The sequence below is a fragment of the Pinus tabuliformis genome, chromosome 8, assembly GCF_031772625.1.
Source record: "Pinus tabuliformis cultivar Carrire ecotype Pingquan chromosome 8, CPIR1, whole genome shotgun sequence".
NCBI classification, from domain to species: domain Eukaryota; kingdom Viridiplantae; phylum Streptophyta; class Pinopsida; order Pinales; family Pinaceae; genus Pinus; species Pinus tabuliformis.
The window spans coordinates 418,668,040-418,812,218 of NC_142294.1; the positions used below are offsets into that span (position 1 = coordinate 418,668,040).

At 38.5% G+C, this 144,179-nt stretch overlaps 1 protein-coding gene, 2 long non-coding RNA genes and 2 pseudogenes across 40 annotated transcripts; 1 reads left to right on the top strand and 4 right to left on the bottom strand.

Moving 5' to 3' along the window:
• The first annotated feature begins 53,222 nt into the window (after positions 1-53,222).
• On the top strand, positions 53,223-55,251 carry LOC149235834 (abscisic acid receptor PYL8 pseudogene; annotated as a pseudogene). Its single transcript, XR_016268347.1, has 2 exons — positions 53,223-54,460; positions 54,683-55,251. The product of XR_016268347.1 is annotated as an abscisic acid receptor PYL8 pseudogene (transcript).
• Positions 55,252-59,771: 4,520 nt separating this feature from the next.
• LOC149235835 (ABC transporter B family member 11-like) lies at positions 59,772-62,442 on the bottom strand (annotated as a pseudogene). The gene is made up of 4 exons (XR_016245884.1): positions 62,366-62,442; positions 62,128-62,272; positions 61,728-62,001; positions 59,772-61,496 (listed from the first exon to the last, which is right to left on the bottom strand). The product of XR_016245884.1 is annotated as an ABC transporter B family member 11-like (transcript).
• On the bottom strand, positions 61,796-98,694 carry LOC149235836 (uncharacterized). Of its 34 annotated transcripts, none has more exons than XM_089372228.1 (17): positions 97,984-98,692; positions 97,518-97,628; positions 96,729-97,343; positions 96,528-96,619; positions 96,295-96,376; positions 96,111-96,218; positions 95,609-95,725; positions 94,052-95,342; positions 93,908-93,939; positions 93,671-93,749; positions 93,268-93,542; positions 92,487-92,888; positions 92,270-92,357; positions 65,012-65,081; positions 63,867-64,070; positions 63,471-63,710; positions 61,796-63,331 (listed from the first exon to the last, which is right to left on the bottom strand). In XM_089372228.1, the coding sequence occupies exons 16-17, from the start codon at positions 63,530-63,532 to the stop codon at positions 62,638-62,640; spliced, it is 756 nt and encodes a 251-aa protein (XP_089228354.1). In that variant the 5' UTR covers positions 63,533-63,710; positions 63,867-64,070; positions 65,012-65,081; positions 92,270-92,357; positions 92,487-92,888; positions 93,268-93,542; positions 93,671-93,749; positions 93,908-93,939; positions 94,052-95,342; positions 95,609-95,725; positions 96,111-96,218; positions 96,295-96,376; positions 96,528-96,619; positions 96,729-97,343; positions 97,518-97,628; positions 97,984-98,692; the 3' UTR covers positions 61,796-62,637. The 34 variants fall into 34 exon arrangements, 33 of the variants coding, with proteins under 33 accessions (XP_089228354.1, XP_089228364.1, XP_089228348.1 ...); XM_089372238.1 differs by having other exon boundaries at positions 94,052-94,159; positions 94,520-94,598; positions 94,911-95,342; positions 96,295-97,343; XM_089372222.1 differs by having other exon boundaries at positions 94,052-94,364; positions 94,520-94,598; positions 94,911-95,342; positions 96,295-97,343.
• Positions 98,695-98,727: 33 nt separating this feature from the next.
• Positions 98,728-114,436, bottom strand: LOC149235837 (uncharacterized). 3 transcript variants are annotated; one of them, XR_016246195.1, is made up of 12 exons: positions 113,677-114,436; positions 113,088-113,567; positions 112,604-112,714; positions 111,516-112,341; positions 111,106-111,402; positions 110,351-111,004; positions 110,161-110,223; positions 109,587-109,972; positions 109,372-109,457; positions 100,010-100,147; positions 99,732-99,821; positions 98,728-99,290 (listed from the first exon to the last, which is right to left on the bottom strand). It is a non-coding gene; the product is annotated as an uncharacterized LOC149235837 (long non-coding RNA). The 3 variants fall into 3 exon arrangements; XR_016246194.1 differs by having other exon boundaries at positions 99,722-99,821; XR_016246193.1 differs by lacking the exons at positions 98,728-99,290; positions 99,732-99,821; positions 100,010-100,147; ... (1 more) ...; positions 109,587-109,972; positions 110,161-110,223 and having other exon boundaries at positions 110,465-111,004; positions 111,106-111,214; positions 111,328-111,402.
• A 4,137-nt stretch (positions 114,437-118,573) lies between these two features.
• LOC149235838 (uncharacterized) lies at positions 118,574-119,501 on the bottom strand. The gene is made up of 3 exons (XR_016268348.1): positions 119,397-119,501; positions 119,109-119,208; positions 118,574-118,660 (listed from the first exon to the last, which is right to left on the bottom strand). It is a non-coding gene; the product is annotated as an uncharacterized LOC149235838 (long non-coding RNA).
• Between the last annotated feature and the right edge of the window lie 24,678 nt (positions 119,502-144,179).

Below are 144,179 nucleotides of genomic sequence, written 5' to 3' on the forward strand. Positions count from 1 at the left end.
TCTAACAACATTATTGAATAAAGATGCATTTTCATGGACTCCAGAAGCAATGAAGGCCTTTTAACATCTTAACGAGGAAATGTGCCAAGCACTGGCCTTAGCTACACTGGACTTCACAAAAACCTTTATTGTGGAATGTGAAGCCTCAGGAAATGGACTTGGTGTTGTTTTAATGCAATAAGAAAGACCCGTTGCTTTCGAAAGTCGTCCAATCAAAGGAAAGTATTTACACAAAGCTATTTATGAGAAGGAAATGTTGGAAATACTACATGCACTTAATAAATGGCGACTCTACCTAATGATAATACACTTCAAGGTAAAAACGGATCATGATAGTCTTAAATACTTTTTAAAACAAAAATTATCTTCATAAGAGTAGCAAATATGGGTCACAAAGATGTTGGGTTATGACTTTGAAATCATCTACAAAAAAGGGAAGCAAAAGGTTGTGGCAAATGCACTCTCAAGAAGGGATGAGAATGTGGAAGCATTTCTTTGCGCCATTTCTATTATCCAAACAGATTGGATAAATGAAGCAGGGGATGAATGGAAGAATGAAGAAGAAGTGTGGGCACTCATTCAAAAGTTACAACAAGATCCTAGTACATCTAATACATTTAGCTGGAAAAATGATTCGTTATGGTACAAAGATCCGTTATACCTAGGTAAGGATTCCTAACTCAAACAAAATATTCTTATGGAATTGCACACCTCTCCCTTAGGAGGGCACTCAAGATTTCTGAAAACTTACCACAAGGTTAAGAAGGATTTTTTTTGGGATGGCCTTAACTTAGATATTCAAAAGTTTTTGGCGAAATGTTTGGTTTGCCAACAAAATAAAGTTGAAACAATTAAGACCCTAGGTCTATTACAACCTTTATCCATTCCAAGCCAACATTGGGAGGATATTTCAATGGATTTTATCACATGTTTACCCAAGTCCGAAGGAAAGAGTGTTATCATGGTGGTAATTCACAGACTTACCAAGTATGAACACTTTTTTGCATTATCTTATCCATTTAAAGCAAGTATAGTTTCTACTGCATTTATGGAAACAATTCAAAAGCTACATGGAAACCCAAATATTATTGTAAGCGATAGAGATCCCATTTTCACTGGAAATTTTTGGACATAATTATTTTCTAGTCTTGGTACTCAGTTACCTCATAGCTCATCTTATCATCCTCAATCTGATGGGAAAATTAATATAGTAAATAAATGTTTGGAAGGATATCTTTGGTTCTTTGTATCCGATAAACAGACACAATGGGGCAAATAGTTGCCCCTGGCTGGATGGTGGTATAACACTTCCTTCCATAGTGCAGCAAAAATGATCCCATTTATGGCACTTTATGGATATCATCCACCATCCATCACATCATATTTAAGAGAAAATTCTAAGGTTCAAGCAGTGGAAGATCACATCAAGCATCAACAACAAGTTCTCCAACTCTTAAAGGATAACCTCACTTTGGCACAGAATAGAATGAAATAACAGGCAAATAAACATCGTAGTGAAAGAAATTTTAATGTAGGTGATTGGGTATTCCTACAGCTACAACCATATAAACAAATGTCCCTCAAGAAAGCTAAGAAGGATAACTAATTATCACCAAAGTATTATGGTCCGTACAAGGTGTTGCAAAAGATAGGTACTATGGCATACAAATTGGAGCTTCCTACAGCTTCCCGAGTGCACTCATTTTTCTATGTTTTATGCTTAAAGAAGGTTATAGGTGACAAGCTCCCAGTTCAAACAATATTGCCAGAACTTGATGAGGAAGGAAAAATCATATTGGAACTTGAAGCAATCACAGAAACAAGAACTCGATAAATACAAAATCAATCAATTTTAGAGTATCTCATCAAGTGGAAGAACATACCCACTGAATATTCCACATGGGAGGATGAGAATTTTGTACAGAAGCATCCAGAACTACTCAAGCGTTGAGGAAAACACTTTTTTTTAAGGAAAGGGGCATGTTAGTTTTGGGTCAAGAAAAAGGTATGTTTTCCCCTTGGTAATAGTATTTAGCACTCATCCTCACATGGTTATGTCTGTTTATGAATAAAAGTAGAGGAAATAATAGCTAAAGTTGAGTAAAAGTAATCAGTAACAAATTAGACGAATCTAAGCAGGAAAAACTGATTTTTACTATCTTTATGTGCAGAAGTCACGAATTGAGTGATAGCTGCCCAATCGACAAAACGATATCATCTCATAGGGGAAAGCAACAGCGTCAAAGGCAAGGCAGGACAGCGCAAGATCGGGCAAGACAATGATTATTTTATGATAGAATCAAATCAAGTATAGTGAAATCCTTAGGATCCTCTGATCGTGAGGATTCACTTTTATCTATTTACTTTCTAAATGTAATATATAAGGCCGAAAGGAAAAACTACAGAGAGTTCAGCATTTCACAGTTTATAATTAATCTTTTTGACATATAATACTGTTATTTTGGATGTTGTAACTTGGTTACTTGTATTAATGAATAAAGACAGTGTTTAACTCATACTTATACTCTGAGTATCTCTTAGTGGAGACTTCTGGCGACTTTGGGCCCAGTCAAGAGAAGATCTACTGCTTCACCTATGTCATAATCTTCTATATTTCATTCCTTATTGTTTGTTAATGTTAAGTTAATATTATCGTTAAGTATTGTAAGGATTTTCGATTCAATTTGCTTTTTTTTCTCATTTGAGATTTAGATTGATCTATGTGTTATGTGCAAGTAATACTTTTGATTGAATTGGTTATGCTAGTTCCAGCTCAGATCGTTGTTTCTTTCAAAGTAATGTTATCATAGATTTCAGAGATAGAATTAATCATTTTATGCTTCAACACTCATTTGCTATTCAGATAACATTTGTTATTCCAGTATCGTTTGTTGTTCAATTTAGAATTGATGTTCTACTCAGAATTGTTGTTCAATTTAGAATTGTTGTTCAATTCGGAATTGATGTTCAATTCAAATCTGTTGTTCGATTCGGAATTGCTGCTTAATTGGGATTTGATGTTTAATTAGAATTTGTTGTTCAATTACCATTGTAGTTAATTGTTACAGTTCTCTTTCATGAGTGATCGAGTTAGCTTCAATTATATTTAAGACTGCCAAGTATGATTCTTTGCATTTGTATTTAGATTCATTTGCTTTTGGAACAAGTTAAGTAGAATTGCAGAGTGTGTCAACAAGTTCTTTCAGAGTTATTTCTTTTGGAATATTTTGGATTGAGTTTGAAGAAGATAATCATTATCAATTGCAACGATTTGCTATTAGTTAACCTCTGAATTCACTACATATATAATGTTGACACTCTTGAAATAAAAAGACTTACCTTGGGTTGATAATTAATGTAGGAATTAAGATTGCATGTAAAAAGACATCTTAGTGCACCAACATTTTGGCATCGTTGCGGGGAGAGTGTTTCAAAGTGATTTCCTTTTTATCTTGTTGTGAAAGAATTAGGTTTTAAAAACGGAAGGTAAGAACCTACGTACCTAGCAAGTAAAGTGCTTGCTTACCAACCCTCTTTTCAACAAAATCTTAGAGGTTAAATAGGAGTTGGTTTTTATGAATGACTAGGAATAAAAAGATATAACAAGAGAAGAACCCCCCACTTAAATCAACAAAACCCAAAGGATCGGTGAACCTTGGGAGAACGAAATTTATAGACGAAATCGTAAGAAAAGTAGAGTCTCAAGCATCAGTAGGATTCCAGACAGTATCTAGAAAAAGTCCTATTGTAATCCCTCAAGCAGCAGGCTCACCATCTACAACTTACACTGAGATTCAAAGCCAAATTGGAGGATCTAAATAGAGTCTTCAAGCTACAGCAAGTTTACATTTTTATCCTCTACTAGAGGGAAAATCGTGTAACTTAAGAGAAGGAGAGGGAGAAACCAATGGAACTGCTAAGGCATGACCTCAGCCGTCTAAACAAGGGTCTTCTGTGATCCTAGATCTAGGCAATGCTGCAAAGCCATATTGGGTTGTTAATCCTCCGTTACTCGAAAAAGACCCCCAGAAATCCCTGAAGGTTATTGGCACATCTTTGACCAAATGGAAAATCAACCACCTCAAGGTCAAACCTCGACATTTGAATATCCCATAGTCGACCAAGTATCCAATGCCCCCATGAAGTCTATTCCTCTGCAGAGCATCCCAAACTTTCATGGGATGATCACAAAGGATCTTGATGCCTTCCTATTTGAATATGATGCCCTCTGCAGAGGGTATGACTACACCACTGACCCCTAGAAGATAAAATTGTTCCCTTCTACTCTGAAAAGAGCAGCCTTAAGATGGTTCATGGGTCTGGGTGGACGTACTATTAATTCTTGAGATGATATGAAAACCTCCTTCCTCACAAGGTACCAGGACTTTTGCAAGAATAGGGAGCTAAAAGATGAAATATTTAAGATGGCTACAAAAGATAATGAAACTATAGAAAAATATGTCGAACGGTTTCATTATAATTTGAAGAGATCTCCACATACCACCTCACCTAAAAAAGTCTTAAGAGCTATCTTAATTAAAGGAATGAAAAAAAAGTGGTTAGAAACTCTAAATTTAATGGGGAAAGGAGATATTTCTCAAGAAGATTATGATGAAATCATTCGCTTGTGTATCAGGTGTTCACGAGGAAGCACACACACAGGAGCAGGAAGCCGAGACCCCATGAGCAGGGGAAGCAAACCACACACTAGAGGTGTAACACAGATGGAAATCGGTAACCTCTTGGAAGACTTCAAAACGGACATCCTAGGCACCCTCATGACACAAGTGGACGTCCTCCAGGCTAAACAAAAACAAGCCTTAGCATAACAAAACTTGGTCATTTTTTGCCCACGCTGTCGAAAGAAGCACAGCCAACGGGAATGTCCATTAGACATGGTTCATACATGTGCTATCTGTACCAAGGATCACGCCACTGAAAAATGTCCATCATTGTTGGGCTAAAAGCATTATTCAAGGAAGCGGACAAAGGGTAATAGCTTTATTTAGCACTCATCCTCACATGATTATCTTTATCTATGAATAAAAGTAGAGGAAATAATAGCTAAAGTCAAGTAAAAGTAATTAGCAACAAATTAGACGAATCTAAGCAGGAAAAACTCATTTTTACTATCTTTATGTACACAAGTCACAAATTGAGTATTAGTTGCCCAATCAATAGAATGACAACATCTCATAGGGGAAGCGACAGTGTCAGAGGCAAGGCAGGACAACGGAAGGCTGGGCAAACCAATGACTATTTTATGACAGAATCAGATGAAGTATAGTGAAATCCTTAGGATCCCCTAATCCTGAGTATTCGCTTTTATCTATTTACTTTCTAAATGTAATATATAAGCCCAAAATGCAAAACTATAGAGAGCTCAGAATTTCACAGTTTGTAATTATTCTTTTTGACATCCAATACTATTATTTTGGATGATGTAACTTGGTTACTTATATTAATGAAGAAATATTGTGTTTAACTCATACTTATATTTTGAGTATCTCTTAGCGGAGACTTCTAGCGACTTTGGGCCCAATCAAGAGAAGATCTATTGCTTCACCTGTGTCATAATCTTTTCTATTTCATTCTTGATTATTTTTTATTGTTAAGTTAATATTATCGTTGAGTATCAAAGGGTAATAGCTTTATTTAGCACGCATCCTCACATGATTATCTCTATTTATGAATAAAAGTAGAGGAAATAATAGCTAAAGTCGAGTAAAAGTAATCAGCAACAAATTAGACGAATCTAAGCAGGAAAAACTCATTTTTACTATCTTTATGTACACAAGTCATGAATTGAGTATTAGTTGCCCAATCAACGGAATGACAACATCTCATAGGGGAAAGCGACAGTGTCAGAGGCAAGGCAGGATAGCGGAAGGTTGGGCAAACCAATGACTATTTTATGACAGAATCAGATGAGGTATAGCGAAATCCTTAGGATCCCCTAATCCTAAGGATTCGCTTTTATCTATTTACTTTCTAAATGTAATATATAAGCCCGAAATGCAAAACTGTAGAGAGTTTAGAATTTCACGGTTTGTAATTATTCTTTTTGACATATAATACTGTTATTTTGGATGCTGTAACTTGGTTACTTATATTAATGAAGAAATATTGCATTTAAGTCATACTTATATTTTGAGTATCTCTTAGCGGAGACTTCTGGCGACTTTGGGCCCAATCAATAGAAGGTCTATTGCTTCACCTGTGTCATAATCTTTTCTATTCCATTCTTGATTATTTGTTAATGTTAAGTTAATATTACCGTTGAGTATTGTAAGGATTGTCAATTCAATTTTCTTTTGTTGTTCATTTGAGATTTAGATTGATCTGTGTGTTATATGTGAGTAATACTTTTGATTGAATTGGTTATGCTAGTTCCAGCTCAGACCATTGTTCCTTTCAAAGTAATGTTATCATAGATTTCAGAGATAAAATAAATCATTCTATGCTTCGACAGTCATTTGCTATTCATATAATGTTTTTTATTCCAGTATCATTTGTTGTTCAATTCAAAATTATTGTTCAACTCGGAATTGTTGTTCAATTCAGAATTGTTGTTCAATTCGAAATTGTTGTTCAATTCAGATCTGTTGATCAATTCGGAATTGCTGCTTAATTAGGATTTGTTGTTTAATTAGAATTTGTTGTTCAATTACCATTGCAGTTAATTGTTACAGTTCTCTTTCATGAGTGAGCAAGTTAGCTTCAATTATATTTAAGTCTACCAAGTGTGATTATTTGCATTTGTATTCAGATTCATTTTCTTTCAGAACAAGTTAAGTAGAATTGCAAAGTGTGTCAACGATTTCTTTTAGAGTTATTTCTTCCAGATTTATTTATTCCATAATTGTTTGGATTGAGTTTGAAGAAGATAATCATTAGCATTTGAAATGATTTTCTATTAGTTAACCTCTAAATTCACTGCATATATAGTGCTGACGCTCTTGAAATAAAAAGACTTGACTCAAGTTGATAATTAATGTAGGAATTAAGATTGCCTGTAAAAAGACACCTTAGTGCACCAATAGTTAGGTCCCTATAATACTAGTGGTTCCCCCATTACTATTGTCATTGTAGTCCTTATTGTTATTTCTGTGCCCTTATATTATTATTGTTATGTTGGATTTGATTATATTGTGACACCTTAGATTCCTATATATAAAAAGGAGGTTTTTTCATTTATATCATCCAAGAATTATTCATTTGTGTAATGTAAATGAGGTTGCCCACTCAAAGAGGCTGGTTTCTATGTCGTTGATCTATCTTTTCTATCTTTTTGTGAGCTTGTTTCATAACATGGTAGCCTTATCCTTGGGCAGTGTTTCCCCAAACAAAGTTGTGGACCTCTCATGGATATTCTATAACCACTATCGACCAACCCACTTGTTGTGAACACCTTTCAACAACCCTTAGACTGTTTTTATGCTCCTCAGTCAGGCCTCCTACCCATGCAATCAACGACCCTCTTGCAGCCTACCTTTTTTGGTTGTGTCTAACCTTTAACAAATCCTCAAGCATATAAAACAGATCAGTGGCCTTGTTAAACATGCATTACACTTTCCTTGGTCTCCTTTACTTGCAATCAACAACCAAAAAACCAAAACCAAGACCATTATCACCATAGAAAATATTTCTAGAACCCTTGTTTCCCTAGTTGTAGGTTTGTGGGTTCCTTTTGTTGTCTTGTCTAAGTCCTTTTAGCCTCCAAATAAGAATACTAGTCCATCACCTTCTTGTCAACTTGCCTCTCTTTTTGCCTTATTTATACTTGTCCAAGGGGTGTGAAACCCTAAGCGGTGTGTCCATTGGCATTGTTGGCTAACCTGAGCCAACTTTACACTTTAGCCAACTCATAATTAATTTACAATTATAAAGGTTTTTCCTTGGTTTCCAGGCCCACTCCTTTGGGTCAAAACCCCACACTCAAAACCACAAATCCCCTAGGGAGCTTCCACTCGAAAATACCTTCCACATTACCAAATTTCAACACTCCCTCTTAGTGAGTAAGGTATTTCCTCTTGCTTTCAAATCTATTCCACAACCACATCCTTCTAGAAGACCCATATCTTTCAAGACATTTTTCTTACAGAAGCCTCCTGCTTCAGAGCATCTTGCATGGTTGTCCAAACCATGACTTTCCTTATTCCTAGAAATATCCATCTTCGTGACTTTTCCTTGCATGGACATGATTTTGTTGTGTTTTCCATGAATTTGTTGAGTGTTCCATGGCTTTTCCTTGCATTTCCATGACTTCCTCACATGTGTCATGACTTTAATTGCATGATCATGACTTCCTTTCATGTATCATGAATTTTCTTTGCATGCACCATGACTTCCTTGCATGGTATACTTATTTCCTTGCATGGTATATGACTTTCCTTGCATGCACCATGATTTTCCTTGCATGGTCTATGAATTTCCTTGCATGGCTTGGAAGACTCCACTCTCTCACTTGAACCTGACAGTTAGAATTCCATGGGGTGGCTAACTCTCCCTTTGAGCTCATTGTTTCTCTCTTGAAAAATGTAACTAGTATCGATCTTCATAATTGTATTTGAGTCATGATGTAATGTATTTGTCAAAAGAAAGAAAAATAAATTGTATAATAAAATAAAATGACTTATTAAAGCTTGGGTTTCATTCTCGGGTTAATGGTTCTTAGTTCAAAGCCTCCATTGTAGGTTTCTAAGGTTCATGTCAAGTGTCATTTTCATGGCATAATGTAAAAGACCCTTCTTGGGCTTTGTCAATCAAGAAAGAAATTTATTTTTATGTAAAATAGGTAATTTAGGCCTCCTCCACCAAGTCGGCCTCAAAGAAGGACAATTTGGCCTCATCAAGGGAATTTTTCCTCACACAACCACTATAAAAGGGAAACAACACGACTTATTTGGAGAACATCCACAACAAGTTCGATCTGCAGTTGTTGGAGGAGGAAAAGGGTGTGAAATTCAAGGAAGAGGAAGGAAACCCTAGTGAAAGAAAAGGAAGTATTTGTCAAGCATAAGAAGTCAAATGTTCTCTCTCCTTGTCTCACATGTGAAATGATTTTGGGTTCATGAAGGGGTCAAAATTGCAGTATTGTAGTTGGGCTAAAATTCGGAAGTAGTGAGGGTCGAAATTCTGGATTGTTGTTGGGCTGAAGCTACTAGAAAAGAAGATACTACTAGAATTTGTTGAATAATCTTGGAAGGCTGACTTGGTGGAGGAGGAATTTATTTTGGGTCTAAGGTATGGGTCTATCTCAATTTTATTTACTAGAGGAAGAGTTTGACTAGGTGTTCCCTTATAGAGAGGTTTTATCCCTCATTGAGTGCCTACATCTGGTGTCATTTATCTTAATGTTTTCTTTTAATGATTACTTGATGAAACAAAGATAAAAGAAGAACACAAAGAGAATATAATAAGTCCACAATAATATCACAAGTAATTATCAATATAAGAGAATCTTTCTGCCTTCCTGATTTTCTAACATGGTATCAAAGCTAAGGTGAAGAAGGAAGGAAAAAGGCAGCTTGAAGGTTAATTTAAAGAAGAATTAAGGAGGAAGAAACAAAAGAAGATCATTAAGGAAAATATCATATAATATAGAGACTATGTCAACCATAATGAATACAGAAAACAATCTAGAAGGAGCCTCCAATTACAAGGCATGGAAAAAGTGGATATATATTATCCTCGCTAAGCATAAATTTTTGTATCTTGTTCAAGGAAAAGTCAAGAAACCTACAAATGATGTAGGAAAGGATAAGATCAAAGAAAATGAAATCTTGGCCACGAATCTGATAGTAGATGGATTAAAGGACAACCTAATCCCATATATATCCAACATAGACTCCTCTCAAGAAATGCATCAAGTTCTCTCCAATTTATTCACCATTCAAGAACATTGGTTAGATAACTAGCCTCAGGAATGAACTAAGGACAATAAAGATGAAAAAACATGATACCGTGTCATCAAATTTGTAAGGATATCTAGAATGAGAGATGAAATCTAAGAAAAAATGAAGTTGTACCAGAAAAACAACTCATGATTGTTTCTCTTCTAGGTCTACCAAAATCTTGGAGCGCTTTTGCTTCAGGAATTAGTAGTTGGAAGAATACTCCAACCTTTGAACAAATGTGGAATGCATGCAGTCAAGAAGAATTACACATATCATTAGTAAAAAACAAGAAGGAGGATGAAGAAGACAACATCTCTAATGCTTATTCTTCTTTCCATAAGAAGAAGGGAACATTCAAGAATTTCAAAGGACCAAAGAACAAGGTTGATCTATCAAATATTGAACACTACAATTGTCACAAAATGGGAAGTCATTGCCCTGAGAATCCAAGGAACAAAAATAGATGGACAAAAAGAAAATGTTACCAATGAAGCCCCACCTAAGAAGAACAAGACTGAACAATCAAAATTCAAATACTTATACTATTAAGTCCTCTCTTGCATATCCTTCTTAGTATTCTATTTTAAGTTTTTAATGTTTTCCTTTATGTTTTTGTTTCTATAGTTTTTAGGTCTAATATATTTTGTTAGAAATTTTTGGATTGTTTAAAGTATAGATATTCGTTAAAGGACTAGATTAAGAGGGAGACTCCACAATTTTACCAAAATATGAGTATTGGGTTCTTTTTTTCCTCTTTTATCTTTGGTTTCCTCCTCATATTAAGGTTTGTTTGTATTGTATATATTAACATTTTCTTTATATTTTTCCTGGTTAGGAAAGCTTGTAGAATACACAAAGGTTGTGGAGGACACTTCAAACGAAAGACTTGAATCATGAAAGGAGTTATGTTGCAAAGGAAGCCCTTAGAGAAATGAAGTCCTACAAAGTTTGTTAAAGAACCACTTAAGTTATGTCTTAGACTACAAGTTTTTTTATCAATATTTGTATATACAAAAGGTATGATCATTCTTCTTTTGAAATTTTCTTAAATCGTTGACATATTTATGTCTATGGTTTTGAATCATAAATATTCTTGTTAGGGTGATTAATCATTATATTGAATATACCCTCATTATATTATCTCTTGTCATTTGATCGTTCTTTTGAAACCCTAACCTTTAGGGTTCATTGTAAAACCATATCCTATTAATGGTAAGTGTATGTCAATGTTGATTATGAAACCCTAGTTTTCTTACGGTTTGTTGCTAAAGTGTAGAATTTATGATGAAATTCTATTCTTTTGAAGTTTAGGGTTTTGATAATGTAATGATAAAACCCTAATTATTCAAGGTATGTTGTTAATGTCTATATTATATAGTGAAACTCTGGATCTTTAGGGTTTTGGTGAACCATGGTTTATAAACAAAACTCTTGTAATAGTTATAATAAGATCATAGGAATAAAACCCTAGTTGTATATTCGTTTGTTTGATCAAAACCTTAGCCTGGTAAAAATTGTTTGATGTATTGATCTTGGGCTTACCTAGTAGATATTGATGTCAAATTCTAGTGCATCTGAGATATGTATATGCGAATATGCTAACTTAATTGTTGATACTCATGTTTTAGCTTGTGAAATATAGGGGTTGTAACAAAAACCTAGTAGAGATTGATATTCTAGGACATGATGATACTATTATTGATATGAATTATCTCTGATGATAAGATCGATGGTTTGCAACAAACCTAGTAGATTTTGGCATGTAATTCTAAAAGAGTATTGTTGAAACTTTAGATGTATAATACTATGATTGGATTATTATTTGATTGAATATAAGTCTTTGTGTCTCAAAGATGGAGTCTAGGGTTTATGACAAATCCTAGCAAGAAGTTGAAGTCTAGTATGTAATATGAAGTGACCCTTGTTGATTATGAACCTAACTAAGTTTAAGTACTTGGTGTCTAAAGCTTGAATTTATTGATGATTGAATTCATGCTTTTGTATGTTTGTCAGGGAAAATTTTAAGGATGGAAATTTATCTTAAAGTTTAGAAACCTTGGCGAATCCCACTAGTCCATAATATGAAATCTATAAAATGATTGGAGATATTTTTGTAAAAATATTCAAATTTATAATATTTTTATATAGTTTATATATATATATATATATATATATATATATATATATATATATATATATATATATATATATATATATATATATATATATATATATATATATATATATATATATATATATATTGGCGATTTTTAGGGTAAAATAATTTCATTCTATAAAATTTGGGTGAATCATTTTTACAAAAAAATGGAAATTGGTGAATCTTTTTTTTGGAAAAAGTATAGAAAATTAGCCCATGGGCGAATATTAGCTCCTAAAATTTTCCCTTTGTATTTGGTTATACTTGCCATTAAAGTTTTGCAGGTAGATAATCTTCAAGATGTTGTAGATATTTGTAATTGAATATGATAATAATGATGAGCATGATGAAGGAAGCTATAAGACTGATGATGATCAAGATGTCATGAGAAAGAATGAAGCCTTGAAAGGTTCAAGTTTCTCCCATATTATAAAAGAAAGAATTTTTTGATCTCTCTAAGTTGAGAGGGAGCTCAGATAGAAGAAAGGGTATATCTCCCTAGTTAAGAGGGGGGGCATATTATGATAGTCATCGTAAATAACTTGAATAAAGAATGAATACTTATGGATTTGCAAATAAAATATTTGAGAAGTATTGAGGTTATATTTGGTGCTACTAAAGAAGTGAAATAAGAAAAGATTCCAACAAGTTGTATCTGGATAACTTGATGATGATATAAGTAACATCAAAATGATTGAGGACCCTGAAGGCTTGTGATTACTTGTATATATATTTGAAAAATTATTACTGATTGGGTTTGTGATTGTGCAAGATATCTCGGTAAATAGATTGAATGTTTGAAGCATGCTTGTAGTGGTGGATATATATTTGATTTAGTTGATAAGGAGATATCAAGCATCTTGTGGAAACAAGATGCTCAGGAGCTATGTGTTGATGTCTAGATCCTGAAGTAAGGAGGTGATGTTGGCTATGGAGATCCGGCCTTGGATACACACCTGGATCCCTGAGTTAGTGTTAGAAATTAAAATATTTATGGTACATAAAGTGGCTAAAGCTTGAGTACACCTTAGTCCCACCTGGTTAGAGTACCTTGGTCAGGTATCTAATCTGTATCACTACGTGTGTTGTGACTTATCATAGAGTATATCACTTTAAGATCTTCCATGTGCCTCTATATATATATATATATATGTAATTATGAATACCTCCCTAGTTAGGAGGAAGCATTGAAAAATGTAAATGGTGTCAATCTTCATAATTGTATTTGATTCATGATGTAATGTATTTGTCAAAAGAAAGAAAAAGAAATTTTATTATAAAAGAAATTAACTAATTAAAGCATGGGTTTCATGCTTGGGTCAATGTTTCTTAGGTAAAGGCCTACATTTTAGGCTTATGGGGTTTACGTCAAGTGTCCTTGTCCATGTCATACTGTAAAAGACCCTTCTTGGGCTTTGTCAATCAAGAATGAAATTTTTTTTAATGTGAAATAGGTCATTTAGGCCTCCTCCACCAAGTCGTACTCAAAGAAGGACAAGTAGTCCTCATCAAGGGAATTCGACCTCACACAACCACTATAAAAGGGTAGCAACTTGACTAATTTGGAGAATATCCACAACAAGTTCAATCTATAGTTGTTGGATGCGGAAAAGGGTGTGAAATTCAAGGAAGAGGAAGGAAACCCTAGAAAAATAAAAGGAAGTCTTTGTCCAACATTAGAAGTTGAATTTTCTCTCTCCTTGTCTCACACGTGTAAAGTTGTTGGGTTGCTAGAATGGTCAAAATTGTAATATTGTAGTTGGGCCGAAATTCTGAAGTAGTTGGGGGTTGAAATTATGATTGTTTTTGGGCTAAAGTTGTTGGACAAGAAGAGACTACTAGAGTGTGTTGAATCATCTTGGAATGTTGACTTGGTGGAGGAGGAAGTGTTGGCTTATAGGGGCCTGCCCAGGTTCGGAAGAGTTATTTAGCCAAACAAATCCTGCAGCTACCAGCCCTTTCAGCAACAGCCCGTGGAGCGCGGACTGAGGTCTCACCTGAGGTAGCAGGGGAGGGTGTTGGAACCAGGTTTCCGCACCCTTGGGATGTCTAGATGTGGTTTATGAGGTTCGCGCGTCATTCTGCAGCCTTGTGCGGCACAGATTCGGTTACCCTTTTTGCGATTATTACAGATTGGATCAATTATTGCTATTTGATCTAGTTAGAGATGTCTTTAAGAAAATTGTATTATTTCTGGTTAGTTTTGTGCATTAAGAATAAACCCAGTTCACAAGTATTCAACAGTAGAAATGCATAGATCATAACAATTAATTTACCATAAAAGAGTAAAGTCGCATTTAACACAGAATTCAGAGTAAAATTATCTTTATTAACACTCTTCACTAATACATCTAGATCCACCCTACACACTCAGCTGCAGGGGACCGTGCACATAGCTGTGGACTTTGCAGGCCTCTGCGCACACAGCTGCAGAGCCTCTACCTGCTACCCTTATCCCTCGACTCGGACTTATAGACGCTTTCAAACTATCTTCTTTCAAAACCCATTACATCTCATCCTCCCAAAGAACTATCTTTCCCTCATAGAGCCACACTCTATTTATACCCTTCCTTGGCCCGCGCTCCCTGCGCGAACTGACTCTATTTACATTACTTTTTATTATTTTCGAGCGGAATACCCTTTGACTCAATCTATTATACTTCGTGCTCCGCATATTTCGGAATTTTTACAATATCTAAATACTACTCCTTGGGATTTCTACCCCAAAACCCTTACGCGGGACCTCCACTACCCAACAGGAAGATATTTTGGGTCTAAGGTATTGGTATATCTCAATTTGATTTACTAATGGAGTAGCTTCACTCGGTTTTCCCCTATAGAGGGGTTTTAGCCCTGGTTGAGTGCCTACATCTGGTTTCGTTGATGTTCATGTTTTGTTTTGATGAATTCTTGATGAAACAAAGATAAAAGAAGAGCATAAAGAGAAGATAATAAGTCCACAAGAATATGACCATTAATTATCAATATAAGAGAATCTTTCTATCTTTTTTATTTTCTAACATCTCTTAAGCCAAATTCCCTCTGAGCCTACAAAATCTTCCCTTGGCTCACTCGAATTTACCTCTCGGAAAATGATGCAACTAAACTCATGTCTTTTCAAGGTCAGTCCTAAGTTGCAGTTGAACATTTGGCCTAGTCCACTTTTGTTAAAATTGGAAACTAGGGCCAAACTCCATGTGGGTTATCTTATGTATGGTAGCTGATATTTTTCTTGGATTCCTCTCATCAAGAGGTGTAGGATTGATCTAAATATCATCAGATTCCGACAAGTATTCATGGAGATATGAATTTATTTGTGTTATGGGATAATTCGTCAAGGTCGATTAGCAACCAAATAACCCCCACTTGTGCTCAACGTTTTAGTATAAAAGGAGGTGGCTTGATAGTCATTTAGACACACTTCACTCTTGATTTTTCTCCACTTGTTTTGGGTTTTACTGGTAAGAGAAATCTAAGAGGATGAATCCCTAAACGCATGTCTAGAAGGAGACCCTAAGAAGTGGCTTAATACTACCCTAGCCGAAGTACTAAAGAAGGTGGTCTAAACACAGTCCAAGCAGGGAGATCTAGCATGGTGAAGGAGACCTAACAACTGACCCTAATGCAGTCCTATCATGCCCTAGCTAAATGCAGTCATGCCCTAATCCTATGTGTTGTTTTGGAAGGGTTTGAGATAGCCCTTAGATGCAGAAAAAAGGAATGCCCTAACCGTAGTCAAGAGACGCTCCTCATCTAGCCGCAGATTGGAGGACTTTTTAGGGGAGCTTCAATACATAGCAAGGTAGCCCTAATCCACTATCATGTGGAATCCTTGAATCCACAGTTAGCTTGGAGCCCTAGCCACAGATCTAAGGAAGGGTTATAGCCCAGCTTTGGAGGAGCCATAGCTGATGTAAAAATGTTCCCTAGCCGCAGTCTATACATAGCTAAACGCAATCACAAAGATGATGGTAGAATTCCCTAGCTGTAGCAAGAAGAGACAACGTGGTAAGGTTACTTTAGGACAGCGTGGAGATCCTAGATTAGATGCCGAGTTGTTGTGTGAGTGCGGATTAGTTTGAGAGTTGTTTGAGGGTTGTTTGAGGGTGAAAACATGCCCAAGAATAGGGTTGACTCAAGGATCAAGTAGCTGTGTGTAGGGCTATTGATTCATAGTATATTCAAGAACCTAATCAATGTTTTTTGGACTACAATCAAGGGGATTTGGAGTGAGTTGTAGATGACAGCAGAACTATGATAGGCAACTCTCATTTTTCGTTAGGCAACTTGATGAATTCTTGCATTTCTGGAAATGGATGGCAGTTCTAGAGTTTGGGTAAGTGAGGAACGAAGTAGGGTAAAAAAATCAAGGCAAGGTGGTTGGTAAGGTCAAACATAAAGTCTTGATGTAGGCTGGTTGTAAGTGCCTATCCAAGCAAGCAAGTCCTTTCTTCAAAGATGAGGGGGGTAGCAGGCCTAATCACCTCAGAACAAGAGACAACATGGATAGGTTTGGGACAAATTTGTGCCCAGAACAGCAACACACTTGAAGAGAAGTCTCCCTTGCCTAGGTTGCAAATTATAATGGTTTCTTGATGAATTTGTTAGGACTATTGTAGAAATCATTCATTGTAATCAGTTTCGTTGTTCGAAGACAATGGAATTTTGTGCTAGGTCGTAGGCAATAGCACCATAGCAAGCAACTTGGTGTCTTATGATGAATGTTGTAAGTAGACAGTATTGTATATGGCAGTAGTATGATGTGTGCAGCATGATGATATGGTGAAGCAGTATGATATGTGTAGCATAATGATAAGGTGCAGCAGTATGATGTGTGCATCATGGTAATGAGGTCCAGTATGATGATTGGGTGTAGCACAGTGAGGTGCAACACAATGAGGAGCAACATGATGATGGAGTCACCTTGGATCAATGGAAGCAGTATGCCTTCTACTCAGCTCAGATCAACTACCTCATATGCTATCTTCTTATAGAAGTTATATGTGCTTATCTAAATAAGTCAAAAAGTTGACTTATGATGTATATGTACTATCTCTCTCTCTGTTGAACTATTGAAGAACATATAAGAGAATTGATCAAGGGCTTCCCCACATTGGGGTTTGTCCCTAGCTGGCGCCACATCTTATGTCCTCTTGTCTTGGCTTTTCTTATGCTATTTATGTTTATGTTCTATCTGTAATTTACTATTATGCTGATGTGACTGCTAATCTGGAAAAGATATTGAGCTAATTGGAAAAATTGAAATAAATTTCTTTAAGTATAGAAGATACCTAAAACTAACATGGTATCATAGGTGAGGTGAAGACAAAGCCCAAGCAAGAGTGAAAGAGAAATCACCAAAGAAGTTGGGAAAGGACAAAGCTCAATGAGTTCCTCATCCCCCTTCAAATTCACCAAGGGTGAACTTGAAGCAGAGAATATTATCAGAATGGCGCAGTAGAAGCTTCTGATGGCCTACCTAAAGATCACTTCAATGGGAAGTCCAAATCTAAGGGTGGAAGGAAAGGCAGATGCCTTACTTGCAATAAGTTTGGCCATTATGCGAAGGAGTGTGCGAATGGTAGAGACACATCACTTGATGATGATAACAATCATTCCAGGGACATCTTCAATGATCAGAGGAATGACAGATAATGTAGGACATCAAGGAAATGGCCGACTCTTCAAAGAAAGAAAGGAACCCCAGGTATGAAGAATCAAATGTTGTTAAAGAAGTATTATCTTATATTGGCCCTCTGTTATGAAACCATCTCAACAAAAAGATAGAAAAGATAGATCAACGCCTTAGAATTCAGCCTCTTCGAGGGGGAAACCTCCTTTACATTACATAAATGAACAATTCTTGGATGATTCAAATGACAAAACCTCCTTTCTATATATAGGAGTCTAAGGAGTCACAATATAACCCAGCCAACCTAACAATAATAATATAAAGCCACAAAAATAAAAATAGAAGGATTCTATGGAGCACAATGATAACAATATGGGGACAATAGGGGCACAACAATATTAATAAGGGATACAACTACAATAGTAATGGGGTAATCACTAGTATTATAGGGACCCAACATGCCCCTCTCCTTCAAAAAAGTGTTGTCCTCAATTCTTGAGTAGTTCTGGATGCTTCTGTATAAAATTCTCATCCTCCCATGTGCAATCTTCAACAGATAAGTTCTTCCACTTGATAAGATACTCCGAAATTGATCAATTTCGTAGTTGTCGAGTTCTTGTTTCTGTGACTGCTTCTGGTTCCAATATAATTTTTCCTTCCTCGTCAAGTTCTGGCAATATTGTTTGAACTAGGAGCTTGTCGCCTATAACCTTCTTTAAACATGAAACATGGAAAACTAGGTCCAATCGAGAAGCTGCAGGAAGCTCCAATTTGTATGCCATAGTACCAATCTTTTGCAACACCTTGTACGGACCATAATACTTTGGTGATAATTTATTATCCTTCTTAGCGTGCTTGAGGGACATTTGCTTATATGGTTGTAGCCGTAGGAATACCCAATCACCTACATCAAAACTTCTTTCACTGCGATGTTGATCTTCCTGTTGTTTCATTCTATTATGTGCTAACACGAGGTTATCCTTTAAGAGTCGGAGGACTTGTTATTGATATTCGATGTGATTTTCCACTGCTTGAACCTTAGAATTTTCTCTTAAATATGATGTGATGGATGGTGGTTGATATCCATAAAGTGCCATAAATGGGGTCATTTTTGTTATTGTATGGAAGGAAGTGTTATACCACCATTCAACCAGAGGCAACCATTTGACCCATTGTGTCTGTTTATCAGATACAAAGCAATGAAGATATCCTTCTAAACATTTGTTTACTATCTCAGTTTGCCCATCAAATTGAGGATGATAAGATGAGCTATGAGCTAACTGAGTACCAAGACAAGAAAATAATTTTGTCCAAAAATTTCCAGTGAAAATGAGATCTCTGTCACTTACAATAATCTTTGGGCTTCCATGTAGCTTTTGAATTGTTTCCATAAATGTAGTAGAAACTGTATTGGCTTTAAATGGATTTGATAATGCACAAAAGTGTGCATACTTGGTAAGTCTGTCAACTACCACCATGATGACACTCTTTCCCTCAAACTTGGGTAAACCTGTGATGAAATCCATTGAAACCTCCTCCCAACATTGGCTTGGAATGGATAAAGGTTGTAATAGACCCGGTGTCTTAATTGTTTCAAATTTATTTTGTTGGCAAACCAAACATTCCACCACAAACTTTTGAATATCTAATTTAAGACCATCCCAAAAAAATTCCTTCTTAACCCTGTGGTAAGTTTTTAAAAATCCTGAGTGCCCTCCTAAGGGATAAGTGTGCAATTCCATAAAAATCTATTGTTTTAGTTGGGAATTCTTACAGAGGTATAAGCGATCTTTGTACCATAACGAATCATTTTTCCAGCTAAATGTATCATACGTACTAGAATCTTGTTGTAACTTCTGAATAAGTGCCCACACTTCTTCGTCATTCTTCCATTCCTCCCTTGCTTCGTTTATCCAATCTGGTTGGATAATAGAAATGGTGCACAACAATGCTTCCACATCCTCCTCCTTTGTTGAGAGTGCATCTACCACTACATTTTGCTTCCCTTTTTTTTAGATGGTTTCAAAATCATAACCCAACATCTTTGTGACCCACTTTTGTTGCTCTTCAGAGGATAATATTTGTTCTAAAATGTATTTAAGGCTATCATGATCCGCTTTTACCTTGAAGTGTCTTCCCATTAGGTAGGGTCGCCATTTCTTAAGTGCATGGAGTATTGCCAACATTTCCTTCTCATAAATAGCTTTGTGTAAAAACTTTCCCTTGATTGGATGACTTTCAAAAGCAATGGGTCTTTCATCTTGCATTAAAACAGCACCAATTCCATTTCCTGAAGCATCATATTCCACAATAAAGGTTTTTGTGAAGTCCGATGTAGCTAAGACCGGTGCTTGGCCTGAAACTAATGGAACTGTTGTGGGCATTTATCACCTATAAACTCAGTCACAGCTCTAGGTACCTCAGAAATTGTTGGCCTCTTGTCCATGGGTGGCTCCTCCTCAACAAATGGCTCTATGTGTGTAGGCTCTATCTTCTCCACCGAGGTGTCAATTGGGGCTATCAAATAAGTCTCTAATAAGGGTGACTCTTGTGCCACACCGAGTATATCAATTCTCTACTTACCATCTTGTGGGCTCTCAGCATCATGCTCAACATCCTCCTTAGTCTCCTGATAACTAAAGCCAAGTCTCCACCCAAAAAATCACCCCCTGGTCTCACCCTCTAACTATCTTTGTACTGCCTGCTCCTTTTCAAAAGATTTAGTGCCCTAATGTGGTCGACTTTCCACCCCACGGCCTGCTCACCTCTAACATCTTTGTTGTAAGCGTGAGAATGGGTTTGGTCTATCACCCTCCTCAACTTGACCAACCACTCATCGTCCCAATGAATTCTACCCCAGAATTTCTACATAATGGATTTCCCTTGAGCCATAGGTTTGTCTTCAGTTTCACCCATCACTGTGCACTCATACCCAAAGCTTCCATGATCTTCTGGCTAGTTTCCCATAGCTTGGCCAAGATCATACTCTGATACCACAATAATGTTCCAAAATTAAATAAATAGTGATATGCAAAGCAAAAACGATTTACAGCACATAAATTTTAAACAACCAGCAAATGCTCATAAAACTCCAGAAGTAATAACCAGTTGAGCCATTTTATTAATAAATGGAGAAAGTACAATAGTATGGAGGAATGGGCCTAGAACTGTCTCAATGGCAAGCATGACAGAACCCAAGTGATAATACAATGATCTCAAATGTTGGAAATTACTGCTCCTTTAATGCTCTGCGCTGCCCAGAAAACTACACTGCTAGTTGGAAAAGAATTGCAAGAACCTTCACTTATGCTGCTATGAAAATGCTACAAATTCAGTCCCAAGCTCCTTGACCAAAACCCAGAAATGGTTTGGCCCAATTTTGACCTCCCAAAATCGACCCCCAAAGGCACTATGCAATCCCCAACAATTATGCACTATCTACTTCAAATTTACGAAATAAGAGATCAGGCAAGCAAGCAGGTAGGTTCACTGTGGGCTTAAGTTTATTTCTCTGTATAACGATGGGTGCCCAGTCAGGGTGTGTAACGACTGCTGAAAACCCTAATTCAGGTGCTTAGAAAGTTCTGAAACTTTATATCTGGGATCCTTGTCAAAAGCCCATAAAACTCAGAAATGGTTTGGCCACATTTTGAACTCCCCAATTTGGCCTCTTCTATGGCCCACACCCACCAAACAGTTCCAGAAATATGACCTACAAGGAATGAAAACAATGTCCTCTGAAATGGAAGCAAACACCACTCCAAATACCTCCTCTAACATCCACAAAAAATCTCATCCTCAAGGACTAATACTCTATCCACCATATGAGCTCCCACACACATTGGCTCTTCACTGGCCCAGGTAGTGCGAAATTCACACTTTCAAGCCATAAGTTCAATCAACTCCCAAACTATCCCAGATGCTGACAATCCTCCCTAGCCTCCTCTCTAGAAAATCTCACATTAAATCTCCACTGTTAGGCACCACCAATGAAATCGGCCTCCTCTCCATTGTGTCCCCTGGTAATATGCACAACCTGGAAGGGAATTCTAATACTATGAATCACAATGTGATCCTCCTCCTGGAGAAATAAAGAAAACCTTCCTAGGGTGGAACTCGAAGTCCCCGAAGAAAGGGTGAGCTCTTCGCCTGAAGAACTCATGCTAAACAACCAGTGAATTCTACTACTATGAATCACAACGCGATCCTCCTCCTGGAGAAATGAAGAAAACCTTCCTAGGGTGGCACTCGAAGTCCCTCAAAGAAAGGGTGAGCTCTTCGCCTGAAGAACTCATGCTAAACAACCAGTGACTCGGCTAAGCAACTCAAGCAACCAAAGGGTAATCGATATACTCCAATAAGATGAATGAAATGAGGAGAGCTACCTTCCTTATATAGATTTCATGGATAACTTTTCCCTCCAATTTTACCTCCATCATGGGCCCTCACTTAACCACCTACATGAAAAACTTAACCACCTTCATGCCAACCGAACTAGGGAGTGTGTATTTCCCTAGTGTGGGTGGCCCCCATGTGTCATTTAACCACAACAAAATAACTTCTCCTAAGTCTAATCTCCTAATAAAATTCGAATAGGCCCCACCATCTCCAAAATTGGCCCCAAAATGAAATAATTAGTCTTGTTCCAAATTAGTTTAGAAAGGGACATTACAATCCTCCCCTCCCAAATGTTTCTTGTCCCCAAGCAACTTCATTGTTGGATGCTCAAGTATGTGCTCACCCTCCCAATTAGCATCCTCATCCGGCAAGCTCCTCCAATGCACCAAAAATCGCTTTTCCTCAAGCAATGCCTAAATGAGCATCCTCTCTAACTACTACTCCCTGCTTCCACTACAACATGTGCCAGGGTCCTAGATGTGTCACTGAATCGTCCCTGACCTCAACATTGTCCTGATATGAAATAATCCTTCAATACCAAGATGTCAGGCCATCTTGTCCAACAAGAAGCTCCCCTCACTCCACTACCTATCATGCCCAGTGCAAGTACCAGAAGTCCCCTGCTCCATCAATGACTCGCTAAAGCCCAACGGAAGATCTGTATGATCTCCCCCTATAGTAGTCGGCACATCCCTAAAGGTTATTGTGTTGTGAAGAGTTGTGATGCCCCAGTTCCCTGCTAGTCCCAGACTGGTGCCACCATGCTAACACTGCGCTACTCTGACTATGTCATACTCCCCATTGTGCACAGAAAATATCCTCCTCTCCTGGAACTCAATGGTGGAATAATGAAAGAGGCAAGACACGTCCTTCATAGGCATCTCCATGGAACAAAGGCCTACCGATCCAAATATAACTCTGAACCTATGCAGCAACAGATAATTTCTGCCTCCCCATATGATGAAACCCTTTGTGAACCCCCATGTGTCATCTCAAGAGCGAATTATATCACTCTCTACCATGACTCCCCTCATCACGAGTGATCTATCGATCAACTAAATCCCTACATCCCATAGCCAAAACTGCTACGGCATAGCCCTGACAGTCGATGGAATCCTCTGGCCCTCATCTCTAGTCCCTGCATGTGATCACTATATAGGCTCCATATATCGTGGGCTAATCTAATGCATGCTAATATGCCCTGTGCCTGCCACTGTGTAGTACCAATGATCATTGGAAGCCATGTGTCACAAAGAGATACCCCCTTAATGCAACCAAATATGGGTATCTGATACTTGTAATCAACTCAAGGTATGTGGATCCCTCCTGTCCCTACCAACCATCTCCCCTGGGTCTGCCATCCACCCTCTCAATAATGTGCCAATATAAGGTCTGGAGCCCAGACACATACTGGGAAACTAACTCAGTCGTACCAGCTATCCTCTACTCATAATTGGTCCCGACATGCCCTAAGCAAAGAGTGACACATGTCTCCCTCAGGACTAGATCCCTAGACGTTGGCTCGATGATGAATGATATGCCACCCATGCATATGATCACCTCATTCCCCAACTTGTGGTTGTCAATTGACGCACCAATCCAATGCCACTACTGAAAATTCTCCCCCCTAGTGCGTTGGGTGTCACCCAAATATCTCGGGTGATCTCCTCGTCCCCCGCTACTCATGCCCAGATTGCAGAAAGTTGACAGTAAAATCAATTGCGCCCGGGAGGGATGTAAAAGAGGGTCAAGCATGTGAGTCCCCGCGGATACCATCAAGTATCGCTCATCTGTGTTCCCATCGATCCTAGGTGAACTACGACCAAAGGTATGCCTGGTGTTTCCATCCAAGGGTGTCCCCGGAGGCAACACTCCAAGACATCATTGTATAGTAATATAAACCCTTACATACCACCAATCATCCTAGTACTCCTGGACATGCCACTTTACACTGCGGCCTACCCCTGTACACCGCTGGATACCCTCAGTTATGACTATGCCATCCTGTACCATCCTATGTCCCGCCTGTGTGACAATACCTATCACTCCTTGCATGTACTCAATGCGATGTGAGGCACTCCCACTCCACAGTGCAATCCAACATACTATGGCACACCCCCATGCATCTCCATGCCCATCTGCAGACCACTTATCCACACTAGATGCTCCTACCCATCCCTAAATGAGATGGACTAAAGTTGTGTCCATATGCATCAGCCCGCATCCAACCCATATCATCACCTCCATTGTCGCATCACCATGCTCTCCAATGAGGGGACCTCCCCTCCAAGTCCTCCCTAAGGGATCTAAGAAGTGAACCTCTCTAGGTGTCAGTAGTGATGCTATCACTGCTCTTATCCTTTGTGTCTCATACAAATGCGAAGAATCCCCAGCTCCATACAAAGCACTGTGTAGTGGCCTACTAATGCCACTTCCTCCAACAAACTCCGGCCAAAGTATGTTGATCATCCTAAGACCCCGTGTACAATTGTCTACCAAGACAACCTAAGGAGTCTGCCCAAAAACTAGTTGGCCACTGGTGTTGACCGAAACTCTCCTAGCGGAGGTGCACGCTCGACTGTTAGGTCAAATATACCCTCTAGGTCGTAGTCCACTGGTATACCTAGGAAATTATAGGTGTTCCCTCCCAGATCCTAATGCCAGTTGGAGCTTCCAGCATCCCCAGTGCCTGGAAACTCCTATTGAGCTCCACCTAGGTCCACTACCATCTGCATAGTCCACTCCACCGGGTACCAACTCAGAATCTCTCGCCACCCAACCCCAAGAGAGGGATCGAATGCACGAAATCCCACAAATAGAACAACCCCAGCATGCAAGTGTTGTACCTTGTGCAACTTAGGCCGTCTCATCTCGCTATCCTAGTCAATACATACAATCTAGCTAGGTAGGTCTGTCTCCCTCTATCCAATGGGCCAAGGTAACCTAACAGTGTTTTCAGCCCCGTCTATGTATGCCCGAAGAGGGCTTCTCTCATGCCCCAACGTGCACTCTAGCTGCACCATTAGGGAATCCAACCGCTCCCCAACATGAGTCAATTTGGCCATGGAATCAGCACAAACTACTCACATGTCCTCCAGCTCCTCGTTCTACTGCAGAATAGCCTCACACACTAATGCAACCTTCCTTTTTAATGCTATAAGGTCTGCGTGAAACTGGTGGAACTGTCGTGGGCATCTATCGCCTGTAAACTCATTCATAGCTCTAGGTACTACAACAACTGTTGGCCTCCCATCCATGGGTGTCTCCTCCTCAATAGATGGCTCTATGTGTGTAGGGTTTATCTTCTCCACCGAGGTGTTAACTGGGGCTATCAAAGAGGTCTCTAATAAAGGTGACTCTTGTGCCACACCGGGTATATCTATGCTCTCCTCACCATCCTGCGGGCTCTCAGCATAATGTTCAACCTCTTCATGCTCTTAATATCTAAAGCCAGGTCTACACCAGCAAAAGTGCCCCATGGTCTCACCCTCTAACTGTCTTTGTCCTGCCTTCTCCTTTTCAAAAGATCCGGTGCCCTGATCTGGTCAACTTTCCCCACATGATGTAGATGGTTGCACCCCTAAGGCCTACTCACCTCTAACGTCTCTGTTGTAAGGATAAGAATGGGTTTGGTCTATCACCCTCCTCAACTGGGCCAACCTATCATCGTCCCAATGAATTATACCCCATAATTTCTGCATACTGGATTTTCCTTGAGCCATGGGTTTGTCTCTGGTTTCACCCGTCACTGTGCACTCATAACCAAAGCTTTCATGATCTTCTGTCTAGTTTCCCATGGTTGGGCCAAGATCTTGCTTTGATACCACTATAATGTTCCAAACTTAAATAAAAAGTGATATTCAAAGAAAAAATGATTTACAACACATAAATTTTAAACAATTAACAAATGCTCATAAAACTCCAGAAGTAATAACCAGCTGAGCCATTTTATTAATCAATGGAACAAGTACAATAGTATGAAGGAATGGGCCTAGGCTTGCCTCAATGGCAAGCGTGATAGCACCTAGGTGATAATACAATGATCTCAAATGCTAGAAATGATTGTGCCTCTAATGCTTTGCGCTGCCCAGAAACCTACATTGTTGGTTGGAAAGGAACTGCAAGAAACTCCACTTCTTCTACTTGGAAAATGCTATAAATTTAGCCCCAAGCTCCTTGACCAAAACCCACAAAAACCCATAAATGGTTTGGCCCGATTTTGACCTCCCAAAATCAACCCCAAAATGCACTATGCAATCCTAGCAATTCTACATTGTCTACTGCAAAGATACGGCTAAAAACCACACTTCCAATGCTCAAAAAATTTTGAAACTTTATATCTGGGATCCTTGTCAAAAACTCAGAAAAAACCCAGAAATGGTTTGGCCAGATTTTGACCTCCCAAATTCGACCTCTTCTATGGCCCATGCCCTCCAAACAGCTCTAGAAATACGACTTGCAAGGACTAACCACATAGTCCTCTGAAATGGAAGTAAAAACCACTCCAATATCTCCTCTAACCTCCATGATAAAGGTTAGCCTCAAGGACTGATACTCTACCCATAAATGAGCTCCCACACACACTACCTCTTTGTTAGCCCAGGTAATGCAAAAGTCACACTACCAAGCCAGAAGCTCAATCAGTTCCCAAACTCTCCCAGATGCTGACAATCCTCCCTAGCCTCCTCTCTGGAAAATATCACATCAAATTTCCAATTCTAAGCACCACCAATGAACTCGACCTCCTCTCCACTGTGTCCTCCAATAATATGCACAACCTAGAAGGGAATGCTACTGCTGGGAATCACAATGTGTTCCTCCTCCTGAAGAAATGAAGAAAACCTTCCTAGGGTGGCACTCGAAGTCCCCTAAAGAAATGGTGATCTCTTCGCCCGAAGAACTCATGCTAAATAGCCAATGACTCAGCTAAGCAACGCGAGCAACCAAAGAGAAATCAATATACTCCAATAAGATTAATGAAATGAGGAGAGTTACCTTTCTTATATAGATTTCGTAGAGCACTTTTCCCTCCAAGTTTACCTCCATCGTGGGCCCTCACTTAACCACCTACATGCGAAACTTAACCACCTTCATGCAAACCAAACTAGGTAGTGCATATTTCCCTAGTGTGGGTGGGCCCCATCTGTAATTTAACCACAACAAAATAACTTATCCTAAGTCTAATTCCTAATAAAAATCGAATAGGCCCCACTATCTCCAAAATTTGCCCCAAAATGCAATAATTAGTCTTGTTCCAAATTAATTTAGGAAGGGACATTACAATTTGGCCCCAAGTTCATTGGTAGTTTAATACCCCAACATAAAGGAGTTTGAGATGTTTGACATTGTATTATAGAAATCAAGAGTCACAAGGTAATTTAATTAGTGCTAAAAACTAATTAGAAGAAGCTAACTTTGGTGTTGGCTTGAACTTCTCTATATTGAAGAAGATCATTGTTAAAGGTAGCTTGTGGAAGTTATTTAGTGCAATTATGTCACATATACTTTTCTCCAAATCATTGATGGATGGACATAATATTGCATCAAAAAATAACATTCCTTTCTACAATTATTTAAATATGTAGGCCATTCAAAATGAGTTTGTTGTAGGTCTCATGTATATAAGAGTCAAAACTCGACACAATTAAATTAAGAGAAAAGGAGTATCAACTTTTCTCCAAATCATTGATGGATGGACATAATATTCCATCAAAAAGGAACATTCCTTTCTATAATTATTTAAACATGTAAGGAATTCAAAATGAGTTTCTTGTAGGTCTCATGTATATAAGAGTTAAAACTCAACACAATTAAATTATGAGAAAAGGAGTATCAATTCCTCACTATACAACTGAAGGTGGTTTTTTTTTTGTTCTTATTGGCTAAGTTTACATTAGTTTTCAACCTAATAACTCACATAGAGCGTGAAAGCCTTTTATTCTTCACCAACATTCAAATTTTGTCATTGTAATATTTAATATTTGAATGTGGTTGTTAAGGAGCATGATTTTCGCAAAGTGGTGCATTCTAAAACCTACTCCATAGTGTTGAGAAGTGTAGCAAGAAAGGCTCAATTTAACTTAGCCTTGGTCAAATTGAGAAATTTTGAAATTTCCACATCAGCAGACAACTTGGAGGCGGTTAACTGAGGTGACATGGCTCTTGTCACTCAGTTATCTCAGTAAATTTGAGTTAGAGGGCTTGGAGTTTAGTTTGCATGTGTTTATTGCTAATTTATAGCAATCTAGTTTAGTTATTTCTAGTTGTACTTAGTTAAACTAGTTCTAGCAGTTAATAGAACTAGTTGGAGGTCAATTGTGTAGTGGGACAATAGTCTAACTCAGAGATCATTCATTTAATTGATCAAACAACCAAAAATAGCTCATGCATGTAAGTAATTCCAATTGCTCAGCTATGATGGAGATCCCAAGGAAATGTAACATCAGTTATAAACTAGTGTTGAGTGTACAGGTGTTGCACGCAATCCATGATCAATCCTTGGGAATTATGCAATCAATTTGGAGGAAATTCCTAAATAATAGGGGCTAATTTCTTCATCATTTGTGCAAGGAAATAGGATCTCAAGTGGGGGGAAATTGACTTTTTATGGATCAAATCTTCTCACTCAATAGAGAGAAAAAATATTCACTTGCAAATATTGCTAAGACTGAGCATGCAATTGTAATAGTTTCTTCGTTAAATTGATTAATGCAAATAGGATTAAGGGTTTTTTTACTAGTTGGTTTCCCCTAGATACATTTGTGTACTTATGTTATTGATGCATGTTTTTGAATTTTGTTCTAAATTGATTCTGGATAACAGTAAAGTATAATTGTGTCTCTTGATTTAGATTAAATTTCTTGAGAAATTGAAATTCTATCACCAAATTTATATATGGTATTAGAGCATGACTCACATTAGAACAATAATTTTGAGTTTGGACCTCCAAAAGTTCGAATTTGCAGCTTCAATGTAGCAGGATTTCTTCAGAGTTGGGACATTGGCCTTCAATGGACTAAGATTAGAGTATGCCTTGGAAGGAAGCTCAAATTTTGATTCATGGAAGGATCGTATGGAGGCAGTGCTTGATGATAATGTCTTGTTGGATTATATCAAGACAGAAATTCCAAAACTAGGGTCAGTTGATGTTGAGAACCTAGCCCAATGGAAGAAAGACGTAGCCAAGGCGAGGAGAATAATTTTGGAGGGAGTGAGATACCATGTGGTCTTGAGTCTCCATGGGAAAGAAACTCCTTTCACGTGGTGGAAGATAATAACTGAGCTATTCGAGAATAGCAGTGACCACAGAAAATTGGACCTCAAATACAAACTTCGAAACATTAAGATGCAGAAGAATTATACTATTTCATAGTATCTCTCCATATTTACACAAGTTCAGGATGAGATTGGAGGGGTTTGGGAGAATGTTATAGAAGGTGACCTCGTGATCCTAGCTCTTCTAGGCCTTCCCAAATCCTGGCATAGCTATTAGGACTCGGTGAATGGGAGGGAGAAATTGTTGGGTTGTGTTATATTCTTTCCACAACTAGCCCACATAGTTAACCGAGGGTATGGGGGGGGAGGTCACAGGGGGTTTGAGGGGTACCTGTAACCCCACTTTATGGGGTCCGGGGTAGCGCCCTAGAAAATTTTGGTTTTATAACCTATGTCAGGTTGGGTAGACCCACCTATGGTTTTGTGCATGATTTTCGCACATGTTTTTGGATGCGATGGTTTTCGGTCCATGGTTTTGGACGCGATGGTTTTCAGTCTAGGGTATTGGATGCTTCGGCATGTATAAATATGTATTGTAACATTGAAAGGAACATAATGAAAAATCAAGCTGGTAGTCCCAGTTTTGGGATCTAGGGGAAAATCTCTGTGTATATGTGTTTTATGTGTTATGCTCTCGCATTGTTTATTTTCTGTGTTTTAGAATTCGTATGCAAGTAATTTCTATACAGGGTTAAAACCTACATTTGGTATCATAGTTGTTTTGGCTTCAAGGGGACAACTTTGTTGCTGAGGGGTTTCGCTGGGGCCTGTTGTAGACCATGTTCAGTGGGAGATCTACGAGATCGATTCTGTTGGTGAAAGAAGATGGCGAGCAGTGGAAATATAGAGGTCGAGAAATTTAATGGCCAGAGTTTTGAGTTGTGGAAACTCAAGATGGAGTATCTGTTGGTGGATAAAGATCAGTGGATTGCGGTAGATCCGGGTACTAAACCAACTGGAGTGTCCAATGAAGAATGGAAGATGTTGGATCGGAAGGAAAAGAACACAATACGATTGTGTGTCTCAGATTCAATATTGTTGAATGTACCAGGGGAAGCTACGACAAAGGCTTTGTGGGACAAGTTAGGGACTTTGTACCAATCTAAATCTCTGGTGAATAAATTGTTCCTGCGGAAAAAGTTGTTTAACCTGTGGATGAAAGATGGAGACTCGGTGACAGAGCATCTAAATGCATTTAATATTGTGGTAAGTCAATTAGCATCTATTGATATTAAAATTTCAGATGAAGATAAGTGCATCAGTTTGTTGTGTTCTCTACCAAATTCGTGGGATAGTCTAGTTATTGCAATAGGTAGCAATGCAACTGCCTTGCAGTTTTATGAAATAGTCTCAACCTTGTTGATGGAGGAGATGAGACGAAAAAATATGGAGAGTCAGAATGGTGATTCCTTTTCTGTACGAGGATGGTCCTAGAACAGAAACAAAAATAATTCATCAAGTGGGAGATCTAAATCTAGAGGGAGATCTAAATCTCCAAGAAAACCTGTAAAGGTGGTGTGCTGGAAATGCAGAAAGGAAGGGCACTTCAAAATGGACTGTAAATCTAAAGCTCCTAATAAAGGAAATGGATCTGATGATGCTCCTTCTGTAGAGGCGAAAACCACCTCAGATGAAGGTGGGGATGTGTACTTGGCTTCTTCAAGTACACATGTAGATCATGAGGCATGGTTGATTGACTCAGGTGCATCCTTTCACTTCACTCCCCATAGAGAGTGGTTCTGCGAATATGAGAAATATGATGGTGGTGATGTCTTCTTGTGGGATGATAAGAAGGCTAGAATCATTGGTCGCCGAAAAGTAAAATTGAGGTTGCAAGGTGGAGGGGTTAGAACACTTCCGGGTGTTCTGCATATTCCTGCTTTGGCCAAAAATCTGATTTATGTAAGCAAGTTGGATGATGTAGGTGTAAAGACAGTGTTCGAGAAGGATACCTGCAATATGGTTCAGGGAGCACTGGTAATGATGCGGGGAGTTCGGATTGGAACTATGTACAAGCTGCAAGGTAGCACTGTTGTTGATGGGTGCAACAGTTCTGTGGTTCTTGAAAGTGAAGCTGAAAATCTAGTGGTCTCTGGTGAGAAGACTATGTTGTGGCATCAAATGCTTGGACATATTGGAGAGAAGGGCCTTCGAATACTTCATGGTAAAGGTATGGTAGAAGGTATGAGTAATAGCTCTCTGGATTTTGATTTCTGTGAAATTGTGTATACGGGAAGCAGAATCGAGTGAGTTTCCCCTCTGGTAGTAAGAGGGCGAAACAGATATTAGATCTTGTGCACAGTGATGTGTTTGGACCTGTGAAGGTTCCATCACTGGGTAAGTCTGTGTACTATGTATCATTTATAGATGACTTCTCAAGGAATACATGGATATATTTCCTTAAGAAGAAATCTGAAGTCTTTGAAAGCTTTAAAGAATTTAAGGCTCTGGTGGAAAACCAGACAGAGAAGAAGATAAAGGTGCTGAGGACAGATAATGGTGGAGAATTTTGCAGCAAGGAATTTGAAGAATTATGTAAGAAGTGTGGTATAGCATGGCAGAAGACTACTCCATATACACCTCAGAAAAATGGAGTTGCAGAAAGAATGAATAAGACGTTGATGGAAAGGGCAAGAAGCATGCTCAGTAGTGCCGAGTTAGGACAGGAATTCTGGGCAGAGGCGGTGGATACTACATGTTACCTAGTCAGCAGGTCACCTTCATCAGCATTGGAGGATAAGACTCTACAAGAGGTATGGACTGGTAAGAAACCCTCTCTTCCACATCTGAGGGTATTTGGATGTGATGCATATGTACATGTTCCAAAGGAGAAATGAACCAAGTTGGATAGTAAATCTGAAAAGTGCATATTTATTGGGTATAAGGATGGTTTAAAGGGTTATAAGCTTTGGAACCCAGTCACACGGAAGGTTGTGTATAGCCGAGATGTGGTGTTCAGAGAGGTAAACTATGTTATTAAACATGAAGTCCAACCAAACGAACCTGAGAAGATAGAGTTTGAGCTAAAGGAGGAAGAATCAGACTCTACAACAGAGGAGGAATCAGAAGATGAAGAGCCACAAACTCCGGCTGTGAGAAGATCAGTTCGAGAAAGAAGGCAGCCAGAAAGGTATAGTCCATCTACTTTCTATTCAAATTTTTCTTTATTTATTACTGATGATGATCCCAGAACTGTGAAGGAAGTAGTAGATTCAGAGGATGGAAAACTCTGGAAAGAGGCCATGGTTGATGAAATGGCATCTTTGCACAAAAATGAGGCTTGGGATCTAGTGGAGTTGTCGGTTGGAAGGAAACCCATTGGTATCAAATGGGTGTTCAAGAAGAAGACAAATGTAGAAGGAAAGGCGGAGAAATACAAAGCTCGGTTGGTAGCAAAAGGTTATTCCCGGGTGCCAAGAATTGATTTTGGTGATAATTTTTCTCCTGTTGCCAAGGTAACTTCTATTAGCTTACTTTTATCTGTTGCTGCTGCTTTTGATTTTGAGGTAGAATAGATGGATGTGAAGACAACATTTCTTCACGAGGATTTGGAAGAGGAAATCTACATGAAGCAACCTAAAGGCTTTGCGGTGAAGGGTAAGAAAGAACTGGTATGCAAGTTAAAGAAGTCTTTGTATGGGTTAAAACAGTCATCAAGGATGTGGTATCAGAAATTTGATACATTTATACGGGGACTTGGCTTCACCAGAAGCAAAGCAGATCACTGTGTGTATTTTAAATTAATTGGTGACCTTGTTATTTATCTGGTCTTGTATGTGGATGATATGTTGCTGGTTGGAAATGACAAAGAAATTATCCAGGATTTGAAGACCCAATTGTCCTCCAAATTCGACATGAAAGATCTCGGTGCTGCAAACTATATTTTGGGCATGGAAATTAAAAGAGATCGGGCAAAGAGGAAGCTCTGGTTAAACGAGAGGAAGCATGTCGAGACAATACTGCAGAGATTTAATATGCACGATAGTAAACCGGTGAAGGTTCCTATTCCTGTAGGTGTGAGGTTATCTGTTGAACAGTTTCCAAAGACACAAGAAGAGGAAGAGGACATGTCCCGTGTTCCATATGCAAGTGTAGTCGGTAGCCTAATGTATGCAATGGTCTATACTAGACCATACATTGCACATGCAGTGGGAGTATTGAGCAGGTTTATGTCAAAACCAGGGAAAGAGCATTGGACAGCAGTGAAGCAGGTTTTCAGGTATTTGTGTGGCACTAGTGATTATGGTTTGTGCTACCAAGGAAGACCAGGATTGGACAGTGTTGGATATTCGTGGCTTTTTTGATGCAAACTGGGCTGGAGATATGGATCAAAGAAGATCTACAAGTGGGTATGTGTTTAACCTATTTGGAGGTGCAGTCAGTTGGATGAGTAAGAAACAATCTGTAGTGGCACTATCAACTACAGAGGCAGAATACATGGCAGCCACTCATGCGAGCAAGGAAGTAGTTTGGTTGCAGAGAATGTGTTCAAGTATGGGGTTAGTACAGGGAGCTATAAGGATAGACTGTGACAGCCAAAGTGCAATTTTCTTGGCAAAGAACCCCGCATATCATTCAAATACAAAGCACATTGATGTTCAGTATCACTTTGTGAGGGATATGATAGAAGACAAAAAGGTGTTGCTGGTAAAGGTGGACACTTTGAAGAATATTGTAGATGCATTAATAAAATATGTGAGCTCTGAGAAGTTCTCTTGGTGTAGAGAAACAATGGGTGTTGCAGGGCTGGATAAATGACTAAGCTCTCTTGTGGCCCCCTGTGGAAAGAAAACAACAAGTGGGAAAATGTTGGGTTGTGTTATATTCTTTCCACGACTAGCCCATGTAGTTAACCGGGGGTTAGAGGGGAGGAGGTCACAGGGGATTTGAGGGGTACCGTAACCCCACTTTATAGGGTCCGGAGCAGCGCCCCGAAAAATTTTGGTTTTAGAACTTATGTTAGGTTGGGCGGACCCACCTATGGTTTTGTGCATGATTTTCGCACATGTTTTTGGATGTGATGGTTTTCGGTCCATGGTTTTGGACACGATGGTTTTTGGTCCCTGGTATTGGATGCTTCGGCATGTATAAATATGTATTGTAACATTGAAAGGAACATAATGAAAAATCAAGCTGGTAGTCCCAGTTTTGGGATCCAGGGGAAAATCTCTGTGTATATGTGTTTTATGTGTTATGCTCTCACATTGTTTATTTTCTATGTTTTAGAATTCGTATGCAGGTAATTTCTATACGGGGTTAAAACCTACAGAAATTACTGAATTGGGAATGCTTATGGTCTGATTTGGTACAAGAAGAAATCATGTGAAATACCAGAGATCGATTTTCATCCAGGGGTGAGGATGAAGAAAAAATTTCATTGCTTGGAAAGGGAAAGAAGGGAAAAGGGAAGAAATCTCAAACCAAACCAAAATCTAACCAACAGGACAAGAAGAAAGACTTGTCCAAAATAAAATGCTTCAATTGTTATGAATACAGGGCTATGCTACAAAGTGTCCACACAAGAAGTCTGGAAGAAACCTGGGGGAGCAAGAGGTGAAGAATTAGCTTTATAGTTCAAGCTAGACTTCACCCTGATCACATGCATGGCCAACAGTTTGATGGGGAGTGTGTGGTACTTGGACTCAGGTGTCTCGTTCCATATGACAGGGTGTAGAGATTTTTTCAGTGACTTGGAGGAGAAAGATATCCATATGCATATTGAGCTTGGGGACAACGAAAGGTACAATGCTACTGAGATTGGTACAATAACCTTTAAGAGGGAATCGATATCCCCTCTTCGCTTCAAATATGTCATGTATGTACCAGGCCTAAAGAAGAACCTCATCTTTGTAGTAGTTTTGGAAGACCGTAGCTATGATGTAATCTTCAGTGAAGGGAAATCCTTTATGAGACACACATCCACTAGGCAGGTGAAGTAGACCAGGGTTCATGTGAAGAATCTATATAAATTGGATGTGGAAGAATGTGTTGCATGAAGCAGTAAGGTAGAGAAAGTGTAGAGGTGAGATGTTGATGAACTATGGCACAAAAGACTTGGTAATTTACACCATTGCGCCCTTAAAATTATGCAGAAAATAACCACTAGCCTCCCTAAAGGATCAAATGAGTAGAAGGATGTATGCAAGGGTTGCACCTTGGGTAAGTATGTAAAATACACATTCCATTATTGAGACAGAAAAGCAAATGCATTCTTAGAGAAGTATGTAAAATCCACATTCCATTATCGAGACAGAAAAGCAAATGCATTCTTAGAGAAGTATGTAAAATCCACATTCCATTATCGAGATAGCAAAGCAAATGCATTCTATAGGGTTTGGTACCCTATAGAATAGTCTTAAAATTGCACATGAATAGCTCCACGTGTGTGAAAAATGGAATTTGATGTGGCATCCACTCGATACCATGGTGGTCAACAAGATAGGTCAATTTGTGTGAGGCAATTTTCACATAAGAACTCAAATTGAGGTGATGTTCATGTCATTAAAAGGTTATTGAAATATAGAAAAGCATTAAGACATCGCAAGCTATGCTTGCAAATTTTTTATAACAAAAGCAATCATTGATACATCAAATGGTATTTGAAAGCTCATGAACCCCAATTCTCCAAAGTGGGACTTTCCCTGTAAATGGGACCTACATGCTAACAATTCTAATGTTTCTACTCATAAAGCACCAAAATAGATAATGGTATATAATGGTCCATTTCAAATCATACCTCCCTAATATACCTCCCCATTTAGGGAGGCATTTGGACTCTAAAATTTGTTAATGAAGGAGGTGATGATTTTTTTCCTCGACCTTCTTTCTAGAGTACCATTTGGCCTTACTTGCATGTTTTCCTTTTAGCCCAACCTATTATTGTTCATATTAACCCCATCTTTTTCTCCTAGGCTTGGTCTATAATGTTATATATTTTATGCCTACTTTTCTTGGGCTTTTATTTCTGAGTCATCTATGACAGGTAAGACATTCTCATCAGTTTCTTTGTCCAAAGTGGAAGGTTTATAGAGTTTTCTATTATCCACATTCACTACTAGGTAAATGTATAGATATGTCGGGTTAGACTAAGTCTATATGTGTTATCACCCACCTTCTCCAACACTTCAAAGGTACCATACTACAAATCCTTGATTTTCTTACTAAGAACATGTAAACTCTCTTTGATCAAGTACAACAAAATTTGGTCTTCCACCTTGAATGTTTTCTCAATCACGTGATGGTCATGTTGGGCCTTATAATATTCCTTTTACCTCTTGTTGTGGTCACCAACAACCCCCCTTCTTCACTTGACATTAGCAATAACGTCAAGCAAAGAGGGGACCCTGAACAAAAATCCCAAAAAATATTTCTCTAAATTTTTTGTATTTCTCTCCCTAAGGCTTAAATCGCATCGCAAAGAAAGGCTGAAGCATTGCTCGAGCGCGAAAAGCAAGATTGCGAAGGAGCGATGCGAATTTCATCGCGTCGCATACATCACACGCGCCCCTTTAAAAGAAGACCTTCGAGCAATGCCGATCGCCGATATGCGATATCACAAATCGCAAGCATCGCGCTATACGGCATAACCATTAAACAAAATTTGCGATATCTGCGATTTGCGATCTGCGATGGCAGCGATTTGCGATCTGCGATCTGAAAAGACTTATCACACGATAAACCCAGGATTAAGTGCGCGCCTTGAAGGAATTTAATGACCGCATGCTTGAGTATCTAGGAATGATTGCATTACATTTATCGAAGAGTCAAGTCATGATGAATGTTAGGGTTATGCATTCATTAGAGATTAATACTTTCACGTCAAATCTTTTCATTTCCCTTCTTCTTTGTGTAGACTGCAAGACACGCAACTAATATAAGTTTATATGCAGGAAACATTTGAGGGAAAAAGGAAAGCGCCAATCAGATAGTAAAGAGAGAATGCCTCCGCAAACGGATGCCGCATGCAGCAGAACCGCGGATTCCAGACTATCAGCCAACCAGCACTGATGAAATTAGACTATTCAGGACTCAGAGTCAAAGGCGCACAAAAGCAGCATGTTCAAAAAAGATCCTGAAGCTCAGACTTGGTAAAGCAGAGAAAGAAGCGCATGAGAAGGAAGGCGCTTCAGGAAAACCTGGAACAAAGAACGGAAACAATTCTTAAAACAGGGGGATGTCCATACAGCACGACTCCTAACCCACTCAGTCATTCGCACGACCGGAAACCGAAAACAGCAACAGCAAAATCAGTTCGAGAAGAACCTGGGTTATGCTAAGTATACACGTGGCGAATACACCCAGCTAGAGAAAGGTTTTCGAAAATATCTTCTGGTCTACCGGAAGGAAGTGCCAGCTCCTGTTATTTCCACTTTTATCTCCAGAGCGAAAGAAGAAAGCGGCCAGCCGACTCTTCCCAGGAAAACGTTGCACTGTTGACAGCACTAAAGAGAATATACAGAAACGGTCAGAAATTAGATTTTAAGTTTAGAAATAAAGTTGCTTTTAGTAAAAGGGCGGTCATTTGAAGCCGATTCCCTAATTTCATGTAATTAAGATTGATTAGTTAGTAGTATTTAACCCTTCTCATGGTTTTTGGAGAAGGGTCCGGAAATCTGTCAAAAAACTTATCCTCAGAACATGCACTTCTGCACCCTCAGAGGAGGTTTTTGATGAATAGATGGATCAAGATTTATTTATGTTTGCATTTTAATATCTGTTATTGATGTTGCACTTCTGTACTCTTAGCAGATGTTAGAACAAGTAGAAATAAATCATTATTACTTGAAGTTTATTGGTGAAGTTAGTCATAAATGGTACTTTTATCTCTTGACTAGATTCTGCTAGTATCCCTAAAGTGATATGTAGCTGAGTTCTTTATATGTTATTGTATGAATGTCTGCATTACCATTTGGCACTTGTACGGTGGGATCATTTAATCATGCTTAACATATAGAAGACTGATTATGCGATATGTTGTTCACAACTATTATGCCTAACTTCTTATGCAGAATGGTTTATCTTTATTGGTTTATATTCTGATATCAGTTGAATGATCTTTATTACCAGCTGTTGTTAGAAATCTTTCTAGATCGCATAAACAAAAGAAAAACACCCCGGGTTAGCATAGATCAGATGTATTTCTCTTCATTAAATTACATTAGCATAGAGTTAGTTTAGCAGTTAGAATCGAGACTAGTTTAGAAAAACCTCTAGATTAATATCATCAGACTCTACGCACACACACACACCCATCACATTGGGAAACTGGTCCCATTACCCCCAGTCGGACCCGCTACTCCAAACGAGCAAGGAGCCGCCAACCAGGTTTCAGACCGGGAGGGTATCCCCCTTGTTGTTGACCCGACTTCGGGCCCCTCAACACCTCTTCAATGCCCCTTGTACTTGCAAATGGGTTTGCTTGATCTTATCAATGAAATCTTCAACATTCAATTGCTTCTATTTCAATGTATTCCCCTCACTCCTTGTTGTTGTCCAAATATGCCTTTTAAGGCAAAGGTGGAAAATATCCAAAACAAATTTCTAAAAGGGATTTACTAATATAATTATGGATTTGATATGTTATATGACTATTGAACATAAACCAATTTGTGGTCCCATGTCCTTGAGAGCTTTTAATTTTAACCCTTCAAATGTGGAACCAATGTCCTATTCACTACTTTTGTCTACACATATGTTTGTAGATGGGAAGTTGGTAATCTTTCCAATTTGGCATCCATATTCTAGCAAAGTGTAGTCCATAAGGCATTTGTTAGAGTTTGTAGCTCAGGTAGATACTTCTACGCGTTCCTGTTATAGGATAAGGGCAGAAAAGGGTCAAGAAGGCATGACCGAGATGGTCAAAGGGTTGAGATAACCATTGGAGATCCAAGCGACAAAGTTGGAGTGAAGGTTAAGGAGAGACCTTGAGCGCTAAGAAGACCTACGACCTGGAGTCAGAGGGAGTCGGGCTTCAGAGGGAGTGAGCAGGCTTAGAAGGGAGTTATTATTCAAATGGAGCTAGTAGGATCAAAGGGATTCAACATCTCAAAGGAATACATCCTTCATGTTCAAGAAGTCATAGTACATGATGAGCATGCATGATGGTCATGAGCAAGAGGCTTCTAGGAGCAAGGTTTCTTTGAAAAAGGGTATTTTTCATATAGGGGGAATTTCTTTTGTGTCATATGGAGAAGTTGTGGTCGCAGATAAGGGTGGAAATGTGTTCCAAGTTTGAAGGTAGAGCCACTTTCAAGTGGTGTTGTGGGAATACATCCCTCGCGAAGAGGGAGTGTTGATGTTTTGGGTAGCATCAGGAGTATTCTCATGTGTGGGGCAAGTGGGCTAAGAGATGGGGATTTGCACCTATAAACCCATGGTATTACACCCTTGGAGTAGTATAAGTAAAAGGTTGAGTGATGAATTCTTGTTGTGTTTTGGCTCAAAAAGAGAGCTGAGAGGGTTGAGAGGAATGACAAGGCCAAGTAAGGCTAAGAGGCTTGGAAGGACTGAGCAAGCCGAGAGGGCTGAGCAAGGTTGAGAGGGTTGAGACATTCATGCAAGGCCAAAAGGGCTCGTGGTAGGCCTAAGATCCATGGAGGGTTGAGATGGCTTGTGGTAGGCCTCAGATTTGTGTAAGGGTCGAGTAAGCCTCAAATTTGTGAAAAGGTTGAGTGGGCCTTAGATCAGTGGCTTGGCCAAGAGGATTGAGTAGGGTCGAGATATCCAAACAAGATAGAGTGGGCTTGTGGTAGGGCCTTAGATATGTGGATGGCCTAGAGGTCTTGTGGTTGGCCTTAGATCTATGGAGAGACGAGAGGGCCTATGGTAGGCCTTAGATTTGTGGAAGGTTCAAGTAGGCCTGAAATATATGGAAGGGTTGAGTAGGCCTAATATTAGTGGTTTGTCTAGGAGAGTCCAAAGGGCCAAGAAGGGATAAGAGGTTTGAGCGAGACATGCAACACTGAGAGGGTTAAGTGAGCCAGTAGGGGTAGAGGATGAGGAAAAAGAGGCTCCCAAGGTTGAGTATGGACTAGTAACAATAGCAACATGTACATAACCTATAGATCTGAGGAGGACTGAGATGTTCCTTTGAGCTTTACCAGGAGGAGGTCAAGATAGGTCTGAGGAGAAGACACACCATAAAACAACACTAGCCTTAAGAGTAGGAGTATGATACTCCAATGTGCTGGGTCTGGCGAAGGTGCAAGGAGTAATTGAGGAAGATCAAAGGACAATTATAAGGTTTGATTAGGTAGATAAGTCTAGGTTTATTGTTATATGTAATTCCTCATTTGGACCATTATCCTAGTAAGGGATCCCGAGCAGGTTATGAGAATAATTCAATAAAGAATTGTTGATTGGGAAGAATGTGTGTAAAATACGTACAGGGAAAATTTTAAGGATGAAAATTTATGATAAAATTTAGAAACCTTGGAAAATATTACTAGTCCTTAATATGCAAATTGAAAAATGCTTGACAAAATTTTCCTAAAATTATTCAAATTTCTAATTATTTTATATAAAATCTATAAAACTTGGGCGATATCTAAGGTCAAATAATTTTACAGCATAAAATTTGGACAAATCATTGTTAGTACAAGTGGAGATTGGAGAACCAGTTTTTGGGAAAAAGCATGGAAAATTAGCCCACAATGAATAATATCCCCTAAGATTCTCCCAAAATATGTTTATCATGCATGCATAATTTGTTTTTGGTTATGCACGTTAGTGCATTTCGGTTAATTAGTTGGGATAAACTTGAGACCATTACCATATATGGTGTGTGTGTGTGTGTGTGCACACGCACTAAGTCTATTGCCCAAAAATCTATGGTATTAGAGCAGTTTTCTGAGAATATCTGAGATTTTCACAAGGGACAACTATGAGAGGGATATGTACGAATTATTGCAAGTAGCAACAATGTTTTGAATACCCATGCCAAGATATTTGGCTAAGTATGGAAAACTTCTTGTATGCGACATAAAGGCTAGGATCAATAAGCCTAGTTCCATAGAGTAGTGTGAACAATGTCATGTTGGGCATGATCGAGTAGTTATCTGATGTAGTGGCCAGCCGGAGTTGTTGGGCCAAGGATTTGTTGCAACAAGCACAGGCCAATATAGTTCATAGCAATTGGGAGGACCACTAGTAGAGACCATACAAAATGTACGGAGATTTTCTAGTAGGGTTAATGGAGTCTAGCCCTGAGAAGGAGAGATAGAGACCATATCAATCAATGGTTTGGAAGCAATGTTAGAGAGACTTGGCACTAAGAGCTAAAAGATGGAGAATGAGGCTTGGGATGTTGTGAATGAACGAGAGGGTAAGCATGTTCCAGGTAGTTCTTCCAAAAGTACCTTCCTCACTAAGAGGGAGTGTTAGAGTTTATAGCTTGGGTAGATACTTCTATGTATACTTTTTTAATAGGAGAAGGGTCGAGCAAGAAAAACTAAAATGGTTAGATGAATGAGATAGCCATTGGAGATCCAAGTGAGAAACTTGGAGTGAAGGTCAAGTAGAGACCTTGAGAGTCGAGAAGGCTTCCGATCTGGAGTTAGAGGGGGTTAGGATTCAGAGGGAGTGAGCAGGATCAGGAGGGAGTTAGTCTTCATAGGGAGTTGGCAGGCTTAGATGGAGTCAACAATTTAGAGGAAGACAACCTTCAGGTTTAGGAAGTCATGGTACAATATGGTCATGCACAATGCTCAAGAGCGGGAGGCTTTTAGGAGTAAGGTGTCTTGGAGAAGGGTCATTATCATATAACATAAATTGCTTATGTGCCATATGGAGTAGTTGTGGTCAAGATTGCTTGGGAGCGGAAGCACGAAGCAGGAGTAGGGAGCAACATTTTCAAAAGCTCCTGGGTCATGAGAGAATTGGGAGAAAATTTTATATATTATATATTTTTATATATTTTGATGCATATGTGTCAACAAAAGCATGTAGAATGATGAATTAGTTATAAAAAAAACATGGATTAAACCATCTAACATCAATCATCTAGTAGTTACAATCTTGATTAACCATAAGTACAAAAGTTACAAGTTTTCATTTATATAGCATATAAGGGTGCACATAACCAAAATAGCATTGAGTGAAATCCATCTCTAAACCGAAAATACATCAAAAAACAGGGTGTAGATGGTCTCTAGCATCCAAAAAAATCATGCTACAACAAATACCTACATATCATAAAAATCATTGCCTATCTTAGGATCTTTGTTATTAATATCACCCTCTAAGCGTTAACATAAAATAGAAGAAACATAGCATGTCAAGTCAATATTTTGTTTGAGTGATGGATACATTTTTAGTAGGGCCATGATAGAGGAGTTCAACAACCAATGTCACTAACATTAAGGTACGTAGAGGGATTGGTGCTCTTGATTAAATACAATTTCCATGCCTACATGACAAAATGCAATGGAAACATTGCAATCCCCCCATTCTTGAAAAACTAATAAGTATGTTGGATTTTGAGTGAGATCTAAAATTTACTTTCTTCATATAAAATCCAATGAGGTGGGAACCATTCTCAAACATCCTAAGTCATTTAATGTTAAAAATTTAAGTAAAAGGATGGAAATTAAAGATAAAGGAGAATGTCACTTTTACTAGGGCCATAGGCTTGATCATTAGGTTGCCTCACTCAAAAATTCTTGTTTCTTTGAAAAATTTTGTGAAAAAAATTGGCTATGGAGCGAATTTATTTTTAGGGAGCGTGCTCCCATCGCGCTTCAGGAGCGGATTCGAGTGGGGGGGTGCACTCCCCTGGAACCTTGGTTGTGTTGGCAGATCAAAGGTGGAAATGTGTTCTAAGTTCGAAGGTAGAGCCACTTCTAGGTGGTGTTGTGAGAAGACATCCTCTTGAGAGATCTTTCTCGACTAATCTGGATTTATCTCGTCACTCCTTGCACCTTCCTCAGGCTCGACACATTAGAGTATCACACTCCACCTCTTGAGACTAGTGTTGAATCCCTAACCCTAATCTCAAAATGTTCATTTCTTTTGAAGCACTATTGCAATTCTTCACTTTAGTTTGAATTTCATTGTTTAAAGTGACAAATTCAAGTGAATTCTTTTGATTCTTCTTTTTGTGTTACTTACATTGAGATTTATGGTGTAATAAAAGGTTTCTCGAGTAATAATTCTTAATTGGTTAAATTTATTTTCCTAATCTACTTGTAAAACATGCATTCTCTCCATTTATTTTGTCATTGAGGTTTATAATGTACCAAAAGATATGTCTACTAGTAAATTTTAATTGATTAATTTCCTTTCTTAATATGATGGTAAAACTCAATTTATACTAAGTTAAAGCACTTATAGTTAACAAAATCTTAAAATCCCAATTACTCTAACTTCATTCAATCATTAAGGTCCCAAACCTAATACATTTATTTTGCAAATTAGAACGCTACATGTTTGTAGTATATTGAGTTAATACTCAATTTTATCAAAATCTTTAAAGCCTAATATTTATTCATTAAAATATTAATTAGCCTAAAACATTCATTTGTTAAATTAAGATTGTTGTTTACCTATACATTCATAATAAACTGTATAATATTCTTTGCAAATATTAGATTATTAATTGTTTGTGTATTACTTCATAATTTTTTATTTAATTTCAAATAATTAAAAGCATCACTAGATGTTACCTTTTGCGAATTATTATTATTATTATTATAAAACCCATATTTAGATAAAGCCCATTTGATTTGAAAGTGTAGTCCATAAGGCATTTGTTAGAGTTTTTAGCTCAGGTAGATACTTCTACGCGTCCCTGTTATAGGATAAGGGCAGAAAAGGGTCAAGAAGGCATGACCGAGATGGTCAAAGGGTTGAGATAACCATTGGAGATCCAAGTGACAAAGTTGGAGTGAAGGTTAAGGAGAGACCTTGAGCGCTAAGAAGACCTACGACCTGGAGTCAGAGGGAGTCAGGCTTCAGAGGGAGTGAGCAAGCTTAGAAGGGAGTCATTATTCAAATGGAGCTAGTAGGATCAAAGGGATTCAACATCTCAAAGGAATACATCCTTCATGTTCAAGAAGTCATGGTACATGATGAGCATGCATGATGGTCATGAGAAAGAGGCTTCTAGGAGCAAGGTTTCTTTGAAAAAGGGTATTTTTCATATAGGGGGAATTTCTTTTGTGTCATATGGAGCAATTTTGGTCGCAGATAAGGGTGGAAATGTGTTCCAAGTTTGAAGGTAGAGCCACTTTCAAGTGGTGTTGTGGGAATACATCCCTCGCTAAGAGGGATTGTTGATGTTTTGGGTAGCATCAGAAGTATTCTCATGTGTGGGGCAAGTGGGATAAGAGATGGGGATTTGCACCTATAAACCCATGGTATTACACCCTTGGAGTAGTATAAGTAAAAGGGTGAGTGATGAATTCTTGTTGTGTTTTGGCTCAACAAGAGAGCTGAGAGGGTTGAGAGGAACGACAAGGCCAAGTAGGGCTAAGAGGCTTGGAAGGACTGAGCAAGTCGAGAGGGCTGAGCAAGGTTGAGAGGGTTGAGACATTCATGCAAGGCCAAAAGAGCTCGTGGTAGGCCTAAGATCCATGGAGGGTTGAGATGGCTTGTGGTAGGCCTCAGATTTGTGTAAGGGTCGAGTAAGCCTCAAATTTGTGAAAAGGTTGAGTAGGCATTAGATCAGTGGCTTGGCCAAGAGGATTGAGTAGGGTCGAGATATCCAAGCAAGATAGAGTGGGCTTGTGGTAGGGCCTTAGATATGTGGATGGCCTAGAGGTCTTGTGGTTGGCCTTAGATCTATGGAGAGACGAGAGGGCCTATGGTAGGCCTTAGATTTGTGGAAGGTTAAAGTAGGACTGAAATATATGGAAGGGTTGAGTAGGCCTCATATTAGTGGTTTGTCTAGGAGATTCCAAAGGGCCAAGAAGGGATAAGAGGTTTGAGCGAGACATGCAACACTGAGAGGGTTAAGTGAGCTAGTAGGGGTAGAGGATGAGGAAAAAGAGGCTCCCAAGGTTGAGTATGGACTAGTAACAATAGCAACATGTACATAACCTATAGATCTGAGGAGGACTGAGATGTTCCTTTGAGCTTTACCAGGAGGAGGTCAAGATAGGTCTGAGGAGAAGACACACCATAAAACAACACTAGCCTTAAGAGTAGGAGTATGATACTCCAATGTGCCAGGTCTGGCGAAGGTGCAAGGAGTAATTGAGGAAGATCAAAGGACAATTATAAGGCTTGATTAGGTAGATAAGTCTAGGTTTATTGTTATATGTAATTCCTCATTTGGACCATTATCCTAGTAAGGGATCCCGAGCAGGTTATGAGAATAATTCAATAAAGAATTGTTGATTGGGAAGAATGTGTGTAAAATACATACAGGGAAAATTTTAAGGATGAAAATTTATGATAAAATTTAGAAACCTTGGAAAATATTACTAGTCCTTAATATGCAAATTGAAAAATGCTTGACAAAATTTTCCTAAAATTATTCAAATTTCTAATGATTTTATATAACATCTATAAAACTTGGGCGATATCTAAGGTCAAATAATTTTACAGCATAAAATTTGGACAAATCATAGTTAGTACAAGTGGAGATTGGAGAACCAGTTTTTTGGAAAAAGCATGGAAAATTAGCCCACAATGAATAATATCCCCTAAAATTCTCCCTAAATATGTTTATCGTGCATGCATAATTTGTTTTTGGTTAGGCACGTTAATGCATTTCAGTTAATTAGTTGGGATAAACTTGAGACCATTACCATATATGGTGTGTGTGTGTGCGCGCGCGCGCACTAAGTCTATTGCCCAAAAATCTATGGTATTAGAGCAGTTTTCTTAGAATATCTGAGATTTTCACAGGGGACAACTATGAGAGGGATATGTACGAATTATTGCAAGTAGCAACAATGTTTTGAATACCCATGCCAAGATATTTGGCTAAGTATGGAAAACTTCTTGTATGCGACATAAAGGTTAGGATTAATAAGCCTAGTTCCATAGAGTAGTGTGAACAATGTCATGTTGGGCATGATCGAGTAGTTATCTGATGTAGTGGCCAGCAGGAGTTGGGCCAAGGATTTGTTGCAACAAGCATAGGCCAATATAGTTCATAGCAATTGGGAGGACCACTAGTAGATACCATACAAAATGTACGAAGATTTTCTAGTAGGGTTAATGGAGTCTAGCCCTCAGAAGGAGAGATAGAGACCATATCAATCAATGGTTTGGAAGCAATGTTAGAGAGACTTGGCACTAAGAGCTACAAGATGGAGAATGAGGCTTGGGATGTTGCGAATGAATGAGAGGGTAAGCATGTTCCAGGTAGTTCTTCCAAAAGTACCTTCCTCACTAAGAGGGAGTGTTAGAGTTCATAGCTTGGGTAGATACTTCTATGTATACTTTTTTAATAGGAGAAGGGTCGAGCAAGAAAAACTAAAATGGTTAGATGAATGAGATATCCATTGGAGATCCAAGTGAGAAACTTGGAGTGAAGGTCAAGTAGAGACCTTGAGAGTGGAGAAGGCTTCCGATCTGGAGTCAGAGGGAGTTAGGATTCAGAGGGAGTGAGAAGGATCAGGAGGGAGTTAGTCTTCATAGGGAGTTGGCAGGCTTAGATGGAGTCAACAATTTAGAGGAAGACAACCTTCAGGTTTAGGAAGTCATGGTACAATATGGTCATGCACAATGCTCAAGAGCGGGAGGCTTTTAGGAGTAAGGTGTCTTAGAGAAGGGTCATTATCGTATAACATAAATTGCTTATGTGCCATATGGAGCAGTTGTGGTCAAGGTTGCTTGGGAGCGGAAGCAGGAAGCAGGAGCAGGGAGCAACATTTTCAAAAGCTCCTGGGTCATGAGAGAATTGGGAGAAAATTTTATATATTATATATTTTTATATATTTTGATGCATATTTGTCAACAAAAGCATGTAGAATGATGAATTAGTTATAAAAAAACATGGATTAAACCATATAACATCAATCATTTAGTAGTTACAATCTTGATGAACCATAAGTACAAAAGTTACAAGTTTTCATTTATATAGCATATAAGGGTGCACATAACCAAAATAGCGTTGAGTGAAATCCATCTCTAAACCGAAAATACATCAAAAAACAGGGTGTAGATGGTCTCTAGCATCCAAAAAAATCATGCTACAACAAATACCTACATATCATAAAAATCATTGCCTATCTTAGGATCTCTGTTATTAATATCACCCTCTAAGCGTTAATATAAGATAGAAGAAACATAGCATGTCAAGTCAATATTTTGTTTGAGTGATGGGTACATTTTTAGTAGGGCCATGATAGAGGAGTTCAACAACCAATGTCACTAACATTAAGGTACGTAGAGGGATTGGTGCTCTTGATTAAATATGATTTCCATGCCTACATGACAAAATGCAATGGAAACATTGCAATCCCCCCATTCCTGGAAAACTAATAAGTATGTTGGATTTTGAGTGAGATCTAAAATTTACTTTCTTCATATAAAATCCAATGAGGTGGGAACCATTCTCAAACATCCTAAGTCATTTCATGGTAATGTTAAAAATTTAAGTAAAAGGATGGAAATTAAAGATAAAGGAGAATGTCATTTTTACTAGGGCCATAGGCTTGATCATTAGGTTGCCTCACTCAAAAATTCTTGTTTCTTTGAAAAAATTTGTGAAAAAAACTGGCTATGGAGCGAATTTTTTTTTAGGGAGCGTGCTCCCATCGCGCTTCAGGAGCGGATTCGAGTGGGGGGGGTGCACTCCCCTGGAACCTTGGTTGTGTTGGCGGATCAAAGGTGGAAATGTGTTCTAAGTTCGAAGGGAGAGCCACTTCTAGGTGGTGTTGTGAGAAGACATCCTCTTGAGAGATCTTTCTCGACTAATCTGGATTTATCTCGTCACTCCTTGCACCTTCCTCAGGCTCGACACATTAGAGTATCACACTCCACCTCTTGAGACTAGTGTTGAATCCCTAACCCTAATCTCAAAACGTTCATTTCTTTTGAAGCACTATTGCAATTCTTCACTTTAGTTTGAATTTCATTGTTTAAAGTGACAAATTCAAGTGAATTCTTTTGATTCTTCTTTTTGTGTTACTTACATTGAGATTTATGGTGTAATAAAAGGTTTCTTGAGTAATAATTCTTAATTGGTTAAATTTATTTTCCTAATCTACTTGTAAAACATGCATTCTCTCCATTTATTTTGTCATTGAGGTTTATAGTGTACAAAAAGATATGTCTACTAGTAAATTTTAATTGATTAATTTCCTTTCTTAATATGCTGGTAAAACTCAATTTATACTAAGTTAAAGCACTTATAGTTAACAAAATCTTAAAATCCCAATTACTCTAACTTCATTCAATCATTAAGGTCCCAATTAACCTAATACATTTATTTTGCAAATTAAAATGCTACATGTTTATAGTATATTGAGTTAATACTCCATTTTATCAAAATCTTTAAAGCCTAATATTTATTCATTAAAATCTTAATTAGCCTAAAACATTCATTTGTTAAATTAAGATTGTTGTTTACCTATACATTCATAATAAACTGTATAATACTCTTTGCAAATATTAGATTATTAATTGTTTATGTATTACTTCATAATTTTTTATTTAATTTCAAATAATTAAAAGCATCACTAGATGTTACCTTTTGCCAATTATTATTATTTTTTTTTTATACCACATGGTGAATCGGTAACTGCCTGGCCTAATCTAGGAGAGACCCAGGATCAAACCTCACTGCTGCCACTATAACACCAAGAGCATAACCAATCGCCTGCAAATCAGTTATGCTAAGTTCCTATGATTTTAGCAAGAGCAGACTCAACGGGAAAGGGGAATCCGCCCCTCTAGCTGCCACCACAGCAGGCTAATGTACTCAATGAGATTTGAACTTCGATCCGCCCGGGCTTCGCCCATGTGACTTACCGTCAAACCACACATCACTGTACTTGCCAATTATTATTATTATTATTCAGTTTTAAGGCCACTGCGAAGCCAAACACCATATGAGCCCCCTTGTTTGTGGGACAAGGGACACCATATGAGCTCCCTTGTTTGTGGGACAAGGGACCCACCTCCGACGCCAAGTAATTTGACTACTAAATTTACGAAAACATACATATTGTACCCCTTTTGGTTTTGAACCTGTAACCTTTTAAAGGAAAACACGTGCTACTCTTCTCTTTACGAATTAAGGTTTAAATTATAATTGTTTAAATTAATTACTTTATAATATATTGAAAATAATAAATTATACCCAAAAATGTACAAATCGCTTAAAAATATTTCGAGTCAATAACAATCTAAGCAGATAATGCTTTAAACCACTGACCATAGAGCCATACCAAATGGCAGAATCATTAACCTGTACAAATTTGTAAAACCCTCATTGTCACCGAGGTGGATAACACGAAAAGAAACTACATAATTTCCGAGCAAAAATAAGCTCTGGCTTTATCTGTAATGTTAATTACATCGAGCTCATGATTGCCCTCATTTGGGGAAAAACCCATTAAAAGTAAAGAAATCAGCCCTCTTCTAAAATGGTGGAATTCGGTTGTAGAACAGGCATTCTCTTAGATGCAGAGAGTAAAACTCCACGCCTTAAGAGTTTCCCACCGACTAAGGAAAGCTCTTACCCGTAATCGGAAAACTCCAAGCGGGTCGAGCCAGCTCCATAATCTTTCATCTTGTAAATGTTTTGGCCCACTGCCAGGCCATGAAATGGTACCCGTGCTGAGTTACCGAACAGATTACAATATCTATATGTTAAACCTACTATTTTTAACGACTAAATTACAATGGAAAAGTAGCTAGGATTTATACAGCTTTCATGATTTTATGAATTTAAAATCGGTACCAAGTTCCCATAATTCTGTAATAACATAAAATTCGGAATATTGAAGATACATGTATCTCCGCCATCGATATTTTAGAGCGGCTTCACTTCCTTCGTAATAGAAAGAGTGAATTCCAAAGTGAAAGAAAATCGTGAACTCGACCAACTGATGCAAAACCAGTGCGCCCTCAGGAACTCCCCGATCTTTGCTAGTGTAAAATCACCCAATATTTTTCATAAATTTGTTGAGAGTTTTATCAACTCTGTGATTCTGTAAAGCCGCTGGCGACAACAAACTCCTCCCTATCGCCATCGGAAAAATGGAGGAATTTTTTTATCGATCTCTCGACATTCTGCAACCAAATCCAAAATCGATGGCAAATTTGCAACCATCCAGCAACCAAGATTGCGAATCGAGCTATGGCGCCGCTTCCAGTGCGACTTGCCGTTGACAGAACGGGTAAATTGTAAAAAATAAATGTCCCACATGGATCCCAGACATAAAATTCAGAGATTTTATAACTCGGACGGAACATTTGAAATAAAAAATACGCAGAGAAAATGGCCCCACGCCGTCATAACATTAGAGCCCAGAAGGTCTGTTGTGTTGCTCAGATGTAAGGCTCTCGCGGTGCTTAGGTGCTATAAGATCCACGGAACAGATCTTGTTGCCACGCGTCACAAGATCCAGGGACGAGATGTGGGGCTCCTGCATCGCCAAATGTCAACAGATCCACGGCTAAGATCTGTGGCTCTCACGTCGCCAAGTGTCGCCAAATCCATGGCCCACATCTGTGGCTGTCGTGCTGCCAAGTGTTCCCTGATACACGGCTCAGATCTGCGGCTGTGGAGCTGCCAAGTGTCGCCAGATCCGAGACCTCGATGTGGGTTGTGGTACTGCCAAGTGTCGCTGATTCTAGGCCCAGATCTGTGGTTGTGGTGCTTCCAAGTGTCACCAGATCCACGGACGAGATGTGGTACGTGTTGCCAGGTGTCGACAGATCCACGATTGAGATGTGGGGCTCTCGCGTCGCCAAGTGTCGTCAGATCCATGGCCCAGATATGTGGTTGTCGTGATGCCAAGTGTCGCCTGATCCACGGAACAGATCTACCATCCTGGCGCTGCCAAGCGTCACCATATCCTCGACCGCTGTAACCACTGTACAGGAATTTAAACTTGAAACCTTTTTGGCTTATCCGCTCATGAGCTTATCAGTTTGCATATTTGCCTATAAGTTTATAAAACAATTGGCTTATCGGCTAATAACTCCATATGTTTATCGGTTTATAAGCATAAGAGCTTATAATATTATAAGTCACAGAGGTTATCTTTCTATAAGCCCAAGAGCGTATAATCTTATAAGCCCGAGTGCTTATTAGTCTATAACCCAATTGGCTTATCAAATTATAAGCCATAAGTCTTATCAGTTCATACGCAGATGACCTTATAATGTTATAACCCGATAAGCTTATAAGTTTATAAGCACAGAGGTTTATTAAATTAGAAGAACGAGAGCTTATCAATTTATAAACGCTAGAGCTTATAATATTATAAGCGACAGTGCTTATAATATTATAAACGACGGTGCTTATAATATTATAAGCAGATTGCGTTATTAGTTTATGAACTTATCATTCTATAAGCAACATGGCTTATAATATTATACGCAGAAAGGCTTATAATATTATAAGCAGATCACCTTATTAGTGTATAAGCTTATCATTTTATAAGCTGATATGCTTATAACATTATAAGCAGGTCGCTTTATTAGTTTGTAAGCTTATCATCTTATAAGCACGATAGCCTATCAATTTATAACTAGTCGAAGTTATCCATTTATAAGCCGAAGAGCTTATCAGTATATAATCAGACGAACGTATCCGTTTAGAAGCCGATAAGTTATCTATTTATAATCACAAGCACTTATCCGTTTATAAGGTGATAAGTTAGGAATTTATAACCAGACATACTTATCCGTTTATAAGCAGAAAACTTATAATTTTATAAGCAGGTAATCTTATTAGTTTATAAGCTCTTCGGTTATATGCATATAGGCTTATTAATTTATACCCAGTCATACTTATAACTTTATAGGCTATCGAATTATAAGCAGACTGTGGTGTTTCCACGTGTCGCCGGAACCACGGTGGAGATGTGGGGCTCTCGCGTTGCCAAATGTCGTCAGATCCACGGCAAAGATCTGGGGCTAAAGCGTGGCCAAGTGTCCCTAGATCCACGGCCCAGATCTGGGGCTCTAGCTTCGCCAAGTGTCCGTAGATCCACGGCCCAGATCTGCGGTTGTGCTTCTTCCACGTGTCGCAAGATCTTCGGCCGAGATCTGCGGCTGTGCATTTGCCACGTGTCGCCAGATCCAATGCCGAGATCTGTGGCTGTGGATCTGCCACGTGTCACTAGATCCTCGGCCAAGATCTACGGCTGTGCTTCTGCCACGTTTCGACAGACTTCGGCCGAGATCTGTGGCTGTGGATCTGCCACGTGTGGCCAGATCCAAGGTCAAGATCTGCGGCTCTAGATCTACCACGTTTCGACAGATCCAAGGCCGAGATCTGCGGCTGTGGATTTGCCACGTGTCATCAGATCCAAGGCCATGATCTACGGCTTGCTTTTGCCACTTGTCGCCTGATCCTAGGCTGAGATCTGCGGCTGTGCTTCTGCCACGTGTCGCCAGATCCACAGCCAAGATCTGCAGCTGCTGTGCTGCCAGGTGTCAACAGATCCACGGCCAAGATCTGCGGCTGGTCCTGCCAGGTGTCAACAGATCCACGGCCAAGATCTGCGGCTGCGGTGCTGCCAGGTGTCAACAGATCTTGTCAATAGATCTACCACCGAGATCTACGGTTGTGGTCTTGACAGGTGTCGCAAGATACACGGCCGAGATGTAGGGCTGTGGCTCTGCCAGGTGTCGTAAAATACACGGTGGAGATGTAGGGTTGTGGTGCTGCCAGGTGTCGCAAGGTCCACGGTAGAGATCTGCTGCTATGGTGCTGCCAAGTGTCAAAGATCCACGGCTCAGATGTAGGGCTCTGGTGCGAAGATCCACGGTAGAGATGTAGGGATCTGGTGCTGCCAAGCGTCGCCAGTTGAACGACCAAGATCTACGGATATGCTGCTGCCAATTGTCGAGAAACAGATGACCGAGATATGGGGCTGCGCTGCTCCGAAGTGCCGCCAGATTTGGCCCTATTATCCATGTCATCTGTCGATCAAACAAAAGAGCGGAGAAATTACAGATGTTCTGCAGAAGCAATTACAGGCCACAGATCCAACTCATGTAACAGATGTACCCAGAAAGTCCGATTGCCAGTATTTGCATTGAACTCATCTCATATGTGCGAGTGGAAAACACTAGTTTTGAGCATCGAAGCCTCGAATTCGAGCATGTCTCCTTCCCACCAGCTGTGGCCATTTTCAGATATCTCAAATATTACTGATGAAACGGGCTCGATACGGTACACACGGCCGGCCAATCCGGTGTCCGAGATGCTGCAATGCCTGGTGATGGAGAAGGAATATGAGTACCTGAGGAACGTGGTGGAACGATATCACAAACATTCCGTTAGCGACGGCCACTTCTCTTCCGTGGTCGTGCGGTGGATTCGAGCAACAGTTGAGGACGTCTGGTCCGTGGTGCGGCGCTTCGACAAACCACAGACGTACAAGCATTTCATCCGTAGCTGCTCCATGCAGGGTGATGGCACCGTGGGGAGTACAAGAGAGCTTCGCGTGGTCTCCGGACTTCCAGCGAAGAGCAGCACTGAACGGCTCGAGATTCTGGACGACGATCACCACGTTCTGAGCTTCAGAGTCGTTGGAGGAGAGCACCGCCTGCAAAACTATCAGTCCTTCACCACAGTTCATGAGGCCCGCAACGTGGACAGGAAGAACGAGACCCTGGTGATTGAGTCGTACGTGGTGGACGTGCCGGAGGGGAATAGCCCCAGTGATACGTGCCTCTTCGTGGATACCATTGTTAAATGCAATCTTCAGTCGCTGGCTCACATCTGTGAGCGTTTGCCCACACGTTGCGAACCGAAGCATAAGGGATTGATGGAAGGACAGAAGTGCACGCTGCCTCGCTGTTGAGCTCTGGAGACCAGACGGGGTTTAATTATGTGCGTTAATTACCAATGAAGATGCGGAAAATGAATGAATTATGAATCGTATAACCCAATTAGTCCATCGTTTTGAAGGTCGCAGATGCCGGTTGTGTATTAGTAATTCTGTTTGAAAAAATTCAGAGGTGAGGAGTTCGATCTTCTTATGAAATCTAGTATCTAAAGGGCAAGATTTTGATAATAAGGAAAATGTTTAGTGTTGGAATTTGCATAAGTTTGATATCCGACTATGATCTTTGCAATAGCGCTGCTTATGAAGCTTCAATTGCACAAGCCACATAGGAGCTTCTATAAAGAAATCTACTTCCTGTCTATTTCGGAACTAAATTTTAATTTCTCTGTGGCAGTTAACTAATGACCCAAGCTTCTTTCTAAAGAGAGCAGGCCTTATGGACACCTAGCATGATCAGATTGTAGAAAAGAGCTGAACAATTCAATTGTGTATTTGCTTCGGGGTGTTCTGTGGAGGCAATGAGAATTGCTTCGGGGTTTTCTGTGGAGGCAATGAGAGAAGCAAAGTTATTTACTTTTATGTAATCTGAACAGAAGTATACAACAAAGGAGGAGGGTACTCAGCATAAATTAAAATTCCATATTTTTACATCTGTTACAGATGTTCTGCAGAAGCAATTACAGATGTTACATGAGTTGGATCTGTGTCCTGTGTAAGATCGGGCCTATTTTTTGGTTGAATGGGTAAATATCAGATTTGAAATTGTGATGGTATCATTTAGTATGGCTCTGTGTTTAGCTAGATAATTGAAATATTTGTTTCAGCCAATTGTATATGTTTAATATACTTAATACATGAGTTGGATCTGTGTCCTGTGTAAGATATGGGCCTATTTTCTTTTTTTGGGAATGGATGGTAAAAAATTGCTGAAGTGTAGCATATAACCCAGTTGGGATTCATGGCAATGAAATCGTGGTTGTAATATGAATCATATTTAAACTTTTAAAATAGTTTGATTTCAAAAAGGAATTACGCTTCAAAATGTGTAGTTTTTCCTTCAAGTAGATGGGAATTCAAATTCATTGAAGATATGTTGAAACATATGTAGGAGAAGTCATGAAAAAAAGAGAGATATACTGAGTGGGTTATATTTTATTTTATATGTTTGATTTAGCTTCATAAATTTGCTTTGTATGGTATAAATGGGTGAAGCCATTCATTATGATATGTAGGAAAAGTCATGAAAAGAAGAGATATACTGAGTGGGTTATATTCTATTTTATATATTTGATTTAGCTTCATAAATTAAATGAGTGAAGCCTGAAGCCATTCATTATGATGTGAATTGTGGAATGAATTAAGCATGAGTTGGAACGATTGGCTGCGCAAGGAAAGCGTAATTGGTACCAGGCTGAAAATGGTGATCAAATACATTACCATGTAATGTGTAAATATTATATGAATGTATTGGATCAGCTCTGCAAGGAAAGCAGAGGCAATGGCAGGCAAGGAAAGCAGAGGCAATGGCAGGCAATGGCACTGACAGGACTTTTTATTTTCAGTTTGTTTCTAAATATTCAGCGCTTATAAATTTTTGGTGATTCCAAAATAATAATGGATTATGTCACATGGAAGAATCATATAAAAAACAACACCTATTTGGTTGGTTGAACAGAATCATTTCTCTCTGGAGAAGGAAAGATAACTATTCTATTCAGAATGTCAACAGAGCACAAAATTCTCAAGCTGATATATTATCAAAGAAATCACTCTTTTTCTCAAGCTGATATATTATCAAAGAAATCACTCTTTTCTCAAATGGGTTTCTGGAATATGAATATAAAAATTGAAGCTGAAACTTATTCGGAATTCTCTCTTCCCGGCACATAACCTCTTTTTCATCACAAAATTTCGGGGTTTTGGATTTTCCTAGATTCGCTATTTGCCATCTGTTTTATGTCCTTTTTCCCTTATGGTTGATTGCTTCTCGGAAGCACATGTCTTCTTTTTCTCGGGTGAATTTTGTCCACATGTCATATCAGGCCTTGTTTCTCTTCTGTACAGTATTGTACAGGTTTGGCTATATCTATTATCAGGCTATACTCAAGATGTATTTTGAATCTTTGAATCTTATATGATTATCTAGTAAATACAATCAAGCTTTTTTTTTACCCAAAAAAAGGGTAAAAAAAAAGAAACATAATTAGTACCAGGTTGAAAATGGTGATTAAATACAATTTTACCATGTAATGTGTAAATATTATTGTGTCTATATCTAACAACTATCTGATATATTATTTGGTATTTATTGATATATTTGGTAATTAGGTATTTATAAGTATGTGATATAGAGAAAATATTTTACAATTTTTTAAAAATAAATAAGTATGTTATTTGATATTTATTATACAATTGGGGATATATGACAATTATACATTGCAATGAAAGTTTTGATTGTGTTGAACAACACAAGGAAAATAAAAAGGTGTTTTTATGGTTTACTCATGTTGTCTGCAAGGTAATCATGGTTTTGATGTTAAGATGGTCATATTGATGTTAAGATGGATGATGGTCACAATGATGTTAAGGTAGAACATCATGATGTGAAGTAAGCTTTCCAAACTTATAAAGAGGCTGTTTTGTCTTGTTCTAGTCTATATTTTTGGTTTTTGGTTTTTTAATTTGTTGGTTTTGTTTTGTTCTAGTCTATATTTTGGGTTTTTGGAAGACAAATGGTCTATTGATAACCTCATTTTAGGAACTAGTAGGGGATGGTAACAATCCTAGCACTTGGTTTTTTTAATTTGTTGTTTTGTTTTGTTCTAGTCTATATTTTTGGTTTTTGGAAGAGGAATGGTCTATTGATGATTTGGTTTCTCTAGTTTTTGGTTTTTGGAAGAGGAATGGTCTATTGATGATTTGGTTTCTCTAGTTAAGAGTGTTAAGGTTCAAATTAAATTAAACTAGGTTAAAATTGAAGTGCCAATATTTGATAATTCATCTCTAAATATTTCAATTTTACTTCTATGTTATTTAGTTATAGTGATTTAGATTTATTTATATTTTTAATTGGAATGAGAATTTCAAGAGAAGTCGTAATTTTAAAATATCATTTTCCACTATTACACCAAATATGACTATTTCACAAATACCACAAACAAATTAGTTACAACATGTCTATGGAGAATTTGCTAAACCATTGGAGCTAAGATTTGACTATAGTGATTTGGATTATAGCTAAAAAAAATTTATAGATTGGCACATAGATAAATTGTTGGATTATAGCTAATAACTTTTTATAGATAAATTTAATAATTTTTTTAGAATTTTTTAATGGAATATTTAATTTTTTTATCAACATAAATTAAGATAGTGAAGAGTATGTAGCATTGAAAATTAGCTATGCTCTCAATGATTTGTGAATGCAACTTAATAAAGTTCTTGTTGAGGTATTTAGTTTATATGGAATGCCACTCATTAGAAATCTTGCCCAAATTGATCTACAACTTCTACCAAGTGAATATATTTTTGATGTTATAACTTAGGGTTGCCTCATTTTTATATAAAAAATGAAAATTGTTAAGTCATATTGCAAAATTGAGGGTTCACATTGCAAAAACCCAAAATGAAATATTCCTGATCAATGTTTTACTTCACCTTCATTACCTAAACCCAATGAGCGTCTCCATCTCTTAGTACTTTGGCTAACGTTTTGATCTTTGCAATACATATAAAAGGAGAACTTTGGCTAACATTTTGATTTTTCAAACACATATACATATAAAAGGAGAACTTTGGCTAACATTTTGATTTTTCAAACACATATAATTGATTTTTTTTAACTTAATAAAAGGAGAAATCTTGTAACACAATGAGATGTTCATACTTTGGTGAAGATCTTGATATTTGCAATAAATATAGTTGAAACAATATCTAATTGATTATAAATATAGCTGAGACAAAATCTGATGAATTTACATTATAGCTAAGACAAAATCTGATAAATTAATGTAAATGAAAGTATTTATATTTCATTCGTTAATGGGAAAGTTCATTTATATATCTTTTTATTCCATATGTTAATTAATTCATAATGGAAAGTTAGTTGATATTTCTTTTTATATTTCATAGTAATTAAAAAAACAAAAAGTTTATTTATTTATTTTTATATTCCATATGTTAATTCATAGTGATTTATAAAGGAAAAAAGCGAGAAATTTATTCAAATTAATAAAGATTTTGGAAAAAAAATAATTTATGATTTATAAAAGTAAGAGACTTCTATAATATATTCATAAGTTTATTAAAATGCATCATATTTTTAAAAACAACACAATACATTAATCTATTAAATATAGAATAACACACTACATAAATTTATTAAAATGCATCATATTTTTAAAAACGACACAATCCACTAATCAACGACACAATCCACTAATCTATTAAATATAGAATAAGACACTACATTAATTTATTTTATGTATTCAAAAAATTCTCTATCTACCATTACCATTAAGAGAGGGTAAAAAATTAAGAGAGACTAAATAATAACAAGCATGTTGCTTTCTAAAATTATCTTTAATAATAAAAAAATATAAACTTGCTTTTTTACTGACCAACCTAGATCCATCCTAACTCGAGATCTATCAAAGACCTAGATCTACTAAAAACCTGGAGAGATCAAATATCTTTCTAAAAAAAAATTTCCCAGTTTCCACTCAACACCATGGAAACTCAACACCATTCAACACATGTGGTAGATCCACTTAGATCCTAAGATGTGGTGGTAGATCCACTTAGATCCTAAGATGTGGTGGTAGTTTCCACTCAACACCATGGAAACTCAACACCATTCAACACATGGTGGTAGATCCACTTAGATCCTAAGATGTGGTGGTAGATCCACTTAGATCCTAAGATGTGGTGGTAGATCCTAGATCCTGAGATGAACTCTAAGCTGGTTTAACTTCCTTCCAAGTTATTGGTTTAACTTCCTTCCAAGTTATAGCTGCACAATGACCAAAGATGCTCAAATTTAAGAAGAATAAAATCTCATCAAAATTTGAAATAATATTAAAATAATACGTGTAAACCAATGCTATAAAGTACTTGGACATGTAATCCTCAAAGAATACACAGATGATTTACACGGATATTTGCAAACAAAAATCATTTTCAAATAAAAAACAACAATAATATATTACACATATGGCATATATATATATATATAGAATCACAGAAATAATATGTCATGGACAGAGATACACGAACCAAAAAAGTATGAGTGAGACATTTAATTTTTTTGAATGATAGATATTTAAGAATCCTCTTCAAGGGTGGGGATTGCACTGAGATCTGCAACCTTCAGTATCATAGAGCTTCCACAGAGATTGCATTGAACACTGCAGGACTACCCAACTCCATTACCAGTTCTCAGAGTTTTAAGACTAAATGTTTTATAATATTGATAGTCTGGACAATTAAAATTCCATCCAATTGTTGTATATGCATTGCTGAATTAAAATTACATCCAATCACAGACTGCAGTATATACATTAAAATATATTACAGAGTATTAAAATATATACATTCCTGAACTGAATTATATTATTTCCCATGCCTATTAATATTCAGGGGAGTTGTGTCCAACCACAGACTCCAACTCAGCGCCCCGGGCCGGCGGGAGGACGATCGGCTGGTCATCCAGGAAGACAGAGTGTTCATCGTGGGCATCGTCCCACGTGGCAACCTTGTTGGCGTCCAGGTAGAGCTTGTGGAAATCGAACTGCATGCCGATGGACTGCACCCAGGTGAAATCGCGCTTCAGACCCTCTTTCTTGCTCTTCCCAATGAAATGCCCATTGATATGTAAATTGGTCTCAGAGACAAGGCAGAAATCCCGGTCCTTCTTGCCATGAAAGAACAACATAATGCCGTCCCCGTCAAGGGGGCAGAGCATTTTTCATTGTAAAGGCTCATTGTAGAGGCAGAAAAGGAGGAAACGGTTCGAATGCTTCGAAACAGCATCATTTGCAACCTATTTGGCTTCCTCATACATCACCTGGAATATGATCCCTTTCTATAGTAATAACATCCCAAAATGTTTAAAGCTCTTTAGGAAGAGGAGAATCCTCCTTCAAAGTCCGATTTGTATTAAAACCATGAATCGCAATTGAAAAAATTGTCCAATTATACATATTCTAATATAATTTATAAACCATGTCTAGCAATATGCAGTCTGTACACTCTTTTCAGGGCCAATGACATTCCTAACCTTTGCATCAGCAGAAAAACCCTGCAGGAACTTCACTGGAACTCAACCTTAAAGACCTAGCAGATGCAGGAGAGCTAATATCAAAAGTGCCAACTTCTAGTTTGCTGAAAAAGCTATAACAATACCAGCAGTGATTGTTGAAATATTCTGAACACCATCTTCCACTATACTACGAACTGTCGAGCATCTGTTGATAATCTTGCACCTATTGCACAAATTTGGAGCTTGGATAATCACCAATATGATATATCTAATGACTGCCCAAGGCGAATACAAATTTAGTGTCTACTCTTTGGAGTGTTTTCCTCCCATTAACAGCAAAACAGATGACCTGTGTTGGTCCCATGAGGAGGCATGTTGCTTGCAAAACTATATACATAAGTGCCCATAATCTGGTATCTTTTCGAAGCATATGTGGAAATCGTAAGAACTGGCAACAACAGTTGGAAGCAAAGAGACTAAAAATAGGAAATGTAACCATATGAACAACTGCTGCAATGGATCCCAGTATGAACACTAGAGTCTCTGCCTTGTTGAGAGATGCTACGCGTGAAACAACACTTATTCCATATTTTAACTGCCCATCCTCGACATCTCCCTGATTTTTGGACGAAAACCAATTCATGAAGCCCTTCTTTGGCTTACTTTTGCCTACTTGAACATTTTCCTGGAGACCAACTCCACCAGGCAACGAAAATGGAAAAGAAACAGAGTTACAACTACCACCAATTCCCGATGATCCACTTGCTTATAGATCGTCTAAGAGATGACTTTCGACTACTATGCCTGCCAACGGTCCTGGAATCACGCAAATGCATTTACATATGCTCAGGATCATTTGCATATTGTTCTTTTGATGGATGTGTTTCCTGCAAAAGTATAAGCTGGGAGAATGGTCCAGATGGGTTCATGATGAGCTGGGAGTGTGAACCTGAAATTAACATTTCTCATATCCATTAATAGCTCTGCGTGAGTAATAAGTAACACAGAAGAGTCACCTCACTAAGCCTGTTGCAAAATATCAAATATTTTTTGTTGTTTGAACAATATTTGTTAATAATGGAAAGGAGAAAAAATGTTTATAAGCAAGTGGATGCTAGATTGTCGATATCTGTGTTGTTTGTTAATAAAGATTAAAAACTAAAGCATTGCAAAAATTTACCCTTTTCAACAATAGAGCCACGCTGGACGACAGCGATCATATCAGCATTTCTGACAGTAGCCAGACGATCTGCAACAATAACTGTTGTTCTGTTTATCATAATTTTATCAACAGCTTCTTGAACCACTCTTTCAGAGTCTGCATCCAAGGCACTGGCAGCTTCATCGACGAGGAGAATTCGGGCATCTTTTAAAATAGCCCACGCAATTGCAATCCTTTGCTTTTGAACTCCATATAATTGGGTACCATGCTCTACGAATTGGGTATCAAACCCCTGAAAAGAGCAACCATGACTGTCAGCATACACAAAATGTTGTGCAAAAGAAACGCATTTCCACAAGGAGGAACATACCAATCACCAATAATGAAGATCTATTTCTACAAGCTTGAGGCTTGTTACTAATAAATTTTTCCGTATTAGCAAGCTCTGCAGCAGCCTGTATTTCCTCTGGTGTTGCCCCATCTTTACCATATGCAATATTCTCCTTAATAGGGTACCATGCTCTACGAAACGGGTATCAAACCCCTGAAACGAGCAACCATGACTGTCAGCATACACAAAATGTTGTGCAAAAGAAACGCATTTCCACAAGGAGGAACATACCGATCACCAATAATGAAGATCTATTTCTACAAACATGAGGCATGTTACTAATAAATTTTGCCGCATTAGCAAGCTCTGCAGCAGCCTGTATTTCCTCTGGTGTTGCCCCATCTTTACCATATGCAATATTCTCCTTAATAGTGGTTTCAAAGAGAGCAGGTTCCTGGCTTACAAGTCCAATTTTTTGCCTTATCCATTAAATTGTTTGATATTGACACTATCTATAAGCACTTCACCAGCTTGTGGATCATAGAATCTATCTATAAGATAATATAACTGTGGACTTCCCACTTCCACTCTCTCCAACTATAGCTGTAGTGGTACCTCTATAGCTGCAATGGTACCTCTGGGTATTTCCAGTGAGAACCCCGAAAATATATGAACATAACGCCGCACTGGATAACCGAATTGTACATCTTTAAGCTCAATATCAACCTGAATATCCTCAAGTACCAATCCATTTGTATCATATACATCAATCTCTGGATTTCTATAAATTGTCTCAAACATTTTGTAAGCTGCAGCTTGTCCAGCTCCAAAGGCATTTAAACATGGTGACACATATACATCAATCTCTGGCTTTCTATCAATTGTCTCAAACATTTTGTAAGCTGCAGCTTGTCCAGCTCCAAAGGCATTTAAACATGGTGACGCCTGTCCTATAGCTGCAATGGTACCTCTGGGTATTTCCAGTGAGAACCCCGAAAATATATGAACATAACGCCGCACTGGATAACCGAAGTGTACATCTTTAAGCTCAATATCAACCTGAATATCCTCAAATACCAATCCATTTGTATCATATACGTCAATCTCTAGATTTCTATAAATTGTCTCAAACATTTTGTAAGCTGCAGCTTGTCCAGCTCCAAAGGCATTTAAACATGGTGACCCATATACATCAATCTCTGGCTTTCTATCAATTGTCTCAAACATTTTGTAAGCTGCAGCTTGTCCAGCTCCAAAGGCATTTAAACATGGTGACGCCTGTCCCGGAGACCTGAAATCCAGCAGAACATTTATCATTGTGTTCTCATTAATTAATATGAATTTATCTAGTTTGAATAAGTGCAAATCCCTATAGTCAAATTTCCTGATCAAGTGACAATAATGCATTTCACAATGCAGATTCAACTCACATGCCTCCAGTCAGAACTGCAATGATGACATTAATCACACTCGGCCCCAGAATATCCTTCATGAATAATTAATCGTTATCAATACCAAAGAGCCAATGCAAAGGTGGAGAACAAAATAAAATGTAAAAACCCAACGCCAAAACTAGCTGCCAACCCTTGATAAGCAGTAGCCTTGTAAGCAATTGTAAGGGAATTTTCATAGTCAGTAACAGCATTCTTCTCCCCGATAAAAGCAGCAACCTGAAATGTAACTAAAATGTGTTATTAATCTGAATAGATTATATACAATAGAATTGGTGCTCGTATGAAAACACGGTAACCCTCAATTTCAGATCTAAAGAAACCTGGTTTAATGACATGAAAAGGCGTGGTTTGTGTTGTTGATCACATACTTACATGAACCAATTTTCTGCTCCATAACATTGCCCGCTTCCACATATGCTTGCTGGCCTCAGCTTTGACATCTTTGATATTATCATAGCCATAGCACTGCCCGCCAGTGCAAGAAGGGGAATCGTACATAGCATTACTAGGGTAAGTTTAAATCCTTTGATGAAGGCGACAACAAAATCTGGACACGACCTGGATGAATTTCCCAACCTGAACAAACAACGGCAAATATAAAAATATAAGGTTATTATACATTCTTATGCGGAAAATGCAAAATAGAACTATAAACATATGATGAAGGTTATTGTACAATCTTCCATTAGAGTAATATAATTACACTATTAATTTGCACTTCAATTACAATTTTCACTAGTTACATAGTTAATGATCAGTTATACCATTGTGACTTATATCACGAATATAGAAAACATGTTGATGCTGTGGGAATTTAAGCATCGATTTGCATTTCATTTTGTTATTGGGCATTTACTTGTGGCTGCAGCCATATTCACTGTTCCGATTAACATATTGATATATTGACATCGGAGCCAGAAAGGACGTGATCTGTATCCATGTGTGTGCAGTATATGAAAGTGCAGCATAGGGGAGTTGTTTTCATAGGTCAACGCTGCTTTATGAGGGATGCCTCCGTATCCATGTGTGTGCAGTATATGAAAGTGCAGCATAGGGGAGTTGTTTTCATAGGTCAACGCTGCTTTATGAGGGATGCCTCCGGAACTTTAAACCTAAGTTCCACTTGAAGGAGGCAAACTAGGCAAGGAATATGTTGCAGTAAAGAGAGGATTCCAATAAAAAAGACCCAATGTGAGGCAAGTTGTAATATTTGCTTGAACTAGAGGCCCAATTCCAATAAAGAAGACCCAAAGCGAGGCAAGTTGTAATATTTGCGTGAACAAGAGGATCGACTGTTTGCAACAAGACATTTTATTTTGGACAGAAGCTTAGGAGAACAAAGCCACCATTACAGCCCAGTTATTGCACCACTGAAAATAGAAATTTAAAGTTGAAATGATCACCAATATGATATATCTAATGTAATGATACAGAGGAAAATGCAAATTTAGTATTTAATACAAATTTGGTAAACACTCCTATTACCAAAACAGTAAGAGGTTTGTCCATCCACTGACCTTGAATTTTCACTATTATCAAACCATCCAAATTGGTCCTGCCTCTTGTAACTGCAATTACAAATGTTCTCTGCAAAATTAAAAAAGTAATTACAAGCTTGATAATTATTAAGCTGGCATATAAAGCATGCAAAATTAAAAAACAAATTACAAGCTTGATAATTATTAAGCTGGCATATAAAGCAATTACAAGCTTGATAAATATTAAGCTGCCATATAATTTGTTAAGCTGGCATATATAATTTGTTAAGGATTCCACCAATTGATAATATGATTATACACACACACACCAGTTTTTATTAGTTGTTGGGGAAATATTTCTTAATCCCCTGTGATCCCTGTGATTGTTTTGTTGTCTTTGTGGAGCCTTTTTAATTGCAAACTTTATATTACAATCGTTGTCTGTGGAGCCTTTTTAATTGTGAACTTTATATCTCAATAAAGTAATGCACGAATATACTAACACTGCATGCAATCAAGCTAACATCTATAATTCAAATCAATAATACCTTCACTGGTGGCTTATTGGGTAACTTCCTATTACCATTGTTCTATCTAATAGATGGACTTTTGGATTGAAGAAAAACTGATGGAAACCGCCAAAATGTGCCATAACATTCAAATTTTGACCCTGGAAGGTTTTAGCTGAAGTCAAAAAACACATACAAAGATACAAAGAGTGCATGTTACATTGTTATGCATTTAATAAAAGGAAAAATTGTTGAGCAGAATGAACAAATCTTAAAAAAAACTTGCCAGGCTTAAAAATAAACTGAATTGGCTAAATCTAAACACTATCTAAACATTTAAGATGGACTTGCTTTAACTTTGCCATAACATTCTTAAAAAAAACTTGCCAGGCTTAAAAATAAACTGAATTAGCTAAATCTAAACACTATCTAAACATTTAAGATGGACTTGTTTTAACTTTGCCATAACATTCAAATTTTGACCCTGGAAGGTTTTAGCTGAAGCAAAAAAACACATACAAAGATACAAAGAGTGCATGTTACATTGTTATGCATTTAATAAAAGGAAAAATTGTTGAGCAGAGTGAACAAATCTTAAAAAAAAACTTGCCAGGCTTAAAAATAAACTGAATTAGCTAAATCTAAACACTATCTAAACATTTAAGATGGACTTGTTTTAACTTTGTTGGTACCATCTGATTATTTGTGTTCTAACTTCATTATAATTATCAAGTACATAAGTGAATGGGCCATAACATCCAAATTTTGACCCTGTAAGGTTTGAGCTAAAGTCAGAAAACACATACAAAGAGTGCTTGTTACATTGTTATGCATTCAATAAAAAGTAAAAATGTAAGGTTTTAGCTAAAGTCAGAAAACACATACAAAGAGTGCTTGTTACTTTTTTGTGCATTCAATAAAAGGTAAAAATGGTTGAGCAGAATGAGAAAATCTTAAAAAGAAAGTTGTCCGGCTTAAAAATAAACGGAATTAGCTAAACCTAAACATTTAAGATGGACTTGTTTTAACTTTGTTGGTACCATCTGATTATTTTTTCTAACTCCATTTTAATTATAATTATAAGTACATAAGTGATCTGATTATTTTTTCTAACTCCATTTTAATTATAATTATAAGTACATAAGTGATGGATTTGTTTTAACTTCGTTGTTCCAACTTCATTATAATTATGAAGTACATAAGTGACGGACTTGTTTTAACTTTGTTGTTACCATCTGATTATTTGCTCTAACTTCATTATAATTATTAAGTACATAAGTGAATCCATAAAGCTCAGTTACAAGAAACAAACAAATTTATGGACCTATTCGAAATTTTGTTGGTGCCATTTGATTATTTGTTTAAATTCATTATAATTATTATCAAGTACATAAGTAAATCAATAAAGCTCTTACTAAGAAATAAATTTTCTAGGTCATGAATTATTTTTCTTTTGCGAATGATTTTTCATTAAAGTGAAAAGACCTCGTTATCTCTTGGAACAAGGACTAGCATTATATGACTAGTAATGATTTCATTTACTGAAAAACTCCTGAATCACAAGGATAAAGCAAGCAACCTATTCAGAGGGATGCATTTGAAATTCTATTCAGATAAAACCCATTTGATTGGGAAAAAATGGATCAGCTTAAAGGAAAAATTAGTAGTGTGTTTTGTAGGGCAGGGAATTATGACAAAAAGCGAAAAGGATTCCTGCTCAAGTCAAAATGTTTTAGCTTCATGAGACCCCAAATTTCTTTGGGAATGCTACCAACCAGAAGATTGTTGGTTATATTCAAAAGCTCCAAATCCTTCGTACTCCCGAGCTCTCAAGAAATGGAGGCTTGTGGTTCCATATGTACAAGAGAGAGAAATATTACAAGGTCTCTCCTGCAACTCACATGCAGGGCAATGAGTGATTCTTCTAGTCTGCAAGTCCATAAGGGAGGAAAAGTATTTTCTTGAATACTAATAATGCATCAAAATCAGAGCTTTCAACATGGCTTACTGCCAATAATGTCACTACCATACACACCACCTTCATCAGAAATATATTCACGAAGATCAACTTGGAAAATGTTATGACTCCATAACACAAAATCCTCAATTATGCAGATAATTGAAGGCAATGTATAAGCCAAACTTCTATCACCAAATACACAAACACATGAATGTTGACACATGAAGTCTCTAGTAGAATCAGACCAAAAATGTAAAGATACATATCAGTGGCTCTGAATCCTGATACTTGTGCCATGATCAAATCTTAGATAAATAAGTACCATGACATTACTTCTACCGAATGATAGAAAATAGGCCAGCAGGATGTACTGAACTTTTGGACATTTATGGAAGTAGATAAAGTGTTAAGTTTTGGTATGTTCTATGCTAGAGCAATTTATTTAAATTTTCACAGTTAGCAATCACATCAGCATTACGATAAACTGCAGATAGAACATAAATATAATATGCAGAAGACAAGCCAAGACAAGAGGACACAAGATATGGCGCAAGCCAGGGACAAACCCCACAATGTGTGGGGAAACCCTTTGATCAATTCTTCTTTTATCTTCAAAGTTCAGCAGAGAAAGAGAGAGAGAGAGATAGTACAATTACAACAGAAGTCAACACTTTGACTTGTCTAGATCTAAGCATAGATCATCTCCTATAACGACGAGATCAGTTGAAGACATTCTGCTTCAACTGATACCTATCATCATGCTGCATCTCGTCCTCTAGTTGCACTACTGCATATTGCACCATGCTGCACTAATCATGATAATCATCATGCTGCCCATGTCCATGATCTTATCATGCTGCCCTTCATGTTCATGATCTTATCATGCTGCCCATACTAATGTGCATCATCATCATCATGATGCTGTCCATGCTCCATGTCATCATCCATCATTATACATCATTCAGGTCATTCATACATCATGCTGCCAACAGACCTAATTTGTCATGCTGTTACCTACAGCAATCCTTCCTCTGCCTGCGTATAAGGTGTTACTATTTACAGCGGAATGGGTGACTATATATATCAGCGTATATGTCTCCATTTACAGCTACATATATCTGCGTGTCTGTCTCTATTTATATTGGAATATCCTTATGATGAACAGCATATATGTGTCTTCAAGAACAGCGTGTAAGATAGCTTCATGACTGCGTATGGACCCTTTATTAACTGCGTGTTATGACTTTATGACTGCGGCTGTTCCAGGCATCATGTTGACTGTCCATGAACTGCGTGTAATGATTCCATATGACAATGGATCCAAATTAGGGCATTACGTTGAATGATCTGCGTGTTATGACTTTATGACTGCGGCTGTTCCAGGCATCATGTTGACTGTCCATGAACTGCGTGTAATGATTCCATATGACAATGGATCCAAATTAGGGCATTACGTTGAATGATCTGCGTGTTATGACTTTATGACTGCGGCTGTTCCAGGGATCACAATGACTGCATTTTACTTCTAGACAGCGTAGAGTATAAGGCTTCTTGACAGCGTGTTAGGGCCTGTTCTTCTCAGCAATAATTCTTTTCTTAGCTGCGTTATAGAGGCTTCCTAGACAGCGTAGATTAGGCCTCACTTTAACCACATAGGAGCTCCCTTGACTGCGGCTAGGGCATGACTAGGAGTCTCTGTTTGCTGCGTAGATCAACCTGCGGCTAGGGCATCACCATAAGGCCAGCGTATTCTTTTGGTTCTCTCCTTCTCCAAAAACCCAGACGTGGAGAGGAGATCACCTCAAGAATACGTGTGTGCAAATGATATCAAATCCTCATCTATTTATACCAAAATGAGGATGATGAATAGACACGTCGGTTGGGCTTCTAGAGCCTACATAAGAGCTGGTCGGCTTGACTATAATTACATAAACAAAATAAATTCATATCTCCATAAATACTTATCGGAATCGGATGATCTTTGGATCAATCCTACACCTCTCGACGAGAGGGATCCAATAAAAATATCAGCTGCCAGAAATAAGATAACCCACATGGAGTTTGGCCCTAGTTGCCAATTTAACACTCCCTCTCAACTAGGGAGAACTCCATCCGCTGATCCATATGTACGACTGTACTATCTCTGCCATCAGTGCCCTGCACTGCTCTGCCCATCTTTGCTCAGCTCTGCTGGCTCTGCTCTATTCTACCCAGCTCTGCTGGCTCTCCTAGCTCTGCTTTGCTCAGCGCTGCTGGCTCTGCTAGCTCTGCTCTGCTCAGCGCTGCTGGCTCTGCTAGTTGTGCTCTGCTCAGCTCTACTCATCATTGCTGGCTCTGCTAGCTCTGCTCTGCTCAATTCTGCTGAACTATGAAGAAGAAGAATTGATCGAGAATGAGTCATATCATTCTCCACTAACTCGAAGTTAGTCTCAGAGTGCGTACCACTGGTCCCAGACCAGTCTCAACCGACCCGAAGTCAGTGTCATAGTATGTACGACTCTCACTGGTCCCAGACCAGTATCGCAGTCTCAGAGAGTGTACCACTGGTCCCAGACCAGTCTCAACCGACCCGAAGTCAGTGTCATAGTATGTACCACTCTCACTGGTCCCAGACCAGTACTGCACTGACACGAAGTCAGTCTCGGAGTATGTACCACTGGTCCCAGACCAGTCTCAGCCGACCCGAAGTCAGCGTCATAGCATGTACAACTCCTACCACTAGTCCCAGACCAGTATCATTGATCCCAGATCAATGGAGGACATCCTAGCATAGGGAGTACGGTAGATACAACGATGCGTCCATCGGTATTACTATGGTCCCTAACTTCATTTCCCTGCTCATTGATCAGATGAGAGGTACTTCCCATGAGTCCCAGACTGCATGGGTAGGAAGCCTCGACAGGAGAACTTAATCAATCCTGTCCTCACAGGAGAACACATCAATCCTGCTACAATCGCCATGGAGAACACATCAATCCAGGCTGCCATGGAGAACACATCAATCCAGGCCTCACAGGAGAACACATCAATCCTGCTACAATCGCCATGGATAACAAATCAATCCAGGCCTCATAGGAGAACACATCAATCCTGCTACAATCGCCATGGAGAACACATCAATCCAGGCCTCACAGGAGAACTAATCAATCCTGCTACAATCGCCATGGAGAACACATCAATCCAGGCCTCCAGGCCTCACAGGAGAACTAATCATCCTGCTACACAAGAGAGCGAATCATCTTGTCCCACAAGAGAGCGAATCATCTTGTCCCACAAGAGAGCAAATCATCTTGTTTCAGTGCGCACCACCAGGGGAGGGTGAGTCACCCTGTGGTCGTATGTTGCTCCAATAGAACTGCAAGCCCCCAAAGCTCCTAGAGCTCAATGTATGCAGCATGCAGGACCCTTTTACAAAGGTCTCTCGACGACTCCAAGTCGTTCGAGAAAATCACAAATTTGATCTTTCCTCAGGGCTCTGTCCTGTACATCATCTCAGTGTGATGGAGCCTCCTTGATCATCAACTTACCATATCCCAGATAAGGCAGTAATTGATGTCTATCTGTTGGAGCAATTGTCAAATATGGGATTCCTCAATAATCGAATCCCATCTCTGGTTGTCACAGAGATTCACAGTGGTATTCATCATGTGTACAAACAGCTCACTGAAGAGCTTCAGCAACCAGACTGCCTCACAGAAGGCCATACTATCAGCAATGTATTCTGCCTTGGTGGTGCTCAGAGTCACCGACTTCTGCTTCCTGCTCATCCAGGATATCAAGGCAGATTCCAAACAGCACTGAGAAGTGCTCTAGTGATCCTCCATACTTCCTGCCCACTCATCATTCGAATAATCATGTGGTTTCATATTTTCGGCAGTGTATCTCAATTCATGAGAGATTGTGCCCTGAAGATATCTTAGAAGATTCTTGGCACCAATCAAGTGAGGCTCAACCAAATATGAGCTCACCATGCTAACTGCAACACAGATGTCCGGACGGAGGTTCTCCAAGAACATCAACGCGAATGAGTTTATGAAACTCAGAGGCATTTCCCAAATCTGGTCCGACATCATTACCATATAACTTCTGAAAGTTAAGATCCTCGAGGCAGTCACAAGCTTGCATCTTATCTTCCCACATTCAGAATCCAACTCCCTCTGTCTCCTATAAATGAGAGAGTCTGCACCTGTTAGACATAGGTGCTGGTACGAGAGGTTTATCATCCACAACCTTCGAGTAATGGTTTGGATCGGTTTCACTCCTAGTGAATCTCAGCTGCATTAGACAGCTATCAATCCTCTCATATTATGCCTGAGGTGTTTTTCATCAAGCCATAGAGGGCTTTCTTCCACCTGTATACATGAGATTCCTTGATCATGATTCTCAAACTCCTCGGGTTGTTCCAAACCAGTGAACCTGCTGCATGAGGGGAATGGTACCCTTATAATATTTTCCTTTGGTACATTTTAGACATGTCCCTTCATGCTTCCTTTTGAATTCAGGCATCCTAGTCACCATTTGACTCACAGACCTCTAGAGCTGAGTCAATGGACATGGTCCCTAGTGGACTTCCTGCAACTTGATAAAAACCCTGAACTCAAAAACATCTTTAAAAGATCTATTTTTAAACACGTACCTTTCCATCGACAAGTGCCACCCTGCAACCTTTGACTTCCATTTCCGAGATGGACATCAGGTTCGATCAGGTACATAAAAGAGATTTTGGGGTTCCTTGCTTTCGTGGAAGAGTTGACCATTTCCTTGATGACCTGCATTACCAGTCATTCTTTTGATCATTGAAGATGTCCCAGGAATGATTGTTATCTTCATCAAGAGATGTGTCTCTGCCATTCGGACACTCCTTCGCATAACGGCCGATTTTATTTCAACAAGGCATCCGCCTTTCCTTCCACCCTTAGATCCGAACTTCCCAATGAAGTGATCTTAAGATGGACCATCAGAATCTTCCGCTGCGCCATTCTGATAACATTCTCTGCTTTGACTTCACCCTAGGTGAATTATGAGGAACCCATTGATCCTTCTGTCTTGTCCCAACTGTCTTTGGTGATTGCTCTTTCACTCTTGCTTGGGCATTGTCTTCACCTCAGCTCTGATACCATGTTAAGTTTTGGTATGTTCTATGCTAGAGCAATTTATTTAAATTTTCACAGTTAGCAATCACATCAGCATTACGATAAACTGCAGATAGAACATAAATATAATATGCAGAAGACAAGCCAAGACAAGAGGACACAAGATATGGCGCAAGCCAGGGACAAACCCCACAATGTGTGGGGAAACCCTTTGATCAATTCTTCTTTTATCTTCAAAGTTCAGCAGAGAAAGAGAGAGAGAGAGATAGTACAATTACAACAGAAGTCAACACTTTGACTTGTCTAGATCTAAGCATAGATCATCTCCTATAACAACGAGATCAGTTGAAGACATTCTGCTTCAACTGATACCTATCATCATGCTGCATCTCGTCCTCTAGTTGTACTACTGCATATTGCACCATGCTGCACTAATCATGATAATCATCATGCTGCCCATGTCCATGATCTTATCATGCTGCCCATGTCCATGATCTTATCATGCTGCCCTTCATGTTCATGATCTTATCATGCTGCCCATACTAATGTGCATCATCATCATCATGATGCTGTCCATGCTCCATGTCATCATCCATCATTATACATCATTCAGGTCATTCATACATCATGCTGCCAACAGACCTAATTTGTCATGCTGTTACCTACAGCAATCCTTCCTCTGCCTGCGTATAAGGTGTTACTATTTACAGCGGAATAGGTGACTATATATATCAGCGTATATGTCTCCATTTACAGCTACATATATCTGCGTGTCTGTCTCTATTTATATTGGAATATCCTTATGATGAACAGCATATATGTGTCTTCAAGAACAGCGTGTAAGATAGCTTCATGACTGCGTATGGACCCTTTATTAACTGCGTGTTATGACTTTATGACTGCGGCTGTTCCAGGCATCATGTTGACTGTCCATGAACTGCGTGTAATGATTCCATATGACAATGGATCCAAATTAGGGCATTACGTTGAATGATCTGCGTGTTATGACTTTATGACTGCGGCTGTTCCAGGCATCATGTTGACTGTCCATGAACTGCGTGTAATGATTCCATATGACAATGGATCCAAATTAGGGCATTACGTTGAATGATCTGCGTGTTATGACTTTATGACTGCGGCTGTTCCAGGGATCACATTGACTGCATTTTACTTCTGGACAGCGTAGTGTATAAGGCTTCTTGACAGCGTGTTAGGGCCTGTTCTTCTCAGCAATAATTCTTTTCTTAGCTGCGTTATAGAGGCTTCCTAGACAGCGTAGATTAGGCCTCACTTTAACCACATAGGAGCTCCCTTGACTGCGGCTAGGGCATGACTAGGAGTCTCTGTTTGCTGCGAAGATCAACCTGCGGCTAGGGCATCACCATAAGGCCAGCGTATTCTTTTGGTTCTCTCCTTCTCCAAAAACCCAGACGTGGAGAGGAGATCACCTCAAGAATACGTGTGTGCAAATGATATCAAATCCTCATCTATTTATACCAAAATGAGGATGATGAATAGACACGTCGGTTGGGCTTCTAGAGCCTACATAAGAGCTGGTCGGCTTCTATAATTACATAAACAAAATAAATTCATATCTCCATAAATACTTATCGGAATCGGATGATCTTTGGATCAATCCTACACGTCTCGACGAAAGGGATCCAATAAAAATATCAGCTGCCAGAAATAAGATAACCCACATGGAGTTTGGCCCTAGTTGCCAATTTAACATAAAGCCAGGTAACGAATTCAAGAAACAGTGAAGGTAGAAATTTCTACTAGGACCTTGTTGCGAATAGAAACAAAGGGCAAGTCCCTAAGTGAGTTTGGATAGATAAAGCCAGGTAACGAATTCAAGAAACAGTGAAGGTAGAAATTTCTACTAGGACCTTGTTGCGAATAGAAACAAAGGGCAAGTCCCTAAGTGAGTTTGGATAATATCATCAATTGTCTCATAAAAATAAAAAAGCACATGGACAAAGACCACCTGCCTAGATATCATTTGTTGAAACTTGGAGGCGTGTATATCCTGCTCGAATGTAAGCAGTCAAAGGATGACCGTGTATTGACAGATTCGTTGAATCAGGGTTTGTCCAAGTTTATGGAATTGTGAACTAAACCTGATCTAGTTTTCTTTTGGATTTGGAACTACAACTAAACAAGTTCATTAAAATTGTGCGCTGCTCTTGAAATAATAACATTGTTTAACACAACAATTTGTGCTCTGTAAAGATCATCATCGAGAAAAGGAAATCAAGTGTGCCAACATCTGTATCACAATCTGCACATTAATTGGAGACAAAATACAATCATTGCCTCTATGACTTGACTAGCTTCCTTTCATCAGTCTATTGCACAAATAGAGTTGTTTGACTACCACAAATGTTAATTTTGAAGAACTTTGAAACTCTTTCAAAGATATATGAAAGTAGAGGAATCACAATGAAGTATGCAGATGGCTCAAATGGGGGTAATGCACCACTTCAAATTTTCATTTCTAAAACATTCTTCATAAAACTTGGAGAAAACAATGTCTATGGATGTTGATCCACCTTTAATAGGGAATAGGTGTGGCAATTATGTAGTATATTCAGTAGTTAGAGGGGTTGGAGTAGGCATTGATACATGAAAAGGATTCAAAATTAACCCCAAGGAATTGTGTTGTTGTAAGAGGGAGTGTAGATTTATCTTGTTGTTCTTGCTTTGTTGATAGTTGGGAGTTTCTTTGTGAATCCAATAGTCATTGAAGAGGGCTTTGAGCAGATGCTTGTGGAATTCCTGAACCAGAGACATCTTTGGTCTAACAATTATATATCGATCGATGGAAAAACAAAAATGCAAAACATTGATTAGAGTGAAAAGAATTACCTATTGGACCAATAGATGGCTCTTGCCCAAAGGATTCATTTTACTTGTCCAACTCCAATTGGTGCCATAGTTAATTTATCACCTTCTAAACTATGCATAATTTCAATATCAAAAACTTCCTTAGAAGCCTACAACTAATATCTTTCGCAGTAGAGATTGGTTTGCAACTTTGCATCTTGTTTTGAAGATTGTGATAGATCCTTGCAAGCATAATTGGATTCCCTAATGATGGGTCAGGTGTCCACTCTAAACATTGGAAATGTTTCTAAATTATAACGCAGTTCACAAACCCAAGAATTCTACTTGAATAATCTCACAGGATATTTTTCAATTATACGAGAGATGAAGAGATGTAATGAAAATTGTTTAACAAGAAGAAGCCAAAATCTCTAACACGGACTCACAAAAACATCAACTTACATATTTCACCATGTAGAGGTTCATAGTTTGTCAAAGTTCAAACAGAATTTTTGGCTTTTTAAAAAGTGGAATTATACCCATCATCATGGGATCCAATTGAAGCTTTGAATGTAATGAAAATTGTTTAACAAGAAGAAGCCAAAATCTCTAACACGGACTCACAAAAACATCAACTTACATATTTCACTATGTAGAGGTTCATAGTTTGTCAAAGTTCAATCAGAATTTTTGGCTTTTTAAAAAGTGGAATTATACCCATCATCATGGGATCCAATTGAAGCTTTGAAACTTTGAAGCGGACCAAAGATTCAATTGGATTCCCTAATGATGGGTAGGGTGTCCTGTGTCCATTCAAAACATTGAGAATGTTTCAAAATTATAGCATAGTTTAAAAATCCAAGAATTCTACTTGAATCATCATACATGCTATTTTTTCACAAGTTTGCTAAAATTAATTCATAATTATTATGCAACTAATTGCCCAAATATAAAAATGGTAATGCTAGGGGTAACAAATATCACAGGTGCAAAAGAACAAACAAATGTTGTCACTCTACCTCAAACCAGCACAATCAGGCAAGGGAAGGAACATGCACCCTCGTGATGTGACATTTATGGAACTTAACCACAAGAGAAGGATCAGAAACAGGGAAAGGAACATGCACCCTCATGATGTGACATTTATGGAACAAAACCACAAGAGAAGGATCAGAAACGGGTTCTCTCCCTCTTTGTTTGTTGGTATTAACGGATAGAAGTCATACTAATCTATGGGTGGCAGAATGGAAGAATCATGGAGAGTAAGAATGGAGATAAAGTAAAAGTAATGCATTCAATCTTCTTATACATTTGTTATTTCTGTTACTTTTATCTCCTTGCTGTCAGTTAAAGAACATATTTCATTTTAGTAGTTGTGTTCCTAGGTTGTTCTAAGGGTATTGCTTATAGATATATCAATGTTAATGTCAAGGGTAATGAGAACATTATAAAGCAGGGAGGGTTGGACAAGTAGCTATCAATAAGTGGTCACACCTATTATATATATGGAAAGGTAAATATGTTTGGGACATTTAGAGTTATGGCTTCTGTGAGATGAGCAATTTTGATCTGATAATTCCAGATCAATCACAATATGATTTTTAGTCAAATCAGGATGATCAGTATGTTTGGGACTTCCACCTCAAACTAGGATGATCAATTAGGGTGAAGAACCATGCACTTGACAATGATGAATCTTAACCCGAACAGAAGGATAAGAAATTGTTTCACCCTTAGAAGCAAGAATTAGCTGCTTGAAGTCTCATTATCGTGTGGAGTGGCCAGATGGATCCACTCCGGATGGGAATCCAATACTCATTGAAGAGGGATTTGAGCATATGCTTGTGGAATTCCTAAACCAGAGACATCTTTGGTCTAACAATTATATATCGGTCGATGGAAAAACAAAAATGCAAAACGTTGATTAGAGTGAAAAGAATTACCTATTGGACCAATAGATGGCTCTTGCCCAAAGGATTCATTTTACTTGTCCAACTCCAATTGGTGCCATAGTTAATTTATCACCTTCTAAACTATGCATAATTTCAATATCAAAAACTTCCTTAGAAGCCTACAACTAATATCTTTCGCAGTAGAGATTGGTTTGCAACTTTGCATCTTGTTTTGAAGATTGTGATAGATCCTTGCAAGCATAATTGGATTCCCTAATGATGGGTCAGGTGCCCACTCTAAACATTGGGAATGTTTCTAAATTATAACGCAGTTTAAAAACCCAAGAATTCTACTTGAATCATCTCACAGGATATTTTTCAATTATATGAGAGATGAAAAGATGTAATGAAAATTTTTTAACAAGAAGAAGCCAAAATCTCTAACACGGACTCACAAAAACATCAACTTACATATTTCACTATGTAGAGGTTCATAGTTTGTCAAAGTTCAATCAGAATTTTTGGCTTTTTAAAAAGTGGAATTATACCCATCATCATGGGATCCAATTGAAGCTTTGAAACTTTGAAGCGGACCAAAGATTCAATTGGATTCCCTTATGATGGGTAGGGTGTCCGGTGTCCATTCAAAACATTGGTAATGTTTCTAAATTATAGCATAGTTTAAAAATCCAAGAATTCTACTTGAATCATCATACATGCTATTTTTTCACAAGTTTGCTAAAATTAATTCATAATTATTATGTAACTAATTGCCCAAATATAAAAATGGTAATGCTAGGGGTAACAACTATCACAGGTGCAAAAGAACAAACAAATGTTGTCACTCTACCTCAAACCAGCACAATCAGGCAAGGGGAAGGAACATGCACCCTCATGATGTGACATTTATGGAACAAAACCACAAGAGAAGGATCAGAAACAGGTTCTCTCCCTCTTTGTTTGTTGGTATTAACGGATAGAAGTCACACTAATCTATGGGTGGCAGAATGGAAGAATCATGGAGAGTAAGAATGGAGACAAAGTAAAAGTAATGCATTCAATCTTCTTATACATTTGTTGCTTTTGTTACTTTGATCTCCTTGCTGTCAGTTAAAGAACATATTTCATTTTAGTAGTTGTGTTCCTAGGTTGTTCTAAGGGTATTGCTTATAGATATATCAATGTTAATGTCAAGGGTAATTGAACATTATAAACCAGGGAGGGTTGGACAAGTGGCTATCAATAAGTGGTCACACCTATTATATATATGGAAAGGTAAATATGTTTGGGACTTTTAGAGTTATGGCTTCTGTGAGATGAGCAATTTTGATCTGATAATTCCAGATCAATCACAATATGACTTTTAGTCAAATCAGGATGATCAATATGTTTGGGACTTCCACCTCAAACTAGGATGATCAATTAGGGTGAAGAACCATGCACTTGACAATGATAAATCTTAACCCGAACAGAAGGATAAGAAATTGTTTCACCCTTAGAAGCAAGAATTAGCTGCTTGAAGTCTCATTATCGTGTGGAGTGGCCAGATGGATCCACTCCGGATGGATGAACCATAGCAAGTTCCAAGTAAATGAGGTGTTGAGAATGAAGAGAAAGATATGGCTTCGATCTTCTAATGCATTTGTTTCTTTTGAGACTCGCTTTCATCTCCTTTTTTTGTTGATTTTTGGGTAGTTGCAGGAAGTATTCCCCAGCCACACAAGTTAAAATCAAAAGAACGAAAAAGTCAAAATCAAAAGAATGAAAATTTAATTTAAGTTAAAATTAAAAGAAAGAAAAAAAAAAAATTACAAAGAGACATGCCTCTTTAGGGAAACCGCCTCTTTGGGGCAGGCAACTTAATATCACTATAAAAAAGACACCCATTACACACTTATCACACATATTTCTCTCTCTCACAGACGTATGAAGTAATCTAGGGCAACCACCTCTTTGGGGCAACTTAATATCACTATAAAAAAGACACCCATTACACTCTTATCACACACATATTTCTCTCTCTCAACCACCTCTTTGGGGCAACTTAATATCACTATAAAAAAGACACCCATTACAATCTTATCACACACATATTTCTCTCTCTCTCAGACGTATGAAGTAATCTAAGGAAGAGGCCAATGTTTCTAAGAAGTTGAATTTTTGTGTATAATTACTTAATGATCGTATGAAGTAATCTAAGGAAGAGCCAATGTTTCTAAGAAGTTGAATTTTTGTGTATAATTACTTAATGATGTTCATATATCATTGGAAGTAATTACCAGATGTGGAAAATTGTGTTTGTCTAATTAGCATTTGAAAAATCAACTGGTATCATAGCAATAAGATCTTGCAAGGAAAAATATGTGTTAAATCATAGCAATAAGATCTTGCAAGGAAAAATATGTGTTAAATTTTTGAGTTGTTACAATCTTTATGTAACAACATATTTACTTCTTACTCCTACCTAAATTTATGCAAAGAATTCCATGAATTATGGTGGGCAGTAATTCCTGGTAAATTTGTTTAATTATCGTAACATAAACAATGTACTACATATTTACTTTTTATTTCTCCTAATTTTATGCAAAAAAATCACATAAATTATGGAGGAACGATTCAACAAAGTCAAACACTATATGGGTGGATTATAGCCTAATTCTAATGGAGTAAAATAAAAAATTTAATATGAAGAGATTGAACCTCAAAGCACTAATGAGTAATTGGTTAAAGAATATGTGTGGGGTGAATAACAACATAGATCCACTAATGTTCATTAGACATTAACCTAGGAGATTTAAAGTGCATAATAGAAGATTCTCCCAGGATCGAGCAGACATCTAAGATCTACCAAAAAGTTTGGACCATGCTTGTGCCACTTAATGTTGGATCAATCAATCGGTAGCTTGGCTGAGATGAATTATTCTTAATTATTTGATATCATAGAATAGGGCTGAATTAAGCTCTAGAAATTAGAGTACCAAAACCAAGATAAGCGCTCACTTTTGGGCCTTGTTGAGCAGTTTTAGGAACAAAGTTGAAAGATACTCTAGAGCCAGAGGGAGTTGAGGAGAAAATCTCCTAGTGATGTGATTCACAGGGTGTCGATGAAAGTTGGAAGTCTAAGGTTTTGTAAACCCTAGAAGACTAGAAGTCTTTGATAGAGGAGAAAATCTCCTAGTGATGTGATTCACAGGGTGTCGATGAAAGTTGGAAGTCTAAGGTTTTGTAAACCCTAGAAGACTAGAAGTCTTGGATAAGACAACCCTAGGGTTTTTGGATAAACCCCTAGAGCTAGACCTAGATCGATGTTTCCATTGAAAAAAGAAACCCTAGCTCATGCTTGATGATGAGGACAAGGATGAGCATTTCTAGCTTGATGAGATTGCAATGCTTACTACAAGAAGGCAAGGATCAAGAGGGAGTTGACAATTCCCTACAATCCTCAGATTAAAAGGGCCTCCTAATGAGGGTTGCAGGTACATTGTGAAGGTTGCTTAGGCTTAGGCAACAGATGTACGCATTGGGAAGAATAAAGAAAAGTTTATGACAAGAGTATTCTCCCAGGGTGGAGCACAAACTCTGATAGAGAGATTTGTGTTCAAGAGGGAGAAATGGAACTAGACATCTAGAACCATGCCGGAAGACTAGAAGAGATTCCAGTTTAGGAGCAGAGAGTCAAATAGAGTGGAATGATGCAGCCTACTGAGGATTGAAAGGGTCTCTCATGATGATGAAAAGAAGTAGGCTCCCAAGGATGTGGATTTAGGTCCTTCTGTACCTTTGGAACATCCTTTAGATCATCAGGAAGAGATAGAAGGGTCCATTGAGCTAGTGGACCCACTTAGGGTCGTTGTTCCAAAATCCAAGAAGAGGTTGGCATGGCTTCGAAGTACATTGAAGGATGTAGAGGGACATCTAGCTCCCCGTGGCACCTTTAAGGAAAGAAAATATCCTAAGAAATACTCTGAATATGTTGGTCAAGGTTGTCATTGATGTCAATATGGCATTGTTGGAGATCACAAATATTCTTATAATACATGAATAACCCTTGTTGTCCTAACCTCATGAAAACCCTAGAAAAAACCCTAATTGTATTGTAGCTAACCCTAATACACACTCATCAAACCCTAGCTATGATGATAAAACCCTGCTCTTTATTAAACATATACATTTCATGCAATCCCTATGGTGGTTCCATTCCTCAATAATTCAACATGCCTCAGCACCAAAGTATATCGTAGTGGTCCCTGTGGTCCCTACCTAACCAGCGTTTTGTCATCCAAATAAATAAACACAAATATATACAAATGCCACTAGTCGGCTTCAACAAAAGTCGGCCTCTCCTACTGACATGTCTATTCGTATAACTCAAAAAAACTTGTATATATTAACGCTTAAAACTCGACATTCAAGTCAAGAAATCTTAGTGATCAATACAAATACGAGGCTCAGAAGGAGACAAAACCCGAGGAGGAAAAAGAAGATTAATTGTTTGGGCAATTCTTGTGTTAAGGGTCTTTCAAGCCCGGATCTGAGTTACATTCCTCTGGAAAGGCATGAAACTTGTAATCATTATCACTTGTGGAAAGCCCAGACTAAGTGGAACAGTCATGTGTGGGAGGCTTGAAGCTACAACAATTTGTGGAAGCTTGGATTCATATATCTGTGATAACTTCTAGAGCTCGAACCTCACATCAGATCTGTGATTACCTTGAGAATAGTCACTGTGGACAATCATTCATTAAGAGCTCGGATCTGTTGACACTTGGACCAGCAATAAACCTTAAAGGACAATTAGCTCGGATTGGAGGACAGTTAGTTCGGATCACTTGTTGAGGACAATTAGCTCGAATCACTTGTTGAGGACAGTTAGCTCAGATCACTTGACTCGAACCTGTGATATCAACAGTTCAGACCTTCTACATCTGCGGTCATACAACAGTGCCTTGGATTGAGGCTTGAATCAACCTTCGGACCTGTTGCAGCCTAGGTTGAAGCTCGGACCTGTGGAGTAGTGCCTCAGACCTGTTTTACCTTTCAAAGTTTCGGACTGTCTCTGAACTGGAGCTCAGATAGATTTCTTCTCTAATATGTGACAGACCTTTCACCTGTGAGCTTGGTGCCGGACAATAATAAACTCGGACATCCTGTGATAGTTTCCTGTATATATAGAACAGTCTCAAACTTATTAACTCAGACATGTGGTGTTAAGCAGGTCTGTTGGGTGCCTCTTTGAAGCTCAAACCAGTAAAAACTTTAGAAGAACAGTCACATGTTATGGTTTGGATCTGTGACTTGGCTTGAACCTGTGACAGTGTTTATAAAGTTCAGTCTACACATCAAAGACCTGTGGAATCTTGGCACACACATAAGCCCAGAACTGTGACTTGATCGGTGGACCTGTGGTGACTTTGTAAAAATTTCTGAATCTACACATCAGAAATCCTACTGCAATCACCGGTTTATCATCTCCTACTTGTTCTTTACATTCAACAAGTTATTTAATTACTTAAACAGTGATGAAAATGCTATTGCAGCCTACACATATATACAGATCATGAACTGAAATAAACTGAGACAATCACACAAGGGACACCGTTATTTTTGGACAATCGTCCCCGAAAAAACCCAATTCGGGAAAACCAGTGCAGCATATAGAGGGTTTGTATTATTAAGCAGATTTATGAATACAACTAGGGTGCCAAATCTGGCTCACCCAACAGAGAATAAACCTGGCAGAAGTACCTCTATCTGGAGACAGATATTTTGACAATTCCAGCAACTGGATGATCAAACCCCACATATGACAATTGTTGTTCCCAGTGCTGGGCAGCGATGGCTGCTCCAAGCTCTACGCTGGAACTACGTCACCTCCTTAGGAGCTGTGTCACCCTCCCAGTGAGCCTCCCTTGCTTAGAAGTCGATTTGCTAAACTGTTGGTCTCTTTGCCCCACAGAAAACCCCAGTGCTGCCTCTAAGGGACTGTGTCAGCCCCTCTAGCTTCTGCGTCATGGAGCTATGTTGTCTCTCCTGTTGTTGGTCTGCTTCTCTGCTATGTATCCTCAGCCTTGGACTCAGGTCCCTCTGTCGAATTGCCCCACTCACTGCAACTTAGATCACTTAGCTCAACTTTCTCAACAATCCATGCCCCAGAAAAATCAAACTCTTTGATCTCTTGGTGTATCTCCAACTGACCCTCAAGCCTCCTCTTATACTTTTCCTGTTGATGAATCAACGGTCTGATCTAATCTGTAATCAACGGCTAAGATTAAAACAGGCTTGATCCTCGTCACTTAGAAGTTTCTCACCCATATTCTTATTAATACACATTAATATTTTTATTTTCCCAAGTTTAGACTTAAGAACCCATTAAAAATATTAATTATTTTAATAACCCCTCATCCGAGTGGAATTTCTCCAAACGATTTCTAGGTTCTGGAGATCTCATGTATTCTAGCCCCTCCACAAAATTTTGGAGCTAGAGCACATCCGATGCTACCCAGAATCAACACTCCCTCTTAGCAAGGAATGTGCTCTAGTAACACTTCTCAACAAAAGTACTACACTGATCCATTGCATCGGTCCTTTGTGCTGCTAATGCTTGGCCTGCTGCCCTTCATCCACTACATCGTTGCTCCCTGTATTGTTGCCCATGACTCTGCCACTGCCATTGCTACATCTATACTGCAACTCCCTCTCAAAATGTTGCATCATGCTGCCCATAGCACTGCCACTGCTAACTACTACACTGCGACTTAGTTACTGAGAAGTAAGTAACTGAAACTTCACCCAAAAACTGACATCCTGGTCAGTATGGATGCCTCGTGATCCTGAAGCTACCTCTGCTGCTAATCTGCGTTGACCCTCTGCTGCACACTGCTTTGTGCCTCTCGCACTGCTACAACATCCACTGCGCTACCTCAGACTTTGGCACTCTAGCAATGCCACTGTCGCTCCATCACACCTCGCTCCAACCGATACCCGTCAATTTGCTACTGTCGTTAAGAGCTCCCGTAGCCGTATGTGATCCAATAGTTTGCGCACCACAAGGATCCTGCCCTGGTGTAGTCCTCTCGACTACAACTCCATGTCGCCCCACCTCTTCTCCAGAGGTGCATGAGCACTCATGGCACAATCGTCATCCTCGCTTTCCTTGTCCTCTTTCGCTAGAGCGGCCTTTGATTCAGAAGCCTCCCCCTTGCCCTTCTTCCAGGGGCACTGAGTGGCATAATGTCCTAGTTCCCCACAGTTGAAGCATCTGACCTTGGTTATGTCCTTCTTCTTTCTCTTTTGCTGCCCTTGTTGTCCCGTCGATGCGAAAGTTGCATCCTCCTCCTCCTCCTTCTTGACCCGGGCTCCCTTGCCGCTACTCCCTATCTTTGTCATCCTCCTGAGATCTTCTTATCGAATAGCTACCCACATCTCCTCCCAACTGGGGAGAGTCGCTCTGCCCAAGATACTTTCGACAAAAGTCTCCCAGTCCTCGGTGACAACATTTAGGGCAGTACTGACCATGAACTCAAGATCTGGTATAAACCCCACGAAAGTCAACTGGTCGTGAATCCCTTGCAACCTAAGAAGGAAGGGATCGATCTCTTCTCTCTTCTACATCTGGTACTATCTCAGCTAATTTTCTAATAGCATCTTCCGTTGCACGGAAGATCCCTGATACAAGGTGGTTAGTGCCTCCCACATCTCCCTTGATGTGTTCTTCTCAGCAATGTGTGGTACTACATGATCTTTCACCCCGTCATGTGGCACTTGGCCTTAGCCTGGGCCTCCTCGTACTTCTTCAACAGACTAGCATCGACCGGCTCAGCAACTACCTTCAAGGCATAGTCCTTTGATTCGATGTTTGTCTAGGATTGCCAAGACCCTGGCCTTCCAGATGACAAAATTGGATGCTCCATCCAATCTGTCTTGATCCCTCAACCCATTCATTGACATCTCTGCTAAAAAATAGGACTGGTTCTCTTCTCCCTCTCCTGCTGTCAATCTAGCAAGACTTGGATCTGGATTTCTTTGGTGCTAGAAATCCTCTAAGGAACAAGCTCCTCTAGACTCCCTCTGAGTCCTGATTTCCTTCACGGAAATCCTCCTACCAATTGTCGAATCACTTCCTCTCCAATCCTCCTTTGCTACTGCAACCCGAATCTAGATTTCTTTGGCTAGAAATCTGTCAAGGCAGTGACTCCATCTACCTCGGCTCTGTCTCCACAAACACTATTCTGCACCAATCAGAAAAAACATCCCACCAACTCCTCAAATCGAATCTGCTCTTCTCCCTCAGCCCAACAACTGATTGTTTCGAACCTCTCAGGCTCTGCGCTGGCCCAAAGAGCTAACACAATCACTGCGTGGGCTCCTCTCTAGCTCTGCGTCACCCTCTGCAGGCTCGAAAAGCTGACACAGTCACTGTGTGAGCATCTGCATCACTTCTCTGGCTCTACTTCACTCCTGCAGCTGTTCCACTGCCTTTGAAGCAGCGCTAACACTCGGGACAACTACTTCTCTGCAGCAAATTCTCTGGATTTCACGACTAGTGTCTTCAGTGTCCTATGATCTGCAATGCTCTGATACCATGTGAAAATTTCTAAATTTACACATCAGAAATCCTACTGCAATCACTGGTTTATCATCTCCTACTTGTTCTTTAGATTCAACAAGTTATTTAATTACTTAAACAGTGATGAAAACACTATTGCAGCCTACACATATATACAGATCATGAACTGAAATAAACTGAGACAATCACACAAGGGACATCGTTATATTTGGACAATCGTCCCCGAAAAACCCAATTCAGGAAAACTAGTGCAGCATAAGAGGGTTTGTATTATTAAGCATATTTTTGAATACGACTAGGGTGCCAAATCCGGCTCACCCAACAAAGAATAAACCTGGCAGAAGTACCTCTATCCGGAGACAGATATTTTGACAATTCCAACAACTGGATGATCAAACCCCACATATGACAATTGTTGTTCCCAGTGTTGGGCAGCGATGGCTGCTCCAAGCTCTGCGTTGGAACTGCGTCACCTCCTCTAGGAGCTATGTCACCCTCCCAGTGAGCCTCCCTTGCTCAGAAGTCGATTTGTTGAACTGCTGCTCTCTCTGCCCCACAGAAAACCCCAGCGCTGCCTCTAAGGGACTGCGTCAGCCCCTCTAGCTTTTGCGTCACCCTCTCTGGAGCTGCGTTGTCTCTCATGTTGCTGCTCTGCTTCTCTACTATGTATCCTCGGCCTTGGACTCAGGTCCCTCTGTCGAATTGCCCCACTCACTGCAACTTAGATCACTTAGCTCAACTTTCTCAGCAATCCATGCCCCAGAAAAATCAAACTCTTTGATCTCTTGGTGTATCTCCAACTGACCCTCAAGCCTCCTCTTATACTTTTCCTGTTGATGAATCAACGGTCTGATCTAATCTGTAATCAACGGCTAAGATTAAAACAGGCTTGATCCTCGTCACTTAGAAGTTTCTCACCCATATTCTTATTAATACACATTAATATTTTTATTTTCCCAAGTTACCCATTAAAAATATTATTTATTTTAATAACTCCTCATCCGAGTGGAATTTCTCCAAACGATTTCTGGGTTCTGGAGATCTCATGTATTCTAGCCCCTCCACAAAATTTCGTAGCTAGAGCACATCCGATGCTCCCCAAAATCAAGAGACTTAAAATCTTTGGACAGTGAAGAACTCATGAAGAATTGAAGGCTTGAATAGTGACGAGTTTAGAGACATGAAATAATTTATGATTTTGAACAATGAAGTGAAAAAGTCTTGGACCGTGAAGCATTAGGAGTCTTGGAGCATTTCTTGGAGCAATGAAGTATTTGGATAGTGAAGAAGCCTTGGCCGGTGAAGAAAATGAAGCTCTAGACAGTGAATTATTTGGAGCTTTAGACAGTGAAGCTTTTGAGAAGTTTGGAGCATCTCCAATGTGCAAATCTTATGAAGTTTGGAGCATCTCTAGTGTGCAGATCTTGTGAAGTCTAGTGTAAAGATCTTGTGAAGACTTTTTTGAGCATCCTTGAAGATTTAGTGCACACCTTGGAGAAGCCTTCATTTTGTGAAGTTTGGAGCATCTGTAGTGTGCAGATCTTGTGAAGTCTAGTGTACATATCTTGTGAAGACTTTTTTGAGCATCCTTGAAGATGTAGTGCACACCTTGGAGAAGACTTTATTTTTTGGGATAACTTATTGAAGCCATCATGAGGTGACCTTGCAGTTTTTGTTTGGGTGACACGAAGAGAAGTGGCAATACCTTCTAAGAAGATAAGGTTGTCATTGATGAAGTGATTTGGAGAAGGCAGTTTTGAAGATATTGTCAAGGCTCGTTGTGGAAGATATTGGGAGCCATAAAGAATCATCAAACTTATCTTAACGAATTGAAGTTGAGGGTTGGAGCCTCATAGAGACAATGTTGGTGCCTTGGAAGATAGGGTTGGAGCCCTAGAGGATAGGAGTCTTCAAGAGACCAGGTTGGAGCTTGTACCAGAGATAGGGTTGGAGCCCTAGAGGTTGGTGCCTCAAATTAACAAGGTTGGAGCCTTGGGAAGTCCAAGTTGATGCTTGGCATAATACAGGTTGGAGCTTGGGAGATTGAAGATTGGTGTCTTCATCTAGGGTTGGAGCCCTACATTATTATTGTACTCAATATATCTGATTAATAAAATTATTTATTCTATCATTGTTCATTTTGTGTTCTAATCATAAATGATCTAACTAGTAAAAATAACAATTGGAAAGAAATATTGATTCACCCCCCCCTTAGTATTTCCAACAATTGGTATCAGAGCCAATACCTTCACTAGCCTAACAGCTTGAAGGTAGATCCTTAAAACACTGATGGCAAAGCCAAGGAAGAAAACCTCCAATCCTTCTAAAGATGTCTCTTCTTCAACCATGAAAGTAGAAGATAATCAAATTGGGAAAGCTCCATTTTTCAATGGAAACTTTGATATATGGAAGGCAAGAATGAAGAATTTTTTAATGGCTCAAGGTTTTGAAGTTTGGGAATCAGTGATTACTGAAAGCACGATGGAAGAAGAATCCAAGGAATATAATGCAAGAGCGATGAAAGCAATCTTGAGTGGGCTACCAGATCCTATAAAGGCCAAAATGGAGAAATGTTCATCGGCAAAAGGTATGTGGGACAAACTTCAAAATCTTCACTCAAAAGGAGCATTGACCATGACTTTTATTCATGAAGATGATGGAAAGCAAGAAAGAAATCTAGAACCCATAAAGGAAGCTGAAAACAAGAATGAAGACATCAAGGCCAAGGAAGACCTAGAAGATGAAGAAAATAAAGAAGACTTCAAAGAAGATCTCATGGCAAAACTTATAGTTGCCCTAGAAGAGATAAGCAGTTTGAAAAAAGAAAATGAAGAGCTTAAGAAGCAATTACAAGATGGTGACCATAACTTTGACAAGACAAGGAAGGAAGTTGACCTATTTAAGTTTCAGGTACAAGAAAGAGATAACAAGAAAGAGATAAGGAGCTCACCAAGCTAAAGGAGGATTGTCATCAAAACAAAAACAAAAAACATCATGAAGAAGTCATATCCATGAGAAATCAATTGGATAAAGCAGAAAAAGAAAGAAATGCCATGATATGCCAGCTTGAAGAAAAGAATGAAGATATCTCCAAGTTAAAATCAGAAATCACCTCACTTAAGGCCCAATCATGTGAAGCAACTAGAATAAAGGAAGAAATGGAGAACCATCTAGCAGAGAAGGATGAAGAATGCAAGATGTTGAAAGAAGAAATTAATCTCCTGAGAAAATAAGTTGATCATCTGAATAAGAGTCTAAAGAGCTCCCAAACCCTAGATGACATCCTAAGTCATCAAAGATCTCCTCTTGATAAATCAGGGCTTGGTTATGCAAATGAACCCTCAAAAAGGAATGACACAAACCCTAATTCTTCAAACAACAAGGATGTGGAGAAGCTTGGAAGAAATATTGATGCCCCCGGCTCCAGCAAAAGTAAGGAGAGGAGTCAAGATGACATTGGAAGAAACCCTACTTCAAGAAGATATGCAGATGGCATCAAGAATGCAAGAAGCAAGAAATTTGATCATCCCAAGACAGATTGACCTTAGAAGTTCATCAAGGCAATCTCCATCCTCCACATATCAAAGTATATTTTTTGGTTATTGCTATTTTTGTACAAATTTTGGGCATATGGCAAAGGATTGTAGGGCATACCACAAGGACAAATATAATGGTCCCCATCAGTTTCCCAGAAGCAGCTTTGCAAGAGGAAAATATGCTTCTTCATTTATGTACAAAACTGACTGCTTCAATTGTCATAACATTGGACATATGGCTCATGATTGTAACTTGACTCGGTCCCTAAACAAGCTAAAAACATGTCTACCAAGCAAGAAAATAAAGTTACACAAGTATGGAGAAGGAAGCAAATTGGATCCAAAAGTCACTTGAACACTCAAGACATCCACTCATGTTGTTGATATGATAAGTACATCTTTGGCACATATGATATTCCAAGTTTTAATGATGAAATTCTGCCAAGAAGAAGACCAAGTTTTAATGATGAAATTCAGCGAAGAAGAAGACCATGCATACTGTTAGGGGGAGCTTATGATTCTTGTCTATTCTTGCAGAAGTTATCCATGAAGAGCCATATGAAATCCTTGATGAGTCATAGATGTACAATCTTGATAGATCGTCTCTTGGGAGTAGCTCATGAATTGTGAAGATGTCTTCCACCTTATCACTAGGCATCAATCTTTCATAAGATAGAGTTTATGCAAGCAGGGGGAGTTGGTTCATCACATGAAGAAATGAAAACAAATCTATCATGGACCATAGTGCCAGAAGGAAGAGCACCTTGACAAGGGGTGATAGATCGTCTCTTGGGAGTAGCTCATGAAATTGTGAAGATGTCTTCCACTTTATCACTAGGCATCAATCTTTCATAAGCTAGAGTTTATGCAAGCAGGGGGAGTTGGTTCATCACATGAAGAAATGAAAACAAATCTATCATGGACCATAGTGCCAGAAGGAAGAGCACCTTGACAAGGGGAGCAACATATCTATCATGGAGAACTATCATTGATGAAGGGAATATGATGGAGCAGCATATAAATAAGCATCTTGATAGGGGGAGAGAATGTTGAAAGGGCAAGAATATTGCCATCAATGGAAAAGGGAGAGACTGTTGGTCAAGGTTGTCATTGATGTCAATATGGTATTGTTGGAGATGGCAAATATTCTTATAATACAGGAATAACCCTTGTTGCCCTAACCTCATGCAAAACCTAGAAAAAACTCTAATTGTATTGTAGCTAACCCTAATACACACTCATGAAACCTTAACTATGATGATAAAACCTTACTCTTTATTAAACATATATATTTCACGCAATCCCTATGGTGGTTCTCTTCCTCAATAATTCAACATGCCTCAGCACTAAAGTATATCGTAGTGGTCCCTGTGGTCCCTACTGTTGGACATTGGATAAACCAGCACTCCCCGTGTGTTTCACGACATGGACTAACTGCCTCTCGTGGATCCTTATCTCTGGTGATGCGATCGTTGACTAATACCTGCGAGTTTTGGTCTAACAGCAATCGTGATTACCAACAAGTGGTATCAGAGCGTAGGTCACGAGTTCGATGCCTAATCTAGAGCCTAGATGGGTCATCCTTGAGATGACAAGGGAGGGGTTATACACCACCTTGGAGCCCCAACACTTGAGATATTTTGATTTCATGTCACTCATTTTCCTCTTGTAAGGGTGATGTAGGGCACTTTTGCGCATGACATATTGGCATGGAGACTTTTGATGGCTTGCACATGATCGTTAAGGCACTTCATGGAGTATGGAGCACTCCTTAACATTGCCTCACACTTGAGGGCTTATTAAGCTCATTTGGAGGGTGACATCACACTATTAGAGTATTAGAGCAGTTGTTTCCCTTGTAGGTTAAGGCACTAGTCTATAATTTTGCTAATCAACCTTAAAACTAAATTAAATTTCCCTAAACCCTCTCTCTCTTAAACATCTAGTGTAATCACTAGGGTTTTAAAAACAAATTTGTGGATAATGTGTTTTTTTATTGCATAGGGGTCATTAGTCTAACCTTAGAGAGCATGAACCCTAGATTTGAATATTTTGGTCATATTAGGCCCTGCCAAGCCCTCTACCTATCTCGGGACCTCCAAAAAAAGTCATCTTGAGCCATAGTATTAGAATACCTTGTAGGTGGCATAGGGAAGCCTCCCTTGCGGTTGACAGAAGGTTGTTGAGGTAATAGTGGCAACCCTTTCCTCTTTGTTGCCATAAACTTTGGCCCTTTCCCAGTGAGTCCATTCACTAGACCCGCTACATTTTACGGCGATGAGCCCAGGCAATACTTTTTACACAAACAAGAAGATCAACCTATTTGAGGAGATTAAAGGTGTCTAAAAGGAAAACGTCTATCATACCTTACCTACAAAATTGAAAAACAACAACTGGTTTAAGGAAGATGGATTCATAGTACATAGTTTATGCACATTGTTTATGTTGATTGACGACATCTATAGCTTCATGTCAGTTTATGCACATTGTTTATGCTAAATGGGGCTACCTATTTAGTCATTTCCAATTAGTGCATTGTATTTAGCTACAACACGTTATTTTCCATCATTCACTACATAATTTTCACTGCAAAGGGATTATTTACACATAATTGCATGCATTCAATTGAAGATTGGCCACTTGAAAGGTTGAAAGGCACACATATGAAGGAGGTTTGACTTGCACATCTTCTCATGTTGGCGAGCTGTCCACATATCTTGTCTATCTTGATTGAATAACTCTTCTAGAAAAGCACATTTTAAAGTGAGGTTGTTACTACTATTTGGGATATTTGACTTGGTTTATGAGACCATGCTCATAAATGCAGAGAAATAAAAGCCATGGGAGTGGAAAAACAAAAACAAAAAAAGAAAAAGAAAAAAGAAACTCACCCTTTATCCCAAAAGATAACTTACCCTCAATGACATGGCCGCAACCTTTGCTATAGTGTCCCAAATCTCTCTCACACAAAGATATCCAATCACTTCATCAGCGGGCCTCCACCTTCATTGCATTTAAATTTAAACAAATGATATAATTATAAAGCAACAGATGAGTTTAATTAAAATAAGCATGGAACCATATAACCATATAGTTATGTACTACCAAACAAGTAAATTCCTCAATACATACCTCCATCGCCTTTTTCCACTACACTTTTGGAACTAAACCCAAATATAGGTTGTAAAGACCTATTCAATTTCTCCAGCCACTAAATCCCAAAACAAGGGAAAGAAGAAAAATAGATGAATAATCATATAAGAAAAAAAAAATATCACGTCAGAAAAATAGATGAAAGAGCATATAAGAAAAACAAAATATCAAATAACAAATTAGCATGGCCATGCTTAAAAAAAACATGTAAAAGTTATTTAAAAAAAAAAAACACAACAATAACGAAAGATGCAACCAACAATAGCAAAAAAACAACAAAACTAAACAAACAAACAAAAAGCAAACAAAAAGAAATAATAGATGGAGACATTGAGTAGTAATCCCAAAATGCATCGATGGCCAACCAAGGACAAGGACACCCTGCACACCAAAAACATATTATGAACAATATATTTAATACACAAAATATTCTAAGAAACATGAAACAAATATCTTATGAGAATATCATGATTGAAAACAAAATGTTTCCTAAGCAATATTATGCAAAAATGCATCTTATGCAATCACAAAAAATCATAATTGCTTAACAAGAAGGGAGAAAGGAGTATCGTTGCATTGGAATGAAAAGATATCCTTGAACTCGCTTTCTAGCTCTACACTCTCCTACACATCTGTAACTTTCTCACACAAAAATATTTATATAGTTTCATCAATTCTCCTTTGTCTTCCTTTACCTACATTTGCATAGTATTCATTATATAAATAAATCCCAAACAATATAATATGCATTCAGTTATACCTTTGTTATGGTGTGACACATCACAAATAGATATTCAGTAGTTTCACCCATGGTCCTTCACCTTTCTTGATCTGCATTGCATCTAAATTTGAACAAACGTACATCCTATAACAATGAATCAATAAATGAGTTAAATTAAAATGGAAATCAAAACCATATAATTTAGTAACAAACAAGTAAGTTCACTCGTACATACCTCTTTCGCCTTTGCCAATAAACAAGTAAATTTCTCCACACATACCTCATTCGCCTTTGCCCACTACACTTGTGGACTCCTACACATCCACAAATTTTATCAATGCTCCTCCATGTTCTTTTACCTACATTTGCATAACACTTGTTATATAAATATATATATATATATATATATATATAAAATAATATAATATGTTTTCAATTATACCTTTGCTATGGTGCCTCACATCAAAAACATATTCAGTGATTTCACTAATGGTCCTTCACCTTTCTTGATCTGTATTGAACTAAATTTCAACAAACATACATGAAACAATGATGAAACAAGAAATGAGTTCAATTAAAATATGTATGAAACCAAATAATTTAGTAACAAACAACCGAGTTCCCTCTTACATCCCTCTTTCGCCTTTGCGACTAAACAAGTAAATTTCACCATACATACCTCATTTGCCTTTGCCCACTACGCTTGGACTCCTACACATCCACAAGTTTTATCAATGCACCACCACATTTCTTTACCTAAATTTGCATAGCACTTATTATATAAATAAATATCAACAATAATATAATATGTATTCAATTATACCTTTGCTATGGTGCCTCCATCACAAACACCTTTGTTATGTTGTCTCACATCACAAACATATTCAGTAGATTCATTAATAGTCCTTCACCTTTCTTGATCTGTATTGAACTAAATTTCAACAAACATACATGATACAAATGATGAAACAACAAATTAGTTCAATTAAAATATGCATGAAACCAAATAATTTAGTAACACACAACTAAGTTCCTCCATACATACCTCTTTCGCCTCTCCCCATAAGTAAATTCCTCCATACATACCTCTTTCGCCTCTCCCCATAAGTAAATTCCTCCATACATACCTCATTCGACTTTGCAACAAACATACATGATACAATGATGAAACAACAAATGGGTTCAATTAAAATATGCATGAAACCAGATAATTTAGTAACAAACAACTAAGTTCCCTCATACATACCTATTTTGCCTTTGCGAATAAACAAGTAAATTTCTCCATGCATACCTCATTCGCCTTTGCCCACTACACTTGTGGACTCCTAAACATCCACAAGTTTTATCAATGCTCTTCCACGTTCCTTTACCTACATTTGCAATTTTGCATAGCACTTATTATATAAATAGATATCAAAAATAATATAATATGTATTTAATTATACCTCTGTTATGGTATCTCACATCACAAACATATTCAGTAGTTTCATTAATGGTTCTTCACCTTAGTTGATCCGTATTGAACTAAATTTCAACAAACATACATGATACAATGATGAAACAACAAATGAATTAAATTAAAATATGCATGAAACCAAATAATTTAGTAACAAACAACTAATTTCCCCCATGCATACCTCTTTCGCCTCTCCCCATAAACAAGTAAATTCCTCCATACATACCTCACTCGCCTTTGCCCACTACACTTGTAGACTTTGCACCAACCCCAAACCCACACTATGGGTTGTCAAGGTCTTCCATAATTTCCCCACCCATTGAATCCAGGAAAAAATATGTAACGATAGAAAATAAACCCAAAGGACAAAAAAAGCAAAATACCAAACCATAAGTTAGCATGGCCATGCTCACAAATACAATGATATAAGAGCCACAACATTGAAAAACAAAATAAAACAACAATAGAAAAATGCAATGAAAAATACAAAGATATAAGAGCCACAACATTTAAACACCAAAAAAAATATTAATAGAAACAAAAATGACCAACAATAGAAAAATGTAACGAAAATAATGAAAGCAAAACATAAAAATCAAATAAGAGATCAACTCTGCACTACAACTGCAAAAATCACCCATAGCCAACCAAGGGGACCCTGCACACCAAAAGATAAACAAGTATTAAATAGAGATTAGAAAATATTCTAAAAAATATTAAATACGCATGAAATACTATGAGAAATATGAAACATATTTCAAAATATCTTATGCGAATCTTAAATACAGACTAAAAATCTTATGAGTAATCTTATGCACTACAAAGTACATCTCATGCAAACAACAAAAACCATAAATACTAGATAAGTAAGGATGGAGAAAAGTATATTATTTGAAACAAGAAATATTTAATAGCATATCCTACATGAATTTCGCACCAAACAAAAATTGACCTCCACTTCTTCCTCTGCACTTTACTACAATGTCTCATGAAAATATTTCAGTAGCTTCATCAATGATCCACCACATTCCTTTACCTGCACTGCATTGCATTCATTAATTAAACAAATGGCTAATAATGTAAGATGGCTAAAATTTAAATAAAAACACATATGCCACAACATTGACCTTTACCCACTACAACTACGAAATCATGGGTTGTTAGGACCTACCCTAATTTCTCACTCAATGTACCAAATACAAATAAAAATAAACACTTTAATACGGAATCATGGGTTGTTAAGACTTACCCTAATTTCCCACTCAATGTACCAAATACAAATAAAAATAAACACTTAAATATATTATGAGAACATCATAAATGAAAACAAAATGTTTTCTAAGCAATATTATGCAAAAATACATCTAATGCAATCACAAAAAATCATAATTCCTCAAGAAGAAAGCAGAAGGGAGAACCATTGTACCGAAATGAGAAGATATCCTTGAACTCAACTTCTGGCTCTAAACTCTCCTACACATCTGCAACTTTCTCACGCAAAAATATTTCTGTAGTTTCATCAATTCTCCTCCACCTTCATTTACATACATTTGCATAACATTCATTATATCAAATAAATATCAAATAATGTAATATGCATTCAATTATACCTTTGATATGGTGCCTTCCATCACAGAAAGATATTCAGTGGTTTCACTAGTGGTCCTTCACCTTACTTGATTTGTATTGCATCTAAATTTCAACAAACGCACATTATATAATAATGAATCAACAAATTAGTTAAATTAAAATGGAAATCAAAACCATATAATTTAGTACCAAACAAGTAAGTTCCCTCGTACATACCTCTTTCACATTTTCCCATAAATTTCCCCATACATACCTCACTCGCCTTTGTGGACTACTACACATCTGCAAGTCTCCCACACAAAAATATTTATGTAGTTTTATCATTGCTCTTCCACCTTCCTTTACCTACACTTGTTTAGAGCACCAATTATATAAATAAATCCCAAATAATATAATATACATTCAATTATACCTTTGCTATGGTGCCTCACATCACTAATTTCATCACACATACCTCATTCGTCTTCGCCCACTACACTTGCGGACTCCTACACATCCCTAAGAGTCCACACATCCACAAGTTTTATCAATGCTCCTCCACGTTCTTTTACATACATTTGCATAACACTTATTATATAAATAAATATCAAAAATAATATAATATGTATTCAATTATATCTTTGTTATGGTGCCTCACATCACAAACATAACCATTGGTTTCACTAATGGTCCTTCACCTTTCTTGATCTGTATTGAACTAAATTTCAACAAACACACATGATACAATGATGAAGCAACAAATGAGTTAAATTAAAATGTGCATGAATACATATAATTTAGTAAGAAACAAGTTCCCACATACATACCTCTTTCACCTTTCCTCGTAAACAAGTAAATTCCTCCATACATACCTCATTCGCCTTTTCCCACTACACTTGTAGACCCCACATTAACCCTAAACCCACACTATGGGTTGTTAAACTCTTTAAATAAAAAATAGCAATAGAAACAAAATGACCAACAATCAAAAAATGCAACGAAAATAAAAAAAGCAAAACATAAAAACACAAACAAGAGATAGACTCTGCACGGCAACTACAAAAAGCATCCATGGCCAACCAAGGGGACCCTGCACACCAAAAAATAAATAAGTATTAAGTAGATACTATAAAATATTCTAAATATACGAAATACACATGAAATCTTATGAAAATGAAACAAATATCAAAATATTTTATCAGAATCTTAAATGTGGACTGAAAACCTTATGAGCAATCAAGAAAGATTAAATAGCATATCATACATGATTTCGCACCAAACGAAAATTCACTTCCACCTTTTACTCTAAACTCTACTATAATGTCTCATGAAAATATTTTAGTAGTTTTATCAATGATCCACCACATTCATTTACCTGCATTGCATTGCATTCAGTAATTAAACAAATGGGTAATAATATAAAAGTGCTCAAATTTAAATAAAAACACATATGGGACTATACATATGCAACAACATTGACCTTTAGCCACTACACCTACAGAATCTTGGGTTGTTAGAACCTACCTTAATTTCTCACTCAATGTACCAAATAGAAATCAAAATAGACACTTAAATATATTATGAGAATATCATAAATGAAAAAAAATATGTCTTTTAAGCAATATTATGCAAAAATACATCTTATGCAATCACAAAAAATCATAATTCCTCAACAAGAAAGCGGAAAGGAGAACCATTGTACTGAAATGAGAAAATATCCTTGAACTCACCTGCTGGCTATAAACTCTCCTACACATCTGCAACTTTCTCACACTAAAATATTTCCATAGTTGCATCAGTTCTCCTCCACCTTCCTTTACCTACATTTGCATAGCGTTCATTATATAAATAAATCCCAAATAATATAATATGCATTCAATTATACCTTTGCTATGGTGTCTCACATCACAGAAAGAAATTCAGTAGTTTTACCAGTGGTCCTTCACCTTTCTTAATCTGTGTTACATCTAAATTTCAACAAACGCACATTATATAATAATGAATCAATAAATGAGTTAAATTAAAATGGAAATCAAAACCATATAATTTAGTAACAAACAAGTTCCCTCATACATACCTATTTCACATTTTCCCATAAACAAGTAAATTTTCTCATACATACCTCATTTTCCTTTGCCCACTACACTTGTGGGCTCCTACACATCTGCAAGTCTCTCACACAAATTTTTTTGTAGTTTCATCAATGTTCTTCCCCCTTCATTTCCCTACATTTGCATAGCACTCAAAATATAAATAAATCTCAAATAATATAATATGCATTCAATTATACCTTTGCTACGGTGCCTCACATCACACAAATTTATTCGATAGCTTCATTTTGGATCTATATTGAACAAAATGTCAACAAACATGCATGATATAAAGATGAAGCAACAAATGAGTTCAATTAAAATGGGCGTGAAACCATGTAAATCAGTAAGAAACAAGTACCCCATATTCCCCATAAAGAAGTAAATTCCTTCATACATACCTCATTCACGTTTGCCCACTACACTTGTAGACTCCGCATCAGCCCTAAACCCACAATTGGTCTTTTAGGTCTTCTTTAATTTCCCCACCCATTGAATCCAAAAAAAACATATATATATATATATATGAACAAGAGAAAATAAGCTCAAAAAACACAAAAAAAAAGCAAAATACCAAATCGTAAGTTAGCATGGCCATGCTCACAAATACAAATATATAAAAGCCACAACATTATAAAAACAAAATAGAACAACAAAAGAAACAAAAATGACCAACAATAGAAAAATACAACGAAAACAACAAAAGTAAAACATATAACTCAAATAAGAGATAGCGCACTACAACTGCAAAAAGCATCCATGGTCAACCAAGGGGACCCTGCACACCAAAAAATGAATAAGTATTAAACGGAGACTAGAAAATATTCTAAAATATATTAAGTACACATGAAATATTACTCTACCTCCACCTTTTACTCTAAACTCTACTATAGTGTCTCATGAAAATATTTCAGTAGCTTCATCAATGATCCAGCACATTCCTTTAGCTGCATTGCATCGCATTCAATAATTAAACAGATGGCTAATAATGTAAAATGACTCAAATTTAAATAAAAATACATATGGAACCATACATTTGCCACAACATTCACCTTTACCCACTACATTTATAGAATCATGGGTTGTTAGAACCTACCCTAATTTCCCACTCAATGTACCAAATAGAAATCAAAATAAACATTTACCCACTACACCTCTAGAATCATGGGTTGTTAGAACCTACTTTAATTTTCCACACAATGTACCAAATAGAAATCAAAATAAACACTTAAATATATTATAAGAATATCATAAATGAAAACAAAATTATTTTTGAGTAATATTATGCAAAAGTACATCTTATGCAATTACCAAAAATCATAATTCTTCAACAAAAAAGGAGAAAGGAGAACCATTATATTGAAATGAGAAGATACACCTGAACTCACTTTCTTGTTGTACACTCTCCTACACATTTGCAAGTCTCTCTCACAAAAATATTTCTATAGTTTCATCAATGCTCCTCCAACTTTCTTTACCTACACTTGCATAGCATTCATTATATAAATAAATCTGAAATAATATAATATGCACTCAATTATACCTTTGCTATGGTACCTCACATCACAGAAACAAATTCAATACCTTTCTTGATCTGTATTGCATCTAAATTTCAACAAACACACATCATATAATCATGCATCAACAAATGAGTCCCCATACATACCTCATTTGCCTTTTCCCACCACTTGTGGAATCCTACACATCTGCAAGTCTCTCCCACAAAAATACTTCTGCAGTTTTATCAATGCTCCTCCATCTTCCTTTACCAGCATTTGCATAGCACTCACTATATCAATAAATCCTAAATAACATAATATGCATTCAATTATAACTTTGTTATGAAAACATTTAATTATAACAAAATGGACGGCATTTCAGCACATTTTGTTAAAACAATGAAAGCATTGAGACAAGTACAGTTCTCTTGACATAGTGAATATCATGAAAAGCAACAATAGCAATTTGAAGTCATGAATTGTTAAAAAGTGTAACTAGGTTCGGTCTTCATAATGACATGTGTAATTGTGATTTTATGTAATTGATGAAAAGAAGAAAAATAAAATTATTAGTGTAATGCTTATCTCATGGGTTTCATGAGAAAAGAATTTTATTTTTAGTAATGGCTCCCATTGTGAACCTTTAGGTTTTGTCATCTAGTCATAAAAGACAAATTGAGTCAATGTCATATATGAAGGACCCTTCTTGGGCATGTTAGATTTTGTGAGTCATTAAATTAAGTATGAAAGCCCTCCAAGACAAGCACAAGATCTCTCCTTCAAGTCAGCTTCAAGAAGAAAAACAATATCTTCACCAACGAGTCATGTCAGTTCACCCTCTTCAAGTCGGCTTATTACAAGCTCCAACAACTATTTATAGGGCAGCTCAGCATCATTTCAGGAAGAGAATTTTAGTGATTATCAAGTCTGCAGCAAGAGGTGTGAAGCTCACTAAAGGAAGTCCGTTATCAAGCGAAGGAAGGAAGGTATGAACCCTCATTTCAGGTCTGTTTTTGGGTTAATTTCCTCTACACGTGTGGGGTAGCAAAAGATCAGTTGCAACAGAAGGGTCCGAGAATAACTACAGTCCTTTTGGGCAACCAAGTTGAAAGAAGTTCAAGTCATAAGGGAGGTCGATTCAAGCTAGTAGGAGACTCCATCCCAAGCGAAGGAAAGGCATAAGAAAAGGTCTTATGTACAAGTTAGAATTAGGATTGCAAACCTAATTCAAGGAGGTCGAAGGTTTGAAGCAGAAGGAGGTCGAAGTGGAAGAGGAGCCCAGACAAAGGAATGAGCAGAAAGTTGCCTATCATCAAGGGAACTTGTCTCTTGGTCTTGGAACGGAAAATAGGTCAAGGGTCTTGGTATTCGTCAATTGGAATCTCTATAAGAAGAAGAATTTGTTCGGATTTTCCTCTCAAGAGTGAGAGGTTTTGGCCCTAGCAGATAGCCTATATTTTGTGTCTCTCGTCTCTTTATGGTTTATGCTTGGTAGTTGTTTAATGAAGAATGACATTATAATAACATAAGAAAAAGAAGATCCTAATCAAGAAGTAAAAAGCATTCACAAGCAGATATAATTAAGAGAAAACACCTAATCTCGATGCCCTAGATTTCTCAACATGGTATTAGAGCTAAGTTGACAAAGTCAAGTAAGGGCATCTTATCAAGGGAAACTCAAGGATCAGATCTCGAAGAAGGCATCAAAGCAAAGATCATCTTTAAAACAAGATCTACAAACGAAGCATTATAACCCTAGATCGAAGAAGGAGTCTACAAAGAAGTCTTCGGATCATCATCAACAAAAGAAGGCCAAGTTGAAGAGATCTACAAATCAAGGTCCTTAACATTGAAGACGTCACTAAGAAGTCATCATTGATCTTCATCAAAGGATACAAAGAGATCTCACTCTTTGTGGGATCAAGGATCACTCTTGAAGAAAACTACCTTCATCAAGGAGAAGTTTTCTACTCTCTATATCATCATCAACATCAAGGAAGAAGCAAGGAGAAGGAGCATCCTATCAAGTAAGTATATGAATTTGTAAAAATGTCTTTTTGCAAGGAAAGCAACAAATTGGTTGGGGCTTCAAACTATCTTGCATGGAAGAAAATGATAGATCTGAATCTCATTGATAATGACGTTATGGAACGTGTCAAAGGATCTATCACTAAACCAAGAAAGGAAGATGGTCAAGCTCTTGCAGATTATATGAAAGGGAAAGTTAGGGCTCCAAGGATTCTCATAGAATCTATCAAGGATCCCCTTATCCCATATGTATCCAAACTTGACACTTCAAAAGAAATCTATGACAAACTGGTAGAGTTGTATTCCGTAAGCATTGTTGGAGAAGTCATCTCATTAAGGCAAGAACTCTACAAGCTAAAGATATCAAGGGAAGATGGAATAGCCTCATACTTTATGAGGATATCTAAAATCCGGGATCAACTACAAGATTCGGAAAAGTCGTGTCCGATAGAGAAATGACTATAGTTGTATTAAATGCACTACTGGAGGAGTGGGGTAACTTTACTTCAAGTATTTATGGGAAGAAAGAAGCTACTCCATTCCAAGATCTATGGTCACTGTGCAAGATTGAAGAATCTAGACTAAAGGCCAAATCTGATGTGGGAGCAGGTGAGCAAAATCAAGCATATGCTACAAAGACAAAAAGAAAGGGAAAATTTGGAAAGTTTAGTCCTCAGAAAAAAGAAGAAGAACATGGCTAAAATACAATGCTATGGGTGTCAAGAATATGGGCACTATAGGAGAGATTGTCCTAAGCTCAAGAAGGACAATAACAAAAGAGGAAGAGAAGAAGCCCACATCACCGAGGAAGTGGAGGAAGCTGAAAAGAATAAATCCAAGAAGGAGGAAGTAATAGATCTCCACTATTTAGATAGTCTTCCTCACCTAAGTTCTTTTCAAGTTCCTAAGTCTTCTATTGTAAGATATGGCTATCATGATTCACTAAATGGGATGCATCAAGGCATCATAGAAGCATTGAAAGCAAGAGCTCAGGACATCATCAAACACCAAGAAATATCAAGAAATTTATTTTCTGAAGTGAGAAGTTCTCAGGAGGAAAATTCAATTGAGGAGATTTCTTGTAGTTGAGGGGTAGGGATAGTTGGGTTCAAGGATCTTCTCCGGAACCCTGAATACTCAACAGAGAGACAGAGAAGCACCAATGGAGGCAGCACAGACCCAAGAAAAACTGACATTGGGCCAGGAGGGCCACGTAGTGCTTGACGCAAAGCCAGAAGGGTCGACGCAGAGGCAGAGTTGCCTTCCAGCAGAAGTCCGAAATTGCCATGGAGTTGTCAGATCAACTAGGAGGGTTGACATCAAAGCTCCAGGAGGCAGGGAGACCCAACGCAGAGCCTCAGAGAGCTCCACGCAATCACTGTGAAGGGACAGTGCAGTTGTAGTCGGGGATAGTCAGTTCAGTTGCCGAATCAAAGGGATTTGCCAGGTGAAGTGAGGTAATCTCACTAAGTTTTTTACCAATGTCTTTTTATCTGTAACTGGATTGTCGGAAGGGCATCCAGAGTTGTATTCAGAACTACTGCTTAATAATAATAATAAACCCTCAGAGCTATTGCACCAGTTTTCCGACATTGGGTTTTTCCGGGGACATTTGTCCAAAAATAACGGTGTCTATTGTGTTGTATTTTCTTTCTTGCTCAGTCTCTTGTTTTCGTATAATAATTAATTAAGTGAAGGCTGCAGTAGTATTTACTTCAATATTTACCATAGAACAAAGTAAATAACTTGCATGGATTAACAAGTAGGTGAAGTAACATCAGTTTGTTGTAGCAGGGGTTCCTATTGTGGAATTTTCACATGGTACCAGAGCTGCAGATGAAGAAAGAAGAGCAGAGACGGTAGATTTAGCGCTGAGCAAAAGTGAGTTCGAAAAAGTTGTAGGAGGCAGCGGTTCGAAACCCCCAGAGGGCTTACGTAGTTCCAAGCCAGGAAGGAAGATTTTTGAGGCAGTCTTTATCCGAGTGAGTCGACAGAGAGAAGGACTTCCGGTTCGAATTTTTGCAGGGGCAGAGGGAGCAACGGTTAAGCCTTAGCGTGAGAGAGCTAGTGGGACGCAGATTTTCAGCAGGTCGTTTGTTGGGCTGAAAAACGTCAGAAGAAGGAAGAGAAGCACCTTGAGGGAACTTTTCCTCTGCAAACTTCCCACCTAGAAGTCCGTTTTCTCATTGACTGAGCAACAGCAGTGAGAAACAGAGAGGGGATTTTCAACATTTTTGGCAGATATGGCAACCAGTGGCTTTGAGGGATCAAGACAGATTGGACGAAGCATTCAACTACGTCATCTGGAAGGCTAGAATGTCTTTACTTCTAGATGAGCATGCCCTCAAGACGTACGTCGACAGTGTGTTGGCTGAACCTGCAGATGCAGATCCGCTAAAAAAGTACAAGGCTGAGATGGCAAAGGCCAAGAGGATGATCCTGGATGGAGTCAAGGATCATGTGGTGTGTCATGTCACTAGCAAAGCCACTGCTAAGGAGATGTGGGATGCCTTGGCCACGTTATATAAGGGATCTTCTGAGCAACGGAAGATGTACTTAAAGCAGAAGCTAAGATCTGCTCAGATGCAGAAGGGAGATCATGTGGATCCATTCTTCACGAAGTTGAAGGAGACTCGTGATGAATTGTCTGCTGCGGGGCATACACCTCGGGATTCAGAGTTGGTTAGACTGGCCCTCAATTTTGTCTCATATGAGTGGCAAGTATTTGTCCAGAGTATCCTGGGCAGAGCAACATTGCCTAATTGGGATGAGATGTGGGTAGCTCTAAAACAAGAGGAGTTAAGGAGAGACCTGGTCAAGGTAAAACATGACGGAAGCAGCAACAACAGTGGGTCAAAGCCCAAGGAGGAGGAGGACAATGCAGCCCTTGCATCGAAGGGGCGACTGGGGCAACAGAGACGAAAGAAGGACGTCTCTAAGGTGAAGTGTTTCAGATGTGGCGAGATGGGCCACTATGCATCCTAGTGTCCTTTGAAGAAAAAGGACAAGGATGAGAAGCACGATCCTAAGGTTGCAGCCGCAAAGATCGAACAGGAGGAGTTCACCATGACAGCTGAGATACCTCCAGGAGGGAGGTGGGCTGATTTGGAGTTGTAGTTCGAAAGAGCTACAGATGGGCAGGATCCTTGAGGAGTCCACCTCTTTGATCAAGACCTTGCTACGTAAGCCTAGTTTTGCAGTAAGGGGATGGACTAGTGTAGATGGTGTCGAGGAGTGTTGGGGAGACAGTTGCAGTAGCTAGCACCGCGAGAGACTGAACAAACCAAAGCAGAGTTGGCAGCAGTGCAGATGGCACAAGGCAGAGGTCAGCAACAGCGGAGTAGATTTAGAGGGTCAGCACAGAAACTAGCAGCATTCAGTTCCAGCATTCATGTGGTATCATACTAAACACAATTAGTTCAGTAATATTGGATGTTTTACAGTTTCTTCTCTCAGTAACTGAGTTGCAGTACAGATCCAGTGTTAGCAGTGGCAGTACTAACAGCATAGTAGACGCAGCATTTGAGAGGGAGTTCTAGTACAAATGTAGCAATGGCGGTGGCAGTGTCAAAGGCAGGAGTACAGTTGTAGCAGCAGCGCAGTAGTTGGTGGACAGCATGTCAGACATCAGCAGTGTAGAGGACGATGCTTCAGAGTCATAGCAATATGCAACAGCAATATATTGCTAGAGCACATTCCTCGCTAAGAGGGAGTGTTGATTTGGGGTAGCACTGGATGTGCTGTAGGCCTAAAATTTTGCAGAGAGGCTTAGGCACATGCATTCCAACGAACCCAGAAAGCGTTTTGGGAAATTCCACCCAGAGACGATTATATTAAAATAATTAATATTTTTAATGGAGTTCCTAAGTCTAAACTTGGGAAAATTAAAATATTAATGGATATTAATCTAATTGTGGGTGTAACTTCTAGAAAAAGACGGAGATCAAGTCAAAACGATCTGAGCCTTTTATTAGGAGTTAATCAAAGCCGTTGGTTGTCCAACGGGAAGATGTAAGAAAGGGTTTGAGCGTCATTTGGAAAATACACCAAGAGAGATCAAGAAATCGATTCTCTGAAGTGAGAAGTTCTCAAGAGGAAAATTTGATTGAGGATATTTCTTGCTGTTGAAGGGCAGAGATAGTTGGGTTGGAGGATCTTCTCCAGAACCCTGAATACTCAACAAGGAGGCAGAGAAGTACCAGTGGAGGCAGCGCAGACCCAGGAAGGACTGACGTTGGGCCAAGAGGGCCCACGCAATGCTTGACGCAGAGCCAGAAGGGCTAGTGCAGAGGCAGAGTTTCCTTCCAAGAGAAGTCCGAAATTACCAGGGAGTTGCCGGATCAACCGGGTGGGTTGACGTCAGAGTTCCAGGAGGCAGGGAGACCCAGTGCAGAGCTGATGCAGAGCCTTAGAGAGCTCCACGCAAGCCCACACAGTTACTGCAAAGGGGCATCCTAGTTGTAGTCGAGGATAGTCAGTTCAGTTGCCGAATCACAGGGATTTGCTGGGTGAAGTGAGGTAATCTCAAAAGTTTTCTGCGAGTGTCTTTTTCTCTGTAACTGGATTGCTGGAAGGGCATCCAGAGTTGTATTCAAAGCTACTGCTTAATAATAATAAACCCTCAAAGTTGTTGCACCGGTTTTCCCGCATTAGGTTTTTTCAAGGACATTCGTCCAAAAATAAATGTGTTTATTGTGTTGTATTTTCTTTCTTGCTCAGTCTCTTGTTTCCGTATAATAATTATATAAGTGAAGGCTCCAGTGGTATTTACTTCGATATTTACAGTAGAACACAGTGAATAACTTGTATGGATTAACAAGTAGGAGAAGTAACATCAGTTTGCTGTAGTAGGGGTTCCTATTGTGGAATTTTCACATGAAGTAGCATACCTGTGATATTCCATACTTGCCACTTTCCATCATTCCCTCTATTCTATATCCATTCTTCGAGCAGGTGGTCATTGGCCATGGGGATTAGCATACTCTCATCCTCATCCTAGTGTTTGGGCTAGAAAACATTTCCCTAGACGTTGATGCGGCTAAAAGAATGATAAAAGCAAAGAAAGGCACAATAAAGGAAAAATGCAAAAATGGTTGGGATAAAAATTAGCATGTGGGCAAAATCACCCCCTCCCCATCACCCCCCACAATTAGCCATCACATGATTCCTAGAGCACTTGATGCTCCAAACATGAAAAGGAACCCCTGTATTGTCCCAACCCTGATGAGCAATAAACCATCTCATCTTAAGAGTTAATAGATTCTAAATCTTCCAAATGCAAGCTTGGCCTCCCGAGCTACACACCCATATAAAAACATTATGATAAAGAAGTAAAAGGTGCACCAGAGGTGTGAAAAAAGCAAGCCAAGGAAAGGGGTAACTCATGCCTCCACGACTATTCCCCCCTTACATCTATATACCTAGGATATTGGACCACCATTAGATGGTGACTTGGCTATGGCCCTTGGCCCTGAAGTCTTTCCCACTACATTACCATCATCTACACATGCACCAATGGATTAATGGGTTGACTTGGCGCCTGTCACTTCCCCTTGGGGGTTGGAAACACCTAAGAGGATTATCCATTTAACAATTTCAAACATAAGAGAGGAAACACCTATATGGGACTTGGTCTAGTTAGATATTTGATGGTGATATTTGTGTGAAGTATTGGTTGTGCCCCTAACTTTAAGTATGGGCCACTACGATGCATCCACGGTTTTTAGTTACCTAATGATTGATTGATTTACACTAGATCTTGACGAGGTTTTGTCAGGTGGTCCACATCACACAGCAGACGCTTCTTGAGGTGATTGCCCCACCTCGTCAACACACTAGTAGTTGTACTATCTAGTACAAAGAGAGAGAGAGATCAACTTTGTTGGTGCAACATTGCCTACCTATAGAAGAGTGTTGTGCTATATGAGGACTTCACAATGATGCTTAGTGTTGGGGATATTGATGATGTGCATAGTGGACCTAGGATGCCCCTAGGCTGGCCTTGACACTATTTGATGGGCATCACCACCTACCTAGAGAAGAGTGTTGTGCTATATGAGGACTTCACAATGATGCTTAGTGTTGGGGATATTGATGATGTGCGTAGTCGACCCAGGATGCCCCAGGCCGGCCTTGACACTATTTGATGGGCATCACCAGATCTAGAGCCTAGATGGGTCATCCTTGAGATGACGAAGGAGGGTTTGTACACCACCTTGGGGCCAAACCACTTGAGATATTTTGATGTCATGTCACTCATTTTCCTCTTGCAAGGGTGATGTAGGGCACTTTTGTGCATGACATATAGTCATGGAGACTTTTGATGGCTTACACATGATCCTTAAGGCAATTCATGGAGTATGGAGCACTCCTTAACATTACCTCACACTTGAGGGCTTATTGAGCTCATTTGGAGGGTGACATCACACTATTTGAGTATTAGAGCATTTGTTGCCCTTGTAGGTTAAGGCACTAGTCTATAATTGTGCTGCTAAATTAAATTTCCCTAAACCCTCTCTCTCTTAAACATCTAGGGTAATCACTAGGGTTTTAAAAACAAATTTGTGCATAATGTGTTGTTTTATTGCATAGGGGTCATTAGTCTAACCTTAGAGAGCATGAACCCTAGCTTTGAATATTTTGGTCATATTAGGCCCTACCAAGCCCTCTACCTATCTCGGGAACTCCAAAAAAAGTCATCTTGAGCCATAGTATTAGAATACACCTTGTAGGTGGCATAGGGAAACCTCCCTTGTGGTTGAAATCACTAAATAGCAGGAGGAAGTTTGTTGAGGTAATAGTGGCAACCCCTCCTCATTGTTGCCATAGACTTTGGCCCTTTCTCGGTGAGTCCATTCACTGGACCCGCTAGAATGAGCCCAGGCAATACTTTTTTACACAAACAAGAAGTTCAACCTATTTGAGGAGATTAAAGGTGTCTAAAAGGAAAACGTCTATCATACCTTACCTACAAAATTGAAAAACAACAACTAGTTTGAGGAAGATGGGTTCATGGTACATAGTTTATGCACATTGTTTATGTTGATTGACGACATCTATGGCTTCATGTTAAGTTTATGCACATTGTTTATGCTAAATGGGGCTACCTATTTAGTCATTTCATATTGGTGCACTGTATTTAGCTACAAATGTTATTTTCCATCATTCACTGCATAATTTTCACTGCAAAGGGATTATTTACACATAATTGCATGCATTCAATTGAAGATTGGCCACTTGAAAGGTTGAAAGACACACATATGAAGGAGGTTTTACTTGCACATCTTCTCATGCTGGCAAGTTGTCCACATATCTTGTCTATCTTGATTGAATAACTCTTCTAGAAAAGCACATTTTAAGGTGAGGTTGCTACTACTATTTGGGATATTTGACTTCGTTTATGAGAACATGCTCACAAATGCAAACAAATAAAAGCCATGGGAGTGGAAAGACCAAATAAATAAATAAATAAACTCACCCTCTATCCCAAAAGATAACTTACCCTCTATGACATGGCCACAACCTTTGTTGTAGTGTCCAAAATCTCTCACACAAAGATATCAAATCACTTCATCAGTGGGCCTCCACCTTCATTGCATTTAAATTTAAACAAATGATATAATTATAAAGCAACAAATGAGTTTAATTAAAACAAGCATGGAACCATATAACCATATAGTTATGTACTAGCAAACAAGTAAATTCCTCAATACATACCTCCATCGCCTTTTCCCGCAACACTTTTGGAACTAAACCCAAATATAGGTTGTAAAGACCTATTCAATTTCTCCAACCACTAAATCCCATAAAAAGGGAAAGAAGAAAAATAGATGAATAATCATATAAGAAAAATAAAATATCACGTAAGAAAAATAGATGAAAGAACACATAAAAAAACAAAATATCAAATAACAAATTAGCATGGCCATGCTTAAAAAAAAACACGTAAAAGTCATTTAAAAAAAAAAGCACACAACAATAACGAAAGATGCAACCAACAATAGCAAAAAAACAACAAAACTAAACAAACAAACAAAAAGAAACAATAGATGGAGACACTGAGTAGTAATCCCAAAATGCGTCGATGGCCAACAAAGGACACCCTGCACACCAAAAACATATTATGAATAATATATTTAATACACAAAATATTCTAAGAAACATGAAACAAATATCTTATGAGAATATCATAATTGAAAACAAAATGTTTCATAAGCAATATTATGCAAAAATATATCTTATGCAATCACAAAAAATCATAATTCCTTAACAAGAAGCGAGAAAGGAGTACCGTTGCATTGGAATGAGAAGATATCCTTGAACTCGCTTTCTAGCTCTACACTCTCCTACACATCTGTAAATTTCTCACACAAAAATATTTATGTAGTTTCATCAATTCTCCTTTGTCTTCCTTTACCTACATTTGCATAGTATTCATTATATAAATAAATCCCAAACAATATAATATGCATTCAGTATACCTTTGTTATGATGTCTCACATCATAGATAGATATTCAGTAGTTTCACCCATGGTCCTTCACCTTTCTTGATCTGCATTGCATCTAAATTTGAACAAACGCACATCCTATAACAATAAATCAATAAATGACTTAAATTAAAATGGAAATCAAAACCATATAATTTAGTAACAAACAAGCTCCCTCATACATACCTCTTTCGCCTTTGCAAATAAACAAGTAAATTTCTCCACACATACCTCATTTGCCTTTGCCCACTACACTTGTGGACTTGTACACATCCACAAGTTTTATCAATGCTCCTCCATGTGGTTTTACATGCATTTGCATAACACTTGTTATATAAATAAATATAACAAATAACATAATATGTATTCAATTATACCTTTGCTATGGTGCCTCACATCACAAACATATTCAGAAATTTCACTAATGGTCCTTCACCTTTCTTGATCTGTATTGAACTAAATTTCAACAAACATACATGATACAATGATGAAACAACAAATGAGTTCAATTAAAATATGTATGAAACCAAATAATTTAGTAACAAACAACTAAGTTCCCTCTTACATACCTCTTTCACCTTTGCGACTAAACAAGTAAATTTCGCCAAACATACCTCATTCGCCTTTGCCCACTACGCTTGTGGACTCCTACACATCCACAAGTTTTATTAATGCTCCTCCACGTTGCTTTACCTACATTTGCATAGCACTTATTATATAAAAATAATATAATATGTATTCAATTATACCTTAGCTATGGTGCCTCACATCACAAACACCTTTGTTACGGTGTCTCACATCACCAACATATTCAGTAGATTCATTAATGGTCCTTCACCTTTTTTGATTTGTATTGAACTAAATTTCAACAAACATACATGATACAATAATGAAACAACAAATGAGTTCAATTAAAATATGCATGCAACCAAATAATTTAATAACAAACAATTAAGTTCCTCCATACATACCTCTTTCGCCTCTCTCCATAAACAAGTAAATTCCTCCATACATACCTCATACGACTTTGCAACAAACATACATACCTAAATTTCAACAAACATACATGATGCAATGATGAAACAACAAATGGGTTCAATTAAAATATGCATGAAACCAGATAATTTAGTAACAAACAACTAAGTTCCCTCGTACATACCTATTTTGCCTTTGCAAATAAACAAGTAAATTTCTCCATGCATACCTCATTCGCCTTTCCCCACTACACTTGTGGAATCCTACATTTGCAATTTTGCATAGCACTTATTATATAAATAAATATAAAAAATAATATAATATGTATTTAATTATACCTTTGCTATGGTGTCTCACATCACAAACATATTCAGTAGTTTCATTAATGGTTCTTCACCTTTCTTGATCCATATTGAACTAAATTTCAACAAACATACATGATACAATGATGAAACAACAAATGAGTTAAATTAAAATATGCATGAAACCAAATAATTTAGTAACAAACAACTAAGTTCCCCCATACATACCTCTTTCGCCTTTCCCCATAAACAAGTAAATTCCTCCATACATACCTCATTCGTCTTTGCCCACTACACTTGTAGACTCTGCATCAACCCCAAACCCACACTATGGGTTGTCAAGGTCTTCCATAATTTGCCCACCCAATGAATCCAAGAAAAAATATGTAACAAAAAAAAAAAAAAAAACTCAAAGGACACAAAAAAAAATACCAAACCATAAGTTAGCATGGCCATGCTCACAAATACAATGATATAAGAGCCACAACATTGAAAAACAAAATAAAACAACAATAGAAAAATGCAACGAAAAAATACAAAGATATAAGAGCCACAGCATTTAAACACCAAAAAAAATATCAATAGAAACAAAAATGACCAACAATGGAAAAATGTAACGAAAATAACAAAAGCAAAACATAAAAATCAAATAAGAGATAATCCCTGCATTACAACTGCAAAAAGCACCCATAGCCAACCAAGGGGACCCTGCACACCAAAAAATAAATAAGTATTATAATAAAGACTAGAAACTATTCTAAAAAATATTAAATAAGCATGAAATACTATGAGAAATATGAAACATATATCAAAATATCTTATGTGAATCTTAAATACAGACTGAAAATCTTATAAGTAATCTTATGCACTACAAAGTACATCCTATGCAAACAAGGTGTACTATAAATACTAAATAAGGATGGAGAAAACTATATTATTTGAAACAATAAAATATTAAATGGCATCCTACATGAATTTCGCACCAAACAAAAATTGACCTCCACTTTTCCTCTGTAGTTTACTACAATGTCTCATGAAAATATTTCAGTAGCTTCATCAATGATCCACCACATTCCTTTACCTGCATTGCATTGCATTAATTAATTAAACAAATGGCTAATAATGTAAGATAGCTAAAATTTAAATAAAAACAAATATGCCACAACATTGACCTTTACCCACTACAACTACGGAATCATGGGTTGTTAGGACTTACCCTAATTTCCCACTCAATTTACCAAATACAAATATCCCACTCAATGTACCAAATACAAATAAAAATAAACACTTTAATATATTAGGAGAATATCATAAATGAAAACAAAATGTTTTCTAAGCAATATTATGCAAAAATACATCGTATGCAATCACAAAAAATCATAATCATAATTCCTCGAGAAGAAAGGAGAAGAGAGGACCATTGTACTGAAATGAGAAGATATTTTTGAACTCACCTTCTAGCTCTAAACTCTCCTACACATTTGCAGCTTTCTCACACAAAAATATTTCTATAGTTACATCAATTCTCCTCCACCTCCCTTTACCTACATTTGCAGAGCATTCATTATATAAAATAAATCTCAAATAATGTAATATGCATTCAATTATACATTTGCTATGGTGCCTTACATCATAGAAAGATATGCAGTAGTTTCACGAGTGGTCCTTCACCTTTCTTAATTTATATTGCATCTAAATTTCAACAAACACACATTATATAATAATGAATCAACAAATGAGTTAAATTAAAATGGAAATAAAACCATATAATTTAGTAACAAACAAGTGAGTTCCCTCGTATATACCTCTTTCACATTTTCCCATAAATTTCCCCATACATACCTCATTCGCCTTTGTGCACTACTACACATCTGCAAGTCTCCCACACAAAAATATTTATGTAGTTTTATCATTCCTCTTCCACCCTCCTTTACCTACATTTGCATAGATCACCAATTATATAAATAAATCCTAAATAATATAATACACATTCAATTATATCTTTGTTATGGTGCCTCACATCACTAATTTCTCCACACATACCTCATTCGTCTTTGTCCACTACACTTGTGGACTCCTACACATCCACAAGTTTTATCAATGCTCCTCCACGTTCGTTTACCTACATTTGCATAACAATTATTATATAAATAAATATAAAAAATAATATAAAATGTATTCAGTTATACCTTTACTATGATGTCTAACATCACAAACATATTCAGTAGTTTCACTACTGGTCCTTCGTCTTTCTTGATCTGTATTGAAATAAATTTCAACAAACATACATAATACAATGATGAAACAACAAATGAGTTCAATTAAAATGTGCATGAAACCTTATAATTTAGTAACAAACAAATAAGTTCCCCCATACATACCTCTTTCACCTTTCCTTGTAAACAAGTAAATTCCTCCATACATACCTCATTCGCCTTTGCCCACGTTAGCCCTAAACCCACACAATGGGTTGTTAAACTCTTCCATAATTTATCCATCCATTAAATCCAAGAAAAACATGCAACAAAAGAAATAAGCTCAAAGGACCAAAAAAAATGAAACCATAAGTTAGCATGGCCATGCTCACAAATACAATTATATAAGAGCCACAACACTAAAAAACAAAATAAAACAACAATAGAAAAATACGAAGATATAAGAGACACAATATTAAAAAAAAATAGCAATAGAAACAAAATGACCAACAATAAAAAAAATTCAATGAAAATAAAAAAAGCAAAAGAGAAAAACACAAACAAGAGATAGACTTTGCACGGAAACTGCAAAAAGCATCCATGGCCAACCAAGGGTACCCTGCACACCAAAAAGTAAATAAGTATTAAGTAGATACTATAAAATATTCTAAAAAATATGAAATACACATGAAATATTATGAAAATGAAACAAATATCAAAATATCTTATCAGAATCTTAAATGCGGATTGAAAACCTTATGAGCAATCAAGAAAGATTAAATAGCATATCATACATGATTTCACACCAAACGAAAAGTCGCCTCCACCTTTTACTCTGAACTCTACTATAATGTCTCATGAAAATATTTTAGTAGCTTCATCAATGATCCACCACATTCCTTTACCTGCATTGCATTGCATTCAATAATTAAACAAATGGGTAATAATGTAAGATTGCTCAAATTTAAATAAAAACACATATGGGACTATGCATATGGAACAACATTGACCTTTAGCCACTACACCTAAAGAATCTTGGGTTGTTAGAACCTACCCTAATTTCCCACTCAATATATCAAATAAAAATCAAAATAGACACTTAAATATATTATGAGAATATCATAAATGAAAAATAATTGTCTTCTAAGCAATATTATGCAAAAATACATCTTATGTAATCACAACAAATCATAATTCCTCAACAAGAAAGCGGAAAGGAGAACCATTGTACTAAAATGAGAAAATATCCTTGAACTCACCTGCTGGCTCTAAACTCTCCTACAAATCTGCAACTTTCTCACACTAAAATATTTCCATAGTTTCATCAGTGCTCCTCCACCTTCCTTTACCTACATTTGCATAGTGTTCATTATATAAATAAATCCCAAATAATATAATATGCATTCAATTATACCTTTGAGATGGTGTCTCACATCACAGAAAGATATTCAGTAGTTTCACTAGTGGTCCTTCACCTTTCTTGATCTGTATTGCATCTAAATTTCAACAAACGCATATTATATAATAATGAATCAATAAATGAGTTAAATTAAAATGGGAATCAAAACCATATAATTTAGTAACAAACAAGTTCCCTCGTACATACCACTTTCGCATTCTCCCATAAACAAGTAAATTTTCTCATACATACCTCATTTGCCTTTGCCCACTACACTTGTGGGCTCCTACACATCTGCAAGTCTCTCACACAAATATTTTTGTAGTTTTATCAATGCTCTTCCACCTTCATTTCCCTACATTTGCATAGCACTCAATATATAAATAAATCTCAAATAATATAATATGCATTCAATTATACCTTTGCTACGGTGCCTCACATCACACAAATTTATTCGATAGTTTCAGCAGTGGCTCTTCACCATTTTGGATCTGTATTGCACAAAATGTCAACAAACAGGCATGATATAAAGATGAAGCAACAAATGAGTTCAATTAAAATGGGCATGAAACCATGTAACTTAGTAACAAACAAGTACCCCATACATACCTCTTTCGTCTTTCCCCATAAAGAAGTAAATTCCTCTATACATACCTCATTCACCTTTCCCTATAAACAAGTAAATTCCTCCATACATACCTCATTCATATTGGCCCACTACACTTGTAGACTCTGCATCAGCTCTAAACCCACAATTGGTCTTTTAGGTCTTCCTTAATTTCCCACCCATTGAATCCAAAATATATATATGAACAAGAGAAAATAAGCTCAAACCTTCAACGAGAGCGATGGCGGCGAAGTTTGCTAGGGTTTCAGGAGGTTCTCTTTGCGCCGACGCGACCTCAACAGAACTGCTCCGCTATGATCCTGCAGGTCGGCAGGCCGCTGAATGCTATGGAACTGACGCCACCCCTGGGTACTGGTTCGGATCTGAAGTGGGAAAGGACCTCAACGCAACAACACTCAGGAAAATACGAAGGTTATGCCTCCCCTCTCACAGGGTGCAGAAAAGTCTTCTCACGGCGGCAATAGAAGGTGGTTTTTACCCAACTCAATCGGTTCTAGCCAGTCGCAATGTTCCCTCATCAACCGAGATCGTATTGCAGGGTCAAAAATCTGCCTGCGATTATGAAGGAGAGAGGCGTATTTCGCTGCCTCTATCCAATGCGCCGTGGTGTGGAACGGCCGTCCCAGGGCGTATTTTAATGAGAAAAGTTGTAGATCTAGATGAAATCCCTATTTTCTCGGCAGTGCAACAAATTTTCATTAGAACAACAGAAGGCAGACATTTGTGTTTGCAGATCTGGGGAAGCATGAGGGTTCTGGAGCTTAAACAAAAAATCCAGGACAAACTGGGAATCCCAGCTGCAGTTCAAATCTTAATATCTTCAGGGAAATGCATGCAGGAACATCACACCCTCCAGCATTACAGGGTTGCAAAAGATTCAACTGTTATTCTCAATCACCGGCTGCGAGGTGGATCAAAGGGATCTACATCAAAATCTACAGGATCCTACAAAGATGCAGCAAAGGGGACAGAAAATCAAAAGGGGAAAGAACATGCAAATGTAAATACCCCTCCAGGGCAGTATATCATAGATGAAGCACCAGAGAGTCCCTCCATTCGTTTGGACATCCCAGAGGTAAAGGGCATTTTCACAGATCTACAAAAAAATGCAGTCATTTGTAGATTTAACGGCTTCTGGCCTAGATCGGATGCATTGTACCAATGGATACACATGACATGGACAAAAAACTGCCGGATTCACCTATGCTCGAAAGGATTCTTCATTGTAGTCTTTCGCGTCGAAGAAGAGAGGGATAAAGCTCTTACCGAAGGACCATGGTTCTGGGGCAGTGCGGGATTATTTGTCACCCCCTGGTTTCCGGAGTTTGATCCAAACACCATGGTGGTATCAAAAATGCCGGTATGGGTAAGGCTACATAATCTTCCGATGCATTTTTGGCACTTTTCATCCTTAGCAGTCATAGGAAATACCCTCGGAAGAATGTTGAAGATTGATACAGAGAGACATCTAAAAGGGATCTTTACCTTTGCCAGAATTTGCGTCGAGATTGATCTCAGCCAGGGGTTACCAGAAAGCATCATCCTGAACTTCAACAATACACAATGGAAACAATCTTTGGACTATGAGAACACAGCATTCAGATGCAGGGGATGTCAACAAACAGGTCATCTGTTCAATGCATGCAAAAGCCACAACAAGAACAAGCCACAACAAAGGAAGCACAAAGGATGGCAGAACATCGACAATGTCATAAAGAAGAGAACCGAGGAAAAGAAAGCCCCCACAGTATCAGAAGATGCAGAAACAGAAGCAGAGGAGGACGATATAAATATAGAGGAGGTTGATCTAGAGACCCAAAAGGAAAATATAGCAGTCAACAAAGAGCTACAACCACATCCTCTCCAGGCAGAGACACAGCAACAGATGACAAGCGTGGATCAAAGCATGGGAGGCATCAAACGGCAGCATCATTCAGATACATCAGACTCAGATAAAGAAATAGGAAAACAAGATGAAACAACCCAGTTAGTCATTGCCTCGACCGAGCCCACTGTGGGAGAATGGCGCAAGGTTGAAAAGAAAAAGGGGCGAAAAACCTGAGAACACAGGTCTTTTCCCTTTTTTTCTTTCGTTTTTCTCTCCTTTCTCTTCTTATTCTTTGTGCACGTTAGTTCACTAACGCTGCGAGCCCAGGTGGCAATATACTGAATGCTTAATTGCATTTGATAGTGTAACTTTTCATTAAATTTTTAATAAAAGGTTACCGTTTTTTCCTTGGAAAAAAAAAAGAGAAAATAAGCTCAAAAAACACACAAAAAAGCAAAACACCAAACAGTAAGTTAGCATGGCCATGCTCACAAATACAAAGATATAAAAGCCACAACATTATAAAAACAAAATATATAAAAGCCACAACATTATAAAAACAAAATAGAACAACAAAAGAAACAAAAATGACCAACAATAGAAAAATACAACGAAAACAACAAAAGTAAAACATAAAACTCAAGTAAGAAATAGCGCACTACAACTGCAAAAAGCATCCACAGCGAACCCCATGGCCAACCAAGGAAACTCTGCACACCAAAAAACGAATAAGTATTAAATAGAGACTAGAAAATATTCTAAAATATATTAAGTACACATGAAATATTATGAGAAATATGAAACAAATAAGAAGGGGGGAAACTATAGTATTCATAACAAGAAATATTATATAACATATCATACATGACTCGCACCAAAAGAAAACTAACCTCCACTTTTGCCTCAACACTTTACTACGATGTCTCTCTCATGAAAATATTTCGATATTTTCATTAGTGAACCCCACATTCCTTTACCTACATTGTATTGCATTCAATAATTAAACAGATGGCTAATAATGTAAAATGACTCAAATTTAAATAAAAACACATATGGGACCCATACATTTGCCACAACATTCACTTGTACCCACTACATTTATGGAATCGGTACATTTATGGAATCATGGGTTGTTAGAACCTACCCTAATTTCCCACTCAATGTACCAAATAGAAATCAAAATAAACATTTACCCACTACACCTATAAAATCATGGGTTGTTAAAACCTACCTAAATTTCCCACTCAATATACTAAATAGAAATCAAAATAAAACACTTAAATATATTATGAGAATATCATAAATGAAAAAAGATATTTTTGAGCAATATTATGCAAAAGTACATCTTATGCAATTACCAAAAATCATAATTCTTCAACAAGAAAGGAGAAAGGAGAACCATTATATTGAAATGAGAAGATATACCTGAACTCACTTGCTTGTTGTACACTCTCCTACACATTTGCAAGTCTCTCTCACAAAAATATTTCTATAGTTTCATCAATGCTCCTCCAACTTTCTTTACCTACACTTGCATAGCATTCATTATATGAATAAATCTGAAATAATATATTATGCACTCAATTATACCTTTGTTATGGTGCCTCACATCACGGAAACAAATTCAATACCTTTCTTGATCTGTGTTGCATCTAAATTTCAACAAACACACATCATATAATCGTGAACCAACAGATGAGTCCCCATACATACCTCATTTGCCTTTTCCCACTACACTTGTGGACTCCTACACATCTGCAAGTCTCTCACACAAAAACAATTCTGTAGTTTATCAATGTTCCTCCATCTTCCTTTACCTTCATTTGCATAGCACTCACTATATCAATAAATCCTAAATAATATAATATGCATTCAATTATAACTTTGTTATGAAAACATTTAATTATAACAAAATGGACAACATTTCAGCACATTTTGTTAAAACAATGAAAGCATTGAGACAAGTACAAGCTCTCTTGAAATAGTGAATATCATGAAAATCATGAAGGCATGGACTGCAACAATAGCAATTTGAAGTCATAAATTGTTGAAAAGTGTAACTAGGTTCAATCTTCATAATGACATATGTAATTGTGATTTTATGTAATTGATGAAAATAAGAAAAATTAAATTATTATTGTAATGCTTGTCTCATGGGTTTCATGAGCAAGGAATTTTATTTTAGTAATGGCTCCCATTGTGAGCCGCTAGATTTCATCTAGTCATAAAAGACAAATTGAGTCAATGTCATGTATGAAGAACCCTTCTTGGGCATGTTACATTTTGCGAGTCATTAAATTAAGTATGAAAGCCCTCCAAGACAAACACAAGGCCTCCCCTACAAGTCGACTTCAAGAAGAATAACAATATCTTCACCAAAGAGTCATGTCGGTTCACCCTCTTCAAGTCGGCTTATTACAGGCTCCAACAACTATTTATAGGGTAGCTCAGCATTATTTCAGGCAGAGAATTTCAGTGATTATCAAATCTGCAGCAAGAGGTGCAAAGCTCACTAAAGGAATTCTGTTATCAAGCGAAGGAAGGAAGGTATAAACCAAGCTCATTTCAGGTCTATTTTTGGGTTAATTTCCTCTACAAGTGTGGGCTAGCAAAAGATCAGTTGCAACAGAAGAAGCCAAGAAGAACAACAGTCCTCTTGGGCAGCCAAGTTGAAAGAAGTTCAAGTCATAAGGCGAAGTCAAGCTAGTAGGAGACTCCATCCCAAGCGAAGGAAAGGCATAAGAAAAGGTCTTATGTACAAGTTAGAATGAGGATTGGAAACCTAATTCAAGGAGGTCGAAAGTTTGAAGTAAAAGGAGGACGAAGTGGAAGAGGAGCCAAGACAAAGGAATGAGCAGAAGGTTGATTATCATCAAGGGAACCTGTAACTTGGTCTTGGAATGGAATGGAAAATAGGTCAAAGGTCTTGGTCTTGGTATTTGTCAATTGGAATCTCTATAAGAAGAATTTGATCATGTTTTCCTCTCAAGAGTGAGAAGTTTTGGCCCTAGCAGATAGCCTATATTTTGTGTCTCTCGTCTCTTTATGGTTTATGCTTGGTAGTTGTTTAATGAAGAATAACATTACAATAACATAAGAAAAAGAAGATCCTAATCAAGAAGTAAAAAGCATTCACAAGCAGTTATCTAATTAAGAGAAAACACCTAATCTTGATGCCCTAGATTTCTCAACATGGTATCAGAGCTAAGTTGACAAAGTCAAGGAAGGGCATCTTATCAAGGGAAACTCAAGGATCAAATCTCGAAGAAGGCATCAAAGCAAAGATCATCTTTAAGACAAGATCTACAAAGGAAGCATTATAATCCTAGATCGAAGAAGGAGTCTACAAAGAAGTCTTCGGATCATCATCAACAAAAAAAGGCCAAGTTGAAGAAATCTACGAATCAAGGTCCTTACCATTGAAGACGTCATTAAGAAGTCATCATTGATCTTCATCAAAGGATCCAAAGAGATCTCACTCTTTGTGGGATCAATGATCACTCTTGAAGAAAACTACCTTCATCAAGGAGAAGTTTTTTACTCTCTATATCATCATCAACATCAAGGAAGAAGCAAGGAGAATAAGCATCCTATCAAGTAAGTATATGAATCTGTAAAAATGTCTTTTTGCAAGGAAAGCAACAAATTGGTTAGGGCTTCAAACTATCTTGCATGGAAGAAAATGATAGATCTGAATCTCATTGAAAATGAGGTTATGGAACATGTAAAAGGATCTATCACTAAACCAAGAAAGGAAGATGGTCAAGCTCTTGCAAAGTATATGAAAGGGGAAGTTAGGGCTCAAAGTATTCTCATAGAATCTATCAAAGATCCCCTTATCACATATGTATCAAAACTTGAAACTTCAAAAGAAATCTATGACAAACTGGTAGATTTGTATTCTGTAAGCATTGTTGGAGAAGTCATCTCATTAAGGCAAGAACTCTACAAGCTAAAGATATCAAGGGAAGATGGAATAGCCTCATACTTTATGAGGATATCTGAAATCCGGGATCAACTACAAGATCCGGGAGAAGTCAAGTCCGATAGAGAAATGACTACAGTTATATTAAATGCACTACTAGAGGAGTGGGTAACTTTACTTCAAGTATTTATGGGAAGAAAGACGTTACTCCATTCCAAGTTCTATGGTCACTGTGCAAGATTGAAGAATCTAGATTAAAGGCCAAATCTGATGTGGGAGGAGGTGAGCAAAATCAATCATATGCTACAAAGACAAAAAGAAAGGGAAAATTTGGAAAGTTTAGTCCTCAAAAAAAAAAGAACAACATTGCTAAAATACAATGCTATGGGTGTCAAGAATATGGGCACTATAGGAGAGATTGTCCTAAGCTCAAGAAGGATAATAACAAAAGAGGAAGAGAAGAAGCCCACATCACCGAGGAAGTGGAGGAAGTGGAGGAAGCTGAAAAGAATATATCCAAGAAGGAAGAATTAATAGATCTCCACTATTTAGATAGTCTTCCTCACCTAAGTTCTTTTCAAGTTCCTAAGTCTTTTGTTGTAAGATATGGCTATCATAATTCACTAAATGGGATGCATCAAAGCATCATAGAAGCATTGAAAGCAAGATCTTGGGAGATCATCATAGAGAAGCATTAAAGATGGTTAGCATCAATGGAAGTCAAGGATATAGCTCTTGGGAATCTCATTGGAAACATAAGTGGAAAGGTCATCTAGTTCAAGGTTCATCATACATCTGTCAAAAGGAAACATTTGTTGATGGGGATACTTTAGATCCTCAAGATTCTCTAATGGAATCTTCATTGAAAGGTTCACCAATCATGAGGGGAAGCAAGTGTTTCATCAAGAATTCCAAACTTGTGGAATTCATGGGATGATGGTATGATGACATAAAAGTGAAGCAAATCAAGGGATTGAAACTCTTTCAATCAAGGAAGTTGCTATAGGAAATCTGGATGACCCAAAGGAAAAATGAGGTATGTGTGCTTACATTTGATATTGTGGAAGTCATGTCATATGGTTGCAAATATCATGAACCAATGCTCTATCTTAAGAGCATGATCAAAAGAAAGGATCTCCTCCCTCAAAGGGATGCAGGAATGCATGGGTCACACATTCACTAGATGAAATCAACATAATATGTCCTCATATGAAGTATGAGGTGGTTGACTACAATTGAGGAACTTTGATTGGAAGCTCCTGGGAATGAAATGTGTGAAGAAAGGAAGGAAGAGATCATGGAATATGCAACCATGGTAAAGGCAATCAACATCTGAAAGATCAAGAAGATTTGACTTGGATAGCTCCATGGAAGATATGAAGACTAATGGAATCTGAAAAAGAAAGAGACCCTTGACAATATATATCTTTGGGAGATGTGTCGATATGTATGCAGGATGTTGATGCAAACTGGAAGATGTCATGTTGAAAGACCATCACAAAGGTAATGTTGATTTTAATGTTCATTCCTTTATTTTTGAACAAATATTTGGATGGATTTATGCAGGGCTACCGAGGAAAGATCTATGGATGTCTCCCAACATCGATGCACATGTAGTAGGATGAAAGATCCTTAAGTAAACAAGGCATGAAGAAAGCAGCATGGCATGAAGGAAGGCCAGATATGGACTAATGGATCACTTTTCGATGATGACATCACTGACTCATGGATGAAAGTGATGGATGGTCGGTTCCCTATGTAGAAGTCCCAAAAATGAAGACTCCTAAATAACGGAAAATTAAAAAATAAAAATAAAATAATAATAATAATAAAATAAATAATAATAATAATAATAAAATAAATAATAATAATAATAAATTAAATATATATATATATATGACATCGTGAGGAGTTCTTCAAGCAGCTAGTTGTCCCATCATCTCCACCTAAGGAGCTGTTGTAGGGCCCTGATTAAGAGGGAGCCTGGAAACAAGTTTCTTACTTGGAAAAAACTTGGAAATTCCTAAGCCAAGAGGGAGCTTGGGTACATTCCTTTATTGGAATAGATATGTCCGCCCTAATTAAGAGGGAGAGATAGACATAGCATTCTTGTTTTCACTTGGGAAGACAAAAAGGAGGATTGGGTAAACATTTGGCATCTGATGCTCTTTGAGGATGTGTTAGGGCATCCAAGATAAGAGTAGTCGTAGAGGACCGATATTCTTTGAGCACTGGGAATCCAAGATAAGAATAGTCCTGGCGGAACTCACCCTGAGAACCTAGGTGGGGTATATTCCAAGAGAGACAATGACAAGGGTGTTTATACATCATATTGGTCTCGCTAGCATTGAACTCAGATCTCGTGGAGAGATAGAGTTGTTCGTCAAGGCCTTGCTATATGAAAATGCTAGTTGATATGATGCTAAACAGATGGGTTACCAATCTGACTCTTCTTATGAGAAATTCTTCAGATTGAGAATGACAAAGTACCATTATGAATACCTCTCTAATTAAGAGGGAGTGTTGAAAAGTGTCACTAAGTTCGGCCTTCATAATGACATATGTAATTGTGATTTTATATAATTGATGAAAAAAAGAAAAAGAAAAAAATTATTATTGTAATATTTGTCTCATGGGTTTCATGAGCAAGGAACTTTATTTTTAGTAATGGCTCCCATTGTGAGCCTTTAGCTTTTGTCATCAAGTCATAAAAGTCAAGTTGATTCAATGTCATGTATGAAGGACCCTTCTTGGGTATGTTACATTTTGTATGAGTCATTAAATTAAGTATGAAAGCCCTCCAAGACAAGCACAAGACCTCTCCTTCAAGTCGGCTTCAAGAAGAATAATAATATCTTCACCAAGGAGTCATGTCAGTTCACCCTCTTCAATTCGGCTTATTACAGGCTCCAACAACTATTTATAGGGCAGCTCAGCATCATTTCAGGCAGAGAATTTCAATGATTATCAAGTCTACAGCAAGAGGTGCGAAGCTTACTAAAGTAAGTATGTTGTCAAGCGAAGGAAGGAAGGTATAAACCGAGCTCTAGAAGATAAAGGTGATAGAGTGGCTTTCATTGATGGAAAAGTTGTAGTATGGGGTAAAAACTCAAGCATAGAAAATGCTAGAGTGATTGGGATTCATGAAGGAAGACTTTACAGGTTGTTATCTCCTCTTGCTCAAGCTTTAGTTCACATTGAAATCAGCCCATGTGAACTTTGGCATAGAAGATTCAGTCATCTCCATTTCAAAATCCTTCCAACTCTAAATTCAATAGTAGATGGAATCCCCGAACTGAAAGAAGATCACAAAGGAGTATGCAAGGGATGTGCATTGGGTAAGAACACCAAGAGACCATTTGGAAGCAATGGTTCATGATCAAAAGAAATCTTGGATCTTATTCATTCCGATGTTTGTGGTCCTATGACTCCTAAATCACTTGGAGGTCATATATATTATGTCACATTTGTAGATGACCATTCAAGGAAAACTTGGATTTACCTAATGAAATCCAAGGATGAAGTATTTATCAAATTTCAAGAATCCAAAGTTGAAGTAGAGAACCTTACAAGAAGAATCAAGATATTAAGATCCAATAATGGAGGAGAATACACATCTAAGAAAATCATAGCTTTCTATAAGGAGTTTGGGATTAAGAGGGAGTTAATAGTCCCATATAATCCCGAACAAAATGGAGTTGCAGAACGAAAGAATCAATCCATTGAAGAAAGTGTAAAAGCAATGCTACATTATCAAGATTTACTTAAATTTCTATGGGGTGAAGCTACAAAGACAGTTGTATACATACAAAATTGAAATCCCGACAAATCTCTAGATAACAAGGCTCCCGAAGAAGTGTTCATTGGGAAGAAACCAACCATAGATCATCTTCGAATTTTTGGTTGTCCTATCTATATTCATATACCTAAGGACAAAAGGAAGAAGTTGGATCCATCTGGCATGAAGGGAACATTTGTGGTCTACAGTAACTATTCTAAGTCCTATAGGATCTACATAAAGGAAGGACACTAAATAGAAGTTAGTCGAGATGTGATATTTGATGAAAGTATTGCATTCAAAAAATCAAAGGATCTCCCTATGGACTCTGATGATGAAGAACTTCCGGTATTTGAAGAAGTTACTAGGGAAGAAGAATCAAACCATGAAGATGAAGGTCCCTGTGAACCTATACAACCTGCAATAATCCCCGAAACTAGAAAAAGACCTAACTGGTTGAAGTCTACACTTCTAGATGCAGAAGGTCATGGAGCAACTCAAGGTACATTCAAGGAAAGCAAGAAGCCCAAACGATATTCTGGGTATGCAACCTACATGACAAAACTAATTAAAGCAGAGCCATCCACTTTTGAAGAAGTTGTCAATCACCAAGAATGGAAGGATGCCATGAATGAACAATATTAGTTTATAATGAAGAATGGAATTTGGGAGATCATACCTAGGTTTGAGGACAAATTTGTGGTAAATTCCAAATGTCTCTACAAGATCAAAAATGCAACAAATGGAAGTATTGATAAATATTAGGCAAGATTTGTGGCTAACGGCTTCTCTCAACAAGAAGGCATCGACTATGAAGAGACATTTGCTCCAAAGCAAGGCATGCAACTATTTGTTCGTTGGTCTCTTTCGTAGCATTGATGGGATGGAACATCCACCAAATGGATGTCAAGACTGCATCCCTCAATGGTGTTGAAAAATGTGTAACTAGGTTCAATCTTCATAAATATGAAATGTACTTTTTGCTTCTTGTAAATTGTAAAATGAAAGAAAATCATTATTTTTATGTTTGGAGCATGGGTTTCATGCTCAAGGAGGTCTTTTATTTTATAGATGAAGCACCCATTGAGTGCTTCTAGGGTTTGTCCTAGGTCAAGAAGTCAAAAGAGTCATTGTCATAAGTCGAAGACCCCTTCGAACACATTGTAACTTGTAAAGAAAATTATTTTTGTCCTTAAAAGTGTCAAAATATCCTTCAAGTTCAAGTTAGCCTGGCAGCTGGCAAGTAGGCCTAAAATGAGGAGCCACGTCCGCCTTGAGGAGCCTATATAACAGAGGAAACGCAACCTCCTTGAAGCACATTCATCTCTCTCTCATTCAAGAGAAGGAAGAGGAAGAAGAAGGCAACAAAAAAGGAACAGGACGAAAAAGACTTGGTTTTGGGCTATTTCTCTCTCACACATGCAAACGAAGGTTAGGGTTTTTGCCGCAGATCTAGGGTTTTCCTCTACAAGTTCGATCTTGAAGAAGGGAAGGCAAGAAGGTCAAGTGAAAATCATAAGAAGCCATCCTCAAGCTCCAGAAGTCAGAGAAAGACCAATGAAGGTCTAAGGAAGCCTTGGAAGGCTAAAACGAAGCTCACACGTGTGGCAACAACAACTACAGGAGGATCGAAAATTTCAAGTCTGTAGTGGAGCAGATCTAGGGTTTTCCTCTTCAAGTTCAATCTTGAAGAAGGGAAGGCAAGAAGGTCAAGTGCAGCTCACAAGAAGCCATCCTCAAGCTCCATAAGTCAGAGAAATCCAAGCAAAGGTCTAAGGAAGCTTTTGAAGGCTAAAACAAAGCTCACACGTGTGGCAACAGCAAATGCAGGAGGGTCGAAAATTTCAAGTTTGCAATGGAGGCCGAAATTCTGTAGCTGGGGGTCAAAGTTGTGCTACTGGAAGACATTTGACTAGGTTTGACTTGTTCAAGGAAAGCACATCATCTAGAAAGGTTGGAATTGGTCTTGGAGGGTATTAGTTTTGGTCTAGAGGTCTTGGAATTGTCAATTGAAGAATCTATAAGGAAGAGAAGAGATTTGCGGGTTTTCCTCTCAATTGGAGAGGTTTTGGCCCTGGCTTGCAGCCTATATTATGTGTTCTTGTTCTTCTTGTTTTGGTAGTTGTTTGATGATATACAAACATAATAATAAGTAAAGAAGTTAATAAGTAAGAAAAAGTTAAAATACATCACAAGCAGTTATCAAGAAAAGAGAAATCACTCTAATCATTGCCCTATAGATTTCTCAACAAATGGCACAATTGATGAGGAAGTCTATATAGAACAACCCTTGGGATTTGAAGTTAAAGACAAAAAGTCATATGTCTGCAGATTGAAGAAGGCATTAGATGGCCTCAAGTAAGCACCAAGGGCACGGTATGCTAGGACGGATGCATACCTACAGAGATTAAGCTTCACAAAAAGTTTTGTTGATCCGAACCTTTATATTAAGGTTGTGAAGGGAGAGTCGGTAATGATTCTTCTGTATGTGGATGATCTTCTCTTGACAAGTGTGGAAGGTCGAATTGAAGAGTGTAAGAAGCAAATAGCAGTAGAATTTGACATGAAGGATCTAGGGCTGAATCACTACTATTTGGGACTGGAAGTCTAGCAAGGACTTGATGAGATCTATCTAGGTCAAGGAAAGTATGTGATCAAGATGTTGAAGAGGTTTGGCATGATGGATTGCAAACCAATGACAACCCCGATGATCACAAACTTAAAAAGACTAAGGAGTTATGAATCGATCCATGTGGATCTTTCCAAGTATAGACAATTGATTGGCTCACTAATGTACTTGGTGAATACACGACCAGACATATATTTTGCAGTAAATGTTCTCGGTCAATTCCAAGTGGAGTCAAGGCATGATCATTGGATAGCATCAAAACATATACTGAGATATTTGCAAGGAACTATCCACTACTGCCTGAAATATGATAGAAGGAATGATGTCCACTTAATTGGATATACAGATTCTGACTAGGGAGACAGTGACCAAGATGGAAGGAGCACTATTGCAGCCTGTGAAGTAAGAAAAGAAGCTTTCTCGTTAAGGAAGTTGTTATCCGACCTATTTGAAGGACCAATGGACCCTACAGTGATACATTGTGATAACACCAGTTGTATATGATTGTCTAAAGACCCAGTATTCCATGGAATGACAAAGCATATCAACAACAAGTATCACTACATTCAGAAGCTATTACAAGATGATGTGTTGTAGTTACAATACATCCCCAATGATGAGCAGGTGGCTGATATATTGCCAAAATCCCTTCCTAATAAAAAGCTTATGTATTTGAGAGACAAGCTTGGTTTGGTTGATGTATCCTACCTGGTTGAGAGGGAGAGATATACACATCATTCTTGTCTTCACTTGGGAAGACAGAATGGAGGATTGGGTAAGCATCTGGCATCTGATACTCTTTGAGGATAAGGTAGGGCATCCAAGATAAGAGTAGTCGTGGACCGATATTCTTTGAGGACTAGCTATCCAAGATAAGAATAGTCCAAGGAAGGTCATATTCTGTGAACACCCAGGTGGGGTATGTACCTTAAGAGACAAGGATGATAGTATCTATAAATCATTGGTCTCACCAGCATCGTGCTCTAATCTTGTGGAGAGATAGAGTTTGTTAGTCAAAGCCTTGCTATATGACCATGTTGGTTGATATGATGCTAAATAGATGGGTTACCAATCTAAATCCTCTTATGAGATCTCTTCAAATTGAGAATGTCCATGTACCATTTATGAATACCTCCCTAGTTAAGAGGGAGTGTTGAAAAATGTGTAACTAGGTTTAGTCTTCATAAATATGAAATGTACTTTTGATTCTTGTATATTGTAAAATGAAAGAAAATTATTATTATTATTTTTGGAGCATGGGTTTCATGGTCAAGGTCTTTCATTTTATAGGTCAAGCACCCATTGAGTGCTTCGAGCGTTTGTCCTAGGTCAAGAAGTCAAAAGAACCATTGTCATAAGTTGATGACCCCATCAGGCACATTGTAACTTGTAAAGAAAATTATTTTTGTCATTAAAAGTGTCAAAATACCCTTCAAGACCAAGTCGGCCTGGCAGCTGGGAAGTCAGCCTATTTTGAGGAGCCACGTCCACCTTGAGAAGCCTATATAAAGGAGGGAACTCGACCTCCTTGTGACACATTCATCACTCACTCATTCAAGCAAAGGAGAAGAGCAAGAAGGCAAGAAAAGAAGGAAGAGGACAAAGAAAGATTGTTTTGGGGCTAATTCTCTCTCACACGTGCAAAGAAAAGAAGTTAGGGTTTGCTGCTTCAAGGTCAAAATTCTCTATATACTGGAAGAGGTTCAAATCTGTTGGAAGAAGGGTCTACTAGGTCACCTACTAACCCTACATTCTGTGTTCTTTTGTACTATTGTTCTTCTTGTTTTGGTAGTTGTTTGATGATATTCGAACATAATAATAAGTAAAGAAGTTAATAAAGTAAGAAAAAGTAAAAAGACATCACAAGCAGTTATCATAGAAAGAGAAATCATCTTAACTATTGCCCTATAGATTTTTCAACAGATGGGAATCAACTTCCTACAACCTTTTGCCAAAGTTATTGAAGACGACTATTATGCCGAGAGGAGAAACTTCAGCTGACATAGAACTTCCTTTAGTAGTAACACACAACTATACTTTTAGCCCAGATCTCACCTATGATTTAGAAAGTATAAGCAACAACTATTGTGTGATGACCTCGCCAATTAACAATATGATTTAGAAAAGGGAACACTGGAAGTTTTGTATTCTTGAAGGTTGAAACGGAAATTACACGACACCCAAACATGCCATTGCTTGAGAACAAGTAATGTTCGGAAGGGAGAATTGTAATGTTCCCTATGAATTGATTGCCTACAGAAGGACGGAATAATTTATCCAACCCTATAGGATATGTTGATTTGGGGTAGCATCGGATGTGCTCTAGCCATGAAAATTGGTGGAGAGGCTAAAGCACATGAGATCTCCAAGATCCATAAATCGTTTTGGAAAATTCCATCCAGATGAAGAGTTATTAAAATAATTAATATTTTTAATGAGTTCCTAAGTCTAAACTTAGGAAAATAAAAATATTAATGGGTATTAATAAAGATAAGGATGAGAAGCTTCTAAGAGACGAAGATCAAGTCTATTTTAATCTTAGCAGTTGATTAGAGATTTAATCTCAATCGTTGATTCATCAATAGGAAAAGTACAAGAGAAGGCTTAAGGGTTAGTTGGAGAGACACTGAGGGAGACCAATCAGTTCAATTTCTAAAGCGAGGCTTGCTGAGAAATTCAAACTAGAAGACTAGATTGCAGCAAGAGGTAGCGAGTACGTAACAGAGAGACAGGATAGCGTCGGAGGACCAGCGCAGAGATCAAAGAGGCAAACGCAGAGGCAGTTGGACTGCACAATGACTGGAGGGCCTGCGTGGGTGACGCAGAGAGTCCAAGTGCTGATGAAGTGAGGTAGAGTGCTGACGTAGAGGGTCTGGGAGCTGCGCAGAGGCTAGCTAGGCTGACGCTAAGCCTAGGAGAAGCGTCGGAGGATTTATCTCTGTTGGGTGAGCCAGTTTGGCACCCTAGTTGTACTCAAGAAAAGCTGATTAATAAAATCCTTCTTTGTTGCACCGGTTTTCCCGCATTGGGTTTTTCCGGGGACAATTGTCCCAAAATAACTATGTTGATGTGTTTGATTCTGTATTATGGTGTGATATCTGCAATAGAATTTATTTTAATATTTACTGAAGGGATTTCGTAAATAACTTATTGGAAAATAAGTAGGTAAAATAAATCAATTGCTGCAGTAATAGAATTTTCACATGGTATCAGAGCAAAGAATCAGAAACAGGAAGGGAATATGAATTATGGGTTGAGATCATGATGCAAAGGCATCTACGTCAGGAGACTCCTGCAGAGTTTCAGAAAATTGCACAAGAGATAGTAATTTCGATTTCTCTATGCTGGCTTCCAGATTGGAAGAAGAAGTTGTTTTTGTAACAAGCTCTACATCATCAGAGGTATGGTATAGAGACAGTGGAGCCTCTTAGTATATGACAGGAATCCGGGAATGTTTCTCAGATTATCAGGAGGAAAGGATGAATTTTCAGATCACCATGGGGAATAAGGCAAAGTGTACTCCAGTAGGGAAGTGTACCATAGTTTTTCAAACAGAAATGGGAGAGCGGTTCCGAGCTACCAATGTGCTGCATGTCTCGGGACTAGGGATGAACTTACTTTCCATATCACAACTTCAAAGTAAGGGCTATGACGTTTTCTTCATTAAGGAGAAAGTATACGTCAAACACCCGAGTTGGAAAAAGAAAGCGCAGATCGGAATCAGAAGTAACAGGTTGTACAAGTTACAACTAGAATCATCAATGGCACTAATAGGCAGTAATGGAGACAAGGATTTGAACGAACTATGGCACAGAAGAATGGGACATTTGCACCATGTTGATTTGGGGTAGCATCGGATGTGCTCTAGCCACGAAAATTGGTGGAGAGGCTAAAGCACATAAGACCTCCAATACCCAGAAATGGTTTGGGCAGAATCTAACCAATTTGGGAGATATTAAAATAATTCATATTTTTAATGTAGTCCCTAAGTCTAAACTTAGGGAAAATAAAATATTAATGTGAATTAATATAAAACTAAGTTAGAATGGTCCAAAAGTCATGGAGCAAGCCAGATCTAATCTTAGCCGTTGATTAGGGACTTAATCTCGGTCATCGAAATCAATGTTGCAGTTACCGTTATCGGGATATTATCGGCAAGGGAAAAAATCGGGAAAAAATCGGAAAAAATCATAAAAATCGGGAAATAATCAGAAAAAATCGTAAAATACAAAAATATTCATTTTTTTTCCAAATTTTTTAATATCTAAAGCATCTACAACATAAAATAAATACATTGACACATAAATATGATAAAAGAACTAATATATAAGATGTGTAATATCATTTCTAGTGCTACATCACACATAACATTGAATCATGTCCTGAATAGTAAGTCCTGACTGTTGAGTCCCAACTCAGCCTCAAAATATCAACAAAAAATATAATAATGTATCTCATATCATGAGTCATAATGTCATATACAATGAAATGAACCAAATAACTAAAGTCTAATACTATTGATTTCCTATACCCCTCTTGCAAGAAAATGCAATAGCTTTCCCTTTCCCTCTAGATGTAGATGTCGATGGAGTTGGCAGTGGACTCTGTTGTGCTCTAGAAGCTAAAGAACTAGGAGCTACCAGAGGTAGACCACGTCCTCTACTGGTGACAGGGGTAGCCTGGGTAGGTTGTGTCACCACCTCCTCATCTAAAAAAAAAAAATCTTGAAATTTTTTTTCCTTAAGATTTTTTCCCAAAAAATCGCGATTTTTTCAAGTTATCACGATTTTTTGCGAAAAAAAAATAATGTAAAAATCGAGCGATAATATTGCCAAACTCAAAAAATCACGATTTTCCGATATTATCGCAATTTTCGCAACACTAGTTGAAATGTCAACGAGAAAAGTATTAGAGGAGGCTTGAGGTTCACTTGGAGAACACACCGAGTTGATCAAGAATTCAATTTTCTGGGGTAGGGCTTGCTGAGGAAATCGAAGGAGTGATTAGAGTTGCAGCTGAGGGGCAATGAATGCAGTAGCAGAGAGGCAGACTAGTGCCAGGAGCATTAGTGCAGAAGTCGGGAGAGGGTTGACGCAGAGCCAGCGAAAGGCCACGCAGAAGCAGCCAGAGGCCACGCAAAGGCAGCCAGGAGTTGCGCAGTGCCTGAGGAGGGCCAGCGTGGGAGACGCAAAGGCTCCAAAGGCTGACGCAGAACCCAGAGAGGCAGACGCTAGGCAGACGCTGGTCCAGAGAGGTTGACGCAGACCCTAGAGGTTAATGCTAGGAGATTTCATGGGGCAGATTGGGGCTGATATCTGTCTCCGACTGAGAGGTACTACTGCAGAGGACATTCTCTGTTGTGTGAGCCATTTCTGGCACCCATATTGTATTTTGAAACTGCTTAATAATAAAACCCTCAGATAGCTGCACCAGTTTTCCCGCATTGGGTTTTTCCAGGGACATTATCCAAAAATAACAGTGTCACTTGTGTGCTTGTTTTTCCTTCAGTTGATGATCTGTATGTGTTGAGACTGTACTTGTATTTATTTTCAGTTTTTACATGGTAAATAACTTGTTAATTAACGGAACAAGTAGGAAGAAATAAATCAGATAGTACAGGAAGGATTTCTAACAGTTAGACTTAGAAATTCCAACATGGTATCAGAGCGTGGTTACAGATCACAGGATAACTGAGGGCATCAGCCGAGCAGAGCAACAACAACAGAAACAGTTGTCCCGAATGACAGAAGTTGTTCCTAGCAGAAAAGCAGCAAGGAAGGGGTGACGCAGTGCCTGCATCATCAGTTTGAGTGGGGAAGAGGATCAACGCAATGGCAGAGAGGAGCAGACCTGACCTACGCAGTGCCCGGTCATCTTTCTCAGTGAGATCAGTTTGAGTCGAGAAGAGGATCAACGCAATGGCAGAGAGGAGCAGACCTGAACTACGCAGTGCCTGGTCATCTTTCTCAGTGAGGAAGGATTGACACCCGTGGCCAGGGGGTGCATATTTTGCTGGTGCCGCGATTGCGCAGAGCCTAGAGGCTCTAACCTTCAGTTTTCTGGGGCATATGAGACTGTGGGTAAGTGGCGAAGTGAAGCTGGTGGGGTATTGTGATCAGAACAGTACCTAACAGGGCAAGACCAAGGAGGAGGGAGTTGTTGTCGAGGATTTCTAGCCAAGAAATCCAGATCAATGGTGCAGTTGCACTAACAATCGGAGTGGGGGCATCTTGACATTGGTAGAGGGGTTTCCAAGAGGGAAATGAGGGAGTCACATCGAGAACTTCCAGGAGGGAAGTAGAGAGACTCGGAAGAGTTGAAAGAGAAGCAGCAAAATGGCAGTGAATAGGGTAAGAGATCAGGACATACTAGACGGAGCCTCAAACTTCGTAGTCTAGAAGGCCAGGATCTTGTCCGTTCTAGACAGGAATCGTCTCAAGCACTTTGCCTTGAACACGATAGTGATCCCAGTTGACCCGATTGAGAACAAAAAGTACCAGGAGGCAATGGTGAGGGCCAAGAGCATCATCCTTGACAGGGTCAAGGACCATGTAGTACCACATATTTCCGAAAAGGACATGGCAAATGCGATGTGGGAGGCCCTGACGAAATTGTATCAGCATACTTCCGTTCAGAGGAAGATGCTACTAGAAAATTAGTTGTGGTCATACCAGATGTTGAAGGGAGAACAAATAGACACCTTCCTCGGTCGATTGAAGGCGATCCGGGATCAACTGACTTCCACAGGGGCCACGCTGGATGAGGAGATGATGGTGAGGACCGCATTGAACGTAGTCTCAGAGGATTGGGAGGTATTTGTCCAAAGCATATTGGGCAGGTCGACCCTTCCAGATTGGGAGGAACTGTGGGTGGCTCTTCGTCAAGAAGAGATCAGAAGGCTAACCAAGGCGGGAAGTAGCCGCAAGAGGGTCAGAATCAAGGAGGAGGAAGAGGAGGATGTTGCCCTAGCATCTGAGGGAAAGCAGGAGAAACGGAAGAAGAAGGACCTCTACAAGGTCAAATGCTTCCACTGTGGGGAACTGGGTCACTATGCGAGCCAGTTTCCGAGGAAGAAGTGCAAGGGAGATGCTTTTGAGACCAAAGTTGCGACAGCAAGGGCGGAGAAAGAAGTGGAGACAGATGATGATTATGTCATGAGTGCTCATACGCCACTTGAGAGGAAGTGGGGAGACATCGAGCTGTAGTCAAATGGACTACAGGCGATGAGGGGCAGGATCCTTGAGGCACCCAACCTCTTGGATTATACCTTGCTATAGGAGCCCCAAAGAGGAGTAGCAAGATTGGCGGATGTCAGTAGAAATAGATGCGGATGGAGCGACAGAGGGAGCCACTGTGCAGGAGTCCCAAAACAGTGTGAGGCTGCAGTGCGAGATGCACTGAGTTGTTGCAGCAGCACAGAGGTCAGAGAGGGAACACTTGTCAGTGACAGAGGGAGCTTCAGCATCTGGAGTGTTTCTAGCTTAACGAAGATGTCAAAGTTGGGAGATCAGTTACTTCTCAGTAATTGAGTTGCAGTGCAGCAATTAGCAGGGGCAGTGTTATGGGCAGCATGATGAGAGGGTTGCAGTGCAGATGCAGCAGACTGCAGTGGCAATGGCAGGGCCATGGGCAGCAGCACGAATGCAGAGGGAGTTGTCGTATAGATGCAGTAGTGGCAGTGCAGGGCCATGGGTAGCAGTTCAGAGGATGTTGGGCAGCAGGCCTAGCATCAGCACAGGGACCGATGCCAGATGATCAGGGTGATGCTCAGTGAGGAGTATTACTAGAGCACATTCCTCGCTAAGAGGGAGTGTTGATTTGGGGTAGCATAAGATGTGCTCTAGCCACGAAAATTGGTGGAGAGGCTAAAGCACATAAGACCTCCAATACCCAGAAATGGTTTGGGCAGAATCTAATCAGTTTGGGAGATATTAAAATAATTAATATTTTTAATGGAGTCCCTAAGTCTAAACTTAGGGAAATAAAATATTAATGTGAATTAATATAAAACTGAGTTAGAATGGTCCAAAGGTCATGGATCAAGCCAGATCTAATCTTAGCCATTGATTAGGGACTTAATCTCGGTCGTTGAAATGTCAACGAGAAAACTATAAGAGGAGGCTTGAGGGTCACTTGGAGAACACACCGAGTTGATCAAGAATTCGATTTTCTGGGGCACAGCCTGCTGAGGAAATCGAAGGAGTGATCAGAGTTGCAGCTGAGGGGCAGTGAATGCAGTAGCAGAGAGGCAGAGATAGTACCAGGAGCATCAGCATAGAAGCCGAGAGAGGGTTGACGCAGAGCCAGCTAGAGGCCACGCAAAAGCAGCCAGAGGCCACGCAGAGGTAGCCAAAGGCCACGCAGAGGCAGCCAGGAGCTACGCAATGCTTGAGGAGGGCCAGCGTGGGAGACGCAGACGATCCAGAGGTTGACGCAGAGCCCAGAGAGGCTGAAACTAGGTAGATGCTGGGCCAGAGAGGCTGACGCAGACCCTAGAGGTTGACGCTGGGAGATTTCGTGGGGTTAATTGGGGTTGATATCTGTTTCCGACTGAGAGGTACTACTGCAGAGGGAATTCTCTGTTGGGTGAGCCATTTCTGGCACCCATATTGTATTCTGAAACTACTTAATAATAAAACCCTCAGATAGTTGCACCGGTTTTCCCGCATTGGGTTTTTCCAGGGACATTAGTCCAAAAATAACAGTGTCACTTGTGTGCTTGTTTTTCCTTCAATTGATGATCTGTATGTGTTGAGACTGTACTTGTATATGTTTTCAGTATTTACATGGTAAATAACTTGTTAATTAACGAAACAAGTAGGAAGAAACAAATCAAAAAGCACAAGAAGGATTTCTAACAGTTAGACTTAGAAATTCCAAATGGGGCTCTAAGAATTCTCAGGATATATAACAGGAGTTCCAAATCTTAGTACAAAACGAGATGATGTATGCAGAGGATGTGCTCTAGGCAAGTATGCCAAAGCAGCATTTCCTAGAAGTAAAAACAAGGCCAAGAGTGTACTAGGATTGATACACTTAGATATATGCGGACCAATGTCCACTAAAGCTCTTAGTGGTGCCGAATACTTTGTCACCTTCATTGATGACCACTCCAGGAAAACTTGGATTTATTTTCTGAAAACCAAGGACAAGGTGTTCTGTCGATTCAAAGAGTTCAAGGCTCTGGTGGAGAATCTGACAGGGAAGAAAATAAAAGTTTTGCGCTCAGACAATGGTGGAGAATATGTTGATAAGGACTTCACCAATTTTTGCGCCAGGGAGGGCATCAAAAGAGAGTGGACAGCTCCTTACAATCTGGAGCAGAATGGAGTAGCAGAAAGGAAGAACAAGACTATCGTGGAAGCAGCTAGGGCCATGATGTATGATCAAGATATGCCAAAATTCCTGTGGGCAGAAGCATGCAGCACGACAGTCTATGTCCAGAATAGAACTCTTCATAGGGCATTGGGCAAGATTACTCCAGAGAAAGTCTTCACCGGGAAGACACCCGAAGTCAGCCATTTCAGGATACTTGGGAGTTACCATATTGTCGTATAGCCGAGGAGAAGAGGAAGAAGTTAGATCAAACTGCAGAGAAAGGATATCTAGTGGGATATAGCAAGAACACTAAGGCATATAAATCTATCTTCCAGGGAGCAAGAAGGTAGTAGTTCGACAAGATGTGAAGTTCATGGAAGATAGGGCCTTCAGAAAATCTCGAGAAATGCCTTCCGAGAAGCAATCAAAAGATGAGTCGTTGGTCAAACCACTTCAACCAGTGGAAGGCAAGAATTCTCCTTCAGAACAGGAAGAATCACAGGAAGAGGAGGAGCTAACAAATGCACCTGCTACTAGAGGAAGAACTCTGAACGAGTCGGGAACTCCGACAGATTCTGCGGGATGCAGAAGATTTCACTGGAGCACTGGGAAACAATAAAAGGGAGCGAAGACAGTGAAATAAATATCAGGCCTTAGTAGCTCAGGATGGGGAACCTTCTAGTTTTCAGAAAGCCGCTCAACATCAAGTTTGGATCGATGCGATGGTGCAGGAGTACAACTCTATAATGGTGAACGATGTTTGGGAAGTAGTGCCTAAGCCTCAGGACATATCAGTGGTAGGTTCAAGATGGAACTACAAGATTAAATACGCTGCAGATGGCAGTGTGCAAAAATACAAAGCCAGGTTCGTGGCTAAGGGGTATGCTCAGAAGGAAGGAATAAACTATGAAGAGACCTTCGCCCCAGTAGCCAGGTATACATCTATTAGAACAATGATATCTCTTGCAGCACTGATGGGATGGGAAATTCATCAGATGGATTTCAAAATGACATTTTTGAGCGGGGTGATAGAAGAGGAAGTATACATTGAACAGCCAGAAGACTCTGAGACACATGAGAAGTCTCATGTATACAGATTGAAGAAAGCCTTGCATGGGCTCACACAAGCACCTAGAGCATGGTATGGTTGAATTGATGGTTACTTGCAGAAGATGGGGTTCGTCAAGAGTGATGCAGATCCCAATCTCTACTATCTGGTTGTAGAGAATGAGCCTCCAATACTAGATTTATATGTGGATTATCTCTTCCTGACAGCATCATCCAGGCTCATCAAGGACTGCAAGAAGAATCTAGCCACAAAGTTTGACATGAAGGATTTGGTACAGATGCATTATTTCCTGGGGTTGGAAGTTTGGCAGCAGAAGGGTAATATCTTCCTAGGACAAGGGAGATATGCTACAGAGATCCTAAAGAGATTCAAGATGCACGAATGTAGGCCGATGGCTACTCCAGTGATCACCAACTGGAAGAAAATTGATGCATTAGAAGACAAAGACGTTGATCCCACCTTATACAGGTAGCTCATAGGGTCCCTGGTGTATTTGGTCAATACCAGACCAAACATTTGCTACGCTGTCAACACCCTCAGTCAGTTCATGGTGGAACCGAAGAGGGCTCATTAGGCAACAGCCAAACATGTTCTCAGATATATACAGGGAACAGTCGATTGTGGAACCAAAGAGGGCTCATTGGGCAGCAGCCAAACATATTCTCAGATATATATAGGGAACAGTGGATTATGGACTCTTGTACACCAGAAGTAAGGATATCAGATTAAGTGGATTTACTAATGCAGATTGGGCTGGAAGTTCAGTGGATCAGAAAAGTACCTCTGGGTATTGTTTCAACATTAGATCCGGGATGACCTCCTGGTGCAGTAGGAAACAGAAATACGTAGCTCTAAGCTCAGCTGGAGCAGAACATATGGCCGCTAGCACAGCTTCGTGTGAAGCCATATGGCTTAGAAAATTGCTTGTGAACCTATTCAGAAGAAGGATGGAAGCGACCTGGATCATGTGTGATATTCAGAGTTGTATCCAGCTCTCTGAGAATCTAGTATTTCATGATCGGTCAAAGCACATTGATATTCGATGTCACTTTGTCAGAGACAGTGTCCAACGAGGAGCTGTATAGTTGAGCTACACTCCTATAGGAGAACAAGTGGCAGACATCCTTACCAAGGCCCTTGGAAGAACAAAGTTTGCTTATTTCAGGGAGAAGATGGGGATGACAAAGAATTCATTTCAGCAGAAATGGGTATGGTGTTGTAGTGCAGATGCAGTGTTGAGAAGAAGGACCAACAGCGACATGGATGCAGAGGGAGTTGCAGTGCAGATGCAGTGTTGGGAGGAAGGACCAACAACAACACAAATGCAGAGGGAGCTACAGTACACATGTAGCAGTGCCAGTGGTAGAAGCCATGGGCAACAATACAGGAGGCAACAGTGCAGAGGATGTTAGGCAGCAAGTCAAGCATCAGCACAGTTACCGGTGTCAGATAATCAGAGTAATATTCAGTTGTGGAGCGTTACTAGAGCACATTCCTCGCTAAGAGGGAGTGTTGATTTGGGGTAGCATTGGATGTGCTCTAGTCATGAAAATTGGTGGAGAGGCTAAAACACATGAGATCTCCAAGACCCGGAAATCATTTTGGAAAATTCCATCCAGATGAAGAGTTATTAAAATAATTAATATTTTTAATGAGTTCCTAAGTCTAAACTTAGGAAAATAAAAATATTAATGGGTATCAATAAAGATAAGGATGAGAAGCTTTTAAGAGATGAAGATCAAGTCTATTTTAATCTTAGCCGTTGATTAGGGATTTAATTTCGGTTGTTGATTCATCAACAGAAAAAGTATAAGAGAAGGCTTGAGGGTCAGTTGGAGAGACAATGAGGGAGACCAGTCAGTTCGATGTCTGGCGCGGGGCTTGCTGAGAAATTTGAACTAGAAGACTAGATTGCAGCAAGAGGTAGCGAGTATGTAATAGAGAGGCAGGGGCAGTGTCGGAGGACCAGCACAGAGATCAGAGAGGCAGATGCAGAGCCACTCAGGAAGACACAAAGGCAAATGGACTACGCAAGACTGGAGGGCCTACGTGGATGACGTAGAGAGGCCAAGTGCTGATGCAGTGAGGCAGAGTGCTAACGCAGAGGGTCTAGGAGCTGCGCATAGGCTAGCTGGACTGACGCTGAGCCTAGGGGAAGCGCCAGAGGATTTATCTCTGTTGGGTGAGCCAGTTTGGCACACTTGTTGTACTCAAGAAAAGATGATTAATAAAATCCTCCTCTGTTTCACCGGTTTTCCTGCATTGGGTTTTTCCAGGGACATTTGCCCAAAAATAACTGTGTTGATGTGTTTGATTCTTGTGCATGTATTTGTTTCTGTATTATGGTGTGATACCTGTAGTAGAATTTATTTAATATTTACTGAAAGGATTTCGTAAATAACTTATTGGAAAATAAGTAGGTAAAATAAATTAGTTACTGCAGTAATAGCATTTTCACAAGATATAGTCTTGATAAAGGGGTAAAAACCTAATTTTTCAAATTTCAGGGGAGCATTGTGCAAAAGTTGGGTTGGTTGGGGCAAAAAGACCCAAAATTGGGGGTTGCACTCACAACCCCTTACATTTGGGAGCCCATGGAAAAATATATAAATAGAGAACATTTGAGATCAAATCATCACCATCTATTGGATTGGAATAGCTCTAGTTTTCTTGAGCCTAAGGCTCTAAGGGTTTTAAGACCTCTTTTCCTCTACTAATTTCAGTGGTGAAAGATTTCACCCTAGCTAATATTTTTCTCTTTATCTTCTGTTATCTATTTGACAAATCGTGGGATCTGATTCTGTTTGATATTGTCGTAATTCAGTATCATTTCCAGTTGAAGGTGACACTAATTGTGGGACAAATTGAAGTTCTGGTTTGGAGCATCTTTGGCTTGAATTGGAAGATTACCTGATTATTTAACCTGCAAATCTCTCTTATAGAAAATACGATGCGCAGCTTTTGCAGCAACAGGGCCGAGCCACAAATTCGTAGCCGCAGGGCTGAGCTACAGGATTGCAACCGCAGAGATGACTTTTTATCTTCTCTATTTTGTTCTAGCAAAGCAAGGAAACCATCTATCTAAAGGAAGTGAATTCCTGTGGAGGAAATATGAGGCAAAAACCAAGATTGAAGGCTTATAAAATTCTTCTGAAGCAGGCCACAATCACCTTGTTCTAGCAAAACGAACCTAAGGCAAAAAAATAGAATTTCCTAAGGCAACCAAGAACTCATAAAGCCAACAAGACAAAACTCCTGAAGCACTTGAAATTCATCTGAGGTAGACAAGCCAAATTCTTTGAGACTGATCTTGTGCGAAATCCTCCTTGGACAGAACAATACCATTTTCTAAAGCAGTCCAAGGGTTTTGAGTGAATCTACCTGAGGCTTTTTCGGTGGGTTGATTAGAGACTGTGCAAGACTAAACCTCTTGAGATAATTGCAGTCTCTGAGACAAGTTTAGAAGGAGATTCTTGAGGCAACTAAGAAGGAAGAGTCAACAAATCCTAGACAGAATTGGTTAGTAGTCTGAGGAATTCGTCCTTGACCAGTGATCCCTCGATTAACCTTCCCGTAGAAAATTCGGCCCGAGGATATTCATCAATTCTTCTATCCAAAATTCGCAAGGGATTACTAGTACACTATTTTGTCTGTGAATTTGTACACACGATCCAGGTCATTGTTAGATAGGACATAATTTCTCATTTGTTATATTCTATTGGATTTGGAACTTCTTATTGATTGGTTGAACTACAAATATTGTTGGATGAGCTATTGCATTATATGTGGTTAAATGAGCAATGATATCGTTGTGGTTCTTATCATATTATACTATTAAAAAGATTGTTTGTCATTACTGGATGGGAAAAAGAATATTTATTGAGAAACCCTAGTTATCTGAGAGAAAACCCTAGGGAAAAAATCTTCTTAGAATTTTACAGTGGTATCAGAGTTAGTTCTGTGAAATTTCTGAATCTACACATCAGAAATCCTACTGCAGTCACTAGTTTATCATCCCCTACTTATTATTACATTCAACAAGTTATTTAATTTATAAACAGTGATGAAAAACACTATTGCAAACTACACTGACATACAGATCATAAACTGAAACAAATATGAGACAAACACAAGGGACACCGTTATTTTTGGACAACACGTCGCCGAAAAACCCCAATGCGAGAAAACCGATGCCGCAGATAGAGGGTTTGTATTATTAAGCAAGCAAAATCTGAGTACAACGGGTTGCCTCTCACACCGGCTAACCTTTCAGAGAAATCACAACAGCAAGAAATACATACGAGGGTTTACCTCGTTCTCCAAATCACCACTGATCCGCTGAGTGGCCTGACTCTGGCAAACACTGCAAAATCCCAGCGCAATCCCTGCTTGGGCCGATGTCTTGCCTCTAGGAGAATGCGTGACCCCTTCTACTGGATTGTTTTGCTGGAGGAAGACTGTTGTTCAGCTTTCCCAGCTCAGAACCTCGCTTCTCCAGCAAAATCTCGAACTTCTGACAAATATCCTACACTGGCACTGCAAGAGACCCTCTTGGCCTACGTGAGCCCCTTCCTGGGCAGCGTAGGCCTATGTGTTGCCTCTTTGATGCTATTGTTGCCTCTCTTCTTGGTACTCTTTGGCTCGGAATTCCTTCCCGATCCAAATCTCTACTTCTGCCCCTCTCACTGTAACTTAGATCACTAGTTCGATTTTCTCAGCAAACCATGCCCCAAAAAAACGAACTGATTTGATCAACTTGGTGTATCTCCAACTGACCCTCAAGCCTCCTCTTATACTTTTCCTGTTGATGAATCAACGGCCGAGATTAAGTCCCTAATCAACGGCGAAGATAAAACAGCCTTGATCCTCGCCTCTTAGAAGCTTCTCACCCATATTTTTATTAATACCCATTAATATTTTTATATTTGTAAGTTTAGACTTAGGAACCCATTAAAAATATTCATTATTTTAATAACTCACAATCCGGGCAGAATTTATCCAAACGATTTCTGGGTCTTGGAGATCTTATGTATTCTAGCCCATCCACAAAATTTCGAGCTAGAGCAAATCCAATCCTACCCAAAATCAACACTCCCTCTTAGCGAGGAATGTGCTCTAACAATACTTCCAACTAGAAGCATCACACTAATCCACGACATAAGTCCTCTTTGCTACTGATGCTTGGCCTGTTGCCCTTCATCCACTGCACTATTGCATCCTGTACTGCTGCCCATGACACTGCCACTATCACTGCTACATTTGTACTGCAACTCCCTCTCAATATGTTGCATCATGCTACCCATAGCACTACCACTGCTAATTGTTGCACTTCAACTGAGTTGCTGAAAAGTAAGCAGCTGAAAGGCCACCCAAAAGCTGACATACTGGTCAATCTGGATACCTCGTGATGCTGAAGCTACCTCTACTGCTAATCTATTCTGACCCTCTGCTGCTATTGCGTTGTTGCAATCTATTCTGTGCCTCCCACACTGCTGCAACCTCCATTGCATTGCTTCAGACTCTGGCACTCTAGCTCTGCCACTGTTGCTCCATCATCCCTCGCACCAACTGACTCCCGTCATTCTGCTACTGTCGTTAAGGGCTCTCGTAGCCGTATGTGATCCAAGAGTTTGGGCACCTCAAGGATCCTGCCCCTGTGTAGTCCTCCCGACTACAGCTCTATGTCACCCCACCTCTTCTCCAGAGGTGCATGAGCACTCATGGCACAATCCTCGTCATCATCCTCCTTGTCAGCTTTCGCTGGAGCAACCTTTGAG

What these genes read in the sequence shown, in the direction of transcription:
- LOC149235836 (XM_089372214.1), bottom strand. Translation starts at nt 63,532, where the DNA reads ATGAAGGATATTCTGGGGCCGAGTGTGATTAATGTCATCATTGCAGTT. An exon ending in GCAGTTCTGACTGGAGGCAT is followed by an intron (nt 63,332 to 63,470) that starts GTGAGTTGAATC and finishes GCTGGATTTCAG; the next exon opens with GTCTCCGGGACAGGCGTCAC.